At 40.1% G+C, this 144,179-nt stretch overlaps 5 long non-coding RNA genes and 1 pseudogene across 24 annotated transcripts; 5 read left to right on the top strand and 1 right to left on the bottom strand.

Annotated features, from left to right (window-relative positions):
• The first annotated feature begins 30,497 nt into the window (after positions 1 to 30,497).
• On the top strand, positions 30,498 to 37,991 carry LOC137204862 (uncharacterized). Its single transcript, XR_010933895.1, has 3 exons — positions 30,498 to 30,973; positions 34,321 to 34,412; positions 37,822 to 37,991. It is a non-coding gene; the product is annotated as an uncharacterized lncRNA (long non-coding RNA).
• Positions 37,992 to 41,135: 3,144 nt separating this feature from the next.
• On the top strand, positions 41,136 to 47,923 carry LOC137204861 (uncharacterized). The gene is made up of 4 exons (XR_010933894.1): positions 41,136 to 41,280; positions 42,858 to 42,875; positions 44,581 to 44,716; positions 47,370 to 47,923. It is a non-coding gene; the product is annotated as an uncharacterized lncRNA (long non-coding RNA).
• On the bottom strand, positions 47,488 to 103,326 carry LOC137204860 (uncharacterized). 20 transcript variants are annotated; one of them, XR_010933885.1, is made up of 7 exons: positions 103,190 to 103,326; positions 101,553 to 101,634; positions 99,504 to 99,594; positions 97,543 to 97,591; positions 92,351 to 92,393; positions 87,779 to 87,907; positions 61,773 to 62,268 (listed from the first exon to the last, which is right to left on the bottom strand). It is a non-coding gene; the product is annotated as an uncharacterized lncRNA (long non-coding RNA). The 20 variants fall into 20 exon arrangements; XR_010933875.1 differs by lacking the exon at positions 97,543 to 97,591 and adding an exon at positions 97,020 to 97,081; XR_010933876.1 differs by lacking the exon at positions 97,543 to 97,591 and adding an exon at positions 97,020 to 97,081 and having other exon boundaries at positions 87,779 to 87,841.
• Positions 60,241 to 60,946, top strand: LOC137204859 (centrosomal protein of 78 kDa pseudogene; annotated as a pseudogene).
• Positions 91,816 to 103,194, top strand: LOC137204864 (uncharacterized). The gene is made up of 3 exons (XR_010933896.1): positions 91,816 to 91,986; positions 98,553 to 98,661; positions 102,656 to 103,194. It is a non-coding gene; the product is annotated as an uncharacterized lncRNA (long non-coding RNA).
• A 25,080-nt stretch (positions 103,327 to 128,406) lies between the features above and the next one.
• Positions 128,407 to 131,929, top strand: LOC137205081 (uncharacterized). The gene is made up of 2 exons (XR_010933991.1): positions 128,407 to 128,576; positions 130,394 to 131,929. It is a non-coding gene; the product is annotated as an uncharacterized lncRNA (long non-coding RNA).
• The last annotated feature ends 12,250 nt before the right edge of the window (positions 131,930 to 144,179 follow it).

The raw sequence follows: 144,179 nt of genomic DNA, 5'->3' as shown, positions 1-144,179 counted from the left end.
TCACACTGAAGTTTAAGCTAATACTTGAGATTAATAAAAACAGCACTAAATTAAAAGTTCAGAGATATTTTTTATTTCATACTTTCACTAATGCTCTTTGGAGATAAATCATTTCATTTATATGGGCCTTAGTTTTCACAACTGTAATAGTTGGAAGCTTGACTAGATGATCTGTATGTCGTCTTCCAATTCTAAAATGTTCCACTAATTTGGATTGCTACAATAATTGCCCTTGCAATACGTGCGTGCTGCCACCAAGTAGCAGTAGAGACTACTAGTTCCTTTTTTATCCCTAGTGGGGGTGCATTTTCACAGCACACTTATCCGTCAATAGTACAACCTGTTAGTAGAACTATAAGATAACAAAATAATCTGGTATTCTTTCCTGTAAAAGAGAAGCTTTACATTGTGTCTGTGAATCGTACCAGAATCACCTGTAGGTTTTTAAATAAGGAGGAAATCCTGAACCCATTGAATGAGAATCCTCAGAGACAGGACTTGGGCATCTGGAATTTTGGGCTCCCATCACTTGTATATTTTATTTCATTTTATTTTTGCCTATGTACAATATTTGTCACCTCCTTTTGAATCTTTAAAAGTTTCTTTTTGTTTTAAATTTTAGAATATTCCATAATCTTCACCTACTTTTCATAAGGTGTTACCTGTTATGTTTATTCGATCTTGTGCTTCTCCTGGTTAAGACTTCTTTCTTTCCTTTTTTTTTTTTCGGGGCCCTGCCTCATGTCTTGCAGGATCTTAGTTCCCTGACCTGGGATTGGACCCCAGGGCCCCAGCAGTGAAAGCACCATGTTCTAAACACTGGACCACCAGGGAAGTCCCAAGATTTCAGTTTTAAATGACTTTTCTCCCACTCTAATTCATTCCTGGGATCAGTTTCACATCTGGACATTAAAGCAACCTTGCATTGCCAGAATAAAGCTACTTTGATTCTGATATATGATTGTTTTACATACCATGGATGTAGTTTGTGCTTCTCTTTACACATTTTGCATGCATGTTCAAAGGAGAAACTGGCTTGTGATTCTATTCTTGTAATATTCTTTATAGATTTTTTTAAGATTCTATACTTTATGTATTATTTATTTATTTTTGGCTGCATTGGGTCTTCATTGCTGCATGCGAGCTTTCTCTAGTTTCGGCGAGCGGGGGTCTATCCTCTGTTGCGGTGAGTGGGCTTCTCATTGCAGCCTTCTGACCCCATGGGCTTCTGACCCCATTCGTCGGTGCTACTTCAGTTCCTTACCCCTTCCCTTCTGACCCTGGGCGGTGAAATCCTCTTTCTGCGGCTGGCCTGCGGCAGAAAGTCAATGAGGCAAGAGTAGGCTTGGAGTATCCAAGGAGCAGAAAGGATGTCAGCGTGTGGAAAACAGAGCGAGCAAATTGGAGAGGAGAAGGAAACAGTCAGAGAGGAAACAGACACCCAGATTTCTAGGTCTGTGGAGGCACTCTGAGGACTTTGCATTTTCTGTGAAGAAGCCATGGAAGAAATTTGCGTGACATGATCTGACTTATGTTTTAACAAGATCTCTCTGGATGCCACGCTGATTAGAGACTGTAGGAGAGCAAGGACAAGCCCCAGAAGACCAACAGTTGATTCAAAGAACGGATTACTCGAACATGGTCCCCCTCCTCAGTGAAGACGCAGAGCAGGAATTGGCAAATAATGGCCACGAATCAAATCAGGCTCTCAGCCTGGATCTGGGGGACTGTGAGCTAATAATGGTTCTCACGTTTAGAAAGCTTGTTGAAGAGGAAAGAGGAGGAGAAGCTACAGAAACTGTATATGGCCCACAAAGCCTAAGATATTTAAAATCCAGAAAATGCTTTCCAACACCTGACGTAAAGCATGTGGCTGGTAGGAGGTCCTCAACCAAATTTGGAAGAGGAATACATGAGTCAGTTAGTTCCTGAAAACACTGTAAAGTGATAGATGTCAAGAAACATTTACCCCTTCACCCTTAACCTTCACAAATGATGCCAGTTCCATTGAGCTGTTGAAAAATACATTCTGGCTTTCAAAAAAATAACCCAGAGGGCATTTTCTCACATAGGCAAGGTCATAAACAACTGTCAAGTGAAGCTGAAATAGCAACAAATCAAATAATAACAAAAAACATTTTTACAGATTTTTAAATCTTACAAAGCATTTTCATGTTCATTATCTAATTTAATCCTCAAATCAACGTCATGAGATAGTTATAATTTCCCCATTAGAAGTGACCACATAGGAAATCCTTAGTGATTGCTCAAGAAAAGCTGAAATCTTGAGTGTTACATCTATTAATGCCATGGTTGGGTGTTTTCCCATGGGAACATTGGATGCTAAAATCCACAGGGATTTTCAGCTCAAGATGGCAGACTAGGAAATATATTTACTTTCTGTTCCTCCTGAAACCATATCTAAATAAAACTGTAGAAATACCAAAATTAATCAACCAATAAAAGCCAAGATATTTTGGAAGTCATCAACCACAGAAAGATTTCAACACATTTCGAGAAGGCAAACAATGAAATGGAGGAGCCATGAATAAAATAATGAAGAAAAAAAGGCTGAGCCTAAGTAAGGTCTGCACAAAGTCACTCAGCTTTTGCTGAGCTCTGGTTATAGTCAAGGGCAGAGGAAAGAAGAGGGGCTGAAAACAAGGAGACAAACGTCATTTTAGGAAAAACACTTCATTTAATGAGCTCCAGGGAACACTCAGCCTGCTGCCATACTAACTCATGAATTACAATGGATTGTTGGTAAGCAAGACAAGAAAACAGGGAAGAAACAAAAGAAACAAAAATCAAGACACTGTTTCTAACTGAACTCTTCTCAAATGAGATCGAGGAATTATGGTTCAATGCCACAGCTGTAAATCATTTCTGCTCTTGGAGAGGTTACAAAGGGCTTATAATATTTCCCTTTTTTTAGACAGAATTTAGGTCTGAGCAAAAGCTTTTGTGTCCTCCAACCCCAAAATTTATTGGGGATGGAAGCCCAGATTTGCTGGGACATACCATAAAAAGAATCTCATGAGCAGAGGGTCAAACTGATTTTGGAATATATGAATTATGCCCAGTGTGAGTTTCAACAGGTTTTTATATATATATATATATATACATTTTTACTGATCTATATGATTTTGGGTTCTGAAACTTCTACATGTCTCATGCGTGATACATAACAGACAATGTCAGCCCCAGGAGGGAGAAAACACTCCAATGAAGCAAGCCAAAGAAACAAGTTTTAAGCAAGGTCAAGTGATGTGTGGACCAGGATTGTTCAATTCCTACCTGTCATGCTGAAGCTTCCAGCTCCTGAATAACAACACATGCGTCCCTTGTCCTAGACAGCCAAGAGTACGTCTCCTCCCTTGGGCATAAGAATCCCTAGAGTTACATATGTGTAGTAAAGAGTGGACCCAGCTGTCATACTCACAATGACCAAATTGTGTTGATCGTACTTTATACCAATACATCGCTCCACGCTGAAGTTGCAATAAATGATATATTTGCTTTCTAGACATGAATGAGACGCCTTACTGGATATACTCCAGGAAGGCCAGAGAAGCTGGCTTCTAATCCATACGGAACAATTCACTGGTGAATTTCTTTCAGGATAGCCCATGATTTATCTAGAATATCATCTTTACATATCTGGATCCTTCAAACTAGACAAAGGGAAAATACGGGCTTCAAGCCTCAATTAGAAATATGGAATGGTGCCATGCTGACAACTGGTGGTCCCTGACCTGTATCTTCTGAGATTAGAACACAGTGTGGTGGATGACCAATTCAGGCGTTGAACAAAAGAAGACCTCCTACAGGGCAGTGTAGCTGTTTGTTACAGGTATGGCACTTAGGGCTAAGTACCATAAGGACTACAAGGAAAAAAAAAAACAAGTAACACATGAAGCATATACGATAAGGAGGCACCACAGTCCAGAGCACAAGCTCTGGAACCACACAGGCTTGGATCGAATCCCGGCTAAGCCACTACCATCTATATACCCTGAAGGACAGGCCAAGGTTTAAATGTTCTTTTACCAAATTGCAAAAAAGAAGTGAAGAAAGAACCTATCTGCCAGGAAGGGACATCGTGGGGTGCAGCATCCAGTCGGATCAGGGCTCTGCATCTCCTGCTCAGAAACCTTGGCCACCTGGCTCATGGTGATGCTGGCAGCTGAGCAGCCCTGGAGAAGGCGATCCTGTCTCCAGATCTCGCAGAGGAGCTGGGGAGGTCTCCGGACGAGGTGGCCCACAGCCTGGTAAGCTCTGGCTGCCTCCTGCCCTCAGGTCTGAGCAGGCTCTGGCCTCTGGGCCCCGTGGTGGGGAAGGCCTGGCCGATACATACGCAGGGCTGAGGGGCCTGCAGAGCCAGTCCCCAGGCAGGGTGAGCTCTGGAGGAGGCTTCCACAGTCTCCAACAGTCTCCGCATGGTGGCCCAGCTGGTGCCAAACACCTGCCACCCACAGCCAGACGTCCCAGCCACTAGAAAGTCCAGAAGGGGCCCCTCCCTTTGCCTTTGGGCTGGGGTTAAGCCACCAGCTGGGCTTGCATGTGACCCCTGCCTCACCCCCTGCCCCGCCCGCTCCTTCTCTGTGACACTTACAATGGATATGTCATAAAGCCAGGCAGAGCCAGTGCTATAAATTCAGAGGAGTTAGAATCTAGGAAGAGCCTCTCCCACTTTCACTCTCTGCTCTCAGATCAGGCAGGCAGTACCTCTAATATGGAAGCTATGGACACCACACCTCCTTCACACGCTGTCCTCTTCCATTCTGCTCCTGTTTTCCCCAGCACCCCATTCACTGCTTTGGCGGGCATCGGTGCTTCAGCAGGAAGCACGTCAGACCCCGAACCTATGGACACCACACCTCCTTCACACGCTGTCCTCTTCCATTCTGCTCCTGTTTTCCCCAGCACCCCATTCACTGCTTTGGCGGGCATCGGTGCTTCAGCAGGAAGCACGTCAGACCCCGAACCTATGGACACCACACCTCCTTCACACGCTGTCCTCTTCCATTCTGCTCCTGTTTTCCCCAGCACCCCATTCACTGCTTTGGCGGGCATCGGTGCTTCAGCAGGAAGCACGTCAGACCCCGAACCTATGGACACCACACCTCCTTCACACGCTGTCATCTTCCATTCTGCTCCTGTTTTCCCCAGCACCCCATTCACTGCTTTGGCGGGCATCGGAGCTTCAGCAGGAAGCACATCAGACCCCGAACCTATGGACACCACACCTCCTTCACACGCTGTCATCTTCCATTCTGCTCCTGTTTTCCCCAACTCCAGCCTGAGAATGTGCCGAGGCCTGTAGCCTAGTTACGCCAGCTCAGAACAATGATGAGCACACCTCTTTCCAATCACCTTTCCTCACGCTCCCCATGCCTCATACTGCCCTGCTTCTTTACTCTTTATCCCACAGATACCCAAAGCCCCTTGCCTTTGGGGAGGCGCATTTGAGACCTATTGTCACGTCACGTCCTCGCTTGGCTGCCCTGTGAATAAACCTCCTCTTTGCTGCAAACCTCAGCATTTCAGTGTTTTGGCTTGCTGCGCCTCAGACAGAATGGTTGGGAGCAGTGGTACAGGACCCTTGCATGTGAGGGAAGCTGGTTCCTAGTAGTCACGTTGCGGATGTTTTCTCCTCTCGGGTGGGGGTGCGGCAGACATCCTGCTCTTCCGGAAAGGGAGAAACGCAGGTGCCAAACCCTTGCCCTCAGCGTCACCGTCACCTAGGAGCTTGTTAGAAGCACAGAATCCAGGCCCCACCCAGAACTACTGAATACCAGCCTGCATTTAACAAGATCCACAAGAGAGGCATACCCGTATTAAAGTTGGAGAGGCACCAAGCTGTCATCGTCTTCTCCGCAGCTAATGAAAACGAAGCAAAGATTCATCCCGAGCCGACTCTGCCTCAGTCACCTGGATATCACATGAGCTCATTTAATCCTCCCCAGAACCTGCAAATGAGACTGAGGGTCAGAGTGGTCTAGCACCCAAGGTTCCATAAAAGAGCATGACCAAGGCTCACTGGAGCCCAGACTTCCAAAAAAGAAGGCCCCTGAGCACAGCATGGCACCACCGCAGCCCAAACCGTGGGCCTCGAGGGTAGGCCAGACTCCCCACGCAGAGTTCACACCATTCGACAGATGCCCACAGCAGACCACATGGCAATATGAGAAGGAAGTTCTGATTGTGGAATCTCTGAATTTTGAGATTTAAAGAAAAAAATCTGTTTTCGCGGGATGGTTAAAACAGTTCTACCAAGGAGTAAAGAGAGGGCATCTCAAGGCCCCTTCTGGACTAAGAATTTAATGCCTACTTATTGAGAAATGCTCGTGCATTTGCTCAGCCCTACGTCAAGATGAAGTTCTCTGTGCCCTAGAAGCTTAGGTTCTAAAAAGGCCACAGAAATGGGTGAGACCTAAAAAATGCCAGAACAATGCAACGGCCTTAATCAGACTGTCTTTGCTTTGCCTTGCTTACAAGTCACTGACTTGAAACTGAATATGGTGTCATATCTTTATGTTTCTTGAAGCTTTTTTTTTTTTTTTACAAAAGATCATATAAAGATTTTCTAACATGGTAAGACTTTTATATTGTATTTTTCTTAAACTGGAGTGTGGTACATTTACCCTCCATCAGATGATTGCTTATAACTCACCTTGCTTTATTAAGAATACCGCTAGAGGCTTCTATGTCCCTACTAAAAAAAAATACATTTTCAGGCCCATTCAAACCAACGAAAATCCAAGATTTCAGAGCACAAGATAATGAAAATTCTCTCTATCCGTGTCTTTTACTACTTTTAATCTGTTAACAGTCCCTAAGTGTCTCAGATGAAAGGTACTGTCGCGGGAATTGACATCGTTAACAGCATTCCATACAGGTAAGTCTTGATTGTTCCAATTTCTCAAAAAGTTGGACACATTTACCGCCTCTATGACATCTCTAGGGTGTGTGGAAGAAATAAAAAAGAGGCCTGTACAATGTATTTCTCAAAATATACACACAAATAGTTTGCACATACAAACAGGGAAACCTTATAAATAATGTATGGGGAGCAAAGTATCGTCGGTAACGGAACTACTCATTTCGAAAGACAACACTGTCACCAAGTGTCCCCTCACCAAAACTGACTGGGAACTTTTAGGGGCCACCAAACCAGAGGTGGAGATTTTTAGGCACATTCTTGCCAGAAAGGAGAGCCTAGGGCTTAAACCACTCAACTTGTTGGCACGAATGCCAGGGCAACCCAAGCAAGTGGATATACAAGCCTACGTAACGCTTGGAAGTAGGAAGCTTTGGGGGACTACACCTGGACTGGTACTGGCCTCCCTCCCCAAAGGGACAAGGAGAGCAGAAACCTGGATGGAGTCAAGAGAGAGAAAAAAGAAAGGCAAGGCTGGGTATGGAGCAACGTGTGGATCCAGGAACATGTGTCTCAGAACTGCCGGGGCTCTGCAGACCAGCTGCATCCCCATTCTCCTTGACCCTCATTGGTATAATGAACTCAGGGTGGGCGCATCCCGGCTGCCAAGTCACTTCCACCTGTCCATGGAGTTGACAGTTACTTGCTCACAGTGAACCAACCTCTCTGGACCTAACAGCCACTGCAGGAGGCGGTAGTGGAGAACAAGGTGACGACAACGACCAGATGCGAAAGAGGAAGAGACGTCCAGTGGACCGACTGGGTGGACTGATGGTGTGGGGTTAAGTCTGCAGAGCTAAAGGGCCCAGAGGTAGAAAAGGGAAGGGGAACCATGAGGATACGGTCAAGCCCCATCGTATGGATAGTTCATCCATATGTTGTATGCAAATTCCATTCAATTTGCTCTGAGTGAACAAGAGAGAACAAAATTATCCTTTAAACCATGTCAGTGACTTTATTTACCATCTCATTTGATGAGCTCATAGCCCAGGGTCAGAGGGAAATGGGAGCTGTGAGTCTGCCATCTCTCAGGAAGTCTCAGGCCTCAGAGGCCCCTCAGAGCCAAACTACCTCACCTTTTGCACTTTTCAAGCAACCTTATTCCTAAGCGCGAGTCACCCTCTTCATCAGGTTCTCCAAGAAACAGCAATCTCTCCCAATGAGAGAGGAAAAATGGGCTACTTTGGCTTGCTGAGGCACAATAGGTAGTTCTCCAAAATGGTACCTGCCTGGGGCATTTTTCAAGAAAATTAAGCATCAGTGGTGATTTGTTTGTCTTCACATAACGTATGACCCAGATGTGCTGAGAAATAAGAAAAGGACGAACGAATCAAGGGCAGCTGATCCAAGGAGGCAAGGGGCAACTTCCACAGCCTACGTGGAAAGCTAGAGGGAGGGACCATCCAGCTGGTGGGAGCTGAAGACAGGGGCCAGTCCTCCTTGGGCTCGGGATGCCACCCCCTCTTCCTACATCTTCACGCTCTCCTTCTCTTTTGGCCCCTCCCAGCCATATTAAAGAGCCACAAGGAAATGCTCTCCTCCATTCCATTCTCCTGTCCTCCTATCCACCCCTCCCTTCTTTCCCTGTGCCATCAATTTCTTGACTTGCCCCCCATTTCCCCCCCCCATCTACACTGCGATCTGGTTTCTGCCCCACTACTCTCGTGAAACTGATCTCCTTGAAGCCCCCAATGATTTCTCCGTTGACAAGTCCAGGGGACTACTTCTCAATCCTTATCTTTGTGACCGCCAAGCCGAGTTAGATCTTAAACAACGTCTCTGTCTTGAAAATCTCTTCCCTTGGCTTCCGCGCCACCTTTCCTTTTCTTTTCATGAGACTGATCACAACCAGTGCTGCAGATTCCATCGAATTAAGGAATGCTGTTGCCTACATGTGTGAATGCGCTGTGAGTAAAGTACTGAAGTAGAGGACACCTAAAGTGAAACGTCTTCATGAATGTCCACGTGGCTGAGCAGCAAGTTAACCTTTCATACATGTGCTAAAGAAGAAGAGTTGGGTTTTACTTTATTTACTTTTCCCTGGACTGTGTTGAATGACTATCATCTACAAGTTCAGCCTACTTTTTGCTGAGGATTAATGCACTGGGAGAGCTGAGAGAAAACTGAACAATAGAGCTGTCTTTTTCTTGACCAGTTCACCTTAGTTTCCCAAACTCTAAGTCTTTCCCGAATTCTTTCTCCTTTTTATTGTAGTAAAATGAACATAACACAAAATTCACCATTTGGATCATTTTACAAGTCACTGTACCATTCAGTGGAATTTACTACTGTCACAATGTTGTGCAACTATCACCACTGCCGAGCTGCAAAACATCTTCATCAACCAAGAGGAAACCTACACCCATTTTAAGGAGTCATTCCCTATTTCCCTCTCTTCCAAACCCCTGGCAACCACTGATGTAGAATCTTTTCTGTGTGTATGGATTTGCCACTGCTGGACATTTCATATAAATGGAACCATACAGTATGTAGCCTTTCATGCCTGACTCCTTTCCCTTAGTTGCATCCATCATGTAGCACGTATCAGAAATCCACTCACTGTTATGGCTGAATCCTTCATACCCTTTGAATACAAAATTAAAAATACGTTGAGAGTGAAGCTCTGTTTTAATGGCACATCTATTAGGCCAATTCATTGAAAGAGGCTGAAGATGGAGATATTGTTGTGAAATGATAATCGTTGAGAAGCCTCAGCCAATTCGATAATGAAAAGTTTGGGAAATGTTGCAAAAAATTATCTGCTTTATATTAAAAGCCTATTAAACAAGGATGCAGGAGATTGTCTTTTTCTTGCAGGTAACTTAAATGAGGCAGAAAGAAATAACTGCCCTTTAAAACACATTTTGAAAGGATTCTCTTTATTCTTAATAGACGAATGGGAGTACAGGAAGTTCACATCCAATATGGACTCCCTGTCCAAACACTGTTTATCGTTCTAGCCACCACTATCGAATTATATTTCTTGAGGGTAAGGCAGCTCAATTCCTGCATATTACTTTCTAAAATTCATCCATCAAATCCATTAATACAGTATAAACAAGAGTTGTTCATGTTTAAGTGCACTTCAAATTTCAGGTATAAAGAACCCCCAGTAAGAAAAAGAATCCTATATCTCTTGCCAGAATGTGGTCAGCTCTGGGGTGCTCTGCTAGCTGAAAGACACATTCATTATTAAGAGGATAGAGGCTGTTTAAGAGGGATGAGAGCCAAAAAGTTTTAACTACATATATGTGTTAAGAACAGTGCTAGGTTATCTCATATTCTGTATCAGTCAAGGCTCACCATTTTACATACGTGAAAAGCAAAGTTAAAAGTGTATTAGTAGGGCTTCCCTGTTGGCGCAGTGGTTAAGGATCCACCTGCCAGTGCACGGGACACACGTTTGAGCCCTGGTCCGGGAAGATCCCACATGCCGCGGAGCAACTAAGACCATGTGCCACAACTACTGAGCCTGCGTGCTAGAGCCCGTGAACCACAACTACTGAAGCCCACGCACCTAGACCCCGTGCTCAGCAACAACGAGAAGCCACCACAATGAGAAGCCCGCGTACTGCAACAAAGAGTAGCCCCCGCTCACCGCAACTAGGGAAAGCCCGTGCACAGCAACGAAGAGCCTAGGCAGCCAAAGATAAATAATTTAATACGTCTATTTTTAAAAAAAGTGTTTCAGTAACTTACTAAAAGACACGCAATCAGTAAACGTGAGCAGGAATTCAATCCCAAATCTGTCACACTGAAGTTTAAGCTAATACTTGAGATTAATAAAAACAGCACTAAATTAAAAGTTCAGAGATATTTTTTATTTCATACTTTCACTAATGCTCTTTGGAGATAAATCATTTCATTTATATGGGCCTTAGTTTTCACAACTATAATAGTTGGAAGCTTGACTAGATGATCTGTATGTCGTCTTCCAATTCTAAAATGTTCCACTAATTTGGATTGCTACAATAATTGCCCTTGCAATACGTGCGTGCTGCCACCAAGTAGCGGTAGAGACTACTAGTTCCTTTTTTATCCCTAGTGGGGGTGCATTTTCACAGCACACTTATCCGTCAATAGTACAACCTGTTAGTAGAACTATAAGATAACAAAATAATCTGGTATTCTTTCCTGTAAAAGAGAAGCTTTACATTGTGTCTGTGAATCGTACCAGAATCACCTGTAGGTTTTTAAATAAGGAGGAAATCCTGAACCCATTGAATGAGAATCCTCAGAGACAGGACTTGGGCATCTGGAATTTTGGGCTCCCATCACTTGTATATTTTATTTCATTTTATTTTTGCCTATGTACAATATTTGTCACCTCCTTTTGAATCTTTAAAAGTTTCTTTTTGTTTTGAATTTTAGAATATTCCATAATCTTCACCTACTTTTCATAAGGTGTTACCTGTTATGTTTATTCGATCTTGTGCTTCTCCTGGTTAAGACTTCTTTCTTTCCTTTTTTTTTTTTCGGGGCCCTGCCTCATGTCTTGCAGGATCTTAGTTCCCCTGACCTGGGATTGGACCCCAGGGCCCCAGCAGTGAAAGCACCATGTTCTAAACACTGGACCACCAGGGAAGTCCCAAGATTTCAGTTTTAAATGACTTTTCTCCCACTCTAATTCATTCCTGGGATCAGTTTCACATCTGGACATTAAAGCAACCTTGCATTGCCAGAATAAAGCTACTTTGATTCTGATATATGATTGTTTTACATACCATGGATGTAGTTTGTGCTTCTCTTTACACATTTTGCATGCATGTTCAAAGGAGAAACTGGCTTGTGATTCTATTCTTGTAATATTCTTTATAGATTTTTTTACGATTCTATACTTTATGTATTATTTATTTATTTTTGGCTGCATTGGGTCTTCATTGCTGCATGCGAGCTTTCTCTAGTTTCGGCGAGCGGGGGTCTATCCTCTGTTGCGGTGAGTGGGCTTCTCATTGCAGCCTTCTGACCCCATGGGCTTCTGACCCCATTCGTCAGTGCTACTTCAGTTCCTTACCCCTTCCCTTCTGACCCTGGGCGGTGAAATCCTCTTTCTGCGGCTGGCCTGCGGCAGAAAGTCAATGAGGCAAGAGTAGGCTTGGAGTATCCAAGGAGCAGAAAGGATGTCAGCGTGTGGAAAACAGAGCGAGCAAATTGGAGAGGAGAAGGAAACAGTCAGAGAGGAAACAGACACCCAGATTTCTAGGTCTGTGGAGGCACTCTGAGGACTTTGCATTTTCTGTGAAGAAGCCATGGAAGAAATTTGCGTGACATGATCTGACTTATGTTTTAACAAGATCTCTCTGGATGCCACGCTGATTAGAGACTGTAGGAGAGCAAGGACAAGCCCCAGAAGACCAACAGTTGATTCAAAGAACGGATTACTCGAACATGGTCCCCCTCCTCAGTGAAGACGCAGAGCAGGAATTGGCAAATAATGGCCACGAATCAAATCAGGCTCTCAGCCTGGATCTGGGGGACTGTGAGCTAATAATGGTTCTCACGTTTAGAAAGCTTGTTGAAGAGGAAAGAGGAGGAGAAGCTACAGAAACTGTATATGGCCCACAAAGCCTAAGATATTTAAAATCCAGAAAATGCTTTCCAACACCTGACGTAAAGCATGTGGCTGGTAGGAGGTCCTCAACCAAATTTGGAAGAGGAATACATGAGTCAGTTAGTTCCTGAGAACACTGTAAAGTGATAGGTGTCAAGAAACATTTACCCCTTCACCCTTAACCTTCACAAATGATGCCAGTTCCATTGAGCTGTTGAAAAATACATTCTGGCTTTCAAAAAAATAACCCAGAGGGCATTTTCTCACATAGGCAAGGTCATAAACAACTGTCAAGTGAAGCTGAAATAGCAACAAATCAAATAATAACAAAAAACATTTTTACAGATTTTTAAATCTTACAAAGCATTTTCATGTTCATTATCTAATTTAATCCTCAAATCAACGTCATGAGATAGTTATAATTTCCCCATTAGAAGTGACCACATAGGAAATCCTTAGTGATTGCTCAAGAAAAGCTGAAATCTTGAGTGTTACATCTATTAATGCCATGGTTGGGTGTTTTCCCATGGGAACATTGGATGCTAAAATCCACAGGGATTTTCAGCTCAAGATGGCAGACTAGGAAATATATTTACTTTCTGTTCCTCCTGAAACCATATCTAAATAAAACTGTAGAAATACCAAAATTAATCAACCAATAAAAGCCAAGATATTTTGGAAGTCATCAACCACAGAAAGATTTCAACACATTTCGAGAAGGCAAACAATGAAATGGAGGAGCCATGAATAAAATAATGAAGAAAAAAAGGCTGAGCCTAAGTAAGGTCTGCACAAAGTCACTCAGCTTTTGCTGAGCTCTGGTTATAGTCAAGGGCAGAGGAAAGAAGAGGGGCTGAAAACAAGGAGACAAACGTCATTTTAGGAAAAACACTTCATTTAATGAGCTCCAGGGAACACTCAGCCTGCTGCCATACTAACTCATGAATTACAATGGATTGTTGGTAAGCAAGACAAGAAAACAGGGAAGAAACAAAAGAAACAAAAATCAAGACACTGTTTCTAACTGAACTCTTCTCAAATGAGATCGAGGAATTATGGTTCAATGCCACAGCTGTAAATCATTTCTGCTCTTGGAGAGGTTACAAAGGGCTTATAATATTTCCCTTTTTTTCACACAGAATTTAGGTCTGAGCAAAAGCTTTTGTGTCCTCCAACCCCAAAATTTATTGGGGATGGAAGCCCAGATTTGCTGGGACATACCATAAAAAGAATCTCATGAGCAGAGGGTCAAACTGATTTTGGAATATATGAATTATGCCCAGTGTGAGTTTCAACAGGTTTTTATATATATATATATATATACATTTTTACTGATCTATATGATTTTGGGTTCTGAAACTTCTACATGTCTCATGCGTGATACATAACAGACAATGTCAGCCCCAGGAGGGAGAAAACACTCCAATGAAGCAAGCCAAAGAAACAAGTTTTAAGCAAGGTCAAGTGATGTGTGGACCAGGATTGTTCAATTCCTACCTGTCATGCTGAAGCTTCCAGCTCCTGAATAACAACACATGCTTCCCTTGTCCTAGACAGCCAAGAGTACGTCTCCTCCCTTGGGCATAAGAATCCCTAGAGTTACATATGTGTAGTAAAGAGTGGACCCAGCTGTCATACTCACAATGACCAAATTGTGTTGATCGTACTTTATACCAATACATCGCTCCACGCTGAAGTTGCAATAAATGATATATTTGCTTTCTAGACATGAATGAGACGCCTTACTGGATATACTCCAGGAAGGCCAGAGAAGCTGGCTTCTAATCCATACGGAACAATTCACTGGTGAATTTCTTTCAGGATAGCCCATGATTTATCTAGAATATCATCTTTACATATCTGGATCCTTCAAACTAGACAAAGGGAAAATACGGGCTTCAAGCCTCAATTAGAAATATGGAATGGTGCCATGCTGACAACTGGTGGTCCCTGACCTGTATCTTCTGAGATTAGAACACAGTGTGGTGGATGACCAATTCAGGCGTTGAACAAAAGAAGACCTCCTACAGGGCAGTGTAGCTGTTTGTTACAGGTATGGCACTTAGGGCTAAGTACCATAAGGACTACAAGGAAAAAAAAAAACAAGTAACACATGAAGCATATACGATAAGGAGGCACCACAGTCCAGAGCACAAGCTCTGGAACCACACAGGCTTGGATCGAATCCCGGCTAAGCCACTACCATCTATATACCCTGAAGGACAGGCCAAGGTTTAAATGTTCTTTTACCAAATTGCAAAAAAGAAGTGAAGAAAGAACCTATCTGCCAGGAAGGGACATCGTGGGGTGCAGCATCCAGTCGGATCAGGGCTCTGCATCTCCTGCTCAGAAACCTTGGCCACCTGGCTCATGGTGATGCTGGCAGCTGAGCAGCCCTGGAGAAGGCGATCCTGTCTCCAGATCTCGCAGAGGAGCTGGGGAGGTCTCCGGACGAGGTGGCCCACAGCCTGGTAAGCTCTGGCTGCCTCCTGCCCTCAGGTCTGAGCAGGCTCTGGCCTCTGGGCCCCGTGGTGGGGAAGGCCTGGCCGATACATACGCAGGGCTGAGGGGCCTGCAGAGCCAGTCCCCAGGCAGGGTGAGCTCTGGAGGAGGCTTCCACAGTCTCCAACAGTCTCCGCATGGTGGCCCAGCTGGTGCCAAACACCTGCCACCCACAGCCAGACGTCCCAGCCACTAGAAAGTCCAGAAGGGGCCCCGCCCTTTGCCTTTGGGCTGGGGTTAAGCCACCAGCTGGGCTTGCATGTGACCCCTGCCTCACCCCCTGCCCCGCCCGCTCCTTCTCTGTGACACTTACAATGGATATGTCATAAAGCCAGGCAGAGCCAGTGCTATAAATTCAGAGGAGTTAGAATCTAGGAAGAGCCTCTCCCACTTTCACTCTCTGCTCTCAGATCAGGCAGGCAGTACCTCTAATATGGAAGCTATGGACACCACACCTCCTTCACACGCTGTCCTCTTCCATTCTGCTCCTGTTTTCCCCAGCACCCCATTCACTGCTTTGGCGGGCATCGGTGCTTCAGCAGGAAGCACGTCAGACCCCGAACCTATGGACACCACACCTCCTTCACACGCTGTCCTCTTCCATTCTGCTCCTGTTTTCCCCAGCACCCCATTCACTGCTTTGGCGGGCATCGGTGCTTCAGCAGGAAGCACGTCAGACCCCGAACCTATGGACACCACACCTCCTTCACACGCTGTCCTCTTCCATTCTGCTCCTGTTTTCCCCAGCACCCCATTCACTGCTTTGGCGGGCATCGGTGCTTCAGCAGGAAGCACGTCAGACCCCGAACCTATGGACACCACACCTCCTTCACACGCTGTCATCTTCCATTCTGCTCCTGTTTTCCCCAGCACCCCATTCACTGCTTTGGCGGGCATCGGAGCTTCAGCAGGAAGCACATCAGACCCCGAACCTATGGACACCACACCTCCTTCACACGCTGTCATCTTCCATTCTGCTCCTGTTTTCCCCAACTCCAGCCTGAGAATGTGCCGAGGCCTGTAGCCTAGTTACGCCAGCTCAGAACAATGATGAGCACACCTCTTTCCAATCACCTTTCCTCACGCTCCCCATGCCTCATACTGCCCTGCTTCTTTACTCTTTATCCCACAGATACCCAAAGCCCCTTGCCTTTGGGGAGGCGCATTTGAGACCTATTGTCACGTCACGTCCTCGCTTGGCTGCCCTGTGAATAAACCTCCTCTTTGCTGCAAACCTCAGCATTTCAGTGTTTTGGCTTGCTGCGCCTCAGACAGAATGGTTGGGAGCAGTGGTACAGGACCCTTGCATGTGAGGGAAGCTGGTTCCTAGTAGTCACGTTGCGGATGTTTTCTCCTCTCGGGTGGGGGTGCGGCAGACATCCTGCTCTTCCGGAAAGGGAGAAACGCAGGTGCCAAACCCTTGCCCTCAGCGTCACCGTCACCTAGGAGCTTGTTAGAAGCACAGAATCCAGGCCCCACCCAGAACTACTGAATACCAGCCTGCATTTAACAAGATCCACAAGAGAGGCATACCCGTATTAAAGTTGGAGAGGCACCAAGCTGTCATCGTCTTCTCCGCAGCTAATGAAAACGAAGCAAAGATTCATCCCGAGCCGACTCTGCCTCAGTCACCTGGATATCACATGAGCTCATTTAATCCTCCCCAGAACCTGCAAATGAGACTGAGGGTCAGAGTGGTCTAGCACCCAAGGTTCCATAAAAGAGCATGACCAAGGCTCACTGGAGCCCAGACTTCCAAAAAAGAAGGCCCCTGAGCACAGCATGGCACCACCGCAGCCCAAACCGTGGGCCTCGAGGGTAGGCCAGACTCCCCACGCAGAGTTCACACCATTCGACAGATGCCCACAGCAGACCACATGGCAATATGAGAAGGAAGTTCTGATTGTGGAATCTCTGAATTTTGAGATTTAAAGAAAAAAATCTGTTTTCGCGGGATGGTTAAAACAGTTCTACCAAGGAGTAAAGAGAGGGCATCTCAAGGCCCCTTCTGGACTAAGAATTTAATGCCTACTTATTGAGAAATGCTCGTGCATTTGCTCAGCCCTACGTCAAGATGAAGTTCTCTGTGCCCTAGAAGCTTAGGTTCTAAAAAGGCCACAGAAATGGGTGAGACCTAAAAAATGCCAGAACAATGCAACGGCCTTAATCAGACTGTCTTTGCTTTGCCTTGCTTACAAGTCACTGACTTGAAACTGAATATGGTGTCATATCTTTATGTTTCTTGAAGCTTTTTTTTTTTTTTTTACAAAAGATCATATAAAGATTTTCTAACATGGTAAGACTTTTATATTGTATTTTTCTTAAACTGGAGTGTGGTACATTTACCCTCCATCAGATGATTGCTTATAACTCACCTTGCTTTATTAAGAATACCGCTAGAGGCTTCTATGTCCCTACTAAAAAAAAATACATTTTCAGGCCCATTCAAACCAACGAAAATCCAAGATTTCAGAGCACAAGATAATGAAAATTCTCTCTATCCGTGTCTTTTACTACTTTTAATCTGTTAACAGTCCCTAAGTGTCTCAGATGAAAGGTACTGTCGCGGGAATTGACATCGTTAACAGCATTCCATACAGGTAAGTCTTGATTGTTCCAATTTCTCAAAAAGTTGGACACATTTACCGCCTCTATGACATCTCTAGGGTGTGTGGAAGAAATAAAAAAGAGGCCTGTACAATGTATTTCTCAAAATATACACACAAATAGTTTGCACATACAAACAGGGAAACCTTATAAATAATGTATGGGGAGCAAAGTATCGTCGGTAACGGAACTACTCATTTCGAAAGACAACACTGTCACCAAGTGTCCCCTCACCAAAACTGACTGGGAACTTTTAGGGGCCACCAAACCAGAGGTGGAGATTTTTAGGCACATTCTTGCCAGAAAGGAGAGCCTAGGGCTTAAACCACTCAACTTGTTGGCACGAATGCCAGGGCAACCCAAGCAAGTGGATATACAAGCCTACGTAACGCTTGGAAGTAGGAAGCTTTGGGGGACTACACCTGGACTGGTACTGGCCTCCCTCCCCAAAGGGACAAGGAGAGCAGAAACCTGGATGGAGTCAAGAGAGAGAAAAAAGAAAGGCAAGGCTGGGTATGGAGCAACGTGTGGATCCAGGAACATGTGTCTCAGAACTGCCGGGGCTCTGCAGACCAGCTGCATCCCCATTCTCCTTGACCCTCATTGGTATAATGAACTCAGGGTGGGCGCATCCCGGCTGCCAAGTCACTTCCACCTGTCCATGGAGTTGACAGTTACTTGCTCACAGTGAACCAACCTCTCTGGACCTAACAGCCACTGCAGGAGGCGGTAGTGGAGAACAAGGTGACGACAACGACCAGATGCGAAAGAGGAAGAGACGTCCAGTGGACCGACTGGGTGGACTGATGGTGTGGGGTTAAGTCTGCAGAGCTAAAGGGCCCAGAGGTAGAAAAGGGAAGGGGAACCATGAGGATACGGTCAAGCCCCATCGTATGGATAGTTCATCCATATGTTGTATGCAAATTCCATTCAATTTGCTCTGAGTGAACAAAATTATCCTTTAAACCATGTCAGTGACTTTATTTACCATCTCATTTGATGAGCTCATAGCCCAGGGTCAGAGGGAAATGGGAGCTGTGAGTCTGCCATCTCTCAGGAAGTCTCAGGCCTCAGAGGCCCCTCAGAGCCAAACTACCTCACCTTTTGCACTTTTCAAGCAACCTTATTCCTAAGCGCGAGTCACCCTCTTCATCAGGTTCTCCAAGAAACAGCAATCTCTCCCAATGAGAGAGGAAAAATGGGCTACTTTGGCTTGCTGAGGCACAATAGGTAGTTCTCCAAAATGGTACCTGCCTGGGGCATTTTTCAAGAAAATTAAGCATCAGTGGTGATTTGTTTGTCTTCACATAACGTATGACCCAGATGTGCTGAGAAATAAGAAAAGGACGAACGAATCAAGGGCAGCTGATCCAAGGAGGCAAGGGGCAACTTCCACAGCCTACGTGGAAAGCTAGAGGGAGGGACCATCCAGCTGGTGGGAGCTGAAGACAGGGGCCAGTCCTCCTTGGGCTCGGGATGCCACCCCCTCTTCCTACATCTTCACGCTCTCCTTCTCTTTTGGCCCCTCCCAGCCATATTAAAGAGCCACAAGGAAATGCTCTCCTCCATTCCATTCTCCTGTCCTCCTATCCACCCCTCCCTTCTTTCCCTGTGCCATCAATTTCTTGACTTGCCCCCCATTTCTCCCCCCCCATCTACACTGCGATCTGGTTTCTGCCCCACTACTCTCGTGAAACTGATCTCCTTGAAGCCCCCAATGATTTCTCCGTTGACAAGTCCAGGGGACTACTTCTCAATCCTTATCTTTGTGACCGCCAAGCCGAGTTAGATCTTAAACAACGTCTCTGTCTTGAAAATCTCTTCCCTTGGCTTCCGCGCCACCTTTCCTTTTCTTTTCATGAGACTGATCACAACCAGTGCTGCAGATTCCATCGAATTAAGGAATGCTGTTGCCTACATGTGTGAATGCGCTGTGAGTAAAGTACTGAAGTAGAGGACACCTAAAGTGAAACGTCTTCATGAATGTCCACGTGGCTGAGCAGCAAGTTAACCTTTCATACATGTGCTAAAGAAGAAGAGTTGGGTTTTACTTTATTTACTTTTCCCTGGACTGTGTTGAATGACTATCATCTACAAGTTCAGCCTACTTTTTGCTGAGGATTAATGCACTGGGAGAGCTGAGAGAAAACTGAACAATAGAGCTGTCTTTTTCTTGACCAGTTCACCTTAGTTTCCCAAACTCTAAGTCTTTCCCGAATTCTTTCTCCTTTTTATTGTAGTAAAATGAACATAACACAAAATTCACCATTTGGATCATTTTACAAGTCACTGTACCATTCAGTGGAATTTACTACTGTCACAATGTTGTGCAACTATCACCACTGCCGAGCTGCAAAACATCTTCATCAACCAAGAGGAAACCTACACCCATTTTAAGGAGTCATTCCCTATTTCCCTCTCTTCCAAACCCCTGGCAACCACTGATGTAGAATCTTTTCTGTGTGTATGGATTTGCCACTGCTGGACATTTCATATAAATGGAACCATACAGTATGTAGCCTTTCATGCCTGACTCCTTTCCCTTAGTTGCATCCATCATGTAGCACGTATCAGAAATCCACTCACTGTTATGGCTGAATCCTTCATACCCTTTGAATACAAAATTAAAAATACGTTGAGAGTGAAGCTCTGTTTTAATGGCACATCTATTAGGCCAATTCATTGAAAGAGGCTGAAGATGGAGATATTGTTGTGAAATGATAATCGTTGAGAAGCCTCAGCCAATTCGATAATGAAAAGTTTGGGAAATGTTGCAAAAAATTATCTGCTTTATATTAAAAGCCTATTAAACAAGGATGCAGGAGATTGTCTTTTTCTTGCAGGTAACTTAAATGAGGCAGAAAGAAATAACTGCCCTTTAAAACACATTTTGAAAGGATTCTCTTTATTCTTAATAGACGAATGGGAGTACAGGAAGTTCACATCCAATATGGACTCCCTGTCCAAACACTGTTTATCGTTCTAGCCACCACTATCGAATTATATTTCTTGAGGGTAAGGCAGCTCAATTCCTGCATATTACTTTCTAAAATTCATCCATCAAATCCATTAATACAGTATAAACAAGAGTTGTTCATGTTTAAGTGCACTTCAAATTTCAGGTATAAAGAACCCCCAGTAAGAAAAAGAATCCTATATCTCTTGCCAGAATGTGGTCAGCTCTGGGGTGCTCTGCTAGCTGAAAGACACATTCATTATTAAGAGGATAGAGGCTGTTTAAGAGGGATGAGAGCCAAAAAGTTTTAACTACATATATGTGTTAAGAACAGTGCTAGGTTATCTCATATTCTATATCAGTCAAGGCTCACCATTTTACATACGTGAAAAGCAAAGTTAAAAGTGTATTAGTAGGGCTTCCCTGTTGGCGCAGTGGTTAAGGATCCACCTGCCAGTGCACGGGACACACGTTTGAGCCCTGGTCCGGGAAGATCCCACATGCCGCGGAGCAACTAAGACCATGTGCCACAACTACTGAGCCTGCGTGCTAGAGCCCGTGAACCACAACTACTGAAGCCCACGCACCTAGACCCCGTGCTCAGCAACAACGAGAAGCCACCACAATGAGAAGCCCGCGTACTGCAACAAAGAGTAGCCCCCGCTCACCGCAACTAGGGAAAGCCCGTGCACAGCAACGAAGAGCCTAGGCAGCCAAAGATAAATAATTTAATACGTCTATTTTTAAAAAAAGTGTTTCAGTAACTTACTAAAAGACACGCAATCAGTAAACGTGAGCAGGAATTCAATCCCAAATCTGTCACACTGAAGTTTAAGCTAATACTTGAGATTAATAAAAACAGCACTAAATTAAAAGTTCAGAGATATTTTTTATTTCATACTTTCACTAATGCTCTTTGGAGATAAATCATTTCATTTATATGGGCCTTAGTTTTCACAACTATAATAGTTGGAAGCTTGACTAGATGATCTGTATGTCGTCTTCCAATTCTAAAATGTTCCACTAATTTGGATTGCTACAATAATTGCCCTTGCAATACGTGCGTGCTGCCACCAAGTAGCGGTAGAGACTACTAGTTCCTTTTTTATCCCTAGTGGGGGTGCATTTTCACAGCACACTTATCCGTCAATAGTACAACCTGTTAGTAGAACTATAAGATAACAAAATAATCTGGTATTCTTTCCTGTAAAAGAGAAGCTTTACATTGTGTCTGTGAATCGTACCAGAATCACCTGTAGGTTTTTAAATAAGGAGGAAATCCTGAACCCATTGAATGAGAATCCTCAGAGACAGGACTTGGGCATCTGGAATTTTGGGCTCCCATCACTTGTATATTTTATTTCATTTTATTTTTGCCTATGTACAATATTTGTCACCTCCTTTTGAATCTTTAAAAGTTTCTTTTTGTTTTGAATTTTAGAATATTCCATAATCTTCACCTACTTTTCATAAGGTGTTACCTGTTATGTTTATTCGATCTTGTGCTTCTCCTGGTTAAGACTTCTTTCTTTCCTTTTTTTTTTTTCGGGGCCCTGCCTCATGTCTTGCAGGATCTTAGTTCCCCTGACCTGGGATTGGACCCCAGGGCCCCAGCAGTGAAAGCACCATGTTCTAAACACTGGACCACCAGGGAAGTCCCAAGATTTCAGTTTTAAATGACTTTTCTCCCACTCTAATTCATTCCTGGGATCAGTTTCACATCTGGACATTAAAGCAACCTTGCATTGCCAGAATAAAGCTACTTTGATTCTGATATATGATTGTTTTACATACCATGGATGTAGTTTGTGCTTCTCTTTACACATTTTGCATGCATGTTCAAAGGAGAAACTGGCTTGTGATTCTATTCTTGTAATATTCTTTATAGATTTTTTTACGATTCTATACTTTATGTATTATTTATTTATTTTTGGCTGCATTGGGTCTTCATTGCTGCATGCGAGCTTTCTCTAGTTTCGGCGAGCGGGGGTCTATCCTCTGTTGCGGTGAGTGGGCTTCTCATTGCAGCCTTCTGACCCCATGGGCTTCTGACCCCATTCGTCAGTGCTACTTCAGTTCCTTACCCCTTCCCTTCTGACCCTGGGCGGTGAAATCCTCTTTCTGCGGCTGGCCTGCGGCAGAAAGTCAATGAGGCAAGAGTAGGCTTGGAGTATCCAAGGAGCAGAAAGGATGTCAGCGTGTGGAAAACAGAGCGAGCAAATTGGAGAGGAGAAGGAAACAGTCAGAGAGGAAACAGACACCCAGATTTCTAGGTCTGTGGAGGCACTCTGAGGACTTTGCATTTTCTGTGAAGAAGCCATGGAAGAAATTTGCGTGACATGATCTGACTTATGTTTTAACAAGATCTCTCTGGATGCCACGCTGATTAGAGACTGTAGGAGAGCAAGGACAAGCCCCAGAAGACCAACAGTTGATTCAAAGAACGGATTACTCGAACATGGTCCCCCTCCTCAGTGAAGACGCAGAGCAGGAATTGGCAAATAATGGCCACGAATCAAATCAGGCTCTCAGCCTGGATCTGGGGGACTGTGAGCTAATAATGGTTCTCACGTTTAGAAAGCTTGTTGAAGAGGAAAGAGGAGGAGAAGCTACAGAAACTGTATATGGCCCACAAAGCCTAAGATATTTAAAATCCAGAAAATGCTTTCCAACACCTGACGTAAAGCATGTGGCTGGTAGGAGGTCCTCAACCAAATTTGGAAGAGGAATACATGAGTCAGTTAGTTCCTGAGAACACTGTAAAGTGATAGGTGTCAAGAAACATTTACCCCTTCACCCTTAACCTTCACAAATGATGCCAGTTCCATTGAGCTGTTGAAAAATACATTCTGGCTTTCAAAAAAATAACCCAGAGGGCATTTTCTCACATAGGCAAGGTCATAAACAACTGTCAAGTGAAGCTGAAATAGCAACAAATCAAATAATAACAAAAAACATTTTTACAGATTTTTAAATCTTACAAAGCATTTTCATGTTCATTATCTAATTTAATCCTCAAATCAACGTCATGAGATAGTTATAATTTCCCCATTAGAAGTGACCACATAGGAAATCCTTAGTGATTGCTCAAGAAAAGCTGAAATCTTGAGTGTTACATCTATTAATGCCATGGTTGGGTGTTTTCCCATGGGAACATTGGATGCTAAAATCCACAGGGATTTTCAGCTCAAGATGGCAGACTAGGAAATATATTTACTTTCTGTTCCTCCTGAAACCATATCTAAATAAAACTGTAGAAATACCAAAATTAATCAACCAATAAAAGCCAAGATATTTTGGAAGTCATCAACCACAGAAAGATTTCAACACATTTCGAGAAGGCAAACAATGAAATGGAGGAGCCATGAATAAAATAATGAAGAAAAAAAGGCTGAGCCTAAGTAAGGTCTGCACAAAGTCACTCAGCTTTTGCTGAGCTCTGGTTATAGTCAAGGGCAGAGGAAAGAAGAGGGGCTGAAAACAAGGAGACAAACGTCATTTTAGGAAAAACACTTCATTTAATGAGCTCCAGGGAACACTCAGCCTGCTGCCATACTAACTCATGAATTACAATGGATTGTTGGTAAGCAAGACAAGAAAACAGGGAAGAAACAAAAGAAACAAAAATCAAGACACTGTTTCTAACTGAACTCTTCTCAAATGAGATCGAGGAATTATGGTTCAATGCCACAGCTGTAAATCATTTCTGCTCTTGGAGAGGTTACAAAGGGCTTATAATATTTCCCTTTTTTTAGACAGAATTTAGGTCTGAGCAAAAGCTTTTGTGTCCTCCAACCCCAAAATTTATTGGGGATGGAAGCCCAGATTTGCTGGGACATACCATAAAAAGAATCTCATGAGCAGAGGGTCAAACTGATTTTGGAATATATGAATTATGCCCAGTGTGAGTTTCAACAGGTTTTTATATATATATATATACATTTTTACTGATCTATATGATTTTGGGTTCTGAAACTTCTACATGTCTCATGCGTGATACATAACAGACAATGTCAGCCCCAGGAGGGAGAAAACACTCCAATGAAGCAAGCCAAAGAAACAAGTTTTAAGCAAGGTCAAGTGATGTGTGGACCAGGATTGTTCAATTCCTACCTGTCATGCTGAAGCTTCCAGCTCCTGAATAACAACACATGCTTCCCTTGTCCTAGACAGCCAAGAGTACGTCTCCTCCCTTGGGCATAAGAATCCCTAGAGTTACATATGTGTAGTAAAGAGTGGACCCAGCTGTCATACTCACAATGACCAAATTGTGTTGATCGTACTTTATACCAATACATCGCTCCACGCTGAAGTTGCAATAAATGATATATTTGCTTTCTAGACATGAATGAGACGCCTTACTGGATATACTCCAGGAAGGCCAGAGAAGCTGGCTTCTAATCCATACGGAACAATTCACTGGTGAATTTCTTTCAGGATAGCCCATGATTTATCTAGAATATCATCTTTACATATCTGGATCCTTCAAACTAGACAAAGGGAAAATACGGGCTTCAAGCCTCAATTAGAAATATGGAATGGTGCCATGCTGACAACTGGTGGTCCCTGACCTGTATCTTCTGAGATTAGAACACAGTGTGGTGGATGACCAATTCAGGCGTTGAACAAAAGAAGACCTCCTACAGGGCAGTGTAGCTGTTTGTTACAGGTATGGCACTTAGGGCTAAGTACCATAAGGACTACAAGGAAAAAAAAAAACAAGTAACACATGAAGCATATACGATAAGGAGGCACCACAGTCCAGAGCACAAGCTCTGGAACCACACAGGCTTGGATCGAATCCCGGCTAAGCCACTACCATCTATATACCCTGAAGGACAGGCCAAGGTTTAAATGTTCTTTTACCAAATTGCAAAAAAGAAGTGAAGAAAGAACCTATCTGCCAGGAAGGGACATCGTGGGGTGCAGCATCCAGTCGGATCAGGGCTCTGCATCTCCTGCTCAGAAACCTTGGCCACCTGGCTCATGGTGATGCTGGCAGCTGAGCAGCCCTGGAGAAGGCGATCCTGTCTCCAGATCTCACAGAGGAGCTGGGGAGGTCTCCGGACGAGGTGGCCCACAGCCTGGTAAGCTCTGGCTGCCTCCTGCCCTCAGGTCTGAGCAGGCTCTGGCCTCTGGGCCCCGTGGTGGGGAAGGCCTGGCCGATACATACGCAGGGCTGAGGGGCCTGCAGAGCCAGTCCCCAGGCAGGGTGAGCTCTGGAAGAGGCTTCCACAGTCTCCAACAGTCTCCGCATGGTGGCCCAGCTGGTGCCAAACACCTGCCACCCACAGCCAGACGACCCAGACACTAGAAAGTCCAGAAGGGGCCCCTCCCTTTGCCTTTGGGCTGGGGTTAAGCCACCAGCTGGGCTTGCATGTGACCCCTGCCTCACCCCCTGCCCCGCCCGCTCCTTCTCTGTGACACTTACAATGGATATGTCATAAAGCCAGGCAGAGCCAGTGCTATAAATTCAGAGGAGTTAGAATCTAGGAAGAGCCTCTCCCACTTTCACTCTCTGCTCTCAGATCAGGCAGGCAGTACCTCTAATATGGAAGCTATGGACACCACACCTCCTTCACACGCTGTCCTCTTCCATTCTGCTCCTGTTTTCCCCAGCACCCCATTCACTGCTTTGGCGGGCATCGGTGCTTCAGCAGGAAGCACGTCAGACCCCGAACCTATGGACACCACACCTCCTTCACACGCTGTCCTCTTCCATTCTGCTCCTGTTTTCCCCAGCACCCCATTCACTGCTTTGGCGGGCATCGGTGCTTCAGCAGGAAGCACGTCAGACCCCGAACCTATGGACACCACACCTCCTTCACACGCTGTCCTCTTCCATTCTGCTCCTGTTTTCCCCAGCACCCCATTCACTGCTTTGGCGGGCATCGGTGCTTCAGCAGGAAGCACGTCAGACCCCGAACCTATGGACACCACACCTCCTTCACACGCTGTCATCTTCCATTCTGCTCCTGTTTTCCCCAGCACCCCATTCACTGCTTTGGCGGGCATCGGAGCTTCAGCAGGAAGCACATCAGACCCCGAACCTATGGACACCACACCTCCTTCACACGCTGTCATCTTCCATTCTGCTCCTGTTTTCCCCAACTCCAGCCTGAGAATGTGCCGAGGCCTGTAGCCTAGTTACGCCAGCTCAGAACAATGATGAGCACACCTCTTTCCAATCACCTTTCCTCACGCTCCCCATGCCTCATACTGCCCTGCTTCTTTACTCTTTATCCCACAGATACCCAAAGCCCCTTGCCTTTGGGGAGGCGCATTTGAGACCTATTGTCACGTCACGTCCTCGCTTGGCTGCCCTGTGAATAAACCTCCTCTTTGCTGCAAACCTCAGCATTTCAGTGTTTTGGCTTGCTGCGCCTCAGACAGAATGGTTGGGAGCAGTGGTACAGGACCCTTGCATGTGAGGGAAGCTGGTTCCTAGTAGTCACGTTGCGGATGTTTTCTCCTCTCGGGTGGGGGTGCGGCAGACATCCTGCTCTTCCGGAAAGGGAGAAACGCAGGTGCCAAACCCTTGCCCTCAGCGTCACCGTCACCTAGGAGCTTGTTAGAAGCACAGAATCCAGGCCCCACCCAGAACTACTGAATACCAGCCTGCATTTAACAAGATCCACAAGAGAGGCATACCCGTATTAAAGTTGGAGAGGCACCAAGCTGTCATCGTCTTCTCCGCAGCTAATGAAAACGAAGCAAAGATTCATCCCGAGCCGACTCTGCCTCAGTCACCTGGATATCACATGAGCTCATTTAATCCTCCCCAGAACCTGCAAATGAGACTGAGGGTCAGAGTGGTCTAGCACCCAAGGTTCCATAAAAGAGCATGACCAAGGCTCACTGGAGCCCAGACTTCCAAAAAAGAAGGCCCCTGAGCACAGCATGGCACCACCGCAGCCCAAACCGTGGGCCTCGAGGGTAGGCCAGACTCCCCACGCAGAGTTCACACCATTCGACAGATGCCCACAGCAGACCACATGGCAATATGAGAAGGAAGTTCTGATTGTGGAATCTCTGAATTTTGAGATTTAAAGAAAAAAATCTGTTTTCGCGGGATGGTTAAAACAGTTCTACCAAGGAGTAAAGAGAGGGCATCTCAAGGCCCCTTCTGGACTAAGAATTTAATGCCTACTTATTGAGAAATGCTCGTGCATTTGCTCAGCCCTACGTCAAGATGAAGTTCTCTGTGCCCTAGAAGCTTAGGTTCTAAAAAGGCCACAGAAATGGGTGAGACCTAAAAAATGCCAGAACAATGCAACGGCCTTAATCAGACTGTCTTTGCTTTGCCTTGCTTACAAGTCACTGACTTGAAACTGAATATGGTGTCATGTCTTTATGTTTCTTGAAGCTTTTTTTTTTTTTTTACAAAAGATCATATAAAGATTTTCTTCCATGGTAAGACTTTTATATTGTATTTTTCTTAAACTGGAGTGTGGTACATTTACCCTCCATCAGACGATTGCTTATAACTCACCTTGCTTTATTAAGAATACCGCTAGAGGCTTCTATGTCCCTACTAAAAAAAATACATTTTCAGGCCCATTCAAACCAACGAAAATCCAAGATTTCAGAGCACAAGATAATGAAAATTCTCTCTATCCGCGTCTTTTACTACTTTTAATCTGTTAACAGTCCCTAAGTGTCTCAGATGAAAGGTACTGTCGCGGGAATTGACATCGTTAACAGCATTCCATACAGGTAAGTCTTGATTGTTCCAATTTCTCAAAAAGTTGGACACATTTACCGCCTCTATGACATCTCTAGGGTGTGTGGAAGAAATAAAAAAGAGGCCTGTACAATGTATTTCTCAAAATATACACACAAATAGTTTGCACATACAAACAGGGAAACCTTATAAATAATGTATGGGGAGCAATGTAATGTCGGTAACGGAACTACTCATTTCGAAAGACAACACTGTCACCAAGTGTCCCCTCACCAAAACTGACTGGGAATTTTTATGGGTCGCCAAACCAGAGGTGGAGATTTACAGGAACCTGAGATGTTTGAAAAATGGTTTTGGACGTCCTCCTCGAGGAAGGCAACAAGCGCCATCCCAAATTGCAAAAATAGCTCCAGGTTGACTCCTTGTGTCCTCACTGTTTGTAATGTAACATTCCAACTTCTCCCATCAAGAGGCAGACTTGATTTCCCCACCCTTAAAGTTAGGTGACTTGCCATGGCCAATAGAAGGCAGCAGAAACGATGGTGTGCCAGCTCAGAACTAGGTCCCACGATGCTTCTACTCTCCCTCTCGGAGCACTGCTACCGCCATGAGCACAAGCCCCAGTTACTAGCTGGGGCATAAGAGGCATGTGGCCCCGTCAGTCCCCCAGCCCGGCTACAGCCAGCCCACAGCTGACCCCACAGGGGTAGCAGCAATTCCAGCCATGATAAGCAGGGTTGTGAGGCAGAATTAAGAGCATAAGCATATGCTATAATTTATAAACCACTCTGTCAACCTACGACATTATTTTTCAAAAGCATTTTTGTTATTTTGAATCCCTGCGTGGACATATTGAAAACAGCACTCCAATGATTGCTGGAGAGCAAAGGATGCAACCTGAAATTTAGAGTAAAATATATTAGTTTATCCAGATTCACATATTTGTATAAATTACTAGAAAATCATCTGAAGAAAAACAGACCCCAAAGAAAATACAGTCCAGGGTCAGCTGGGGAGTGGCTGTGTTTGGGAAAGTGGTCACACCAGGGACTCTTCAACAGGAATGGTAATGTTTCACTTCACACACTGGCTGGAGGACACAGGAGTGTCTGCGATGTTATAATGTGAGCACGTTGCATGTAAAAGCCACTGCTGACCACATCTAGGGGATCTGATGTGTGGGAGCTGGTAGTGGGTGGAGGCATCCAGAAGGTGGTGGTAGAAGAGGAACGTTGTACACGTAACGCCTAAGGCCTGACCAGAGGACGACCACTGTTCTAGAAACTGGACACAAATCCAACTTCTACGGCCAATCTTGGAAGACAAACTGAGGCATATTTAAAGTTTTAACACTTTATGTGAGCAAAAATAGATTCAATTCAGGCACCACAAAGCGGAAGAGGTGAGGAGCACTCCAGCCACAGGAGCTGCAGAGATGTTTATTTTAAAAGGGCAGAAGCAGAGCAAGGAAATGACTGATTTGCTATGGCTTTAACGCCTAGTTGGTGGTTTGTGACTGGTTGTCCTCAGCGGTTTTCGTCACCCTGAGGCGTTGACAGGCTTAGATTTTGGTTGGTTTACGTAAGCAGCCGCATCACTAGAGCCACTGCGGTCTAACGGCCTCCTTGCAGGGTTAATTTACTGACACCAATCGTCTGAGTCCTTCCTCTCACTCAGTCACTTCACTTCCTACACCTCAGTTTCTCCTCTGTAAAGTGGATATTCAGTAGTAAATTCTCGGAGTTGTCAGTACAAATAAATAAACAAAGTGATTATTAGTAACCACGATCATGTCCTGAATGCACGGAACACGTCACCGTTTGCCAACCACCGTGTCAAGTCAGCAGAAACTACAGAAATTAAGGGCTCTCCGCAGAAATTCACACACCCGCGCACCAGGTAACGGACCACAGGCAAACGTTCACTCAGCCTTTCCTGTGTCCCTCACGAAGTGCACACTCTCTCCTGGGCGGCGCGAGCACAGACACTTAGTGGGAGTTTACTTTTAAAATGCGCTGATACAATCATGTCTCACTTTTGTTTGGATCAGTCAGCAAACGCGTTTTCGAAACCCCAAATTCTCCACACTGCCTACCTTTCGCGCCGTCCTAGTCTCGAAGCTTCCACCACTGCTCCTCAAGCCGGGTCCCCTTGGGAGGCGGGGCTGCGTGCTGGCGCACAGGGCGTGCGCTGACGTCCTCGAGCCCCGCCCCCAAGGTCCCGCCCGGAAGTTTAAACCGCCGCGCCGCGTCTCGCGGGGCGTTGAGGCCGGCGCCAACAGCCGGCGATGCGGGGTCACGGGGTCGTGGCATGGAGGGGGCCGGCGTAGCTGGGGCCCGTGGCCCTGCGTCTTCCGCCTGCTACGTGGGTCCTGCCCACGCTGCGGCGCCGCAGCCGCCGGGCGGTGGGCGCCCGAGGGACCGGGAGGCGAGCAGGGACCGCCAGGCGGCTGTGGGCATCGTGTCCGCAGCCAGCGTCCCCGAGGCCACGCTCCGGCCATGATCACTCGGTGAAGCTGCGCCGCGACAGCGTGGCCGACTTCTGGCGCTGTGAGGAGCTGTGTGCGCTGCAGGACTCGCTGCCTCTGCCCGCCGTTCGCGCTTCCCTGTGGGAGGGCTGCTGGACTTCAACGCCGACCGCCTCCGTGGGGTTGACTGGACGCCGCTCATGAGCACCCTCTGCCCGTGATCTGTATCCAGAGTTTCTTCCAGCCACGGCTTGGCGAGACAGGTTTGTAGTTCCCGCTTCCAGTGGCCCTCATGTGGGCGCTGAGAAGCGGGGTTTTAGATGGTGCAAGGTGGAGGATGGGCACTAGAACCGGTGCCCAGTGCCCGGGTGTGCGTGCACTAGACGGGGCGTGCGGCTTAGGACCCCTGCCAGCTCGGTGACCCCGGCCGAGTGCTTTAAGGCTTCTAGGTCTCAGTGTTCTCATCTGTTGCATGGGCTTAACAGGACCCACTCTCTGTGGAGGTTACAAGGTCTCACTCTGTTAATGCTTGTAGACTCTACAATGTAGAACACTTAGCACAGTTTGGAGCGTCGTTAATGGTTGCACAGATGTTACCTGGTGTGTTGAATGACTTTGCCTGGTACAGACCAAAGCGATTAGGAAATTGATATATCCCAGCTTCATTTCCTTTCCATTCAAACAGGGCTCAGGAAAAAGAAATTTTTTTTCAATAGTATCCTATAGTGGAAAGAGCACCAGTGTGAAGGCAGCTTAGAGTTTGAATTCCAGGGCTTATGCTCTCTGTGGCCTGGGCAGGTTTCTTTTGCGCTACAATCCCCACACTTGTAAAATGACATTAAAAACCACTCTTTCTGTGGGTTCTTAGAATTAATTAAGCAGGTTATGTGTGTAAAGTATCCTGGTACTTGAATGAGTTGTCAGAACCAAGGGCTGCTGGAGACGACGCTTCTGCCCTAGGTAAGCTCCCCTTCTACTGGGTGGCAAGTAAACACAAGCACAGTAGTCAGTGTTCTGGAAGAAGTGAGTTCTGGTGCTACAAAGCATAGAATCTCTTTTTTCTTTAATTTAATTTTTATTTTATATTGGAGTATCGTTGATTTACAATATTGTGTTAGTTTCAGGTGTACAGCAAAGTGATTCAGTTATACATATATCCATTCCTTTTCAGATTCTTTTCCCGTACAGTTTGTTACAGGATATGGAGTAGAGTTCCCTGTGCTATGCAATAGGTCCTTGTTGATTATCTATTTTATATATAGTCGTGTGTATATGTTATTCCCAAACTCCTAATGTATCCCTCCCCGCCATCTTTCCCCTTTGCAGAGCATAGAATCTTGGAAGGGAAAGTTCAGGGTAGGCTCTTGGAGGAGGTGCCATCCTTTCTAAGGATATGTAGAAGCTCCTGGGGTGGCAGGAGAGAGCAGTGTGTGTCAAAGTTTGAGAAATATAAAAAAATATGGCAAAACTCAGGTACAGGACTGGAACTCAGGGTTTGGGAAAGCAATGAGAGTTGATACTGGAAACCTATTGGGGCCCCACAGAAAGGGGCCTTGTTTGTCATGTCAGAAGTTTGGATGTTTATCCTGAAGGCTGTGGGAAACACCAAAGAACAGTGAAATGGAATTCTGGTTTAGAGGCTCACTGGGACCTCCATGTGGAAGGCAGTTGATTGGGTGCAGCGTGAATTGTAATCAAAGGGTCCCACTTAAGTTATAAAAGGTGGAACTGGATTTTGCAGATCTGAGAGAGAATGGGTGAGGCCTGGTGACCAGTTAGAAAAGGGAGGGCAGCAAGTGTGGGTGACAGTTTATAGCTGCATCTTTTTGTGAGATACAGAGCACAGTAGAGAGGGATTGGAGGTGGGGAGAGGATCTTACTTGATCTTCAGTGCTTTAGAGGGGCCTGGTAGAGGGGCCAGGTCTGGGCCCAAGATACAGATCTGGGCTTTCTGGAAGGACAGGTGTTTGAAGGCATGGGAGAGACTTAGGTTATCCACAAGAATATCCAAAGAGTCATAGGTCTGAGAGTTTTTTAAGTGGGTATATTTGAGGATGTTTATAAGCTGAGAGAAAGTAGCCAGCAGAGGAAGGGTGTGAAGATCTAGGAAAGGAAATGATTGTTTGTTTGTTTTCGAAAAGCTGAATACTTATCGTGTGCCTGGCCCTTTACTAGGATCTGGGGTTCACACCATCTGTTCTCTCTCCTGCAAGGACAGTTCAATTCATCCCCTGGTGAACAGAAGTCAGATTATTCTTTGCATCCCATTCAGGTGTAAGAACTGTTCTGTACCTCTGAAGGGACTTTACTTAAGCAGAGTAATAAGTTAGAAATCAAAAGAAATTAGAGCTGGAAAGGACCTTAAAGGCCACTGTACTTAATTTTGCCACATATTTTACATTGAATGTAACAAAAATTTATTGTTGAGCCCTTTCTCTTCAGAGTTCCTTCACTGAACTTCCTTTATGTCTTGAATCCAGTGGGGCTAGCTTGTAGATTTTGGCCTCCTCTTAAATTTGCTTCTTCATCCATATTACATTTTGCCCAGACTATGGCAGAAACTCCTGGGTGCTTTCACAGCTCCTGGGCTCAGCTCCCCTAAGTTCATCTGCCTACTCGGGTTGAGTGATCTTGTAACATAAAAAGCTATGCTTAAAATAATGCTGCTAATGGCTTGCCCACACAGAGTTAGTTCATACTAGCCACCCAGCGTGTGCTCTACACGGAGGCGTGTAGTCTGCACTGTGCTGGGCCAAGCCTCATGGGGCTCTTTTTTTTTTTTTTTTTGCGGTACACGGGCCTCTCACAGTTGTGGCCTCTCCCGTTGTGGAGCATAGGCTCCGCACGCGCAGGCTCAGCGGCCATGGCTCACGGACCTAGCCGCTCCGTGGCATGTGGAATCTTCCCGGACCGGGGCACGAACCCGTGTCCCCTGCATCGGCAGGCGGACTCTCAACCACTGCGCCACCAGGGAAGCCCCGTCATGGCGTTCTTTGGCCCTGAGGAAGGGGAACTTTCTGGGATCACTCCCTTTGTCTAATTGGTCCTTCAGCAGCGGGGCGCCTTTTTCTAATCAGCGGAGGCACCCTTACTCAGCTAGTGGTAGTCCCAGGCCTCGTCACCTGTGGGATAAAAGCCATGCTCTCTCCCAGGCTTGCTTCTGCCAGCATCTCTATTTTCCTTTGTGTCTCTTCTCACACTTGGACCCCTGGCCTTTAGTCGTCCCCACCTGAAGTATTTACAGTGCCCAGCAGGAGTCAGGCTTGAGTGTCTTTTCACAGATGTTCCCTCTGCAGTTAATGCACCTCCTACTCCAACTCTGCATAGCCTCATCTTTCTAGATTCTACTTCAGGGTTCTCATGAAGCTGTCACTTAGATATAACTTTTTGCCTCCATAGGCACCTCTATGCATAAAGGTTATGTTTATTTATCTCATGTGATTGAAATTTTGAGTTTATACATCTTCCTCCTTAATGAAGGCTTTAAGGGCAGGAGTCGTTTCTAATCCTTAGCACAGAGCAGATGCTTTTTTTCTTTTTATTTAGGTGCTTTTTAATGATGATAAAATGTATGGTTTAAACCACTCATTTTACAATATTTTTGCTTTAGGTTGTGACAGAAATGAAGTTTACAGAAGTCGTGTTCCTGCGGTAAGAAATAAAGATGTGACCTTCCAGTTGTGTAAAGCTCATGAAGGCTGTGTAAGTGCATCGGGTGCGCTAAGGAACCTGGAGCTAAGTGGGCTAGTTCTGAGAGAGAGAGACTTAACTATGTTAACAAAATTAAGCCTTCATTGTGTCCTGCCAACCTTTGATAGTTGCTTTTGGGGCAAACTAAAGCAATAAAATTTTAAACTGTTCCTCCCCATTAAAGGGATTGAATATTTGGCCACTTTGGTGAACCTGTGTCTTGCGAACTGTCCAGTTGGAGACGGAGGTTTCGAAAGTGAGTTTCAGTCTTGTTTAAGTCTCTTCCCATCGGACTGGTCTCGTGATTTCCTACACACCATGTCTGTCTACCTTTTCCTGTCTACCTTTTCTTGGTGTTGTGCATGCGTGGATTGTCTCCTGTACCTGCTCAAACCTTGGTCCATTCTCATTTGTACCATGGAAGTTTGTCATGCTGGATACTGTCAGAATTAATCTTACTTAAGTTTGTGTTAAGCCACAAACCACACGTTTTGTATATTTCCTGTTTTTTGTGTTTCTTTATATTTTTATGGTTTCTCTTCAAGAAATATTATGGGAAGGGAAATAGCAAGATGTAAAGAGCAAAAAAGTCATCATTCTCTTTAAATTGTTAGAACATCTATCTGCAATCATAATTATAATGCACTGTGGTATGTATTCAAATAGGAAATATATGTAACATCCCGTAGGAGCAGCAAACTCAGTGGTGTTGGTGAGGGTGTATGATGGACCTAATCACAAAGCAGGTGATTCTTGATTGGGGTCCTGAAACATTAGTGTACGTTCCCTGTGTCCATTAGTGGTCTGAAGGGGTAAGGAAGCCTGCCTTTCAATTTGAGGAAACAGAGGGTTTGAGGTCCTCCCTCTTCTATTGCTCTAGTATACTGCATAGCAGCTAATAAAATACTGGGTTTATAGTTGACATTTAAATCGCTGATTGATCATCAAGGTTGGCATGTATCATTGGAACTGAAAATCGGAAGAGTCTTATGCTCTTTAGGTTTTTCTTTTTTTTCCTTTGTCTCAAAAGTATGTAGTACTTTACTGAGTGGTTGGGAAGAAAGTTTGCAGTATCCAGTGTATTCAGTTTTAGTATCTAAATAGAATTAAACTGTTGCTGTAAACTGGAATAACTTTGTTACTGACAAGCTTTAGAATGCATCAGTTCATCAATTACCTGTTTGGGAAGATTGTAGTTAATGATTTTAAGAATGTGGCTGTAAACCTCCAATTGACTCAAGAAAAGCAAATAAGTCAAGATTGACAAATGTATAGGCTCTTCATCTTACTGTGTGTGTGGGTTTTTTTTTTTTTCCTTTTAGTTATTTGGCAAGGTGTAAAGAACTCTATCACTCTTAAGACAGTAAACTTCACGGGGTATAATCTGACATGGCAGGGAGCAGATTACATGGCCAAGATCTTAAAGGTGATTTTATGTTTAAACTTTCATGAAAACATATGTGATTGAAGCACATTAATACATTGACACAGATGGCAGTTAATTTTTGTCTTTTGATACCTGTGAGTGCATCTTTCGTTTTGTTGAAAGAATAAGACCAGTTTTCAGTTTGGGATTCTACCATTTAGTAAAGATAGTCCACTTAATTTTAGAAATAGGAGATTTAATATATAATACATAATAATACTTCTATGTATTTTTAGTTACTGAAAACATTGATTGTGATGCTGTGAAGAAACTATGCCTTTATAGTCTTCAAGATTTAAATGAATCAAGTGTCTATTAGCTGCTGTAGTTTATAAACTAATAAACATCACTACATCGGCAACTTGTAAATACAGTTTTTAATGCCTTAACAACTTTACAGTGGTTATAATTACTGTATTTAGGCCTAAATTATTTAATAATTTGACATGAAGTCTTTTTAATAGTTTGATGGTGCAGATCAGGGATAGGTAAACTATGGCTGGTGGGCCAGATCCAGCCCGTCGCCTGATTTTTTAAAGAAAGTTTTTTGGAACATAGTGGAACCCATTGTTTACATGGTAGCTATGGCTACTTTCAGCCTACGCCAGTGGGGTTGAGTAGTTGCAACAGAAACTGTATAGCCCACAAAGCTGGAAATGTTTAAATTTAGATTTTAGAAATTGAAAAATTCTTTGAGCCTATACAGGGCAAGTCCATTGACCCCTCGGGCAGAGAACAGTCAAGAACTTGGGTGCCGAAGCCAAATGGCCTAGGTTCAAATTCCCTTTCTCCCTTTTCATAGCTAGTGACCATGGACAAATCACTTAACGTCTATGCCTCGTTGTGAGGTTTAAGTGAACTCATTTGTATAAATAGTGCTTGGCACATACTAAGCACTGTGTAAGTGATTGCTGTTATTTCTGCTTGGAGCTTTTATAAGCCATTGTTAATAGGAAAATGACACTAATGATTTTGCTTTTAGAGTGTCAAAGGCACTTTGAGTCTTTTATGTTTTCAAGAATGTAACAAGACTTTTTTGATTTAAAGTCAGTGTTCCCTGTTACCAAAATTGATTTTATGAATATAAAGAATTGAATGTCTTTAAGACAAGACTTGTGGTTAAATGTCAAACCATTATCTTCCCAAGGCACATCAAACTGGCTGTGCATGGTCCAGGCCTCTGAAGTTTGTGTCCACACCCTAGGTAGCATGTAAGATCCATTTTGTAAATATAGTTTTAAAAATAATGCCTGGGACTTCCCTGGCGGTCCAGCAGTTAACACTGCGCTCCCAATGCAGGGGGCGTGTGTTCGATCCCTGCTCAAGGAACTAGATCCCACATGCAATAAGTAAAAGATCCGGCAGGCCGCAACTAAAGACCTGGTACAGCCAAACACAGCCAAACAAAGAAACAAATAAATAAATAAATACTTTTTAAAAATAAATAAAATTCAGTAATGCCTTAGGAGTTAGGAAAAGAAAATATTAGAACCTATTTAGCTTTGTATCATTTAAAAATATCTGTGTAGTTTATAATGTACCTAAATTATATGTATAGAACTTTGTGTATATAATTTGTTGAAAAATAAGATGCATATTAAAAAGTTTTCTTATGGGTTGCCCAGTCAGGTGTTTGGAGACCATTGGAGGACAGAATGATGCAATTTAGAGCCTCAGCAATGATAGAATTTAGAATCAAGTCCCTGACTTAGAAGATAAGGAAAATAATTCTTAGACTGTAATTGAGTTATCCAGCTTTACATAACTGTTCAAAAACAGGTCATCCAGTGGCTGGAATCTAATCCCTGACCGACTAGAATGTGGGTCACTGGACTCGTAAAGCAGAACTGACTGTTCAGTTTCTCAGCTTGATGCTCCTGGCACATATGCGTGATATGTGTGTGTGTAAATCTCTGACGTAATGAGCCATGCTCAGTAGGCACGTCCTGTTTCCTTATTGAAGCATCTTAATTTCGTCCCATTAGATCTTTGAAGTATCAGACTACCAGAAGGCATGAAGAAACCTGGGCTGAGAGTCTTCGTTCCAGGAGACCTGATCTTGACTGTATGCCTGGTTTGAGGCGCATCGCTCTGAACTGCAACAAGCTCGTTGGTGACCTGGGTGCTCGTGCTTTTGCAGAATCTCTTAGTGAGGATTTATGGCTTGGGGGTAAATTCTTAAATTGAAAATACTGAATTTTTAATGTAATATATGCTTAGCTTTTGGCATGATACTGTTGTGATAGGACTTTTTTTAAGGCCTCATTTTTCTGATAGCTTTTATGTTGCTTTTAAACTTTCTCTAAGAGTTACATATATTCTTTACAGAAAATACAGAGTAACAAGAGAACAATTACCTATAAATTTAACACCCAGACATAATCACTGTTCATTTTGGTGTATATATTCTCAGTCTTTTTATTGTTTTCTATAAGTATATTTGTACACTTAGAGATTACAAAAATAGAATTGTAGTATACTTGCTATTTCATATTCCTGCTTTTTTCACTTAATGAGGTATCATGTAGTGTTCCATCATATTGATGTCCCATAGTTTAATCAATTCTTTGCAATTAGATTGAGACAGTTTGCTTTTCCCTGTCAGAAACAATGTGAATACATTATATATACATCTCTGTGTCCATCGGGCTTACTTCTGTAGAATAAGGTACTACAAGTGGAATGACTAAGTGTGACATATTTTTAAGACTTTTCATACACATTGCCAAATTACCACCCAGAAAGGCTATGCCAATTTGTAGTCCACCCCAAGAGTGGATGTGAATGAAGCCTGCCTCTCACAAACACTGGCTGGTAGCACTTTTTAAAAACTGTAAGACTACAAAAATGAGTACCTCTCCCTTTTTTATGCAAGTGGGATTACTCCAAATTTTATAACTTTTTTCAGTTAATTCAGTATGACCATCTTAGCATGTCAGTAAATTTGCATCTTTTTTTTTTTTTTTTTTTTTGTGGTACGCGGGCCTCTCACTGTTGTGGCCTCTCCCGTTGTGGAGCACAGGCTCCGGACGCGCAGGCTCAGCGGGAATGGCTCATGGGCCCAGCCGCTCCGCGGCATGTGGTATCTTCCCGGACCAGGGCATGAACCCGTGTCCCCTGCATCAGCAGGCGGACTCTCAACCAGTGCGCCACCAGGGAAGCCTTACTGCATCATTTTTTTTGTGACCCTTCAGTGTTCCATTATATGAATATGCCACAGTGCACATAGCTTATCCGATCTTGTATAAAAGGTATGTCCAGTTTTTCAGTTACAAAAAGTACTCTGATATATATCCTTACCTATATCTCTGACTATTTTGGATCAAAAGGGTATAGACATTTTAAAGACTTCTCTTACAGAATCTTGGCTTAATCTGATAGGAGAATAACCACATTTTGTTTTATTTTGTATTCATTTGATTTACTGGTGAGGTTTACTGGCTGTTTGTATTCATTTGGCTAGTTGGTTAATTACACCGGGTGTCCCTTCTTCTGTAGTGACAGTTTGTAAGGGTTGTATCATATGCTGTTAGATCCATATGTCTGACTTGCTATTTCTGTATGTCATGGGGCGTTGAAAGACTCTAGTTATTTTAATGTGATGGTCCACTCAACACTTAAATGACTCATGATAGTTTCCTTTCATGTAATATTTTTTAATACCTGTGCTTTTGCGATGATCCCTTTTGATTAAATGAGTAGGTTGTTCAGCCCCAGAACTACTAGAATTCATGATCATTTGTTCTGGTTTTTGTCTGACCTTTTACCGCAAGAGTTCTTGACCATCATACTTTCATGATAGGTTTTTAGTGTGTATTCTCTATACACACATTGTTTGAATTTGTTAATTGTTTGTATCCTAGAAAACAGTACTTTTCTAATGTTGTACTTCCCTTATGGTTTGAGCAGATAATTTACTGATTAAAGTGATTTATACTTGTAAATTGTTCTTATCTCTACTCTGAATAGAGGTGAACCTAGATACTAAGCCTGCTTCCACCAAGAGCATTATTTGCTTCTTGTGCAACCTCTGAATTCTTGCAAGGAGTACTTTATTCATTTGTCAGTTTCACAAGTAATTTTTTTAATACCTTCTGTGTGCCAGATGCAGGTTTAGGCACTACTGATAAAGCAGTGAACCAGACAGACAAAAGTCTTGCCCTCATGGAGCTTACATTCTAGTGAAGGAGTTGAGATAGAAATTAGTAAAGAGATAAGTAATATAATTTTAGAGAGTAGGAAGTGCAAAAATATCTTAATGTAAGAAGAGTGAGGGGGGCAGGTAGGACTCCATTGGACAGGTTAGTTAGGGGCCAGCTTCACTGGAGAAGTGGCATTTGAATGGAGACCTGAATGAAGAGAGGAGCAAGCCATGGAAGATCTGGGGTAAGCACATTCCAGGACAAGGGGGCAATGAGTATGCAGGCATGTAGGTCGGTGGAGTATTTAAGGAAAAGCAAGAAGGCCAATCTGGGCAGAGTACTGAGTGAAGAAGAATGTGGTGTGACATGAGGTCAAGGAGCTAGCCAGGGGTCTGCTCTTGTAAAGTCTTGAAGGCCAGAGTAAAGATATGGATTATTCTAAATGAGTAGAGGGTTTTGAACTGGAAAAAGGCATGATCCAAATAGTATCTGAATAAGATGACCTGGTATAGAGAATGGACTTGGGAGGATAAAGAAGAGAAACAGGGAGACCAGTTAGGAGACTATCAATCACAGGGGTCCAAATAAGAGATGTTTATGGCCTAGGTTAGGTTGGAAGTTTGCAGCAAGTGAAAAGTGGTTGAATTCAGGTTGTGTTTTCAGGGTGTAGCTAACAAGACCTGCAGATAGATTAGTTGTGAGGTATGAAGGGAATAGTAACAAGGAGACAAGTCGTTGATGATTATGTGTGCAACTGGGTGGTATCACTTAGAAAAAGGGGGCTGATGGGAGGAGCAGCTTTTGAGGGAATATCAGGACTTTGATTTGTTATCTTAGATGCCCTTTAGGTATCTAAGTGTCTGGACAGTGCTCAGACTGTACTTTCTATCCAAAGGTATCCAAAGCCACTTTAGATGCAAAATGTTTAAAGTTGGCCTTTGTTGCTGCCAAAATAGTAGCCATTGTGGGCAGTCTGCAAGATGGCATCTTAGGTTTCTGAGGAAGAAATTAGAATACACAAAGGGGTATTAAGGGTATAATTACATAATGTAGATTTCATATTTAAATTTATGGGAAAAGCAATAATTAGTTGGCTTTTGGTTTTAAATGGAAATAGCCACTCACTGGGAAATAATTACTCTAACTTCAATTCATTTTACTTTAGATCATTCTGTGATGAAAGCAATTATCAAAAAAGTTCTCCAGATGGAAGGAGTGCCAAGTCAGACATACATAACATGTTTCAGTTCGCTCGGAAGAATTTCTCTTTAATGGCTTGTTTTTCTTTCTTTCTTAAAAGAAAATTATCAAGGTACTTTCTGCCATCTTAAAACTAAGTTTTTAGTCAAATCAAATGGCTTTTCTGTTTTTGAAAATGTTGTGTGATGCTTTAATTTAGGTTCCCAGAAATGCAGATTGAAAACCTTTTAACTTTTTATTTTCTGGAACTTATTATCGTTAGTCACAAATAGTCTTTTTTTTTTTTTTTGGTGATAAGAATGAATAGCAGGAGCAGCATTTGTGAAACCAAATCTAATATGAAACTGACTCTTTCTTGTGAGTAAATTTGAATTTTGAAACAGCAAAACAATAAGGTTTGATATAAAGCAAAATAAATATTTTATGTTTATGATCTGCCAATTTCCCAGAAAGAGTTTTCTGGTGACTTTAGTTATATACCAGATACATTAAAATCACCAATGGAAAACACATCTTTTATTCAGGTTCCCTCTGAAAGTTTTAAAAATTTGTTGACTTAATATCACTGAACGGTTCACTTTAAAATGGTTAAAATGATAACTTTTCTGTTTTGTGTAGTTTACCACAATTTTTTTAAAATGTGTTGTTTGAAGATTTTTGGGTTTTATAAAGGTATTGTATTAGCATAAAAATGAAAAATTTAAAAGACCACCTCTAATTGCATTATCCTATCTAGCAATATTTACATTTTTATTTTCTCTTCCTGCTGTCTATAAACATAATTCCACATAACTTCAATATAATTTGCCATTCTTTTCATACTAAATTTAAATTCTGTGATTCATAGTTATACTTTTTAACATTGTATTCACAAGGTTTCATTGAGTTGGTCAATTTTTTAAATTGGTGAACAAGGGCTTCCCTGGTGGCACAGTGGTTGAGAGTCCGCCTGCCGATGCAGGGGACACGGGTTCGTGCCCTGGTCCGGGAAGATCCCACATGCCGCGGAGCGGCTGGGCCGTGAGCCATGGCCGCTGAGCCTGCGCGTCCGGAGCCTGTGCTCCGCGACGGGAGAGGCCACAGCAGTGAGAGGCCCGCGTATCGCAAAAAAAAAAAAAAAAAAATCGGTGAACAATTGGAAATAACCTAAAATAAACTATTGTAAACATCTTCATATACAGCTTTTTTTTTCTACTTAAAGATGTATGTTTTTGATTCTCTGTTAATCAACTTGCTTGGACAATAGTGTATTAAATAAGTTGTTAAGAGTGTTTATGAAGTCAAAAGAAAGCTTATGATTGTCTGCCAATTGTTATTTCAAGAGAGTGATATTTGAATAATCAAATAGTACATACAAAGAAGTTAAGATTTGTGGTATCACACTAATTAGATATTATTATTAAAAATTTATATCATGTGTACAGTATTCTTAAAATAGCTAAGTTGACTTTTGCTATGATATTAGAAATGGAAATATATATATTAATAAAGCATGTATATTAGGAATTCTGTAAAATTAGTACCTGGTGGTATATAATAGGGCATCATGGAATGAGAAGAAAACAGTTAAACGTTTTTTTTTTATTTAGCATGATGAAACAAAGTGGAAATATAACTGAAATATACAAACTCATTGAGCTATTTTAAGAGTAATTTTATTTCTTGGGCTTTTTTTTCTATTTGCCTCAGTTATTTGGAGACATAGAGGTAAGCCAATCAGTATCTGGGTATATACCTAGATCCTGGTGAGTACAGGGTGAAATAATGGTGTGAATTGTGTCACATTTATATTGTCATTATGTATGCCTAAAAACAGATGGGAACTTTTAAAGCATTCTTTTTTTTTTTTTTTTTTTTTTTTGCCATACACGGGCCTCTCACTGTTGTGGCCTCTCCCGCTGCGGAGCACAGGCTCCGGACGCACAGGCTCAGCGGCCATGGCTCACGGGTCCAGCCGCTCCGCGGCACGTGGGATCTTCCCGGACCGGGGCACAAACCCGCGTCCCCTGCCTCGGCAGGCGGACTCCCAACCACTGCGCCACCAGGGAAGCCCCAGATGGGAACTTTTATTAGAAATTTTTTTTATCTCCTAACAAGGAAAGTGTAATTTAAAAAACTTTTAATACAAATGTATTTGCATTCGTTTCTGAAAGTAAAGGAAGCTAACACATACAAACCACATGCATACAAACATTTTTTTGACCGTAATTAAGTTAAAAGACACAATAAAATAGCACAAAATGAACTGAGCTCCTATATATTTTTAAGAGGCATATAAATCACACAGGATCGTGTGGTGATTATCAATAAGCTACACTCTATGAAATATTTGTCCTATATTACCACATACACTCCATTTTACCCTGCATCCTAATGCTGCTAAACTATAGTAGAAAGCAACAGCATAGCACAGGGAGATCAGCTCGGTGCTTTGCGATGGCCTAGAGGGGTGGGATAGGGAGGGTGGGAGGGAGGCTCAAGAGGGAGGGGATATGGGGACATGTGTATGCATATGGCTGATTTGCTTTGTTGTGTAACAGAAACTAACACAGAATTGTGAAGCAATTATACTCCAATAAAGATCTATTAAAATAAATAAATAAAATAACACAAAATATAGTAGCTTTGAAGGATAAATATAACCATTTTAACCTATGATGTTTGTCTTCAGTAAATTCAAATTAAATATTTAAATGTGAATTTTAATATGTGGCTTGTTCTAAATAAAATATTAACACGTAGGTCTAGTTTTTGCAACCAAATATTTCATATAAAGATACTTGCCTCTTTACTACTGAAATATAGGATAAGTCTCCACATTTCACTCTTTTATCCAGTGGGTTTCATTTGTTTTTTTGTGTGATTTCTGTATGAAATCAAAGGAGCAGTGAAGGTTGACAGGCTTATAGGAGAGTAACATTGACTCACCTACCACCCAGCAACTTGCAGCCTTATAACTTTTATTGTTTTTACATAGAAAAATTCATCTTAAATTGAAATTTTGGTCTAATTCTGAAGATTCTGTTTGGCAGAAGTCATGGGTGTATCTGTGTTTCTGTGTCCTTGAGATTCAGAAATGCCAAAGGTGTTCTAAGATTCAGTAAACTTGAGTGTTTCTGCATAATACATAAAATGTATCATACTTCGGGATTATTTTAAAAATTTATTTTTGCATTTCTGCACATCTCAATACTTTTGTTTTAGTTAAAATAACTTGTTACTGTAGAGAACTTACATTTTTTAAAAATGCTGGCTTATGTAAAACCTTTGTACAAAACGATCCTCTTTTTAATGGCCTTGGCATCATTGTCAAGTGCCTGTTTGATTCCTCTCAAAGTGTACACATGTGACAGTTGCTCTGTAGACCTTTGGTGCATCTTGATTCCTTCTTTTCATGCTTTGTCAAACATAGGCTTGGCCACAAAGCAACCTGTAAGTAATGGAAGGAAACACTCTGCTGGTAAAGAATGTTATGGTCCTGAACCTCTACCACCTGGTGTGTCTGGTTTCCGGCCGTGGCGTACTGCAGAACGTGCAAAAAGCAACAGGTAACGTGTTTGCATTCCCTGTCTTTTTCAATCATTCAGAGTCCTTTATTTTGGAACTTCTGTTATGTGAGCGGTCTCTGGTGCTTTCTATAGAGGAAAAAAGATAACTCACACATGGCTTCTGCCCAATGAGCCCTCTAAGGAAGAAAAACAAAAAGTAATTGGGAGTTTCAAGTTGTTTCTCAAGTGTCACAACAGAGCTAACCCCGTGGGAGTCTTGAGGAGACTAAAATTATCACCAATTGTGCATGTGAGAAAAGTTTCATTAAAGGCAGGTGTAGTTGCGTGAAGCCCTACAGCACAGAAGTAGGAATTTGGATATGTACGAATGGGCAAAAAGACATTTTAGACATGGGAAATAGTTTAATACAGAATGGATGAAAATTATGCATTAGACCTATTCTAAAACAACTGGCTTATTAACTCAGTAAATCAGATTTAGTGAGTCAAACTAGCTTTACCTGATTTCTTATCCAGGGGATAGCTGTTCATAGTAATTTTTGTCACAGAACAGTAAATAAAATGGTTGAACTATAGCTTTAGGCTTGCTAAGTGAAATAGATTGCTCTAGATGATTTTCAAGTGACTGACTTGGTAGTATTCACGAAATTGGGGATTAACAATTGCTTAAGAAGACAAAGAGAATTGATTTTAAATAGTACTTGAAGTAGTTACTGTGTAAAATATCTGTTCAGTTGCTCATGTTAAATGGATGTTTGTAATCCCCATTGGACAACCGACTACTTTTTTGCAAATGGTAATGTGAATTGCTGTTGCATAAACTATAGTGTTGAATCCCCAGTCTTTGCACTTGAGTTTAGCAACTTTGTGGTTTCCTATCTTCTTCCTGAGACACTTAATCTCAGGTCCATCCTCCTCACACAGGGTGGTAAATTAGAGAATGATTAATATCACCATTTAAAGAAGTGAGACTGAAATCTCAAGCATCCTGAACGTAGGAACTGAAGGGGCCTCTCAGCAGTTCAGAGAGTTATTACCGAGCCAGTCGCCTGAATTCTGTTCAGTTTTCTCCATAGCAGAGCCCTCCAGGTCCTTGTTTTGAGCTTATTTATTTTTATACACAATTCTGTGTGGATACTGTACATAATACTAAATAGTTGTATTAACTGGGTTTAACTGGTGATGTATTTACATGAAGATCTAACTTCGTTTTGTTGATATCTTTTTAGGGGCTTTCCATTCATCAAAGCTCGTGATGTATGTAATCAGTTGCTGGTGTTTAGCTATCATATTTATGATATATAGGACTTGAATTGGGAAAGGTGGATGGTCATTCTCCTTGCTTTTTAAACTGACAGAGCCTTACAAGAAGCATTTCCCTCTCTGAAATAAATCCATGTAAAACATGTTTGGTCGCTCTCCCAATGCAACTGTGTAGTTTTGTGGATTTGGCACACAACTGGCAGCCTTGTGGTTATGCCTGTAAACAAGGAAGCCTGTTTTCCAGTCCGCAAATCAGCTGTTACCCAGTGAAACGAACTTGAGTGCCATTTCTGACCCCTCACATGGAGCTCTCATACTGAAGAATGTTCACATGTTTTCAAGAAACGTTGTTTGCGGGCTATATGTACAAATTCCTGATCTGAAAACCAATATAAAGCAACATCTCCCAAACCTCTGCTCTCTCACCAAGGCCACACACATTCCCTCGCTTATGGCCTCATGGCAAGCTAATACTGTCAGTATCAGATTCTCCTTCCCAGTGGTTCTGGGAGACTGCATAGTTGCTCTGTGAAAGGCACCACTGCTGAGGTTGAGAGAAGAGCATCTTGGGTGTCAGTCCTGCCCTTGCATGCCCAGAGAGAGAGGTGTGCACCTCGTTCTCCTGTTACAGTTTTCCTGTGCTGCAGGGTTTGCTGCTTGTTGTCAAAATGATGTCCTAGTGACTTGTCTTCTGCATGGTTATATAATCCCAGCACACTTCTTTATGATCTGTAGACTTTTATGGGGTTGTGGCCAGGTCAGGTTTTAAATGTTTGGAACTGTCCTATTGAACAACATTGCAGTGGCAGTGAATCTTGATGGGAGAATTGTATTACTGTTACCCTAGTTTTGGCTTAAGTGTGGTGAGAAGATGAAATTTTTGATGGGTTAGTTTTAGTTGTGTATGTGTATGTGATTTCTTTTTTAAAATTCTAATGTCTGTTATTCCCAGCTTAGATATGTTGACTTTCTGATTATTCATCAGTCCCTTTACTGATGTATTTTCCTCTGAAAAACTACATTTTCTTCCAGACTGTTTGTGTCTGATGGTGAAGAATAAATTTTTCATTTGCAGTATAAAGTTGATCTGAGAAAAAATGTTTACCTTGGCTCTTCACTTGGCTTCTGTGAAAGAAACTTAATAAAATAATATGGGCAATTCCCATTACTAATCCTAACCATGTACAACAGAGGTCTGTACAGTAACATAGCAAAAATAAGTTCCTGTAATTTTACTTAGTCATTGCCTGTTTTAGACTAAGGAGCAGTGAGAGACATTTATAAATAATGATACCTCAGATCACTTTTGTTAAATGTCCTCTAATATTTGGATATTTGGATCTGGCTTGTTTTATCTTTTTTTACAATCTTGTCTTCTTTCTTTGCACTTTAGTGTAACAACTCTGTGATTTCCTATCTTCTTCTTCAGACACTCAGGTCCATCAGAATTTCCTGTGACTGTGACAGTGGAGAGTCCTTCCTCCTCAGAAATCGAAGAGGTCAATGATTCCTCAGAAAGTGTTCAGGAAGAGCCAGAGAAAATCCGTTTGAAACAAGAAGCACTGCAGGTACAAAGTTATCACTTTAAAGCTATAGACAAGGTTATTTTTCAAATGGAAGCCTGATTGCAACACGGCACAGCTTGTGTGAGGGTTCTGTTTTCCCCTCCCATCTGCATTGTATCCCCTTGAATGGTTCCTTAAGCTTAGACCAAGGTGAATGGTGGACATTTGAACTCTAAGAAATAAAAATCAAAACATGTCGTTAGTAATATATTTTCCTTTCCTTAGAACCTTAGTATATTAGATTTAGGGAGAACCTTAGTGATCATACGATAAAGAAATTGAGTTCTGAATGAATATAGTCAGCTGATTCAGTGTTCTTGTTTTACAGATGAGAAAATTGACAGGTCTAGCTGAACTCTGTTTTTATAAGAGGAAAATATGGCCTCATTTTAAATAAAAGTAAAAAAAAAGTTTTGATGTTGATATTCTCCTTTCCTAAAATAAAAAATATCAAGAAGCTACATTCTATTACCAACTAAACCTGACCTCTAATGTCATTCCATACTTTTGTTTGTATGGACAGAAAAGAAAAATTGATTTTCATAAGAAATTTTTGTACCTCAAAAATAATATATTTCTTTTTTTTCAACTTTAATGCAGAGCTGAACATTTCTAGTAAATAAAGGAACACCATTTGGGGGGAACCTTGTCTTTGTGCTACAAAGTTCATGTTTAATTTTTAAAAAGTATTTAATGTGATTTTCTTTTCATATGAAACATGAAACTTGACAGGTTTCAGAACTAATTATTCCATTATTGTAGGATTATGGGAATTACTCTTTGATTTTCAAAAGAGAAAGCTAGATTTTTATTTTTTTAATTAAAATTAATGATAATATAGAGAAATTTTAAGAAAAGAACTTAGAAAATTATGAAATGTTAGAGTAGGAGAAATCTATAGTTCGTGTAGGGTTACCCCCTTTCGTTTTATAAATGAGCACCTACAATTTGTAGCACGTAGTGGTTTATTAGTAAATGGCAGAGTACGACAAGACCCTAGAGCATCTAACCCGCCTTCCTTGTCATTTTAGATGTGATGTATTCATTTCCTTCACGAATAGACCAGGAGATTGTATTTCTAAAAGCAATGATAGACACTGGGGAAGACCAAGAAGTTTAAACACTGGAGCACAGAATAGCAGATTCAGAAGGCACTGAGAACCCTTTTAGCTCTCCTCCATTTTCACAAGACACTACAATGATGGTATCAAAGGGTTTAAGTATATAAGCCCACAAGAATCAAGAGGTTTCAACATAGTTTTGAAAGACGGAAGACAAGTGGAAGAGTGTGAAACTGAAGCAGTAGAACAGAGGGAAAGCATCACCTAGAATATGCACAGCGACCACCTGCAACTGAAGAGGATTCTGACCCCACCTGCAGAAGTAGGCCCATGCTCAGATGCGCATGTAGGAGAGAGGGTGGAGTTAGTTAAAAGTGTGACTGAAATAGGGGAGCTCATTGAAGGGTTGTGTTTGGAGGAGTGGACTCCCAGCCCCGCCCTCACACTCCTGAAATGAAATGATTTCATTTTGAAACCAGTGAAACTGGCAAGAACTAGGGCAGCTAGTGTGAGTTTTTACACCCTAGAAAATTGTGTTTGGGGGAGATCCTATTACAGTTACTCCCCGCTTTTTCCTGCATAAGAAACCAATCAATCGTTGACTTCAGGGGGCTTTCTGCACTCATTCTTAAATAGAAAATAACTCATTTGCGTGATAGTCGAGTAAAGCTTCCAACGTGAGAGGGGGAAAAAGAGTGAAAACGTATCCTAGTAGGACCAGGGACAATTTAGGGAACAAAATAATTTAAGAAAAAACCCTAATTAGTATCCTGAGAGAGGTTTAAAAAGAGCTATAAAAAAGCTATAAAATAAGATTAGGGTGTTAATTAAAAAGAGAATGGTCAGAAAGCAAGAGAGGTCTCTTGGAAATGAAAATATGGTTGCTGAAATAAATTCAGTAGGAATTTAAAAATTTTCTCAGTATATAAAAAAGAAAGACACAATGGAAAATGTGATAGAAATATGTTAGAGAGGCTGCATCTGGGAGATCCAACATGTTACTATTAGAAACTCCAGACCCAGAACAAAAATGGAAGGAAGCTGTCAAAGGGCAACAAAATTCCCCACAGCTGAAAGTAGACATCAGGCCTCAGATTGAAAACAGTTACGCAAGATGAGCAAGAATAGACTCATACCTAGGCACCCTTCATTGTGAAACTTTAAAATACTGAAAAAATAAATTAAAATAGAATAAAATACTGAGAGGATACATCCATTCCAGAGAGAAAAATACTGGCCACCTAAAAAAAAGAGTTAAAATCTGACCTTATCATACTTGTCATCAGCACCATGGATCCTGGAAGGCATTAGAAAGATACCTCCAAAGTTTTTCAGGCACATAATTTTCACCCTGGGGGTTTGTATCCAGCCAAACTATCAGTCATAAGTGGAGGCTGAAGAAGATATTTTGTACACAAAGAAATTTGAAAATTTGACCTCCTGTGCTACACCTTAAGCTATTTATAGAAATAATCCAGCAAAATGAGGCAATAAACCAAGAAGGAAGGTAATAGGGGATTCGGTGCAGATTGCAGCTAGTCTAGAGTGGAGAGGCTTCTATTGATTGTGTGATTGAGAGCTTAGAAACACCTTGAGGCATATTGTACTTACTTGGTATTAGGCACTGTTGGAAGGGAGGAGGGAGAGGAAGAGGAGAAGGAACTTGAACTCCAGAGGACAAAAGGCTATATGGACATAAACATGAAGCAAACTAAACTATCATTGATTTTTAACGTACTATTGGTGAGGAAGAGAAGAATCCACTTAAACTTGACACTATAGATGTCCCCCTTTTCAGTGACACACAGGGGTAATGACCACCTGTCTAATTTGTTGTCCAAACCAGAACTTGTCCAAACTCCTTACACTTCAATAGTGTAAGGAGGCACTCTAATGCTGTAACATCAGGACAACAGGTATAAACTGGAACAGCCCAAGGCGGCTTGGGGTATATGGTCACCCTGCACAAGGGCAGTGACACTGGCACAGTATGGAACAAGGTGTAGTCTGTACACAGAGACACAGTACATCTGCAGTGGGCAATATTAATGTAATTGTAATAATGGCAATACTGTCTTGGTTTGCCGCTTTTATCGTCAACTTGCATGTAATCACTAATAACTAAAGTAAACTGTACTTAGTATGTATTAGTATTAAGTTGGTATGTACTGAAATGTATTGTGTACTAGTATGTACTTAGTATATATTAGGCTCTAAGTGTTTTTGCATATATTAACTCATTTAATCCTCTGAATAGCCTTATGAGGTTGGTGCTAATATCATTCCCACTTTTTTTTTTTTTTTTTTTTTGCGGTACACGGGCCTCTCACTGTTATGGCTTCTCCCGTTGCGGAGCACAGGCTCTGGATGCGCCGGCCCAGCGGCCATGGCTCACGGGCTCAGCTGCTCCGCGGCATGTGGGATCCTCCCAGACCGGGGCACGAACCCGTGTCCCCTGCATCGGCAGACGGACTCCGAACCACTGTGCCACCAGGGATGCCCCATTCCCACTTTTGAGAACAGGTAACTAAGACAGGGAAGGAACTTGCCCAGGCTGTACCTATTTTAAGGTTGGATTGAGGCTTTGAGTTGAGGCTCTCTGCCTGTTCTCTTAAACCTTACTCCTTACTGACTCTCGAATAACAGAAGACTTAACTGCACATAGAACAGAGTATAAATTTCAACTTTGACAACGTAAAAGCTAGGTTTGGAAGGTAGACAGGAGGTAGAAAAAAGGGAAGATGGTATGAATGTCCTCATTTTACAAAGCGTGACATTGAGAGAGTTTATAGTTGATCAACAATGTAGGTTTTTAAGTATATCACTACAAGTCAAAGAGATCATGAGCAGTGGAATAACTCATGATGACATAATTTTACAGAGCAGTGTGGACATAGGAAAGAGTGTAAAGGAACTAAACCCTTACTTAGTAGTAAGTTAGAAAGTGAACAGATAATGCCTCCAATTTAGTGAGAAAATAGTCATGTAAGAGTATTACTTGGAAATGGAGAAGAGTTCAAAATAACAATAGTTGGACCTCCCTGGTGGCGCAGTGGTTAAGAATCTGCCTGCCAAGGCAGGGGACACGGGTTCGAGCCCTGGTCCGGGAAGATCCCACATGCTGCGGAGCAGCGAAGCCCGTGCGCCACAACTACGGAGTCCACGCTCTAGAGCCTGCGAACCACAACTACTGAGCCCACGTGTCACAACTACTGAAGCCCGCGTGCCTAGATCCTGTTCTCCATAACAAGAGAAGCCACCGCAATGAAGAGTAGCCCCCGCTCGCCGCAACTAGAGAAAGACTGCACGCAGCAACGAAGACCCAACACAGCCAAAAATAAATAAATAGTAATAAAAAAATAAATAAAAAATAACTATTGATGTAAACCTCATGAAAAAGGAAATCCAAACAGCCAGTAAACACAGAAAAGTGTATGACTTCATTAATAAGAGAAAAGTGAGTCAAAACCAAGGAAACTACATGCCAATCAGATTGACAAATACATAAATAAAGTCTGGCGGTATCAGGTATTGTAGACCTGAAGTACTATGAGAATCTTCTACCCTGTTTATACTGGAGTACAAATCGACACAACCACTTTGGAAAGCATTTAGCACTCTCCATCAACTGAAGGTACATAAATAGCCTGTGAGCCAGCAGCCCTCACCCCCGCCCTGTGTAAATGCACCAGAATAACCGGTACAGCAGGATTCCTGTCCATGATTTGCATTAGCACAAACTGAAAACAAACCAAATGTCCATTAAGAGTCAAAAATTAAATGAATTTTGTGTATTCGTACAGTGGGAACACTATCCAGCAATAAAATTGAATGAACTAGAGCTACAGGCAGCAATGTGGATGAATTTTTTAAACCAACGTTGAGAGAAAGAAATAAGATAGAAAAGACTTCATATACTATGATCCTCTACATAAAGTTAGATGTTGACAAAACTAAACTCTTTTGTTAGGGATGCATGCAGGTTAAAGGAAATGATTGTCAAGAAGTGAGGATGGTGTTTAACCTGGAAGAGGGAAGGAGCTTGTGATGAGAAAAGGATATGGGGGGGGGGGGTTGAGATGCTGACAAGTATCAATACTTTCAGATTCGAGTAGTGTTTATGTGAGTATTCTCTTTTTATTTGTCACATTGACAGTTTTGTTCTGTGCACTTCTCAGTACACATATCGTATTTTACAATTAAAAACCTGCGTAAAGAATCGGTCGCTTCTTGAGTGCTGGATGTGGGAGTGGGATGAGACCATTTCATTTTAAGCCCTTCACTACTGTTTGCATTCGCATGTTCATTCATTCAGCATTAATTGAACATATTCTGTGTATCAAGCACTCTTCTAATTTTATATGTGTTTTAACTCATGTAATCCTCACAAGAGCTCTGTGATATGGGAGCTTATCTCCATTTTATAGATGAGGAAGTTGAGGCCTAGAGTTATAGAACTTGTCCAAGGTTATATAGCTAATGGGTAGTGCCAGGCCCATTTGCCTCAGAGAATCTGAATTTTTACAATATAATCTAAAAGAGAAATTTAATTACTAATTATAAGCAAAAAAATTGCACATTAAAGAAGATGACACGTTTTCATCTATCCAGTTAGAGAAAAACACACAGTCTGTCTTTCACACACATACATCTTGTATTGGCAGGGATTTTCCTTATTAAGCAATTATTTATTGACCGTCTACGCTGTGCTAGGCACAGGTGCTGGGGGTAAACACTTAATAAAATACACCCCATCTTCAAACAACTTGCACTCTAAGTGAGGAAGTAAGCCAACAGTTATAGTAGAGGTTATATACCAAGTGATACATCGCTGATGGCAGTGTAAGATCTCAGAAGTCTTTTGCAAAGAAGTTTGGAGACAGGTACCTCAGAGCCTTAAAAATGTTCATTTGCTTTGACCTCAAACTCATTTTTATGGATTTATTGTAAGAACGTTATTCTCAATATGGAAAAAAGCTTTCATGCATAAAAACGGTTATTGTCTGATAATACTGAAAAGTTGGAAAGAATTTAAATGTGTAAAATGGTTAACCAGTAAACCCACTCAGTGGAATATTTTGTAGCCCACAAAAAAAAATCACGGTTATGAATCCCCTGATTTTATGAGAAATGATTGATTTCAATGTTAAATGGAGAAAAGTTGAACATAAAATTTGATATCCAATATGATGGAAGCTTTGTCCCAGAAAAATCACCCTAGCCAGTGTACAGAAGGGAGGAAGGAGAGCAGATGACAGGAAGGAAAATTATTCCAAAGCCTTATCATTAGTCTTACTTAAGTAATAGAATATCAAGCAATTTTACTTTCTAACTTTTTTGGTTCCATATTTCCATGTAAGGGACATGAATTATGAATACTTTGTAGGAGAAGGATACACTTTTTCACAAAAATTTAACACTTCTAACACAATTAGAAGATTGATTAAACCATCATATTAAAAGTAGAGGAATTTTGCATTTTTTTTTCCTTTTTCCCCATTGAAAACTTGACTGGCTTTAGTAATGAAACATTAAAGAATTTGAAGTTCTTAGACTCTCAGTTTTTTAAACATGTTCTGAATATAAAAATATATGTTCATTGAGCAAATGTTTGTAAACAATGAACAGCTTCTTGAAGGAAATAGAAGCCACCTCTGCATGTACACACACCTAATCTGCTCTTTTGTCTTAAAAAAGTATCAAAAATATTTTGCCATGTCACTAAATACTCTTCTACATCAGACAATTTGATTAAGCTTTTGCATCATCTCCCAGGAAAAACGCACAGATATATTATGAATGTAGAACTCCTGAAGCCCATTCATTAACTCTGGTTGAGACCTCTTGTCATTCTTTTCTTAGTGGCTTCATGGCGCATTCCTTCAGACGGTGAGCTGTTTTTCTTTGAACCAGTCCCAACTTGGAGGCTCTTAGCTTTCTTCTAGGGTTTGGTTATAAACAATCTTATGACATCATGCTGGTAGATAAATCTTCGCCCACATCTTTGATTTCCTTAGGGTAAACCCCTGATGTAGGATTGTTGTTAGGTACCAAGAGCTACTCTCCAGAAAGTGATACCAGCTCCTCTCCCAATGATGGCATATAATAGAGTTCCTCATTCTTTAAGTGATTGTTCAAAGCAGTTAAAAGGTATAAATATACCGTACTGTTTTCATAAGTATAGGAATTCTGATTGTTTATCGCTGCATAAGAAACCAGCCCGAAACAGTGGCCTAAAACAATGACAGTCATTTATTTTGTTCACGAACCTGGAGGTTGAGTAGGATATTGATTCTTTTACTACACTCTTACTGACTGAAAACAATACCTATTTGACTAGCTCACAGTTCTGCAGGTCAGAAGTCCAGGCACAGCATGACTGGGTTTCCTGCTCAGATCCACACGGGAACATGTGAGTTCCCTCCTGAGAGTGTTAAAGCACGTGAAATTTAAGTGTAAGACATTGAGCCCCAAACGTTGGATGTTCACCATAGTTTGTGTGGGTCACAGAGCTGAAATCAAGATGTCAGTCTGGCTGTGTTAGCATCCAGAGGCTCTGGGAAAGAATGGCTCCGAGATTCTTCGGCTTGTTGGCATAATTCAGATTCTGCAGTTGCAGGACAGAGGTCCCCATTTCCTTGCTGGCTGTCATTCGGGGGACAGTCTCAGCTCCTAGAGGCCTCTCACTTGCCTTCCCTGCCACACCATTGGACTTCTTCAGAGCCAGCAATGGAGAGTCTCCCTCTTGTCCCTTTTGTACTTCAATTCAGGAAGAGTTCAGGTCCTTTTCATGGGGTGCCTGAGTAGGTCACATCCACCTAGAATAATCTCCCCATCTTAAAAAAACAACTGATTTTGAACCTTAATTCCGTCTGCAAAATCCCTTCACTGCAGCACCTAGATTTAGAGTTTGATTGGATAAGTGGAAGGTTTGTGTACTTCAGTAAGTAGGAGTCTTAGGGGCTCTGTTAGAATTCTGCCTATTGCAAGCAGTGTCCCCACTTCACGGACCGAAGTGTCTTATTTCCTGAAACTCCTAAGGGAGTTTATCAGTGTTCATTTTATTTCAGTGACCTTGGTGAATGGGAAGACTACCACCTCCGTGAGCAGGAATGGCACCCAGCTTCCTGAGTCCACAGTGTGGCTCTGCTACTTAGTGGTGTGACCTTGGCTGTGCTGCTCTACTTACTCTACTTCTCTGCCTCTGTTTCCCTCATCTGTAAAATAACATGGAGTTAGTGATTGTTCTTTCCTCGTACGGTTTGTTTTTTAAATAAATTTATTTTATTTATCTGTTTTTGGCTGCGCTGGGTGTTTGATACTGCTCTCGGACTTTCTCTACTTGTGTCGAGCGGGGGCTACTCTTCGTAGTGGTGTGCGGGCTTCTCATTGCGGTGGTTTCTCTTGTTGCAGAGCACGGGCTCTAGGCGCGCAGGCTTCAGTAGTTGTGGCACGCGGGCTCAGTGGTTTTGACTCGGGGGCTCTAGAGCGTAGGTTCAGTAGTCATGGCGCACGGGCTTAGTTGCTCCGAGGCACGTGGGATCTCTCTGGACCAGGGCTCGAACCCGTGTCCCCTGCACTGGCAGGCAGATTCTTAACCACTGCGCCATCAGGGAAGCCCCCTCTTAGGGTTTTGATGATTAGATTTAATGCCCAGGGAACTCCAGGAACAGTGCTTGACTGTAAATTGCTTTAAAAGTGATTACTTTTGGAGCTTCCCTGGTGGTGCAGTGGTTGAGAGTCCACCTGCCTGCCGATGCAGCGGACACGGGTTCATGCCCGATCCGGGGAAGATCCCACTTGCCGCGGAGTGGCTGGGCCCGTCAGCCATGGCTGCTGAGCCTGCGCGTCCGGAGCCTGTGCTCCGCAATGGGAGAGGCCACAACAGTGAGAGGCCCGTGTACCGCAATAAAAAAAAATAAAATAAAATAAAGTGGTTACTTTAAAAAAAAAATGCTTTTGAATCTGCAATTATGCAATTCAGGTGTGTTAAGCATGTTCATTAATAGGAGTTCCTACTATAAAGAGACCCACAAATAAAAATAGAACTTTTCTTTCTTGTTCTTAACTATTTCTGACTTGCTATGTTATACGTATATGCCTTTTATGGTGGCCTGCCACAAATTTATGTTGGAAAAAGTGGAATTTAAATAAATCTTTACTATGCTAATTTGATAGATTTTGATAACTCATTTCACTAGCATGGTACGATATTACCAGTAGCAGACTAAAATCTGAGTTCACTTCTGGCTCTGCCCCTAAATCCTGATGAGTCCTATAGCTGGAAAGGCTTTTGGATATTATACTACGAATTAGTTATAACATTTACTCTGTTTGTTTAGGAAAAACTGGAGGAGTGCCTAAAGCAGTTAAAGGAGGAAAGAGTAATAAGACTTAAGGCTGATAAATGAGTCAATGAAGTAAACAATTGCTTATACTTTTGGGAGTGTTTTGGTTTTATTTCGATTTGATTTTAATCCATATACACATAGTTTGTAAACTTTAAAACTGTAATATGTTGCAAATTGGTTGTATCATATGGACTTTTGCATTTACTGGTATTTAGTGATCATATGATCTATATTCCAGAAAGCATGTTTTTAAAAATATGAAAATCTCGTTGTGTGTGTGTGTGTGTATGTGTGTGTGTGTGTATGTGTGTGTGCCCACATGCGCTTTATGACATTAGCTTATGATCTGTTCATGATTCTTTGATTCAAGAAAGCACTTCTTGTGCATATACTATATATACAGTAGCATAAAAGACATGATGAGACTCTCCTGGCAATGAATTAGGAAAGTGAATCATTTAAATAAATTTAAGATATTGGAAAACTTCTAAGAATGCAATGAAAGATAAAAATATATACTATAAGAATTACATTAGGTAATGTGCATGAAAGCAGGGCATAATCTAAAAAGTTCTAAATATACTTTATCAGAGGTTGAGCGTAGGGAGGAATTTTTCAAAGTGCATATCCACTGGATTGGCGGACACTCATTCAATAAATGGTGAGCACCTGCTTATATAAGGCAAAAGGGGCATCATGAACATAACAGCCTTTCTGAGAAATACTGGAGTTGACCTTATAGGGGGTTTTAAGTGCATAGGTGATGAGCGGAAGGGGAAGAGTGCACGGGAGTGAATATTTTGAAGGAGCCAAAGAAAACATTGGTGATCGTACATTTAATAAATTGGGTTGGGTATGATTTAGGACTTTTAAACGTAAGCATTAGATATTTTGTTCACTAAAGTTAATTCTTAACATTCAGCAGAGTTGTAATATGTTTTGTTCAGATCAGATTCTATAATTCACTTTCTAATTTAAGGGAAACTTAAAGCAGGTAATTTTCTGATGTGGAATGAGGCTCCATTATGAATTGAACCAGTTAGAAATGTGATCTTTCGTGAAAGATCATTAATAAAACGATAACTTTGGTTTACTTATATACCACCTAAGCGTTATATAGGAAACTTTGTTGGGTGCCTGGGGGTTTTGGTTATTATGTGATAATGGTCTCTGTCTTTACTGGTGGAGAGTTAGGTTAATTACAGATTAATTACATCTTGAGTGTTTTAGTTTTGTTCCTTGAAACTAGGCAAGACTACTTTTGATGACAATGAGAAAAAAATCATGCAGACATTTTCCGTCTTCTTTTATAGCTGGAACATGAAAATGCCCAGTTAAGAAATGTAACTTTCTCTTTGTCTGAAGCCCTTCATGTCCACAAGCATGATCCTGGATGATGAAGGTGTTTTGGGCAGCATTGAGAATTCTTTTCAGAAGTTCCATGCTTTCTTGGATCTCCTTAAAGATGCTGGGTTAGTTCACTTCTCTTCATGGCGTTCTTCTCTTTGCGACTATAATGGTAGTTTGCTGAGGAACTGGAGCAATTTTCATCACTTACGTGGCCATATTTAGCCAAATTTAGTGTAATTATAGGTAATATAGTTGACGTTTTAAAAGGAGGAATTAAATTTTTTAAGAAATGCAAATAGGGGAGCCTGCTTTGGTAGAGTGGGGAGCCCATTATAAAAGAGTAACCTGTAGACAGAGTAATTAGTAGGTACAGTTTTTTGTAAAGACTAAATTGAAAGCAGTTTTCATTGAAAATATTCGGGAATGGATAAGAATTTTCCTATCTTTCATTTACTTTGCTTGTTTGATAAGTTTGAATTAAAGTTATTTTTGTCTTAGACATAAAAATTATTATTAATCTGCAGGGAAGATATAGGTCAGTGGTTCTCAACCGTGAGCAATTTTGCTGAAAGAGGGAAGTGGAGATGGATAGTTGATGGAGTGGTGTTTTGTCAGTGAATGAGTTGGTGTTGGGAAGGAAGGAACAAACACATTCTTGGAAACTGGAGTAAAGGTGGTAAAGAAGTGTGGGAATGGAGGTGTGACTGGCAGTGGACGGGGTGCACGGTACATGTTGAAGCTGCTAGTGAGACAGTGGGATGTCTCCTAGAGGATGAATCTGGAAAGGGCTGAGAATTTGGGGGAGAGAGAGGCTTGTAGTATGGAGTAGGATGTTGGCTTTTAAGATTTTAGAAGTATTTCATGATTGTAGGTCTGGGGAAATCTAAACTGCTCTTCTGTGATTATAATAACCTTTATCTTTTCTCCTCTCCTCCTCTGGTCCAGGCTTGGGCAGCTGGCCACAATGGCTGGTATAGATTAGTCAGATTTTCATTTACTAGGTCGTCCCCAGATGAATTCTACTGTTAGTAGTCCACCTAAAGAAGAAAAGAAGGCACTTGAAGAAGAAAAATCAGAGTCAAAGCAGAGTGCCCCAGGACCAATGCAAAATCTCCAAGTAAGTGGAGAGGACAGCACTTAAGGATTCTAAGAGTGATTAGCAAAAAGGAAATGACCAAGTCAGAGAGAAAATAATAATGGTCAGTCTCTAATAGTTCACGTGCTCGGGAGCTAGAAGACTCTGGAGTCCTCTCCAAATCTGAGATTAGTAAATGTGGGCCCGTTTCATGATACTGTATTGTTGTACATAAGAAAACTGGAAGTTCTTTAGAAAGTGTATGAGTTAAAGCAAACTCTCCTTAATGAAGAAAGAAAACATTACAGAAAATATCCCAAATTTTAAGTTGTATAAATGTCTGTTCTATTCATATTTTATCTAGGTTTCTATTTGTATGCAGTCAGCTTAACAATGAAGGAACACTAATGGAGGTACACGTACTGATATAATTTTTAAAATAAGTAATCTTGACATAGCTGATACGTAAGATATTACAGTGACTCACCTGGTCATGGGAATGGGAGGGGAAACCTGTCAGCTTTTCCTCCAGCCTCACTTGGAGCCCCCTTCGCCCAGCTCAGCCAATCTCAGACTGGTCTTAGGAACTGACTGGTCTTGGGAACTGACAGTCTGGTCACAAACTATATTATATACTGTTTACATGTGCCTGGAGGATAGCAAAGAAATTAATTTTCTTACAGAGTAGGGTTTTATTTTTAGTGAGGGGAAGGAAATGGGTAATAACTACCCCAGTCACCAAAGTCTGAAAATGTAGCGGACATAGCCTTGGATACAGCTAGGTTAAGCTGAGAATCACTTGGCAGGATATAATTAGAGAAAAACTGGCTCTGAAATCTTCTGAATAATCAATTGACTGTGTTAATAATAAGATCACAGAGTAACACTGAAGTTTTGAACTCTACTTTTTAATGGTTGGCTTTGTTCATCACTGAATTTTTGCCTTGTCTTTTGTCTTTCCCTCCAGTTTCAGAAAATTACAGGTGATGCTGGGATTCCTTTGCCTGTCGACTCCTTCCATGTTCCAGTCTCTACTCAGGAGGCCTTAGAAACTTCCAAAGACAAGCTGGGGGTCGCAGTCACAGAGAAGCGGCAGGAGTCTTTTGAAGATTTCATTGCTAGAACATGTTCTCCTTCCGCAGACGTCATTTCTGGAACTGGAAGTCAAAGAAAAGAAGAGGAATTACCTAGAAATAGCAGGTCTTCTTCAGAGAAAATGACCAGAGCATAATATACCAAAAACTACTCTGCTAAGAAACAACCTGGGGAGGACCTGCATTCCTGCTCTGACTCACCTGTAAAGCAGAAAAGCAAAGGAATTGGGCAAAATAATTCTTTGCTTAATGAACCAATTAGAAGTGAGTCTTCGAAAAAACACATTTCTGTTAAGAAAGAGAGTACAATAGTGACTGTTTCTTCAAAGACAACTAAAAGTAAACTCAGTCTACTAGAACATTCTGAAAGTGATACTCTTGGATCTGATTGTGAATTTCCAGAAAGCATCCATATTCCATCACGCCTAACATAGGTCTAAATCTTTTAAAATCTTTTAAAATTATGTTTTTGCCTTCAAATTTTAATAAATTATTTATGTTTTTATTATAGCATATGGTGTTTAAAAATACTTGACTGGAAGCCATTAGAGAAAGATTTATCTATACTTTTTTATTATAATGAAAGTTTTGGTGTATTTTTCCTTGTGACAGTTTGCACCATTCATTCAGCTAGTGTTTACTGAGGGCTTCATATGTACAGTACTTTTCTGGGTGCTATTGCTTTCAGCAGTGAACAAAATAAAGCTTTTGCTCTCCTGGAACTAACACTCTGTGGTGGGAGAAAACATAAACAACAAAACAGGGTAAGGGGTAAAAAGAGATGGGAATAATAAATGGAATAGTTTTACCATTTGATTAACTGTCAAACTATTATAAATCGTATGGCCAGAAGCCATTGACATATTTTAATTCACAATAACCAGAGAGCATCAAACAATTTACCAAGGCACTTAACCGTGTTTATGGATTACAGCAACACTATGAGGTAGGGAACTATTACCATCCCCATTTATAGATGAGGAGTCTGAGGAGACATTATGTGAGTTGCCCAGAATTACACAGCTGTAAGTGGGAAGCTGGGATGTGACCAGAACCCATGCTCTTTTTTTTAATGTATGGACTTTATTATGTTTCATTTGTTTCTGATTTATGTGATTTTTTTAAAGATTTTTTTTGATGTCGACTATTTTTAAAGTCTTTATGGAATTTGTTACAGTATTGCTTCTGTTTTATGTTTTGGTTTTTTGGTCACAAGGCACGTGGGATCTTAGCTCCCCAACCAGAGATCAAACCCTCACCCCCTCCATTGGAAGGCGAAGTCTTAACCACCGGACCACTAGGGAAGTCCCCCTTCTGTTGTGATTTTTTATGGCAGTTTTTTTAAATTTTATTTTTTATTGACGTATAGAATTACAGTGTTGTGTTAATTACTGCTGCACAGAAAAGTGACTCATTTATACATTTATATACATTCTTTTTCATATTCTTTTCCATTACGGTTTATTACAGGATATTGAATATAGTTCCCTGTGCTATACAGTAGGACCTTTTGGGTTTTTTTAAAATACATCCACTTTTAAAAAAATAAATGTATTTATTTTATTTTTGGCTGTGTTGGGTCTTCATTGCTACACGCGGGCTTTCTGTAGTTGCGGTGAGCGGGGGCTACTCTTCTATGCGGTGTGCAGGCTTCTCATTTTGGTGGCTTCTCTTGTTGCAGAGCACGGGCTCTAGGTGCATGGAGTTCAGTAGTTGTGGCACACAGGCTTCAGTAGCTGTGACTCGCAGGCTCTAGAGCGCAGACTCAGTAGTTGTGGCAAAATAGTCAATAATTTAATACTGAATGGAGAATTAAGGACTCTAGAGCTAACCTTTGGAGAAAAGTAAGAACAGAAAAGATAAGATTTGGAACACTCATTATCCCTGTTTTCATATAACAGGGTTTCTTGTCATCCAACTATTCGTTATCTACATCCTAATTTTAAGGTGTCTATAGATTCCAGCCCTTCTAAGTCAGCAAACTGATCATCCTGTTTCAGCAAATTACTCACTGATGGATTCATAACATAAACATAATACCGTATAATAGAAATAAAATTCAACTTTAAAGTGAAATTCTGAATTTTAAAGATATAATATCATGAAGCCATTGTAAATAATACCAGAGATCTGCTGGGTTAAACATACAAAGCCATTGATAAATGAGGATGTGTAGTTAACAATTTAAAAAAGAGATACAATAGAAGTAAAAGAAAAAACAATTGAGTATCAAATAATTAAGAGAAGGCCTTGGAAAACTGTTGAATTTTTACCAGAATTAGCCTGTTTGAGCTGCTAACATTGAACATGCAGTGAAGGACAGTTTACTGTCCCATAAACCAGTTTTGCTGAAATAATCACTCAAAACAAAATGTAATTCTTTTTTTTTAATTGTGGCACTTGTGCTTAATTAAAATTTAACCTAAATTTTACTGGCTATAAGAGAAAATATACTGGATTCGTTTATATAATAACATATTTTGACATAAATTTCAAATGAAAATTATTTTCAAATGTATTTTCAATTACTCTTCAGTCACTACAGATGATTTTAAGTATATGGATTTTTTTTTTCATGTACAAATCATCCTTGAAAAATAAGGATTCTTTTACTTGAGTAGGACTTATCTTAATCCAGAGATCAGATCTAGGTCCAATAGACAAAATTTTAAAACTTAAAATTTTCTAATAGTAAAAGGCACTTAAAAGGTTAAAACCTCCTAACAGACCAGCATTCCGACTATAGAATCAGCTGATTTATGGGAAGTGAGCATTTTGTTATCAAAATACTCATCCACAGCTGAGTGAGCCTATAGCATGGATACATGGTAGATTTCTGTACCAGAAATTGGATGAGCTTGTGTGTGGATCTCCTTCCAAATGCTAAGATTTCAAGGGCTTAACTGAGACCAGAACAGCATTTTCCAAAGTTGCTAGAAACAAAGAGGCCTTTAAAATGTTCCACTGACAAAGGGTTGTAGAGCCAAATAAAGTTTAAAAACACTTCAGACCAAACTCTACTTAACAGTGAAATTCACAGAGCACATTATAGCTCATTCCACATCTCAAAAGTCCTGCAGTCACGAAACATGTTTAAATTTACTGAACCCAGGATTTCTCAAGTTTATTTTACTACAAAATCCTTTTTCTTACATTTTTTTTCTTTTTTGTTGACTTCACATTCACTAATGTCCCATGGGAGCATAGGTGATATTCAAAATATTTAACAAACTTCAAGTGAAGGCGCTAAACAATTAGGAAGCTGTCTGACTAATTAGACTGACCCTAAAACTAGTGTTCTTTGGATCACTATTTAGAGGAAAAATCTGGTTTAAAACTGAGATCTTAATTGATAATCTAACGCCATCAATCTGCAAAGTTGCCTTAATTAGTAGGGGTTTTTTTTCTTTTTTTTTGGTTACAGTTGCTGGACTTTGTGTAGCTGATATAATGTAAATCATTTCAAAAAGGTCAAATGTATGATGTCACATGTTTTCTAGCATCAAATCCATTTCACTAAGTCTAAAATAATCTCTTTCAAGAGATGCAATATTTTTTTAACCCTGGAAGGTTCGGTTCTAACCTTAAAATAACTTAAAGACACTTTTCAAAACTAAACTAAAAATTGAAAAAATAAATAATAAGTAGAAAAGGGCAAGAGCTGAACTAAGAGACATTTTCACTGGCCATTAAAAAAATTCTCTTCTTAAATCTGATTTTTAAAAATTAATAGAAAAGACTGGCAATTAACTTATTTTCCCTGGTGACTACTGCCTGTTTGGGGTGATACTAACATTTACCTAGATAACTGTGCTTTAGGAGTAATAAGAATTATATTTTTGGTCTCTGTCCCAGTTTCTGCCACAGAGTTTCTAAAACCCTTGGTATTTCCTAAGTGATGAGATGATAATGGTGTCTTTTGTTAATGTTAACAAGGTGATCTTTAGAAAGCACCTAAGGATGGGAGCGGGCAGCCTGTGGAGTCAACCTTGTGATTAGAGGTTGGACCTTTCAGTCCTACCCCCTTGCCCTCAGGGCAGGGAAGAGCCACTCAAGACTGAGCTCAATCGCCCATGGCCAATGAGTTATTCAGTCACGCCTGTGTACTGAAGCCTCCATAAACCCCCAAGGACAGGGTTCAGGGAGCTTCCCAGTTGGTGAGCACATGGAGATTTGGGGAGAGTGGGCTCCATGATTTCTCCCCATACCTCGTCCTATACATGTTTCCTATCTGGCTGTTGCTGAGTTTTATCATTTTATAATACACCGGTTAATCTAGTTAATAGAATATTTCTGTGAGTTCTATGAGTCACTTGGGCAAATTAATTAAAGCTAAGAAGGGGGTCGTTGGAACCTCTGATCTGTGGTACAAGGGTCAGAAGCACAGGTGACAACATATACTTGGTGACTGGCACCTGAAGTGTGTGTGTGCATTCCTGCTGGACTGAGCCCTTAACATGTGAGATCTGATGCTATCTACAGGAAGATAGTGCCAGAATTCAGTTGAATTATAGGACACCCAGCCGTTTGAGCACTGCTACGCTCTCTCATTGGAAATGGGGTGCTCAGGACCACTTAATGCTTTAAAGGCTCTGGCTTCTGTGAATTCATGACAACAGTAACCTCTGAAACATACACATGTACCTTTGCCACAAAAAACTTCTGATAGACACATAAGAAATTAATAAAAGTTGCTAAGAAAGGGGGTAAGGGACCTAACATTGGTTGGATGAGGGGGAAAAATATTCCAGAAGGAATTACTACTACTATCTATCTTTTGATAGTATGTGATTTTTAAATATGTGATCTCATTAGATTTTCCAAATACAAATAAACAAGATAATTATCATTTTTTTAAAAAAAGGCTGAAGAAAATGTAGTTTTATATACTTCAGGAAAAAGAAAATTGAGGGAGGATTTGATTATAGTGTTCAGTAGGCCAAGAAATGTGAATAAAGAAAGAATTACTATAAAGGGGCCAGAAAAATGATTTAGGAGACAAGACTTTAGGAGACACTTTCTGATAAGCAGAGCAGTAACTCTTGCCCATTTCCTTTGTTTTTGGCCACGAATGGTTAAAGGCTCCTGTGAGACGGCTACAAGGGGACTAGTGTCACATCAAGTGGATAGCTTAGATCCTGATACCAACTACTGGAAATTATCCAGGGCCCAGGAAAGAAGTACTGGTAAGCTGCAGTTGCCAGCACGGTGCTTGGTAGATGTAAATATTTGTGGGTCTGCTAAATTAATGGTAAGACTATAATTCATAATATCTTGCACACAAACTAGATTGGTAAGTTTTCAGTGGATGACTTTATTACCATTCCGAACTCAGTTAGATGGAACAGTACTCCTCAATGACTGAGAAATCAATCTTCCTCAATCTTCATGTATCACCATCTGCAAACATTGCTCTCTGTCACAGATTACCTGCCTTCAGCTATGGATGAGACAGTGAGATGCATTTCATTCTCCTCTTCCTGGACACACAGAACAAAACCTTTTCTAACCTCCCTTGGAGCCAGGCAGAGGTCAAGTTTTTGCATTCTTGTTGAAAGGGTATGGGTCTACCACTTTCAGGCCTGGTCAGGAGATATTATGCATGATTGCCCATGTTCCCTTCTGCTGTAGTTTAGGTAGTCATGCATTTAAGACAACACCTCAAGGTGGAGGGGGCATGGGTTCCTGATTCACTACTTGAAAGCAATCTGCTAAGAATGAACCACCTAATTCACACAGGTCTCTGACAAGAGAAATAAACATATTAAGTTAAGACACTTGGCTTTCAGGAGTGTTTGTTATACTACCTAGCATCAATTACCTTGAGTAATTCATTGCTAAACTGGTACACTGGTAATAACCACGGACTAGTGATGAGTCTACTTAATTCCAATCCTCTCCATTTCTCATTGCTGATTTACTCTATACTCACCAGAAATTATTTTTCATAGGACTTCATGATGACCATGTCAGTCTAGAATTATCCATAGTACCTCTATGTCTATCTCTTCCTCCAATTCAACTTCCCAGTAGGGGACTGGCATTACCCCTCTGTGTAGATACAACCATGGAGGATCAGGTCCTAACGAGATCGTATCTAGAAGTGCCCTGTTCTGCAAGGTTAATGGTTTATTTTGCTATACCTTGGATTCATATGTTGATTTAAAATAAAAAGTGACATGATTTTTGAAGGTTGAAGCTGAGTGGCTGAACCAAATTTCTATAATCAAGTTAACATATATTTTCCCCCTGAGTCTGTACTAGGTCATTTCTTAAAAATTATTTTTTCTATCCTATGAATCTATATGTTTACATGAGCATTAGTTATTATTCCCAACGTCTATGTTATGGACGGAAAATAGGATTCTTCTTGTGTCCCAACTCAAATCAAACAGTAAAGCATTGTTTACATTATACAAGGTTTACATTGCACAGGACTGTTTATATTCTACAAGGATCCTGAGGTCACGTCTAGAACCAATGGGAAAAAATGTCATAATAGATTAGTAAGGACTGTAATGAAGATGGAAGGGAAAAGTGGTGGCATATGTGCTAGGCATTTATTTCCCCAACTGAGGTCATTTCCTTGTCATGTATCACAATGCTACTGTAGTTGCTCATGTGCTGCAATCCACTGCCCACCCATCCACCCATCTAACATTTTTGAGGACTTAATCTGTGCCAAGGACTCTACTCTCTGCCTGAAAGGCAAGTGAAAAGTACAACCCAGGTCTTTCCTGAAGGAGCACATAAAGGAAGACTGATCTCTGAATAGTAAGTGACACAAGATAATGGCTGAATGGGTGGTTGCTTTTTATCGTGTACTTGCAGGATAGAAAGCAGAGAGAAAAATAGCTCCAAAGAGTTGGACAGTTATATTATCATTGATTTTCGAGTGACCACCAATTAAAGGGCATGCTTAGCAGCTAGAAATGAGGACCTCATTAGATGACTACAAGAGCCAGACACTTTCAAAACGTTCCCCTAAACTCTCAGTTCCATTTTCATTTCATGAAGAGACAGCTTGGGAAGTCAGAGGTCATGCTCTTGTATGTCCACAACAGGGATGACTTAAGGCACCGGTAAGTTCCTGCTGAGCTGCCACCTAAGGTCATACGACTGTGAATCATGGCGGGATATAATGACTTGGGCAACATTCTTTCCTGCAAATACGTACAAGATGGATGATGAACAGTATTGAAGTATAATATATGGTGCCGATCATGAATTTAAATTCCCTCAGAAATGGAGGAGAAACAATTAGCAAAGGGCATTCTTGACTTCGTTGAGCAGCAATGCCTCTCTGACTCCCGAGACACTCATTTTCAGCAGTCAGGCCACAAGATGTGTCTTCAATTTCTGCAAAATCTAGTTCTAGCTAGTTTTGGGGAACTAATGGGAACATGATCTTAATGGATGTCTCATGTTTCTCATGCAGTGTGGCTGTGGAATTTTATGGGATGGAGTCAACAAAAAAGACAGGTCCTTTTTTAAAGCATTCTTTGTATCTGTTCAATCTTGTCACTACCATAGTGTCCTACTAAAAGGACGTTTCAGGGACTGTGTGAGGCCTGGTACAGTGCGTTTTTATAGTCAGAGTGGGTCAGCGGATGGAGAATCACATGAGAGAAAACAAGAGGATGAGGTGCTATTCCTGGCTCCAGCTTCACCTCAGAGAATGACCTTGGCAGAAGCACTTAACCTCACTTTGAATCTTTGAACCTCAGTTTTCTCATCTGTGAAATGAGGAAAGAACATCTGCCCCTTTGCTCCCTCTCAGGATTGTTGGAGGATTAAACAGATCAGGGCTATAACCTGAAGTACGGTGAACTCATGAGGAAAAAAATTAGACATCACTTAACTGTATAATATTCTTTTTAATCATTACTAATTTCCAAAGGTGAAGAAAACCTTGTTTAAAAAAAATATGTAAGCTGATTGTTTTTCTGGAAACAAAATAAAGGCTCAACTAGCAACCCTGCATTATAAAAGAGAGCCTGAAATGCACATTCCAAATCTACTTCGAGACAGAAAGACCCCCAAATTCCTTCCAGTTTCCTAAGATTTTTCCACTATAATTTTTTTCGTTATTGTCTTCTTCATAAAATGTTAGTTATATTTTGGGGTTTTGCTATTGCATAGTTTAGCATATATAAGGAAATCGTCTTTCCAATTCACTAATAAAAAAGGGAGTACAGGAGAGAAGAAGGAAGAGAGGGAAGAAGGAAGGAATAAACAGAGAACAAACCCACGTGGCTAGAAGAAACTGACCTGAGAAGACAAAACAATTCATAATTTAAAATACTATATAATACAAATGAAGTTAAAGATGTGTTTGCCCAGAAGAGGACTGACTTGAAGTAAACTGATATGATTTTCTGGATAACACCGTGTATTTCCCTGCTTTAGTGAAACAGTCACTCATAGAAGAGCTCTATCTACAGGGAAATTATGAAAGAAATAATCTTCATTTCTCCATGATTCTTTAAAACCAAATTGGACTTTATTCCTTCTTATTTCTCTCTCAAACTCCACTCTTTGACATAGAAAATAGCATTCTGGAATAACTTAGAATTAGAGATCAGTCAATATTTCATGATTTTTAAGGTTCTTCATTATGAACAATGTGAATTTGGACCCAATAATCCTAATCCTAGCTTTTTCTTTAGTTCTATAGTTCTATTAGGCCATGTTGTTAGAGCACTGTTTACACTTATTGCCAATAGTCTCTGGATTGGAGGTCAAACTGTTACTTACCTTCTTCAGCATACCCTTCAATGATTAAATGCCCCCAAGGACTTTTAAGAATCATTTTCATCTTGTAAATATTTTTAAATTGACATCTTAACTTTATAGTTGCTTCCCCTGTGAGGGAAAGAGACTAGGGTGATGGAGGGTTTTTGCTTCTTACTTTGTATTTTTTCAAGTACTTATTACATTTTAAATTAAAATCAAGGAACCAGCACAAGAATGCTAGTAAGGTGTAAGTGAGATGTAATGCTTGGTGTGCATAAGGGTTCAATAGTCCACTGTGAGAATGCAGCCTTTTGAACAACCTCAGTGATAAGTGGGAACCACTTGTCCACGACTATTTTATTTAAGATGCAATACTCATTTCTATCCCCTTCAATACATTTTAAGTACCCCAAGCTAGAATAATGGGGCTAGAGGTGCAAGAAGAATATTATACCAAACAGGGGCAATATAAAAAAACATTACAATCAAATTTTCCTTATTAAAAATATAAGTCAAAAACCTAAATACACTATTATTCCACGGAGTTTTAAGGTATATTAAAAACATTGTGATAGGATGTTTCAAAAATTATGGTACAATCCCCTTCTGACACCCTCATTCCTGAGTCACCACTTCAGCAGGACTGGGCTTTGGCATACTCAACCCACATGATGAGACAATAGCAAAAGAGCTTGATGGCTCAGTTGCCGAGGACTAGCCCACTAGGTTCTGAAGACAAGTGGACCAGGTGCTCCCACTGTCCATGCCAACCACCAAACCTGTGAGTGAGGCTGTCTCAGACCAGCTCTCACTCAGCTGATCCATCAGTTGACTAAAACTGCACGAAGGAGCCCAGATAAAACCAAAAGTAAACACTACCCAGATGAATCCAGTCCCAAATTGCCAAGTAATTGCTATTTTAAGCCACTAAGTTTTTTGTTGTTTTTCATATCTTTATTGGAGTATAATTTCTTTACAATGGTGTGTTAGTTTCTGCTTTATAACAAAGTGAATCAGTTATACATATACATATGTTCCCATATCTCTTCCCTCTTGTGTCTCCCTCCCTCCCACCCTCCCTATCCCACCCCTCTAGGTGGTCACAAAGCACCAAGCTGATCTCCCTAAGCCACTAAGTTGTGAGGTGGTTTGTAATACAGCAAAAGCTAATCTATACTCTAATACGATTTGGTCAAGTGGGTTTATCCTTGAGAATGCAAGGTTGGTTCAGTATCAGCCAATCAATTCATGTGATTCACTGTATTAGTTAAAAAAAAGGAGAAAATCATATCATCATTCTTTTTAGATAGAGGAGATAAAAAGCATCCCATGAGGTTCAAAATCTATTGGGTAGGGTAAATTTTATAAAACTAGATCCAAATAATAACTATCTTTCCTTGATAAAGGTTATATACCAAAAATACATGGCACATGTATACACTAACAAAAATTATTATACTACTAATTTTTTTAAAAAATTAGCATTTCCTTTAAGGAGAGAATTGAGATAAAGATTTCTAACATTACTGGTCTATTGGAACTGACCTTTTTGGAGCTGTGTATTGAGAGAAATAGAAAGAGAGAGAAGGTTTAGAAGAATATAGATAAAAATGTCATATTTATAGATTGTTTTGATTATGTATTTCATTGGAAACACAGGAAAATCAATAAGCTATTAAATCTAAGAAAAGAGCTCAACATAGGGGCTGGAAAAAAATTAATACACCAAAATCAATTGTGTTCCTCCATAGCATCAATATCTAGATACAATACAAGATGAATTTACCATAGTAACAAAACCTATAGAAAGTATGGGGTTTCACCTAATAAATTATGCAGAAAACCTTCATAATGAAAACTTTATTAGAGGACACATGAGTAAAAGAAATATATATCACAGGCATGGATGAGATGACTTGCTATAAAAATATAAATGTCCTTATATTAATCCATAAAATTAAATGCAACTGCAATAAAAGGCCAAGCTTTTTTTTTTTTTTTTTTTTGAGGAACAGCATAAAAAAGTGATTCTAAAATGTATCTGGGGGACTTCCCTGGTGGTGTAGTGGTTGAGAATCCGCCTGCCAATGGAGGGAACATGGGTTCAATCCCTGGTCCAGGAAGATCCCACATGCCACGGAGCAACTAAGCTGGTGCACCACAACTGCTGAGCCTGCACTCTAGAGCCCACGAACCACAACTACTGAAGCCCACGAGCCTGGAGCCTGTGCTCCGCAATAAGGGAAGCCACTGCAGTGAGAAGCCTGTGCACCACAACAAAGAGTAGCCTCCTGCCCCACCCCTTGCTGCAACTAGACAAAGCTCGCACGCAGCAATGAAGACCTAATGCAGCCCCAAAAAAGAAAAAAAAGAGCAGATTGCTCTATCTCCTATAAAAAAATTAAAATAAAATAAAATAAAAAGTATCTGGAAGAATAAAGTTCTCCATACAGCTAAGGTAGTTTTGAAAAATAAGCTCAAAATGGAGAATGTGCCCTATACATTAAGATATATTGAGAAGTCATGATAGATAAGAACTGTGTGATGCCCTTGGAAGAAACGGCAAACAAGAAAACAAATCAAACAGGTGGCCTAGAAATAGAGCTATATACAGATAGGAAGTTGGCACATGAAAGAGATGGAATCATAGTCCAATGGAGGAAGCTGAATTACAGCTTTTGGGGAAACAGTCTCATTTTAAAAAGAGATATGAGACTGGATCTTAACCTAGTGATATCACTTATGTTGTACCCAGTCCTATATAACTCACCTAATCGTCACAAAAAAATCCACAAGGCATAAACTATTATCCTCATTTTACAGGTGGAAAAACTGAGGTATGAGAGATAAAATGACTAGCCTAAGAAGTACATGGTGGAGCTGGAACTTAAACCCCACAGAAATCATTCTATTAACCATTATGTTATATAATTCCACCTAATGTACAAAAATAAAATACAACAGTTTTAATATCTAAATGTGAAAAATAAAATCTAGAGAGAATAAAAGAAATTGCAAGGTAATATATTTGTGATTTCAGGGTAAGAGATGAAATAGATCTTTGAAAAATAAAGAAGCATACATTGTATGAAGCAAAAGTGATGAATTTAACTATATTAAAATTATAAATTTATTAATATAAAAAATCTGATTAAAAAAAATGGGCAGAAGAGCTGAATAGACATTTTTCCAAAGAAAACATACAGATGGCCAACAGGCACATGAAAAGATGCTCAACATCACTAGCCATCAGGGAAATGCAAATCAAAACCACAATGAGAGATCACCTCACACATGTCAGAATGGCTATCATAAAAAAGAACAAAACGAACAAGCCTTGGCGAGGATGTGGAGAAAAGGGAACCCTGGTACGCTGTTGGTGGGAATGTTAACTGATGTAGCCACTAGAGGGGTGGGATAGGGAGGGTGGGAGGGAGACACAAGAGGAAGAAGATATGGGGACATATGTATATGTATAGCTCACTCACTTTGTTATAAAGCAGAAACTAACACACCATTGTAAAGCAACTATACTCCAATAAAGATGTTAATAAATACAAAAACAAAACAGAACAACCATATAATCCAGTAATTCCACTCCTGGGTATAGATCTGAAGAAAACAGAAACACTGATTTGAAAAGATGCATGCACCCACATCCAGTGTTTATAACAGCATTGTTTACAATAGCCAAGATATGGAAGCAACCTAAGTGTCCATCAACAGATGAATGAATAAAGAATACGTGCCATATATACACAATGGAACACTGCTCAGCCATAAAAAATGATTAAATTGTGCCATTTGCAACAACATAGATGGACCTGGAGGGTATTATGCTTAGTGAAATAAGTCAGACAAATACTGTAATGATATCACTTATACGTAGAATCTAAAAAATAAGACAAATGAATGAATACAACAAAACAGAAACAGATTCACAGATATAGAAAACAATCTAGTGGTTACCAGTGGGGAGAGGGAAGCGAGAGGGGCAAGATACAGACTGGGAATTAGGAAGTGCAGACAACTATATATAAAATAAATGAGATACAAGGATATATTGTAGGGCATGGGGAATACAGCCAATATTTTATAACAACTTTCAATGGAGCATAATCTATAAAAATATTGAAACACCATTGTTGTACACCTGAAATTAACATAATATTGTAAATCAATTGTACTTTAATAAAAAATTAGAACTTTATGTACAATAAAGGATACCAAAGTCAGACTGAAAAACAGTTGATGGGTAGAAGACATATACATTATCTAAAACCCAATAAAGGACTCAAAATCTGAATACAAAAACTTCTACATCTCTAAAGACACTGAATACTCAATAGAAAAATGAGCAAAGGTCATGATAGGCAATTCATAGAATGGAAAACATGAATAGCAAGAAAGTATATGAAGACCTAACTTTTCTAGAATCAGAGCAATGCAGAATTAAAACACCTTACTTCATATGAATCCACACATGCCAAATTTCCAGAAGTTAAAATGCAAATTATGCCGTGGAGCAACTACGCCTGCGCACCACAACTACTGAGCCCGCGCTCTAGAGCCTGGGAGCCACAACTACTGAGCCCGCGCGCCTAGAGCCTGTGCTCCGCAACAAGAGAAGCCACTGCAATGAGAAGCCTGCGCACCGCAACGAAGAGTAGACCCCTCTCGCTGCAACCAGAGAGAGCCTGAGTGTAGCAACGAAGACCCAATGCAGCCAAAAATAAATAAATTGATTACTTCTTAAAAATGCAGATTAACAGCATGTGGTGACAAAGGATATGGCAAGAGAAAAATTCCAAGTATTGCTGGTGAGGGGAAAATGGTACAGCTATTCTGGGGAGGAATCTGTGAAATAAGGCATATATATGACTTCTACCTCAGCCATTCCACGGCTGCACTGTTACTCTGCACTGTTACTCAAGGGGACATGTGGAAAGAGTGTATTAATGCTTTATGGTGGACATAAAGTGTTGAAAATAGCCTAAGTATGTATCACCAGGGTAATGGATAAGCAAAACATGGTATTAACATATGGTGGAATATTAGACAGTGGCCAGAAGCAATAATTTCTATGAAGCAACATAGACAAATTTTAAAACAATAATTTTGTGTAGAAAAAAATAAAAGAATAGGATATGATTTTTAGTCGATACTACTTTTGCAAAAGTTAGAAAATACAAAACAATTCAGTATTTCAAATATATACATATGTTTAAAATAACTATGAAAGGTGAGTTGGGAAATTACATATTAAATGGCCCAAATGGTGCTATATAGGGGAAAATAAAGGAAATAAATCTGGCAGAGGAACATCGGGGCCAAAACCAATCTTAAAAGTATTAGAAAATAGAGTGACCATACACACTGATGATAGAGTGACATGAACTGAGGCATATGGTCCCTTTTGAGTAAATGCCTTAAATACAAACTAAAAAAATAATGTCATAAGATTTACAAGCACTATAAAAATATTTAGCATTATTGCAGTAGATAGTAGAAATATATAACCTTTCAACTTAAATAAAAACAAGACTGATGAAATATCATCTTTGTTCCCATGTCATCCATGCAAAGGAAGAAATAATAAATCAGCTTTTAAGATAGAATTTTTTACAATGAGAGATTAAAAAACAAAGAAAAAGAAACCCTGTTTATCCCATGAAGGGAGAAAAAAACAATTTGAAAAGTCAGAGTAGAACTCTCTGAGGACAATATTTAACATCAATTTTTGTAAAACAGAATTTTAAGAAGCTGGTTTTGAATTGTTTATAGAGTTTCTAATTAGCATGCTGAGGAAATACAGGGTCCATCTTAATCCAGAAGCAAATAAAAAGTTCTGACTCTTAAAATGCTAGGCTCTAGAGTAGGTGCGTGCTGGTGTGCATGTATGTGTGTGTGCACATTTGCTGTGTGTTTTCAATAAATTCAAGAGTACATAACGGTGTATGTTATTACATTGTAACAATTCTTAAGCAAGTCTAACTGAAGGTCAGTAGCAAACAAGTAGATGCCGCTTAGATGGCCCCCCAAACTCTCAGGTAATGCGCAGATCTGGCTTGGCAATCACGTTCTGCTTTTAGACATAATGCATTTTTATGTTCTTGTTAGCACTGAAAGACTAACTTGAATATTCTGCAACTGATGAAATGGACAACAGAGCAGTAACCTAGAGTTTACAAGTATTTGGGGCAGTAAAACTTTAGTTCTAGATTTAACTTGGATTTTAGTCCTAATTTAACTTGGATTTTCTACAACACATTTTTTTTCTATAAACTGGAGGTATATACCACCATAATCCTAAAAAACCTGTGACTTTGGGCTTCAGGGGTCTAAGCCTTCTCTCTAAGTGACTGAAAGGTACAACTGGATATTAGACCCGTCTAAAAATTGTCCTTTTCTGCCCTCACATACAAGGGTTCAGCTTGATTTTTGGATAGCTGTCATTTAAAAAAAAAAAAATGTGCAAAGAGCTAATGCCTTTTGCTACAAGACAAAACAATTTCTCCTGGACATGCAGTAATAGGAGGCAATGCCATGTGTTGGAAGCATGCACATATTTTATGATAGATATTAATCTGGAGGTTAACAGCTAGGTGCTCTGGTTGAAGTAGTTTATTTCAAACATACATATAATGTTAACCCACTTTGTAACAAAGCCTTCAACATTTCATATGCAAATTTTTTCTTTCTAGTTTAAGCCCAAGGAAATCCCTATAAATCTTGTCTCCAAAGAGAAAATATAAAGAATTCATAAGATTAAAGAGTTCTTATCAATTATATAAAAAACTAGAAATGTACTAACTAGACAAAAATGTAGATGTCTAAGAGAACGTCCAACAAATAGAAAAGTAGAGGACTGCACTGAGATTGCAATCCTGAGAAAAATACGTTATTTCTAAATGAAGAAGTAAAAGGAGATAGTATAAATTGAAGCCAGAAGAAAAATTTAAAACCTACAAAAATACGAGTCAATACAAAGTTAAAAACCCATTAATTTTACTATATACCCAAAGGCTTCACAAAAGATCTCATGAATATCACAAATTAAAATAAAACAAACAAAAGCCAGAAATATTGTTTTCCCCAAATTGTACTACTACCTGCTTATTGCTTCAGTGGTAAGAAGAAAAATTATCTTCAAATAGTTAAATTGTATACCTACTTATATTTTAACTCTTAGGTGGATTTGTTATATAATATATATGATCTTTAAAGAAAACTTGTTGATTGTTTATTTTGGCATCTGTTAGGAAATTCCTATTTAATTAGATAAATCTCCTTAGATAACTCTTAAATAAAAATAGATGCAAATATAGTATGTTTCATATCATTCATTTTAGACCTCTGAGAGTTGGAAAAGCTCAACCTGGAGAAGAAACTAGTTTTATTGAGGGAAGAAACTACTTTCCAGTTTAGAAGAGGAGGGATTATCCCATTTCTGTAGAGGAAGCAATCAGGAAGATACAAAAAGAATGATCCTTGCCTAGTGCTAAGGCCAGAACTACTGTGAATATTGTACCAGATCTTGTAAAAACAGCCACTGTGCTGGCACTCACAGGCCTGGGTCATGGTGTGTTTAACAATAAAACTTTGTTCCAAAGGATGGAACTCCTTTGGGCCAAAAAGCTTTCACCTGCATTACTCCATTAACCTCACTGTTTTGTTATGGGAAATGTGTTTATTTTTTGTAATGACATTGAAATATATCCTTAAAAGAACACTTTAGGTCTCAACAAGATTCTCTTCTCTTTCAGCCAACACATTACCTTTTAGAAATCAACAGTCTACTTCTTTCTTTAAATCATCACATTTCAAAGCTGTAGCAGCTAATAAATGTTAATATGATTTTTCCAAAACTGCAATCTCCCTAAATTTCTATGCTGTCTTCTTTATCCTGTCTTTTCAAGGTAAAGGTACCTTTCCAGTTTTCTTAGCATTATCAGGATTATGGATTTTGTTCATTGTTAAAGTTCGTTATTTATGGACATAAGTTAATGTAAATGCAAAAGTATCTCGTATTATTCACAAGCTGGCTGACTTAAATCACTCGCTCTTAAAACAACTTTACTGCTCTCCAATCTGTTCAAATGCACGGAAATATAAATTCAGGATGATGTGGCTTCTCTGCAATGCTTTCTTTTCAGGCTGCAGTCTACATGACAGCGTTATATCTTATCCTTGCTGCTGCTGTTGTTCAATCTATAAAATCTCTCTTGAAGACCCCCAAAACAGCTTGTAATTTAAACTTTTACTTTTGGTGACTCACTGTTTTCAAATTGCCATCTCTGACCATATCCCCCTTCCAGGGGAATTTATGCAGACTCTTAACCCATAACTGCTTTACTCTTTACCTCTATTTCTGGGTTCTTAAATTAACTGTTACATCAGTGTGCTTCATTACTCAAATTATTTTTTCTTAGGAACTTTTCCTGGAAGTAAGTTCCTGCTATTTTTGACAAGCAAACATTTGACTTCTGAAAGAATTCTTATGGAAATGGGTTTGTATCCCAAATGCACCACCAAAAATCTTTGTGACCTTGCATAAACGTCCCTTACCATTTCAGGTGCTATCTTTACTTGACTCCAAAGTGAACTGATTAAAACTATGAGCATCTAGCTGTTATGCACTTTTGTCTCAGTTTGGTCAGTGAAACTCTCAAAAATCCATCAGATTTTCATTATTTTTATCATTAGCCTGTTTGTATAAAATAAGTTACCATTTATGGAGCCAGTGTTCTCCTTTATTCCGGCATCCAATCATTGTAAATATTTCTCATGGACACATTCTTAGAAGGCCTATGAATAACCTGGCCTCTTACTGATTCTCCCTTTTGGAGTCTTACTAGCCAGACTTCCCCAATAACTTTCAGAGAGAGTTTTCCCCCTTTCTGGGTCTTCTTTTTGACTTCTATACGCCATAGAACTTTCAAAAGTCATCACACCAATACTAATATTACCACATACCCTCCAAAAAGCTCCAAGCTGTTTATGCCTATTCGTTAAGTTAATACTTTATCAAAACTTGTCCAATTAAGTAGTTTTAGCACAGATATTTAACACATTTTAGCACAGACATGCTCTGTTTAAGGCTGACAGATCCATTAGGAATTAACTTTCTGGTACATTTTCCCTCTGACATTTTCCTCACAACTGGGTTTCCTCATAACTGAGCCATCAGTTATCTCTTGCCTATAGAAAGGCAGATAAGAGAAAAGAAAGCTAAGTGAGAAAAGATATGTAAATAGACTAGCACAATATTGGACACATAATAAGTATTCAATAAATGATAGCAAGTATTCCTACCCTTATCCTCACATTAGTTTATATGTATTAAAAACTGATTACTGGACTCAACTCTTACTTCCATTGCTCATTAGATCCTCACAGAAACCTTGGAGGAAGCGAGGTTTTATCCCCATTTTACAGGTTGGGAGACTGCAGCCTAGAGGGCTTAAGTACCTTAACTGAAGTCATATAGTCAAGAAATAAGCCTGTATTTGTCACAATCACTTGCCCATGCTTTGATGTGACACCACCACCCATCATTTACCCAGCTTCACCAAGGTACTACTAAATTTTTTACTCTTATTCTCTTCTCTTTGCTTCATACTGCCATTGTCACCAGCCCACTCAAATTCACTTTTAATTTTCCAATGTTAATGAAGCGAGTAGAAGGTGGAAATTGAGGTTAAAGGAGGAAACTTTAATGTTATTCAAGGATGACTTCATCTTAACTTCCAGCCTTCGTCTACCCATTCTCTGCTCCAGTCACACGCAGAGTATTTGCTATTTCTTCCATAAGTCTTGACTTTCCTTGTCTTTATGCCACTTTTCTTTTCTCCATTTGCAATGAATCTCCCTTTCCCTTGGTTCTTCACCATTTCTTACTCCATACTCTCCATTAAAATTCAAATCTACCTTTAAAGCCCAACTCATATACCAGTTCTGTCCTGCAGTCTCCTGGATCTGCCAAGTCAGAACTAACCACTTGCTCCTCCGTGCTCCTGCAATGGCAATGATGTTAGAAGGGCGAGTGATTTTACAGCTCGCTCACCACCTGCGGGAAATATGTCCTATTTGCCCTTCCACATCCTTTCTCCACCCAACTCTATATGGATGGCTTGCATGGCCTATCTTAGTAAGTGTCCTTGCTCTGGCTTCTGTTTGGCTCACCAATGAAGAGTACCAATAGAAGATTGTAGGGAATGAAGGAGGGGAGTGAAGTTAGGGTATTAATTCTTGCCAAATTGCTGGGAGTTGGCCGCATCCCCCAACTAACGTATAGTGCTTCTCTGTGGGGCGTCACAGCATCTTTGGGGAGGACTCTCTCTCCAGCAAGTCTTCCTTTCTCTTTCATCTCCTATAAAGTAGCCACACTTTTACTGAACCCAGGGCACTACACTATCTCTTGATTCTCTACATTGGGCTCAATTTATCCTTATTGATGTACCCCTGATTTCCTGCTGAGACCCTGTCTGATGAACTTCGTAATATGCTCTTCTAAGCTGTTAATTTTACAAACCACATTATTACACTTATTAGAAGAATGTCTTCAGGACGTGTCAGTAAGCTCTGATTGATGATAATGGTAAACAGCTAGAATTTATGGAACATAAAGTATGCTTTGGTTACTCTCTTGAGTACACCGTGTGCATTATTCTAATTAATTAAAATCACTATTAGCTAAGCAAGGCACACAGATGCTAAGAGGTTCCCAGAAGTAACTTGCTCGTGGTCACTCCAGTGTCTCAGTAGTGTTTAGGACTCAGATCTGTCCAAAGCCTAAACCTTAAGTTCTAGGTCTAAGCAGTGGGTCTCCAACTTGAGTATGCATCAGCATCACCAAGAGAGCTTGCTGAAACAGGTAGTGGGCCCACCCCCAGAGTGTCCGAGTCTGTAGGTCTGGAGCAGGGCCCAAGACTTTCATTTCTAAAAATTCCTACGTGCAGCTGATGTGCTGGTCTGGGTACCAGACTTTGAGAACCACTAGTCCAGGCATTTTAGGTCCAGAATTTCAGGTGTTAGAATAATTTTCTGGTGATAAATGTCCAAAAAAAAAAAAAAAAACACTGCATTTTTCTGTTTGTAAGGAGGTAATACATTCAATCTTAAAGAGTCAATAATGGGGCTAAGTATTTAAGAAAGGAGAGTTATTCTCCAGGAAGATGGGAGGAGATGGACATTCTAAGGACAGGAATGCCCTTTCAGGAAACTTGCAAAGGGAACAGAAAAATAACATAGTAAGATTCTGCTATCCAGTGTTCACAGAACATGAGTGGGGTACTCTTGACGGTAAAATGGGAAGCCAACTTTTGCTCACCATATACATACCTTATTCAGTACAAATGTTTATTAAGAATCTCCAAAAGCTAGACACTAGGCATCAGGGCTACACTGATAGAGCAGATAAAGTGTCTGGCCTCAGGGAGCTTGTGCTTCAGATGATGTACATCAGCTAGATAGACTGAATGATGGATACTATATTGGGTTCATACTTCGTCTCAAGAAAAAAATATATCCATAGACGTGATCCAGGAGTCAAATGGCAGAAGACCTAGCCTCAAAGTGAGTGTTAATTTCATTAAATGGTAGGTAAAAATTATTTTATATGCCGAGATAGGCTCTGCTTAAAAGACACACTATTCCTCCAAACGTATTATACAAGCCAGCTTATGAACCTGTGACTTTTTCTAGGAGAAATGTTGCCTTCTTTCCCAAGAAGGGAGCGGTAGGGGTCGGGGTGGAAATAGTTTCATCATCAGAGGTACAGTCTCACTACTACTGCTCAGCCCCAATTCGCAACCTTCTGAATGGTTTCCAGACTAAGTAATTTAGCAAAGTGATGAAGAAAAAATGGCCCATTAATCTTATGATGCGTGTTATAACTTAACTCTGGGTTTAGCATAGGAAAAACATTATTTGCATTGATTAGAAATATGCTTTATGGCTGCATATATTATTCACTCTGAACATTCTAAAATTATTAGCTGGGTTGACATGATGAACTGCACAGGAGTACTTCTAGATGGCATCTCAATGTCATCTGTTACTCACATCATATAGGTCTAGGAATCAATATGTATTTCACTCAATATGAGATCTTATTCCACACACCAAAAATATGCCTGTTTTTATTCGATGGTTATCATCATGAAACTACCAGCTAAACATCATTTAGAAAATTCAAAGCAAGTAAATTACTGTATTAACTGTCCAACTATGATTATGACTTTCCTCCACTTACAGCTGAACCTAATATAATGATCTGGTCAGTCTGACTAGGAGGATTTATTCATTAATTTACTCAAATGTTCTGAGGTATAGTTTGAAGGACTTAAATTATGGTCTGGTTTGTAGGATCCAACAGTAAGGGTGCAGGTTTATCTCCTACAAGCTCTGTGACCTTGCCCAAGTGACTTAGCATCTCTGAGCCTCACTTTCCTAATCTGTAAAATGGAAACAATAATAGAACCCAAGTTGTAAAGCTGAAGGAAAAAAAGTAATATGGTAATGTATTTTGGCACGAAAGAGCAGTTACGCTGATGGTCATTATTTGTGAATACTGTTGCTAAGATTATTGAAAACCTGTTGTGTGTTAGGTGCTGTTCAAGGACTAGAATTTTAAGACTGTTCTTCACCTTTATCCCAGTTTTACCTGCAAAGTTCTGCCATGCACTGGAAAAACATACTGGTATTTCTAGGGAAGGGGACCACTCAGGTGACATTTTTGTTTCACCAGGTAGATAAAGTATACAAAGGTTATAGTGTATCTTTTGAGTCCTTTGGACGTCTAGTTACCTTTCACTAGAATGATTCTAGTAGATCCTGATAGATACCTGAGACAAGGTCAGGTCAGTGATGTTGGTACCTTTTCTGGCTTAAGAGCATAGGGCAGAAACACAGGAAGAGAGGTCTTCCTTTTCCACTCCTGTTACTAAGAACCCTCTCGAATAATGACAATCTGAAACAGATCACTACATTGTTGCGTGTTGTAGAATCAAAGCAGTGTGCAAAGCAAAGAGCACTGGCCTCCATTATACTTGCATTTCACTCGAGATTCACTTTTCTAGACCGTGGAGAAAGCAGATGTTCCAACACTTTCCAGGTACTGGAATATTACAGTCTGATGGCAATCTCCACCACTGCATGTTTGATCACACTATTCCCTGCAAATGGAATGCTGTTCCATCAAGGTCAGATTGACCAGTGCAAATACCTGATTTTATCGTACGGTCAGAACCAAATTAACTTACTGAAATTCTGCCCAGCTCAGGGTCTACCTTCTCTGTGAAACCTCCTGTGAGATCCCAAGTTACAAACAACTCTTATCTTCTTCAGAAGACATTGTATACTATATAAATAGTAATTTACATATAAATATATGTATATGTGTGTGTATTTCTTTGTTACATTAAGTTATAACTCCTGTGGTTTCTCTTCTTAACTAAACTGGACCCCCTTATCATCACAGTGGCCATGTACATCATTGTATCCTCCAAAACATCCAGATAATAATATCATGGATTCAGTATATAGTTGTTTAATAGAAAACAACTAACCACTGCAGAATACTAGTGTCTCTCAAGGTGTGTTCAGTGGATCATAAATCCTATGAGACAGTCCATGAAGGAAAAGATTTCAAGTAAATTTGGGATCTGTTGTCCACTACATCTCCTTATCAGAGACTCACAATTCACAAGACTCGTAAAAAGCTCTGTAGCCAAAGAAACTGTTGACTTAGTTTGACCCAGTATTTCTCTTACAAGAGTATCAGTTCTGGAGGTCAAGGACATTTTCCACCTCTAATACAACATCTCTACTGCCTAGTAGAGTGCCTGGCACTTAGTAGACACCTAATAAATATTTGAATAAGTTTCAACATACATTCCCCTTTTAAGCTATAGAAGAAAAACATAGTATATAGTAGATTTTGATTGGGGAGAATAATAATATGAATAGATAAATTTACACAAATCATTTTAAATGATTTTTTCCCCACAAATCTACACAATTGCACATTTAGTGGTGATAGTAAACGAACTACATTTGCTTCTGAAAACTTGCTAAGAAGCATGGCTACTAAAAACTACAACTTGAACCCAAAACAATTGATTTAGTTCATCGGTCCCCACTCCTTAGCAGTTTTAATATAGAAGAAAATAGACACATATATTTCTTTTCTGCCATAATATGACATCATATAAGGAATGCTATTTCATTAGCTAGAAATAAGATTTGCTTTTGTTATTTTAGTACATTTGATCACATAAGAATAATTCTAGATTTTTTCCCCTCCTGTGACTCTCATAGCATCCCCATCTAAAATAGACTTTGGAGATTTAGATCAAATGTCATATCAATGACAAGTAAGCAAGACCGCTTACTATGTGCTTTCACTATAGATTTTAATGTCAATAGAGAAAGGAGAAGGAAAAGTCAGAGGGAAATGAAACAGGTGTATGCAACACCCCTCTCTACTACCGACATTTCTCAGAATTCTGGGGGAAGTTGCATCTATAAGGGGAAAGCTTTTCACCATGGAACTCACGGTGGTTGAACTTCTCATGAAGAATTTTTTTTTCACTACTGAAGAAAAATATGTTTGATTTTACCATAACTGAAAAGTTCTCCTGTTTCTACTTCTGAGGTTTGCCCTCAAGACTACTGTTTACCTAATGGAAGTGACTCCTATGCACGGAGGAAAAAGTGCACCATTTGAAGGAAAAGCTAAAGGAGTGATATTCAGGTAGCTGCTCATTCCACCAATGAAAACATACACATAGATTTTCCACTTTACACCTCATTTTCCACCTTATTTTCATGATTTTGAAATGAATATGTAGGGTCTGATGAGTTTGTCAATAGTCTATAATTATTAGTGTTATTAAAATAGAATACAAATGATAAGCCATATGTAAAAATGCTGTGTGAATAAACTGCTATACCCCAAATAATACAAATGAGTGAATGGCAGTAAATGCTAAAAGGGATTAACAACATAAAGGATATTAAAAAAATGATGACCGTATTTCATATTTATGTGTCTTTTTCTCTCTCACTCTTTTTTTTTTTTTTTCTTTTTTTGCGGTACGCGGGCCTCTCACTGTTGTGGCCTCTCCCGTTGCGGAGCACAGGCTCCAGACGCGCAAGCTCAGCAGCCATGGCTCACAGGCCCAGCCGCTCCGCGGCATGTGGGATCCTCCCGGACCGGGGCACGAACCCGCGTCCCCTGCATCGGCAGGCAGAACACTCAACCACTGCGCCACCAGGGAAGCCCTTCCCTCTCACTCTTACTCAACTCCTAAATAACTAAGAGAATATGCTCACAAATGGTAAGCATGTTTTGGATGTTCGATGTGTGTTTGTGGGAAAGAACAAAAAAAAACTGCCTCAATTAGGTCAAATATCATACAAGAGATGAATGAGATTAGAGATGGGATTGGGATTTGTGTTAGTTACTCAATAGCTAACCAATCACAGATATGACAGTGTAGTGCAATATGCAAATATACTTTTAAACAACTTCTCTTAAGTTATCTACTGTCTGTAAAGACAATCACACTCAACTGCTCTGCACTTAACCCCAGAGCTTGAGTTAGAATCTGTTAGAAATAGGTACACGTTTCATTGCTTTGGCAACATTTACATGGCTCTGCATCAGGCAATACAACTGCTAAGATCACACTCTGAGAATTCAGGAAAGGCTAGTGTCCAGTTCTGGTCGTTCTACCACCCAACTGTGATCTAGGATAAATTCCTGATTAAAAAAAAAAAAGAAAGAAAAACCCTGAAGATGCTGAAACAGTATTTCCTACTTCACAGGGTCGTCATGGGGATAAAAGGTCATTAGGATAAAGTGCCTCTCACCCAGGAAACACTGATAAATGCTACTGATGCTACCATCATCATCATCATGACCGATCAAGAACATATTGCCACATGGAAATTCAACATTCCCTGGGCCATTCACAACTTTCCTTTAAAGGACTCATGTTCTATGTGGGGTCTTAACACCTTCAAATAACAGAAAATACAAGTCTTTAGCCTTTTTTTCTGTAGCTAATTTTGGCATCTTTCACCTCTGTCCACTTAAGTGTTGGTTTAGCATATTCTTGTCACACAAAGAAGCTACTTCCCAAAGAGAGGAACAACGTGTCAAGTGACAAAGACATTGAGTGAAGTCTTTCACATCCTAGATTGTCCACGGTACAGCTCAGCTGGTCTCTGGGTTGGAAGGCCTGGGTCTACTTTGCTCGTCTGTTACAGGGGAAGGGACATGGTCCTTAGCATGTGGTCTGTGAAACAGAGGCAGCTGCGGGTAGAATTATAACACAAGCAGAACTGGCTTCAATTCTTCCTTCTTAGGTCTTTTCCTTCTTGTTCAGCTGTTCAAGGAACTTGCCTGCCCTCTGTCCCTGCCAGGACGATGTTACATCTGCCTGGATAAGTAGGTCACCATTGTATATCAGGAAAGGTCTTATTTGTAATCATCAGGAACCATATACGGCTAATTTGAGCAGAAAAGGAAACTTTTGGTAGTTTATGGTTAGGTCTCAGTAACTAGAAGCAGACTAAACAACCGAAAGCCAAGGCTATGCTATTGCAATTATAGGATCAGGCCAAAGTGATGTTATAAGTCCTAGCTGGCCTTGCTACCAAGCAGGAACAGGAAACAGGAGGTTGACCCAGCACTGCTGGCCTTGCTTCTTTACATCATTTATTTGTAATTCAAAATCCAAGAGAGGAGTGCAGTTGGCCAACCCGAGGTCGCCCGACTGTTTTCCATCTGTAAGGGAGACTGAGCATGTGAGTAAACAGTGTATCTGACATGTTCAGCTTGTATAACGAGAGGAAGGCTCTGTTTCTCATCAAGATCCACAAAGTGGAAAATTCCCCAAAGAGAAAGGAATTTCAGATCAGATGCTTGAAAAGTTAAAAACAACAACAAACAAATGCAGATGTGGAATTAAAGACATGGAGTAATTAAGAACCTATATGTGGAGTGATTCAGACCTGAGTTCATACCTGGAGCAAGCTACTCAATCTTGCTGAGCTTCAATTTTCTTTAAAGGAAACAACGTGGAAGATGATATCCACATGTAACTTGTGGTACACATGAAGGAGGGTAGTACAGTATATGATGCCTGGCACATCCTATGCATTTTCTAAAACTACTAGTAGTACTATTATTATTGTTACTTATTATACAATTTATTGTAGAAATTAACAGGGAGAGTATTAATAAATGTTAATACAGTGCTAAGTGTCACATTTATGATCTCAACTAATTATTTGTTGATTCAACAAACATTCCACATATCAGAAAATAACCTGTTAGTATATATATATATATATATATTTTTACAGAAGAAAAGAAACCCTGAGGCTTAGAAAGTGTAAACAATGTACCAAAAGTCACTCATTTAAGAGGTAATGGAATATTATTCAGCCTTAAAAAATGAAGGAGATCCTTTCATTTGTGACAATATAGATGAAACAGGAGTGCATTATGCTGATGAAATAAGCCAGACAAGATAAATACGAATGATATCATTTATATATGGAATCTAAAAAGAAAAAAAGCCACACTCATAGAAAGAGAGAGTAGAAAACTGGTTGCCAGGGGCTGGGGTGTGGGTGGGGAAAAGAGGGAAAGATTGGTAAAAGGGTACAAACTTTCAGCTGCAGGATGAATAAGGTCTGAGGATCTACTGTATAACATAGTTACTACAGTCAATAATCCTGTATTGTATAACTAACATTTTCTGAGAGAATAGAACTTAAGTGTTCTCACCACAAAAAGAAAAAAAGGAAAAAGGTGTCATGAGCTGTTAGATGTATTAATTAACGTGATGGGAAGGATCCTTTTGCCACGCATATGTATATCAAATCATCATGATATACTCTTTGACTATCTTACAATTCTGTCAATTATACCTCAATAAAACAAAAAAAAGAGGTAATAAAGACGAGATTCCAATCCAGGATTATCCAGCTCAAAAAACTACACTCTTAACCATTACAATATAGTATCCATCCATATGTTGTAACTGTAAAGTGCTTAACACAAAGGAAACGTTAAATAAATGGTATTTATTCTAACTCTAACGCTTACTAGATATTAGTTATGTGGTATGCTTTACTTCTAACTACAAGGGTATAAGGTGCAAATTCTTGCTACAGAACGTAAAAGCCCCTGTGGTACCCTGTAGGATAAACACAGTACCTGTAAATCTCTCATCTCTCAACCCAGAGTCTCCTCAAGTTGGAGGTCTTTACCCCCTTTATAATGTGGGAATAATGCCTTTCCCACATTTGCACTGGGCATGAAAATCCATACTTCCAGGTGTATACTGAACCTCCACTTAGCTCCTCGTCACCTTGGAATCACCAGACCAAAGATCATTTATTCCATTAATATAAATGATCTAGGGATAGAAGTACAGAATATACAGAGAGTGTTAGAGGAATCCAAACAACAAGTCCTCCACTCTCAAAACAAATTTTAGAGTTCCAAAAGTAAAGAGCAATGTTTGGAAATAAAACTAAAAATCTACAATTAGCCAAGTATTTATTATGGGCCAGGCTACTTACTAGGCACTTGATAAACATTACAGCTCATCTTCCTGCAGTCCTTCAAAGCATATAATATTGTTTCTATTTCATAGAGAAGAAAATTGTATCTAAGCAGGTCAGTGATTAGCCCAAGACCACAGGGCTAGGCTGTAAGAAAAGAAGGCCAAGTTTCAGTGGTCAAGATGGTGATGGATGTTATAACTAGAAGATTATGGCTAATCAAATAAAAATATTCAAAACGGTCCTAATGTATTATTAGGATTTCTTTAGAATAACTTGGGTGCCTTAGTGACTACAGTAGTGGTAGGCACTACAGTCTCTTTAATTTGCTAATCATACAAATCTACTTTAATATTCTTGGTGACAAGGAGCTAACTACCGATAAGACAGCTTCTTCAGTTTTGGGGCTACTCCAGGGTGAAATGCCGGAACGTCTTACTGCCTGCAATGCTATCTAGTTCTACCAGGGGGAATAAAGCAGAACAAGTAGCCACTGTTCTTGACAAATGGATACAGTTTCAGTTTCTCAAAATATGAGTGTCACATTCATTCATTGTATCAGATAGATCTGTCAAATGGCTTTGCCCATTTACTAATGGATGGCACACTGCAGACACACGTTGGGTCAAAGGACTCAATGTCACCTCATTGATACTGTCATCAATATAATTTGTATTGGCATTTTGTCTCACCCTGACTTTAAGGACTATGTGAGGAGATCCAAGTCTCCAGACCATGGACTGATCACCTCTGCTTGACACAGTATTCTCTGCTCATTTCCAGAGGGGACCAAGGATGAGCTCTTGTACCTCTGAGTCTATTCACCCTACCTGGCAACACATACTAGCTGGGCTGATTGGATCAAGCAGGAGCCCCAGAGTTTAAATTTCCAGCTGCATTGGAGGAAACAGAGACTATGCCCCAATCCCATAACCCCTCACTTCTTACTGCTAGCCTATCCTAGGCTGTTCTTGCTGATAGGAGTATTTCATGCTAAAAATTAATTTTGCTTACCTGATGGCAGTCACACAACCTCAAATGCCGTTTTTATAAATAAGGCAATCACCAATGGAGTGTGATTTAGGGTTTTTTCTTCTGTAGACCCTGCCTACCCTATAAAATCTCCCATTACTGCATCATGGAGACTATAATCCCTTTCCAAGGGAATAGATTCTTTCCAACCATAAGATGAAATAAGAACTTACATTTCCATACTGCCCAAAAGGAAATAAATTGATTACAAAATGCAGGAGAATGACTGATTTTCCACATTTGTTGTGTTCATTAAAGGGTTTTTGAATAGACTTGACAGTATTAAAAAAGTTCAACACACACAAAATAAAAATTAATAAATGAAGAGAAAAAAATTGCATTTACAACAAACAAAATAAACACATTGATATATAAAAGGCTGTTATACATCGATGAAAAATGGATGTCATAAAGTCACAAACATAAAGTATTAACAGCCAATAAAGATATGAAAATATGTTCAACCTTGCTATTATTAATCAAAGAAATACAAATAAAATAATTCAGGTGCCATATTTTACTGACTAGAATGACAAAGTTTTAAAAAACTTGATAATACTGGTATTGATATTGATAATACTGGTACTGATGAGTGTGTGTAAGAAACCACACTGGATGTTAAATTCTTGGTAGAAATAAAAAGCACGGTAACCTTTCTGGAAGACAACATGTCAGTATGTACCAGAACTGACAACCAGCCATGCAAGTTCTAGAAGTCCACTCTAAGGAAATAAACAAATGCTCAAAGACATATGAACAAGGATGCTTGTCTCATTGTTTAGCAAAGCAAAACAGGAATAATCTAAATGTTGAACAGTAGGGACTGGTTAAATAAATAATAGAATGCTGTTAACCATTAAAAATGATGCTGCAGATTTTTATTAGGTGATGAGTAATCATCACTTATATTACTAAATAAAAATCTTATAGAACTGTATTGTAGTTTGATATAATAATTAAAGGTATTTTATACTTGCATTGTATTTATATGCACCCCGTCACAAAAAAGTTTCAAAAGATACCCTCAAAAATGTTACAGAGATGATTTATCAGAAATGGGATTTTGAGTTATTTTTCCTTTTTTCTTTAAATCCTTTCAATTTTGGAGTTTCTGCAATGAGCCTGTATTATTTTTACAATTAAAAATATTTAAATTTACAACAAAAGGATCTAAATTCCTCCAATTTTCCATTTATTTTCCACCCTGGCTCAGGGTATTTGTGTAAAAAAAAAAAAAAATCAGCTTATTTTCTCTTTTCATAAGTTAACTATTTTAGTCTGGCAAAAGTTTCACACAGGAAAATTGTTAAGGTCTGAGTATTCTATTACCTTTAAAAGCACTGGAAAAAAAAAAAAGCACTGGAAACTTTGAAATTCTTTCTTTCAGAATTTTCATATAGTACTGAAAGGCGGGGGGGAGGTAGCAAAATGAAGGGAAATAGATAGTAGTAGTCAACTTCAATTAAGAAAAAGCACCAAGAGGCATTTTGTACTCTTTTGATACGGCAGAAGCCCCATGTGTCAACTCTTGCTAAAAAATGTATATATACACACACATATATATGTTTGTGTGTATTATATGTATATGTGACACACACACATAATTAATCCACAGTCTTAGGCTAATCACTCATTGTGGCAGAAACAACGAGCTGTTGACTACACTTTAATTAGCTCCTCCAGCCTGTAGAGGCATCACTAGGACCAAGATAGGAACAACATTCTCCATCTCCGCTTGCATCTGGGTATGGTTCTATTCCAAAGAATGTGACCAGAGGTGACCTGAAGAGTTTATGTCTGAAGGATAACGAGTTGATAATTGTAGCTTGCAGCTTCCTCTCTCCTTTCCTTTTTAGGACAAACGTAGAGCCACTGGATGAAGGTGGTGGGTCCCTGAATAACTGAGCAGAAAACTGACCCTCAGACCACCAAAGTCCATACTACACTCCTGAGTGAGTGAGAAATGAACCGTCCATGTGTTGCTCCACTGAGGTTTAAGGTTTATTATTTAGTGTTTAACTAATGCATTTTTTCTTTAAACCTCAGTTGCCTTCTCTGTAAAATAAAGTATTTGAAAAGGATCAACTGTAAGTTTTTTCCATTGCTTATGTTTTTATCTTAGTTTTTAATTCTCAGAAACATTGTGCGCATTTTAAGTTAGTAAGTCTACTTTTTTTCCCACAAAGACGGGTTCTTCAAGTTATGGAGAAGTCATAGCAGACTGTTGCTCCAGTTTAAGATACACATTCACATATGAGATGAGAAGGGTGAGGACCCAGAGAAACGCCTTTGACAGAGGGGAGTGAGAGCATACTGAAGAATGTTTAGTAATAAAGAATTCAGATGGGAGAAACAGATGGGTTACATCTAACAGATTTGCTCAAAGGAATTCTGGAAAGGCAAATATGTGAAAATGTATAGCAAAGACATGAAATGCCTTTTGGTCCCTAAATGGATTTCATTTCAAAGACGTGCATATTGCAAATACATGTACCATAACACTTCTCTGTCCACTTCTAGAATTTTCTAAAGCCTGACAGAACATCTGCAGAGAGAGATGTCATTCCAAGATAATCCACTGCAAGTTACTAAATTAAGATAAAAATGTCCTTAACCTTGAACAGTTTTTAAAGAGATTTTAGAAGAAAGGAGCCCTCCAGGGGGTTGTATAACTATATAATTGTACCCTTTCTAAAAGGCTATTTACAGATACATAATGTTTCCCCTTCATTCTTTAAAGTAAAATATAGGATAAAAAAATAGTTTGGGGATAATATTTGTTTGGGACAGCAGGCACTGCTAATCAGTACCACTCTCTCCTTATTCCTTACTATCAGAGCCCTGGTTTAGGAGACCCCATTATCCTTAAGGCTAAGGTGGCCAGTTTAAAATCCGAGCTGATGAGATCTAAGTGCAAGTCTGCTGACCATCTGTGGTAAAAAATTTGCTCTCTGATTTACACACTGCCTTTTTTTTCTTACTTAATTCCTTTTTTTTTTTCCCTTTTCTTTCTTCCTGCCCAAATTGCTGGAACACTATTGGAGATTCTGGGGTCACTTTGAAGCTATGTGGACGTGCTAGAGATGTGGAAGCCGGAAGAGCTAAGCAACGCAGTCCCCTGGTGATGCCCTTCAGCGGCTGGACTAACGCTAGAGGGACTAACTCCAAACTTCCTGCTACCCGTGGAAAGTAAGGTAAATCACTCATTCACTTTCTGTCACCTACTAACTGATCCAGAACTCTAACCTCAGGGTTCTAGAACCCTTCTCCGTATCCCATAGTCATACTCATGTTCCGGACTCCTGATCATCAGACTTGCTTATAGCAGATGTATGGGGAGGGTGGGCTCTTCTGGAAGCCCTGATACTTCCTCCCCTACCCCCACCACACACAAATAATGATCTTTATGTCCACTCATCCTTTTATCTACACTCAGAGGCCAGGGGCCCCAGGAAGGCTTCACTGACAACCCTTTACTCCTCTCTACATGCAGAAAGGGTAGAGGTGTGGGCTCTGGAATCAGACTTCCTAGACTTGAATTCTTAATCTGTTACTTACCAGTTTAGGACATGGGCAAAGTAGTTACCTTCTCTGGACACCCCTGTAAAAGAGGAACACTAAGTAGCACCTATGTACCTTACTGAAAGGATTAAATGAGCAAATGCAGGTAAAGTTCTTATAATTTTTTCTTGGGTCAATCAATTCTAGCTGCTATTGTTACCTCTGGCTAATTTAGGGCAGAGTCCCTTTGCCCTCCTTTGGTTCTCTGGGCCCGTCTCATTCACAACACACACAATCGCATACTGCAGAGTTTTGAAAGGTGGTTCTCAAAATGTGGTCCCTGGGCCAGCAATATCAGCCACACCTGGGAACTGGTTAGAACTCTGGCACTGGAGCCCAGCAATCTGTGTTTTAACGATATTCTCAGGCAAATCTGATGCACACTAAAGGTCGACGACAACTGAGAACATCTGTCTCAGACTCTCCTGGAGGCATTCACCAAAAATAGAGTTACAGGACCTTACACCTGACCAGCTGGAGAAGGGGTCTAGTAATTGCCCTGGTTATCATGCTTGTCATGATTTTTCAGCACATAAATGTTTGAGAATCACTGCCATTTTGAATGTGTGTTTCACTTGTCTGCTTTTCCAGTGGACTTTACTTCCTTGCAAGGAAGGTTTGTGAAGATTTGTTGTTGTTGTTTGCATTATTAGTTTTACTATGCTAATTCTAGAATCTCTGGTGCATAGTGCAATCTCAGGCAGGAAGTAGTGGCTCATTAAAACAGGTATCCCAAACGTCTTAGTAGAACTTCAAGATTAATTCCTTCAGGAAGAGGTAAAATTGTCATTATATGCAGATGATATGATACTACATATAGAAAACCTTAAAGACTCTACATGAAAACTACTACAACTGATAAACGAATTCAGCAAGGTAGCAGAATACAAGATTAACATACAGAAATTGGCTGCATTTCTTTATACCAACAATGAAATATCGGAAAGGGAATGTAAAAAAACAATGCCTTTTAAAATCACAACCCCAAAAATAAAATACTTAGGAATAAACCTCACCAAGAAGGCAAAAGACTTATATGCTGAGAACTGTAAAACATTAATAAAGGAAAGTGAAGATGATTCAAAGAAATGGAAAGACATCTCATGTTCTTGGGTTGGAGGAATTAACATTGTTAAAATGCTCATACTACCCAAAGCAATCTACAGATTTAATGCGATCCCTATCAAATTACCCAGGACATTTTTCACGCAATTAGAACAAATAATCCTAAAATTCATACAGAACCATAAAAGACCCAGAATTGCCAAAGCAATCCGGAAGAAAAAGAACAACGTTGGAGGCATGGCCACCCCAGACTCAGACAGTACTCCAAAGTCACAGTAATCAAAACAGCGTGGTATTGGCACAAAAACAGACATATGGATCAATGGAACAGAATACAGAGCCCAGAAATAAACCCACACACCTCAGTTAATCTTTGACAATTAATCTTTGACAAAGGAGGCAAGAATATATAATGGGAACGAGACAGTCTCTTCCGCAAGTGGTGTTGGTAACGTTGGACAGCCTTATATAAACCAGTGAAGTTAGAACACATCCTTTCACCATACATGAAAATAAACTCAAAATGTCTTAAAGACTTAAACATAAGACATGACACCATAAAACTTCTAGAAGAGAACACAGGCAAAATATTCTCTGACATAAATCATACCAATGTTTTCTTAGGTCAGTCTCCCAAGACAATAGAAATAAAAATGAAAATAAACAAAGGGGACCGAATCAAACTTACAAGCTTTTACACAGCAAAGGAAACAAATGAAAATGAAAAGACAACCTACAGAATGGGAGAAAATATTTGCAAATGATGCGACCAGCAAGGGCTTAATTTCCAAAATATACAAACAGCTCATACGACTTGAAGACAATAAAAGCAAATAACCCAATCAAAAAATAGGCAGAAGACTTAAAGAAACATTTCTCCAAAGAAGAAATACAGATGGCCAATAGGCACATGAAAAGATGCTCAATACTGCCAATTATTAAAGAAATGCAAATCAAAACTACCATGAGGTACCACCTCACACCAGTCAGAATGGCCATCATTAAAAAGTCTACAAATAACATATGCTGGAGAGGGTGTGGAGAAAAGGGAACCCTCCTACAACACTGTTGGTGGGAATGTAAGTTGGTGCAGCCACTGTGGAAAACAGTATGGAGGTTCCTCAGAAAACTAAAAATAGACCTACCATATGATCCAGCAATCCCACTCCTGGGCGTATATCCAGACCAAACTATAATTCAAAAAGACACATTCACCCTGATCTTCACAGCAGCAATATTCACAATAGCCAAGACATGGAAACAACCTAAATGTCCATCAACAGATGAATGGATAAAGACGATGTGGTACATAATATACAATGAAATACTACTCAGCCATAAAAAAAAGAATGAAATAATGCCATTTGCAGCAGCAACATGGATGCAGCTAGAGATTATCATACTAAGCAAAGTAAGTCAGAAAGAGAAAGACAAATACCATGATACCACTTATATGTGGAATCTAAAATATGACACAAATGAACCTATCTATGAAACAGAAACAGAATCAGAGACATAGAGAATAGACTGGTGGCTGCCAAGGGGAAAGCAGGTGGGAGAGGGATGAACTGGGAGTTTGGGATTAGCAGATGCAAACTGGTATATATAGATTGGCTAAACAACAAGGTCCTACTATATAGCACAGGGAACTATATTCAATATCCTGTGATAAACCATAATGGAAAAGAATATGAAAAAGAATGTATATACCTATGTATAACAGAGTCACTGTGCTGTACAGCAGTAATTAACACAACGCTGTAAACCAAGTATACGTCAATAAAAAATAAGTTAATTAAATTTTTAAAAAGATTAATTCCTTCAGAAGAACAAGTACTACACATTCACAAAAAAAGCACCCTTTGAAAGTTTAAATTTTTGAATTTCTTTGCCACTTCCTTAGTTTTGATCATCTTGGACAATATATTTTTAATATTGACTTTTAAAAAGAATTGTGTTTCAGTGTTTGCTATCCTTAGAGAGACAGAAACAGATAAGTACAACTAAATACTTATTTTTCAAAAGTCTCAAAAGTATAAGGGAAATGAAAGTATGTATCTTCAAATGATTTTGGGGTATGTTTCTAATTTCATACTTCTGATGCGATTCAAGATTAAAACTGTATTAAGACATTTGAGACATGCTGCATTGGTATTAAATGAATTTAATTTTGTGAAAAGTGGTAGAAATATTTTCTTCAGCAAACATACCTGCAGATATAAAATCACAACCATAAATCTACAAAAAAGCAAGCTATTGAATGAAATCTGATTGGTTATTTCCCTGCAGTATGGATCTGCTAATAATTTAATTTACTACTTGCTAACAGAAGCCAAAATTTAAATATACATATATATGTGTGTGTGTATATTTATATATATTTATATACAAATATATGTACATATATATATATCTTCAATTTTAAATCATTCATATATATGAACAAATATACATACACATATATAACAATTGTTCATATATATATATATATATATATATATATATATATATAAACGATTTAAATTAAAGAAAGTACATCTGGTGGCCTATTTTTTCCCCCCGATTTCTAAAGAACACCATATTCTATTCTAGGCAGCGGAATGTCAATCCACCTTAAGGGTTGTTCAATGAGCATATCTGAGAAACCACTGGTTTAGCCAATGATGTACTTATTGAGGGAGGCCCTAGTGCCACTGTCAAGAGCTTATCCACAGGAGAGGTAAGAAGGTACTTGTTTGGTTTGTGAAAAGGAGTAGTGAGGAATGGCAGGTAGCTGCAGGCTGATGACACGTGATGTCCATATATATGTAGAACCAACACGCCCATAATTGCACCCATTTTCCATACCCAAATCCAAAGCCTTTATATCATTAATCCCAGGCAAAAATGGTAAGATTCATGTGTGTTACTATCCCACAGCTTCAAGATGCCTATAAACTCATATGAGTATGTCTTAGTTTTATCAGTGCAGGACAAACCAGGCTTCTATCACCAAGCCCCATTCCATAACAGGCAAACCAGTCCAAGACTTCTCTGAGTGCTGCAGGAGAGTCTATGGAAGGGGCGCTCACTCCACTGTGATGCCTAAAATGCCTTTGCACAGAGCAAACATTCAATACATGCTGAATGAATGAATGAGTGAACTGGTGTCATAAAACAGGCTTATTTCAGGGAAATTCCATTCAACAGGCTGGCATGCCTTCCTACCCATCTTAATTGTTAAGCTTGCAATCAGACAAAAATTTAATTATAAAACGTTACAGCTGAGGAAATTTTAGAGACTATCTACTCTCCAGAGGTATACAACTTTAATTTAGTGGTAAAAATCACTAGGAGTGATTTAGGAGTCTATCAGACCTGAGTCCAAATTCCACATCTACCATATTTTCATGAGCAAATAACTACTTCTGAGGCTCTGTTCCATTTATGCATTATGGGATATCATAATAATACATACATTAATTGTATGACTATCAGGGGATGAAATGACACAATCCATTTGCCATGGTCGGCTAAGTAATTTGCACCAAGTAAGCACTCAAGACATTAGCCAATATTAATAGCGGAGAGATGAAAACAAAACTCTGGGACTGATGCCTACCCTAGTGGCCCCAGTGGTCGTAATGACTTTCTTCCATTCAGCCTGCTCTCTTCTCACTAAGACTAAGGAAGAGAAGATGAACAAATTAGGAATAACAATTTGAAAATGGTTTTATACTCCCTGAATGAATGGAATTATAATAAAATGATTCATGAGTTCTGCAGAAATATGATGAGACTTTAGAGCTTTATGTTAGTTCTCTACAAAACCAATTTATGGCCCTAAGATGTACCTTCCCACCCAGCCCCATCCTTACCAGGATCAAATATCATTGTAAATGGAAAAGTCAACAACACATAATCAACAAGCTAAGTTACAAACCAGTGAAGTCTCGGAGCTTTGATAGAGAAAATTCAGATTTATCATTATATGTAAAAATAAGATGATATGAAGAACTCAATATAAAAAATATTACCTGGAGATCTATAATCTCTATAATAGTGCTATAAAAAGTAAACAGCTAGAAATCTATTTAGATGGTTTTCCTTATAAGAAAGCCCTTTCTGTATAACTTTTAATGTACTATTGATGAGAACAATTCAACGAAATTCAAATAAATATCTGCAGATGTCCTACAAGAAGAAAAGAACAGAGTTAGATGCGACAGGGGATAACTGGACTTCAGGATGAGTAAGACCCTATACTTGACCTCAATAAATTAACATGAAATACAGTGGATGAGTCATGTACAGAATGTCAGAATTCTAAAACGCCAAGCTAAGTACCAAAAGGAACATGTGGGGACTCTTAAGAAGGAAGTAAAATATTGGTTAGTTGATTATGAAAAGGCAGAAGGGAGAAGGCTCCCTTTGGCTGCTCTTTGAAGAGATCACTTCCTTTCCCCCCTGGTCCTGAGGCTAGGATGGCATGGGCAATAGAGGAATGTGGGGATTGAGAATCATTTCTACTCTCACCAGAGTGGCTGGAAGCAGATTTTCTTACCAGGATGTAGTAGTAGGCTAATATTTAAGGGTTCTTGAGGTCAGAGAGAAGGGTTTGAATACTCCGGCTCCATCTCTTGCTGTGGGTCAAGTTTCTTACCTTTCCAACACCTCAGCGTCTTTATCTGAAAATTGGGGATGATGATAATGTCTCCCACCTGAGTGTGAGAACTACATGATATAGTGCATACGCAGGGCTAAATTTGGTGCCTGGCACACAGAAAGTGCTCAGTACGGCAGGCGAGTGTAGTGACAATAAAGGCAAAGATGACGGGGGTAGTTGCTTCTGCCCCCAGAACAGGCTCTGACTGCGAGAGAGTTAAAGCACCTTTGGGTTCATGGGGGTTTATATATAAGCAACGGTTGATCAATGTGAGCTGGTTGTCCAAACGATTATGTGCAATCTAAGAAAAAAATGGGCCTCAGATTTGCTCAGCTACTTAATAATATTAGCAGCGGTAGTAGTCAAAGAAGCTATATTTTATTAAGTGTTTATATGCCAAACAACGTGCTGAACGCTTTAAAAGGATTTACTCACTTATTACAACGAGGCTATACGCTAGGTCCTGATAATGTTATTCGTCTCTTTCAGATGTTGACTGAGCCTCAGAGGGGTTACAAATGCACCTAAGATCCCGTTGTCAGTACATGACGGAAATGAGTTCAAATCCAGCCTGTCTGACTTGTTCTTAATCACTAAGGTATGAAATTAAGCATGTTGCCCTTTGCCTGATTCTCCTTCTGAGGCCTGAATATTTCACTTAGCGCTCGGAGTGCAGAAGAGAGAAAATTCTCTCTCCTTGACCCAACTTGGCATCAATATCCAACTCCCCTTCTCAAAATGGGTTGCTTCAACGAGCAGCAATGAATGCCGGGTCGTGGACCAGTCACCTTGATGACTAAGAGTCAGACACTAGGGAAAGAAAATGCTCTGTGACAAACCTACCCTTGTACAGAAACAAGACAGAAATGGGGGGACAGGGCAGAAGATAATGGAATAAGGAATAGGAAAAATAGCACCTGGCATCGTGATAGTAATAATAATAATAGTAGTAGTAGTAGTAGTAATAGTAATAATAATAGACTTTACTATGCTCTAGGCATTGTATTAAGTGCTTGATGTAAGTGACTTCATTTTAACATTGAAAACAAGTCTATGAGGATGAAATATTATTAACATCATTTTATAGGCAGGAGTATTGAGGTTCAGGTAATCAGGTAAATTGCCCAAGCTCATATGGTTAGCAAGTGGAAAGCAGAGATTTGAACCAGCACCTACACTCCTAACCATTATGCTATAACCATTATGCTGAAGACATAAGAATTCCAATGGTCTTTCCCCATAACCCACTCCTACACTCCAGACTTAAATAGTCCAAGATCAAGAGAGAGCAAGCTTGGAGTTGCCACTCTTCAGTGAGTGTCAATCATTTCAAAACAGTGTGTTTGCTAACAAGATGCAGTTCCTGTGATAATCTTCTCAACCAGGTATCAAGAAACAGGAAGTAAAGATTCAAGTAACAGTATGTTCCTACTTACTTACGAGGAAGGTGGGACAGCATAGTTGACACTGGGCTTAACTGTTCTGGAAAACGTGGTCCCAGTAGGCATACACACTGGTACATTTTCCCCACCTACCAAATACAAAAGAAGTATTTCATTTCCATGTTGCTCTTCAAGTTCCACCTCATTCGTGCCTGTCATTCATCCTCTGGCCTCTTCCTGTCTCCATTTCTGTACAGAAAGGTGCCGAGTCTCTGCTCTCGGATACGAAAAGGGTGTGTTAGGAGAGGGAGCCATGGTACCTCAATGTCTTTTTTTTTTTCATCTTAATTCTATTATGCCAACTCCACTGAACTTAGTTAGAGTGAATACAGAATTACACAATTACCCTCTGTTCTATTCTTCAGATGTTATATTTTGATAAAATTTACGATATGCTGCTCTCCCCTTGAACATCAGATGAACACTAGAAATGGATGTGTGTTGACATAAAATCTGTTATAATTACAATTAAAGTATAGCTTACATAATGATAGTGTTAACATAAAATTATAGATGTGTAGAGACAACGTGGTCATGCATTTTTTAGTATAAGTACATGCTTAGACCAATATCTGTTAGTGGAATGAAGATGGAAGAGAATTTTGGTTAAGCCACAAAGGCTGTTTAAAGACTTGCAGATAGCTAAGGGGAACTCAAAGACCAGTAAGATAATATTTCCCCTGCCATGTTTTCAATTGCAAAGTGAAGGGAAGATGTGAAAGTAAGTACCCCTATGGAAATTACAAGACAAGTACATTTTTTTCCTTGAATACCTGGGTAAATGCTTAAATTCTAATGTATATCAGTGATGCAAATTTTCAACTGAGTTTGATAAATCATAAAATAATAATTATACATATATGTATATAAAACTGCATGGAACTAGACAGTTCAGAATTACTTCTAATTAAAGAGGTACCCTATAACAACTAACTTAAACCTTACAAAATATGGTTCCAAGTACCCTATCAGAGTGAAAAGTAGGAGATCGAAAGGTTTATTGTAAATGTTTGTAGTCATGGTGTCTTAACTAAAACTACTGTGTCACAAATACTATTAAAATAATTGTGACGTTTTATTCACTTTTACTGCAAACAACAAAAGAAACTATAGGTATTTTTTTGTTTCAGGTAATTATTTTAGCTAACAGTTATTAAATGTTTTGAGAAGACAGAGGGCTAATTGCATTACTTCATTTTATCTTTAAAATAGCGCTTCCATGTAATTATTCTTAATGTCTCCATTGTATTAAAGTGTATCTCTAGTTTAGATCTTTCTTCAGAACTGCAGACTTGTGTATCCAACTGTGTACTCAGCATCTCTACTTGGACGTCACGAAAACATCTCAAATCTTATACCTCCAAAACTGGTCTTTAATCCCCCAAACATGCTCTACCCCAAACTTTTTCCATCTTAGGTGACAGTAACCACACCTTTCCAGTTCCCCAGGCCCTAAATCTTGAATTCACCCTTGACCCCCTCTTCCTTTCCATTCTTGCATTCAATCTACCATGAAATGCTGTCACAACCTTCCCAATGTGCCACTTCTGAGAATTACCAGCCGCTAGCAGCCTGGTGCAGGACACCAACATAGACCTCGAGGATCCTGTAGTCACCTCCCGAGATTCTCCCTGACTCCACTCTCTCCCCACATCCTCAAGACCACAGATAGAGTTATGCTTTTCAAACAAGAGACAGTTCATGCCACACCTCGGCTGAAATCCTGCCCCTGGCTGCCTACATTTAGAGTAAAAGACACAATGCATGTGATGGCCTCCCAGGACTTACCCAATCCATCCCATCACATATCCGACCTACAGCCCTCCTGCTGTCTCTTCCTCCCCACTAAGTCAGCCAGGGTGGCCTCCTTGATATTCCTCCAAGCTGCCTGGCATATTTCTGCCTTAGAGTTTTGGGACTGGTTATTCTTGCTCCCAGGGAGTGGTCTCCCCCTCATACATTCTGACAACTCCCTCACTTCAAGTCTTTGCTCAAATGTCAACTTATAAAATCCACCATGACTACCCTATTTAAAATCAGAACCTACCTGTACACTCCTCCAGCACTCCCAACCCAAGCCTCTTCAGTGAGCTTCACATCCTTTTCCTTATCCCGTAGCGCCCATCAACCTGTGACAAAGCATAGAATTTATTTATAACATCCGTTTCCACACGAGAGTGTAAGGAGGGAGAAAGCATGCAAGAAGGAGCACGCAGGCAAAGGCTCTTGTCTAATTTATTCATTGATACGTCCAAGCATAGAGAACAGGAAGATGCTTGATAAATAGTCCTGAAAAAGATACAGATGAGGAAACTAGTAGTGAAGATCAGAAAGTTTAAGCAACTTCCTCAAGGTTCTAGAGCTAGAAGAGGGTCACAGTAGAATTCACACTTGGGGATGTCTAACTTCAAACCTCTTAGCCTCTCTGCTATCTTTTTTTTTTTTTTCTTTGCGGTACGCGGGCCTCTCACTGTTGCGGCCTCTCCCGTTGCGGAGCACAGGCTCCGGACGCGCAGGCTCAGCAGCCATGGCTCACAGGCCCAGCCACTCCGCAGCATGTGGGATCTTCCCGGATCGGGTCACGAACCCGTGTCCCCTGCATCGGCAGGAGGACTCTCAACCACTGCACCACCAGGGAAGCCCCTCTCTGCTATCTTAAGTCCATGCAATTCAGGATTTGTTTTAATCAGTGCCATGGAAATTCTCACTCCACTGAATAGGATCAGCAGTAAGCTGACCCAGGAGGTCATTTTTCCCACAACAGTCTTTATATATATGACTAAGGAACACACTGGTAAAAGAATATGGGAGAAAGTCTGAGTATGACAAGTCAGCTAGACTGATATTAACTAAAAAAGCTGTGTGAAAATATCTTTAAAAAGTTGCCCCCAACTCACTCAAAGTCCAAAGTTGGAGCTGGAAATACAATGTCATGGAGTTTGGATAAGAACAGGTTTTCTCCAAGCTGAACTATGACACAGAGATTAGAGACTTCTAGAAACTATACTTTTTCAATGAAAAAACATCACATGAGAAAAATGAGGCCTAGAAAAATTAAATGACTTAAGCTAATTAATGGCAGGACTGAGACTAGAGTATACTTTGTGTAATTGGCTATGGTCTTTTTTGTTGTTGTTGTTATCACTTCAGAACGAGACAAACTTAAAGAAAGGAAACACAACCAAAACTCAGTGGCTGGAAAAGAGATGGATGTGAACGCCCACTTGTTTCTTACGTATAAAGTTACCCCTCGCAGTGTTTTGGAGGAGAAAACGCTGGCTCTTCCCAACGTTGGTTACATACACAAAGATTCCAAAGACAAGACAAGTGCTTTGCAAACAAAGTAACTAGAACCAGCTCAGGCTTCCCCGCGCCGGATCCTACGTTCCACGGTCAGAACCACCAACTGTATCCCCCCGGGTAACAAGGTGATTCAGAAAACCTGGCGCCTTCAGAGAAGCGAGAAAACTTAGCCGGGAAGAGAGTCAGGAGGAAACTTGCTCAGCTTCTTGCTGGGGTCTGAAACGATCCCAAGAGAGTCCTTAAACCCCTCAGGTTTCCACAATCAAGCACCCTCGCCTCCAACCTGGGCCACCCCAGATCTATCAGACGACAGAAGTCCGCGGACGCACGGAGAGCTGACCACCCCACGAGAGGGACCTACGCGCGGCCGCGCCCACTCACCCGCCGCTCCCCGGGAGACGGGAGACCAGCCCGGGGTCCAAGTCCTGGGCGTGGCAGACTCGCCCCTCTCCGGGCCCGGCTCCAGCTCACCTCGGCGCGGCCCGCCTGGGCGCCGCCATCTTGACCACAAAGGGGGCCTCGCGCCGGAGGCCCCTGAGCGGGCGCCCTGAGCGGAGCCGGAGCGCCGGGGAGCCTCAGGTCGGCGCCCTACGTCCCCCGCACGCTCGCTCCCTGTCCACGCGCGACGAGAGTCCCGCACGCAGCGCCCGACCCAGGCTTACGCGGAACCGGCGCCCCGCGCAGCCCGCACCGCGGCTCAGGCGGCGCCGAGGGCGGCCCGGGCGGAAGAGCGGGCGCGGGGCACGCGCTCGGTAACCTGGCAACGCGGAGCAACCCGGCGTCTCCGGCGAACCCCAGCCCTCCACCGCGAGGAAGCACGGACCCCCGCACCCGCCGCCCAGCCCGCGCCGCCCCACGGTCGCTCCGCCCGCCGCTGCCTGCTGGCTATGGTCTTTTAAATCCATGATACAACGTCTATATGTAACAAATCTGTTAAACCCTAAATGTTTATGATATTCAAGTAATCCATTATCTGAATTATTCTTGAAGATAAAACATCCAAAGACTTCTTAATTGTATGGGTATACATACATAAAATACACGTGAAGGTAACTTCAAATGTAGAATGTGCCTGTCTCTATTCCTTCCCTCTCCGCTCTTTTAAAAAATGCCCCTTTAAAAATTGCCCACTCACCATCTGTTAGGTAAATTTGCTGAAACACAGTAAATGTGGAGACAGAAATTGTTATAGAGACTATTCCAAATGGCACTGACACCTGTATTTATGAAATTTTTAAAAGGGTAAGTTAGAGTTGTTTTTTTTTTAAAAAAAAAAAATCCCACTATAGTGACACCACATCATCCTAGGTGCCCAGTTCTATCCAATTACATAAGATGGAGAAAGAGAGAGAGATAGAAACAGAGAGAGAGAGAGAGGAGAAAGAGAAAGAAAAAAGGAAGAAAACCAAGTACTTATGTATAAAATGTTGCTCCCAAAGTTTGAGATTATACTCAAGCATCAATGAACAGAAGGAAAACACTTACAAATTTACAAATGTATTTAATTTATGGTATGAGGGACACAGGTTTAGATTTGCAACACGCTCCCACAAGGGTCAAATTGACCACTTTTTTCTATCTAGTTGCTCTTGAGAGAACAAAACAATTGAAACAGATGCCATTCAATTCCAAGTCTATAGCTTAGACCATGTCACTGCACATGAAATATTGTTCATTCAGAGTCAGCACATAGCAAGAGTAATTTATACTCTCAGAGTGTTTGCTCTCAAGTCAATAGCAGAGAAGCCTTGAATAAAAACGTTCCCATTACTTTCCATTGTAATATATCTTACTTATAGCCCATGAAACAGTGGTCAGAGGAGATTTATTCTTTGGACACCATATTATATAATCTCTCCACTTTAAGCCATCCCCCACTCGGCGATTATTTTTTAAATATGTTACTCGTAGTCAATATTAATTTACATTTAATCTTTCTTAGCATTAGGAGAGTATTATTTTGTACAGGCTCAGAAAAAAATCTCCCGAAATTCCTCCCTGATGCTCCCTTCAGGCTGAAAATGCATTGCAGGGTGGCTGCAGTGACTTAATTCTAGTTGGCAGAGCCCTGGCCACACACTAATTTCATTAGCCTCAAACTCCTGGATTTGAAAGATCCACTGAATATGATTCATGTCCTGTGACATGTCACTTACTAACCAACTCAGTGTGCATACAGAGGAGAGAAAGGACTTGCTCAGCTCTGGCCCACCGGCAGGCAGATGAGAATTCCCAGTCAGAGACACTGTTTACATCTGAGTGGTCATTCTTGCCCGGGTCCTCATTTGCAGGAAGGAACTTCAATCCAGGCTTTGCTGGCAGCTGCAGCATTTGTTACATCCATTACTAGCTCCTTGTTCCTTCCTGCCCCCCAGTGCTTAGCATCCCCCATTTCAGTCACTAAGTCTTCCTTCCCCCAGCCTAGAAGCTTACCTCACCATAAATTTTTATCTCAAATGATAGGTTTGGCACATTCCCCACAGCAACCCACAGGGACTGGGGAAAAGAAAACTCAAATCTCCGGAGAGCTAAGAATTCAACCATTTAGAGGAGTTTCTTTTATACAGGACAGTCTTCATTGAGCTGAACCCTGCAATCCCAGAGAAGATTCACCTACCCGTTCTTTTCCTCTTTCCCTAAAGTGACTGTGTCTTTGAACAATAGGTCTGTGTTCCACTATTCTCTCTATTCATTTTGCAGGTTTACAGAGGCTGGGAAACTGGGGACTGGACTTACATGCCAGGAGCTTCTAAGATCACATGCAAAAATAAGGATACTGGAAGAGATTGTTGGAAATCTATCTCTGTATATTTGAACATGGGCAGTGGTTAACCAGGATGCTCACACCAAGCTTATATCCAGCTTGCAGCACAAGCTACAAGTTGGTGCATCCCTCCTACTACCAGCCTCTTCTCAATAAATGCAGGTGAAAACTGGGGGCTCTTTTCCCTCAGCTGTTCAATCCAACATGAATAGCTGCAATTTGCAAATTAGAGGAAAATAACAGTGTTTTTTCTGAATGGTTTTGGTCCCAACGCACACTGCTAATGCTGGCATTCAGTTCCTTTCCTTCCCAGCCCAGGGAACGGGGGAACTAAGCATAAGGCAAGCGTTCTCTTTTCTTGCAAGTGCCTCAGATCCACACACCAGAGAAGGAATCAGCTCCCCCTGGAATCTTTTTCAGCAAACACAATCCTTCAGCCTAGTCTGCAAGCTCTCTCTTGACTTTAAGATTTCACTCTTTTTTCAACAGGCAGGCCCATCTGCAGTACTGCCCAAGCTCCAAGTGAAGGCACCAAAATAATTTTTAAAATGTCAAACAGCAAATGTGCCTTCAACCCCCAGAGCTCCAGTAAAAATACTGTGAGTTGCCCCTGTGGTTCTCAGGTGACCTCTGGCCTCATCCTCCCTGCAGCGCTGCCTCCTCAGGTTCTCTAGTTTAAGCTCAGAGGTAAAGGAAGTGCTTCTGGGTTTTGCTTACAACAACCCAGGCTCTTCCTGAAAGCATTACCTCAAAGTGAAGGCTGCCCAGAAGCACTTTTGGCCTTGCAAACATCTAGAGGTGGCATACTCAACAGGTGCTAGGGATGCTCAGAGGCTCAGAGGGACCATACCAGGCTGCAGCCTTAGACAGGCACCCCTCCTTCTGGCACAAACACAAACTTCATACCCCTGGGTGCTGATGTAGTGACAGCTTGAATCTCACAAGGAGTCCCCTCCAGAAACCCAACATGCTTCAGGAAAGGCACTTGAGAGGGAGCCAACTTTTTAGCTACAGGGAGCATAAGGGTCAGCCAGAACATCTGGAGAAGGGACTAACTGAGCTTGGGTCCTACCAGGCAGGGAGAGAGCTGTGCATTAGGAAAGGATCACTTCAAGACAGAGATGAACAAAAAACTTGGAGATAGGGGTAGAGAAGGAAAAGAGAGGCAGAAATTGAAAGGGAGAACATAAAAACAGAGAGACAAAAAAAAAAAAGCAGGGAGAAAGAGACACAACGAGAGAGACACACAGGAAGAAAGACAGAGAAACAAGAGAACCCATAATCACGCAGACCCTGAAACTCAATTTCTTCATCCAGAAGCCATCCATCTATACCCAGGGCGGCACAGGAGCCGTGGGGCCGAGGCTGCGGGAGCAGGCGGTGAGAGAGCACTGCAGCACCGCCCACCGCTCAGCGGGTCCGATCCGCCGTCCTCGCATCTTCCGCCGTTGCCCGCCTGCACCCGGAGCTAGAGGACCGCCCGGCCTTGCTCAGCGCACCCTATTGCCTCCCTCCAGGCGCCTTCTTGTCTGGCTCTGAGAATCGTCCTCAAAACCCAGGACTGGGGCTGGGGGCTGCGTTAGGGAGGTCGTGGGAAAGGATGGGCACCGGGTGGGTGCAGAAAAAGCGACTGTGTTTCGCAGTTAGCATGAGCTCACCTCCGGGCTCTGAGCTGGCAGGAGTAGAAAGCGGATCGCCCGGCTCCTGCCAGTGGCCGGATCGCAAAGGCAGTTTAGACGGTGTAAACAACTGCCCAGAGCAAATCACCTGGGGGCACGTCTGCGGGTGGCTTCTCCCCGCTTGAGGACAGTCCCCACGCCTTCCGCCCCATGCCCTCGCAGAGACAGGTTACAGGTCGGGAAATCCAACCCAAGCGAAATGGGCAATTCACGTCCAAATGTAGGTGAAGACCTAGCCTTCGGTTTAAGAACTGCCTCCCTAAGCTCTTCTCGAAATTTTCCAAGGGAGCTGCAGCTTGTCAGGCGGCTTGGGGCAGGGAAGCTGGAGAGTTGAGAAATGCCTAGTTTCTAGGCGTCTTCTCATCTTTCATATTCCTTGCGCCTAAGTGGCTCTCACAGGAGCCCGGCACTTTTACAAGCCTGTTTTGGAACCATATTTCACTCTAATGCAAACCCATTTAAATCATCGTCTTGTTTTTCGGAGACTGTTTCTTGTCAATGGGGCCATAAATCCAGAATGTCAAGCCGGATGGAGTGGAGCGCGGACAGGGGAGAGATGGAAGGGAAATGAATCAAGCAGGGAAAGTACCTCCTCGGGTGAGGTGGGAGGGATTCGGCAGGATCTCCAGGGTGGAAATGAGCGAAGGCTGACCAGACCCCGCACCCCTGGAGTCCAAGCCAGCCTTCAGGATAAAGAGCGCGGGGAGCTACGGCGCGCTCTGCCCCGGAGGGAGCGCCCCCCTACCTGGAAAAGCCTCAGGATGTTGGCTACCATGATGGAGACCGAACTCCCCGAAGCCCCAATCACTCCAACTACTTTCTCGGGCTTGACGAAAACCGGAGGCTCGCCGTTGGTGCAGCGCACTTCGGAGGTGTCCTTCTGGATGAGCGCCTGGACGAAAGTGAGAGACTGTTCGAGCGCATAAGTGTCCCTGGAATAAGTGTCCAGGATCCGCGCTCCCAGCGTCACGTTGGGCAGCAGGTTGGGATCGCTGTTGATCTGGTCCAGGGCGTAGAGTATCGCTTCCAGCCTGTGGATCCCGTTCTCCCTCTTGATGTCGCCGCAGGGCACTCCGCTGGGACCCTTCGCTTGCACCGGGAACAGCTCCCCGAGGGTGACGTCCCCCTCGATCCGAATGGAGTACGGGGCGTACATCTCCTGGCCGCGCGCCGCCACCGCCAGCGCGCACAGAAGCCGCTCCAGCACGCAGCAGGGAAACTTCATCAAAGTCAGGGCGCGGAGCAGCTTCCCCAGCTGGACCATGCTGCTCCCGCGGCTGCGGTGGTGGCGGCGGCACTCGAGGGGACGGTGGCGGGCTCGCCGGAGTCCTGGCCCCTTGGGGTGAGCTCCTGCGGGGAAGCCCAGGGTCTCCTGCGGGCGAGGAGGGTAGGGGCGCCCGGGGAAGGGCAGCCGGCGAGTGTGGGGGCTCCCGCGGCGCCTGCCAGCTTGGGGCGCCGTGCGCTCTCGGGTTCCCGGGCCAGCGCGCCGCGCTCGAGCTCGCGCTCGGTGGCTAGCAGCTCGAGCTCTCCAACAGCCCAGCACTGGGGAGAGAGCGAGGATGCCTATCGCATTAAATGCGCGTTCGGCTCCCTCTCCTCCTCTGCCCACTCCCTCCCACCCTCGCTCGCTCTCAGGCTCTCCCCACCCTTCCCAGCGCCCACCCTCCCCACGGTTTTGTATCATCACGCAGGGAGGGGCTGCGTGCTGAGGTAAGGGGGGAGGGAATGGGTGGGCGGCTGCGGGGGGGGGGGAGTACCTCCGATTGGGAGTTTCGAGGTCCCCAGGGAATCGGGATTGCAGGTCGCAGGCGAAGGCTGAGCTCCTGCTTCGGTCTCACTGTAGAAGCCGCTCGCTCGCCCGCCTGCACCCACACGCACATTCTAGGCACAGGGTGGCATCAGCCCCGGACAGGGCGGTTCTAGCTGGGGCTGACTGCTTCCAACCCTGAGGTCCGGAGCCGGGGCTGTCAGCGCCCGGAGAATGCGAGGTAGTCGAAGGTGATGCCGCCAAGCGTGAAGGGTAGTAGGGAGACCCCAGTCTCTACTGCTAATTCGTCTGTGCCAGTTTTTCCTAAGAAAAACACACATACACACAGGAGCCTGATTTATGACCTAAAGAACCTTTACGCAGAGACTTCTCCGGGGCCAGGCACTGGGCTAGCCTGTAGGGAAAGACGCCAACAAGAAATGCTGGGAATGGAAATGCATCTTTGGTCTTCAGGGGTTACTGTGGCCGGAGCCGGATGAAGTAACCCTGGTCTCCAGTAAATCTGTGGCGGATTCGCTCCTTTTCTTCCTTTCATCGCGAAAGATGGAACAACTGAGAACTCTGCAGAGCGCACTTTCTTCTCTGGCGCTGACAGGCTCCCTCCTACCCATTTCCAGAGATGCTTTTGGGCTGATGTCAGGTTTCCTCGGGCAGGAAATAGCAAGAAAGAGGTGACAGTAGGAGGAGCAGACAGAAATCTCCTCATCGATCCAGTGATCCATTCTTTTTTTTTTTTTTTTTTTCTGGCTGAAGATTTGGGGGGTTTGGGGAGTGGAATCAGGATGCCAGAGCAGGTTGTAGTGCAGTTAGGAAGCTGTTTATCAAAGGTGTCCCCTCCTGCAGGTCCAGCCCAAACTTGGCCCATTAAAGCAACAAGTGGCCCTAGTTCCTACACAAGGAAGGGCAATGTATCTGCCCTTGGTGCCCACGTGTACTGCTTATGGTGGTCTCCACTCTTGCTGAGCCTTTCTGTTGGAGTGCAGCGAAACTGTCTTATACGGAATTGAGGGCGCAGAGAAAACCAAAACAAGACTATACTTTCTGTTGTAATGTTAGTGTACTAAAGAAAAATGTCCTTGCACATAAACAAAACAACACACACACGCACCTAAAAAGTCAGAAGTTGGGAAGTTGGTTGTCTCTTCCACCAACCACCTGTCTGACCTTGGCACTTCTGTTCCTGTGCCTGAGTTTTACTTTGCCCATCTGTAAAATGATGACATTGAATTGAATGTTTTACAGGTTAACTTTTAACTTTCAAATCCTCTGTTGAAATAGGCCATGCACCTTTGGCCATGGTGTTCTTTTTAGACCAATATCCTTTGTTGCTTTATGTGTAGGGCACCCGTTTTTTGATAGCCAAACAACACTTCAAACATTTCCTGGTACAGAGGATTTTTTTTTTCTTGTTGACCACCCATTTATCTTCCTTCTAGGGAGAGTCCAGTCCATCATTTTCTTTTCAGACATGCCCCTCCTCCAGGTTTCAATACTTAAGGTTTGAGGAGGAAAAAACCTTCTGGCTACAGTGTTCAAGGAAGGGAATAGAGGCTAACAAGAGTTATGCAGGGCTAATCCCTGGACTTCTGCTGGAGTAACGAGGTTGATGACATAGGGTTACCACTGTCCAATAGACAATCCGTGCCAGAGTTAAAAGAAAAAGGAGCCTCCTTCCTCTAAATGCTTTATGTATGTCTTTTGGACAATGTTACATTATTTGATTTTGTAAAAACATACCATTTTACTGCCATCTTCAAGAAAAGTGATGTAAAAACTACGCGAAGCTACCCCTGTATACAATGTGATCATCAATCACTCATAGATGTGATGCCCTGCTATATAAGTGCACACCTTGTGCAACCTTATGCTGTGATGCGCCCGCCCCTTCCAGCCAGCCCTGGAGCTGCGAGCGCATAAGCCCGCAGCTGTGCCAGAAGCTCCCACATAAACAGGGAAATATTTGAATCCCATAATGAGAGATACCAGAGAGGAGAAAAGGCAGAGAGAAGAAGGGGTGGGGAAGAGAGAAAGGGACCTGGTTAAAACATGTGAACTCCTGGATCCACATGTGCCTGAAAGATTGCCTCTTTTTTTTCAATTATAAAGTATTTTATTTCTGTTGTTTGAAGTCAAAATATCCTCTTGTAACTCACCTATTCTACTATTCAATACATTGGATCAAAAAGGCTGGAACAGATGAAATAGATATCCTGTTAAGGCAGCATTAGCTAATTTGGAAAGGGGGAAAGAAGCAAAGCAATAGAAAGGCATCCTTGGGAACACAAATACTGTGATCCTAGTATTTAGGCATCAGTACCTCAGGCTATATTTGATAGCGACTGTATCCTTATTTAGTTTTTAATTTAAGGCTATTTAGTAGGCACTTGGTGCCAAAAAATATATTTGAAGAGCTGTGTTACAAGTAATAACACTTGAGTTTTCACCTGCCCATGTGAAGATCTATGTTCTCTTCCATTTCCAGGTCACAGCTTGCAACTGCTCAACAAATAGTTCTTGGCTGACTGTTGAATGTTGCCTTATTCTGTGTTCTCTCTTTGCTCTACTCATTCTCCCCAAACATCTGGCAGCAATCATTATCTTCTTTTTGTTGCAGTCATCTGTGTGCATGTTTTATTTCCCTTGCTAAGCTGGAAGATCCTTGAGGGTAAGGGGCTAGGTATTATAAGGGGTAGGTATTATTTATCTTTTTACCTCGGACAATGTTCAGAATGGTGTTTTGTACCTAAGAAGCACTCACGTGTTGAATGAATCAGAATTGGTTTGCCATTCCCCACTGCCTTTATCTCACAATAACAGAAACATAAAGTGGGCAGAGCAGAAACGACAGCAAATAAATTGTCCTCTTAGTCACAGAATGCAGTTTCTAGAACTTAAAGAAGAATTAGTAGATTTTGAAATAATTTTGTTTTACAAAAATTTCATAAGATTGAAATACTCTAACCTTAAAGCTCTTGATCAACTCTAAAGGAGGGCTTTAATTGGCTCTTCCTGAGTCAAGTGTTTATTCCTGGGCCGATAACTGGGGTCATTGTCATAATAGAAAGTGTGATTTGTTACCAGAGAAAGAGGAAAGTGACGCTGGGCTTGCAAGATATTTATATCTTCAGCCAGAGTGCATAGGATCTGGAACTTAATTGATGACACAGTATTTGTTTGAGATTATATGAATGAAAAATCTTTGTGTAAGAGTGATTAATCTAAAACTTGGCCAGTCATTGTCCTAGTGTCATATTAAATTGCAGGAGAATCTAGTTTTAGGCACAAAGATCATAAATATAAAATGTGTTCCCAGGCTTGGTTCTGTGTAGTCAGTAATCTATACTCACCCAGTCATTAATAAAAATGAAAGTTAAGGAATCAGTCCTAACTTATATGCTTAGCATTGTATTTTGTTAACAATCTCAGTTTTATTTTCTTTGTTCTCTCCTGTCCATCATCTTCTGCAGAATATAATGTCCCCACTTTCAATTCCCTGTCTATTTAAATCCAATTTGTAATTTATAAAGTTGTCCTCCTTAAGGGCTGTTGCTTCTGCCAGAATAATGTACTCTGGCCATTATTATACTCTTCCATCTTTCATGTAGGTCTCCATCCATAGATTTTGCTTTCATAGCTTTTTTTTTTTTGGCAGTACGCGGGCTTCTCACTGTTGTGGCCTCTCCCGACGCGGAGCACAGGCTCCAGACACGCAGGCTCAGCGGCCATGGCTCACAGGCCCAGCCGCTCTGCGGCATGTGGCATCTTCCCGGACCAGGGCACGAACCCGTGTCCCCTGCATCGGCAGGCGGACTCTCAACCACTGTGCCACCAGGGAAGCCCGAAGAAATCAAAATCTTTACAGACAAGCAAAAGCTACAAGAATTCAGCACCAGCAAACCAGCTTTATAACAAATGCTAAAGGAACTTCTCTAAGTGGGAGACACAAGAGAAGAAAAACACCCACAAAAACAAACCCAAATTATTTAAGAAAATCGTAATAGTAACATACATATCAATAACCACCTTGAATGAAAATGGATTAAGTGCCACAAACAAAAGACACACACTGGCTGAATGGATACAAAAACAAGATCCTTATATATGCTGTCTACAAGAAACCCATATTGGACGTAGGGACACATACAGACTGAAAGTGAGGGGATGGAAAAGGATATTCCATGCAAATGAAAATCACAAGAAAGATGGAATAGCAATACTCATATTAGAAAAAATAGACTTTGAAATAAAGACTGTTACAAGACATAAGGAAGGACACTATATAATGATGACGGGATCAATCCAAGAAGAAAACATAACAATTATAAATACTTATGTACCCAACATAGGAGCACCTCAATACATAAGGCAAATGCTGACAGCCAAAAAACAGGGAAAATACAGTAACACAATAATAGTGGGGGACTTTAACACCCCACTTACACCAACAGACAGATCATACAGACAGAAAATAAATAAGGAAACACAAGCTTTTAAATAACACAATAGACCAGAGAGACTTAACTGATATTTTTAGGACATTCCACCCGAAAGTAGAAGAATATACTTTCTTCTTGATTGCACATGGACTGTTCTCCAGAATAGATCACACCTTGGGTCACAAGTCAAGTCTTGGAAAATTCAGGAAAACTGAAATCACATCAAGCATATTTTCCAATCACAACGCTATGAGATTAGAAATCAATTACAGGAAAAAAAAAACAACAGTAAAAAACACAAATATATGGAAGCTAAACAGTGCGCTGCTAAATAACCAACAGATCACTAAAGAAAACAAAGAGCAATTTTAAAAAATACCTTAAAACAAATGACAATGAAAACACCTATAGGACAGAAAACCTATAGGACAGAACCTATAGGACAGAACCAAAACCTATAGGACAGAAAAAGCAGCTCTAAGAGGGATATTCATAGCAATTCAAGCTCACCTCAAGAAACAAGAAAAATCTCAAATAAACAATCTAACCTTAAACCTAAAGCAATTAGAAAAAGAAGAACAAAGAAAACCCAAAGTTAGTAGAAGGAAAGAAATCATAAAGATGAGAGCAGAGATAAATGAAATACAAATGACAAAAACAATAGCAAAGATCAATAAAATTAAAAGTTGGTTCTTTGAGGAGATAAAAAAAATTGATAATCCTTTAGCCAGACTCATCAAGAAAAAAAGGGAGAGGACTCAAATCAATAAAACTAGAAAGGAAAAAGGAGAGATAACAACCAACACCGCAGAAATACAAAAGATCAAAACAGATCAAAAGAGACTACTACAAGCAACTATATGCCTATAAAATGGACAACCTGGAAGAAATGGACAAATTCTTGAAAAATTACAACCTTCCAAGATTGAACCAGGAAAAATTAGAAAATATAAACAGACCAATCATAGGTAATGAAATTGAAACTATAATTAAAAACCTTCCAACAAACAAAAGTCCAGGACCAGACGGCTTCACAGGCAAATTCTAACAAACATTTAGAGAAGAGTTAAAACCTATCCTTTAAAACTCTTCCAAAAAATTGTGGACGGAGAAATAATACCAAACTCATTCCACAAGGCCAGCATTACCCTGATACCAAAACCAGATAAAGATATCACACAAAAAAGAAAATTATAGGTCAATATGACCAATGAAAATAGATGCAAAAATCCTCAACAAAATACTAGCAAACAGAATCCAAAAACACATTAAAAGGATCATACACCATGATCAAGTGGGACTTATTCCAGGGATGCAAGGATTCTTCAATATATACAAAAGAATCAATGTGATACACCATATCAACAAATTAAAGAATAAAAACCATATGATCATCTCAAAAGATGCAGAAAAATCTTCTGACAAAATTCAACACCTATTCATGATAAAAGCTCTCCAGAAAGTGAGCATAGAAGGAACCTACCTCAATATAACAAAAGCCATATATGACAAACCCACAGCAAACATCTTTCTCAGTGGTGAAAAACTGAAAGCATTTCCTCTAAGATCAGGAACAAGACAAGGATGTCCTCTCTCACCACTATTATTCAACATAGTATTGGAAGTCTTAGGCACAGCAATCAGAGAAGAGAAAGAAATAAAAGTAATACAAGTTGGAAAGAGGAAGTAAAACTGTCACTGTTTGCTGATGACATGATACTATACATAGTATCATGCAGATGATGGAGCAAGGTAAAAACACAGCAGATAATGCAGCAAGGTAAAAACCCACCAGACCTAACAAATGAAGAAACAAATGAAGTCTACCTGAAAAAGAATTCAGAGTAATGATAGTAAAGATGAGCCAAAATCTTGGTAATAGAATGGAGAAAATACAAGAAACATTTAACAAGGACCTAGAAGAACTAAAGAGCAAACAAACAATGATGAACAACACAGTAAATGAAAATAAAATACTCTAGAAGGAATCAGTAGCACAATAACTGAGGAAGAAGAACAGATAATTGACCTGGAAGATAAAATGGTGGAAATAACTACTGGAGAGAAAAATAAGGAAAAAACGAATGAAAAGAACTGAGCACAGTCTCAGAGACCTCTGGGTCAACATGAAAACACCAACATTTGAATTATAGCAGTCCCAGAAGAAGAAGAGAAAAAAAAAGGGACAGAGAAAATATTTGAAGATATTATAGTTGAAAACTTCCCTAATATGGGAAAGGAAATAATTAATCAAGTCCAGGAAGCACAGAAAGCTCCATACAGGATAAATCCAAGGAGAAACATGCCAAGACACATATTAAACAAACTATCAAAAATTAAATACAAGGAAAAAATATTAAAAGCTGCAAGGGAAAAACAACAAATAACACAGAAGGGAATCCCCATAAGATTAACAGATGATCTTTCAGAAGAAACTCTGTAAGCCAGAAGGGAGTGGCAGGACATATTTAAAGTGATGAAGGAGAAAAACCTACAACCAAGATTACTCTACCCAGCAAGGATCTCATTCAGATTTAACAGAGAAATTAAAACCTTTACAGACAAGCAAAAGCTAAGAGAATTTAGCACCACCAAACCAGCTTTACAACAAATGATAAAGGAACTTCTCTAGGCAGGAAACACAAGAGAAGGAAAAGACCTACAATAATAAACCCAAAACAATTAAGAAAATGGGAATAGGAACACACATATCAATAATTACCATAAAGGTAAATGTATTAAATGCTCCAACCAAAAGACACAGACTGGCTGAATGAATACAAAAACAAGACCCATATTTATGCTGTCTACAAGAGACCCACTTCAGACCTAGGGACACATACAGACTGAAAGTGAGGGAATGGAAAAAGATATTCCATGCAAATGGAAATCAAAAGAAAGCTGGAGTAGCAATTCTCATATCAGACAAAAGAGACTTTAAAACAAAGACAAGAGACAAAGAAGGACACTACATAATGATCAAGGGATCAACCCAAGTAAAATATATAACAATTGTAAATATTTATGCACCCAACAAAGGAGCACCTCAATACATAAAGCAAATACTAACAGCCATAAAAGGGGAAATCGACAGTAACACAATCATAGTAGGGGACTTTAACACTCCACTTTCACCAATGGACAGATCATCCAAAATGAAAATAAATACAGAAACACAAGCTTTAAATGATACATTAAACAAGATGGACTTAATTGATATTTATAGGACATTCCATTCAAAAACGAGAATAAACATTCTTCTCAAGTGCTCATGGAACATTCTCCAGGATAGATCACATCTTGGGTCACAAATCGAGCCTTGGTAAATTTAAGAACATTCAAATTGTATCAAGTATCTTTTCCAACCACAATGCTATGAGACTAAATATCAATTGCAGGAAGAAATGTGCAAAAAATACAGACACATGGACGCTAAACAGTACACTACTAAATAACCAAGATATCACTGAAGAAATCAAAGAGGAAATTAAAAAATACCTAGAAACAAATGACAATGAAAACATGATGACACAAAAACCTATGGGATGCAGCAAAATCAGTTCTAAGAGGGAAGTTTCTATCAATACAATCCTACCTTAAGAAAGAAGAAACATCTCAAACAAACAACCTACATGTAAATGAATGAAATTAGAACACTCCCTAAAACCATATACAAAAATAAACTCAAAATGGATTAAAGACCTAAATGTAAGGCCAGACACCATCAAACTCTTAGAGGAAAACATAGGCAGAACACTCTATGACATAAATCACAGCAAGATCCCTTTTGACCCACCTCCTAGAGAAATGGAAATAAAACCAAAAATAAACCAATGGGACCTAATGAAACTTCAAAGCTTTTGCACAGCAAAGGAAAACATAAATAAGACGAAAAGACAACCCTCAGAATGGGAGAAAATATTTGCAAATGAAGCAACTGACAAAGGATTAATCTCCAAAACATACAAACAACTCAAGCAGCTCAATATCAAAAAAACAAGCAACCCAATCCAAAAATAGGCAGAAGACCTAAATAGACATTTCTCCAAAGAAGATATACAGATTGCCAACAAACACATGAAAGGATGCTCAACATCACTAATCATTAGAGAAATGCAAATCAAAACCACAAGGAGGTATCACATCACACTGGTCAGAATGGCCATCATCAAAAAATCTACAAACAATAAATGCTGGAGAGGGTGTGCAGAAAAGGGAATCCTCTTGTACTGTTGGTGGGAATGTAAATTGATACAGCCACTACGGAGAACAGTATGGAGGTTCCTTAAAAACCTAAAAATAGAACTACCATATGACCCAGCAATCCCACTACTGGGTATATACCCTGAGAAAACCATAATTCAGAAAGAGTCATGTACCAAAATGTTCATTGCAACTCTGTTTACAATAGTGAGGATATGGAAGCAGCCTAAGTGTCCATCAACAGATGAATGGATAAAGAAGATGTGGCGCATATATATATACATGGCATATTACTCCACCATAAAAAGGAACGAAATTGAGTTATTTGTAGTGAGGTGGATGGACCTAGAATCCGTCATGCAGAGTGAAGCAAGTCAGAAAGAGAAAAACAAATACCGTACACTAACACATATATATGGAATTTTAAAAAGCCATACTGATGAACCTAGTGGCAGAGAAGGAACAAAGATGTAGACATAGAAAACGGATTTGAGGGCACAGGGGAGGGGGCAGGCGATGCTGGGATGAAGTGAAAGAGTAGCACTGACATATATACACTACCAAACTTAAAATGGATGGCTAGTAGGAAGCTGCTGCATAGCACAAGGAGGTCAGCTTGGTGCTTTGTGACGACCTAGAGGGGTGGGATAGTGAGGGTGGGAGGGAGGCTCAAGAGGGAGGGGATATGGGGATATATGTATACATATAGCTGATTCACTTTGTTGTACAGCAGAAACTAATACAACATTGTAAAGCATTTATACTCCAATAAACATGTAAAAAAAAGAAAATATGGGGCAATCTAAATAAATTATGTAAATTACAGGTTGCGCAGGGATCTGGAGAAAACAATGTCAGTGGTACACAATCCCTGTCATTCAGACAATTCTGCTCTTGGTTTCGGTAGGCAGGAGTGTTAGGTATGTGAAAACATGATGCAAGAACACATGCTAACATGTAAAGGAGGCCAGGATTCATCCCTGTGAATGAAGGTGTTCAGAGACATTCACATGAGGCATATTCGGGAAAAGGGAGATCGCTTTGGCCAAAACAGAGTTAGTAAACCAGAAGCAAACTGCAACTGATCCTAACAAAGTGAACAGTAATGGTGGTAATATCAGCAGAGGCTAAATTATGAGGAGCTTTGAATATTAACTTTAGACTTGCTTATATAGTTACAAACGCTCATGGTATATGTCATTTTTTTCTTTCAAATTTGCATATAAAAGTGATACAAGCTCCTAATGAAAATTGCAATCAGTAATTAAATGTATAAATTTTTAAAAATCTATTTACATTTATTTCTAAGAGGTAGCTGTTTTAATAAAATAGGGTATAGCCTTCCAAACTTTGTCTGCACATACAGATGTACATATGTAAACACATACTTATTTTCTCAACTAAATTGTGTATCTACTCTAAAATCCCTCATAGCTTGCTTTCTTATTTGACAATCCATCTTGGGGATTTTTCTATGTTAAGCCAGGTAGATTTATCTCTTTTAATAGTTACATAGTATTCTACTTTGCAGATACAGCATTATTGATTCAACCAAGCCCCTGTTGATTGGCATTTGAGTTCACTGATGATTTTGAATACACAACAAAAACTTTAAAGAAAAGAAACTGTTTAAATATAACCATTAAAATATCTCACATACTAAGAGTGGTAATTGTTCTTTGATCTAGAATAAAACATCCTATTTCACAGATGAGCTGTCCACTCTGAACATCCATACAGACTTGTATAGAATAATGTTAAAAATTTAAAGCAATGTGCCAGAAGATGATTTACAGAAGGAATCTTTAACTTTTTTCTAATCATAGATTTCCTCTAAAAATCAGATCAAAATCTGATTGTAGTATTTTACATTCAACTTCAGTTGAAATTTATAAGTGGAGAACATCATGTATTATAGAGAGCCAGGACTCCAGATAGTGAAAATAGCTGATTATTGCAAGTGCTTAATTATGGTAGCAACAATTAGAATAAGGGGGGAAAGACTGATGAGATATCAAGGAAAATTATCAATACAGCTTGATAACTAATTGCACAAGAAGAGTAAAGGGGAGTGTATACTCAAAAGTGGTTTCAAGGTTCTGATTTGGGGTGAAATAATGATGGTTTTAATTGTCACTTGACAACTTTTTCACATTAGAAAGAAGATAGAAAGAAAGACAGAAAGACAGGAAAAGGAAGGAAGGGTGGGAGGAAGGGAGGGAGGGAAGGAGGAAGGAAGGGAGGGAGGAAGAAAGAGAAAGAAAGAAAGAAAGAAAGAAAGAAAGAGAAAGAAAGAAAGAAAGAAAGAAAGAAAGAAAGAGAAAGAAAGAAAGAAAGAAAGAAAGAAAAAAGAAAGAAAGAAAGGAGGGAGGGAGGGAGGGAGGGAGAGAGGGAGGGAGGGAGGGAGGGAGGGAGGGAGGGAGGGAGGGAGGGAGGAAGGAAGGAAGAAAAGAAAAGAATACCTCTAATGTCACTTGGTCAAGAAAAGTGGGAAAGGTAGTTACATGATTAAGGCAAATTCATATTAAAAGAACCAGGACCCTACAAGAATCTGATACAAAGGGGTAATACTACTACACTGAACGGAAAGACTTCCCTTCCAAGGAGACATTTTATTTACCTAAAATATCAAGATGAAATAGAATCCTCTTCTAACAAGTACTGTGAACCATTAGGTTTCAGGGAAGTCAAACAAAGACAGTCCTACAAACAAAACCTGCATTCTTTGAAGGAAGTGTAAACTGAGACAAGCTGAAAAGAAACCATTTCACTGATCTCAGGGTACCAATAATTCACAGGTAATGATCAATAACTGGTCACCCTAGTTGATCTGTAAATCAAAGCTGTACCACACAGCACTCCATTGCTCTTCATCAACATTTTTATACATTATAATGCAACTTTACTCTGTGCTTTCAATAATCAAATCTGCCGATATGAGATCTGGTTGTAGTTTCTAAGAACAGAAACCCATGGTGGTTCTAAATTATTAAATGCAATTTTAAAATGCAAAAGGTTCATTTTTCTTCATCCAAAAAAACCCTTACCTACTGTGTTGATAGCAAAATGGATGGTATTAAAGTTACAAACTAATGATTAAAATCACAAAAGCAGATAGAATGGACCTGATTCTGGTTGTTATGAGGAGAATGTTAAGGAGATGGGGCATGGAGGGCTTTAGAGTTTATGGCTCATCACCATTTGTTGGAAACAAGCAATCAATAGGATATATGACTCTGACAAAGATGGGAAACATTTTGAGGCATTATTTTCACCCTCTCTCACAGATGAACGGGATATGAGCAAAGAAGTGTGGACCTGTATATTTTCCAATGACTTACGAATTTAATAAAAAAGAAAGAACATCCATTGATCCTTTTTATGGTCCTAAAGTATGGATGTTCATAGAAAGAATTGTAAGAAATAAAGCATCACATCTTTACTCACTACTTTAACTGCATGCTTCTAATGGCACATTTGTTTGAATCAATTTTTAGACTGCTATTCCTTTTAGTAGTATTTCCCTCCCTCACTAGCAAGATTCACTATGGAAAAATATTAAATATTTCTCAAGCACGTGCTATATTATAGTATGAAAAGTCTCCAAAGGTGTTTTGGGGGGTAGAAATTGGTTTAAACCCAGCATGTCTTATCCTATCCAATTGCTCTTTCTTACCTCCCACTAACTCATAAAGTCAGCAATGAGGTAATAAGAGCTGCACCCAGAAAGCTTTCTCCCAAAACTGTCATTAGGCTATCTAGTAGAGCAGGTCATATGGTACATGTCCTCACATCTTTTGGAGACAACTATTAAAATACCCTCAGAACAAAAGAAATAGGCTTGTGTTTTGAGAGCAATCTTTTGTTTGAGATTAAATTACAGAACCCACCCAGTAAAGGCAATTTCAGTGTAAGCAAACTGAAGTTTGGTGACCTTTTCCAGGTGTCTGAGGTACCACAGGGCACTTCTGATAGCTGGGGCAGGGGGCGGGGGCAGGTCAATGTAATACTGTGATGCTAGAGAACTGTCCACAATACCACCCTTTCTTCTGACACCATCTAAAGAGTCTGGGCATTTCCCTAATCACCCTCACTTTTGACACAAATTACAAGTTCAGAGATCCCCAAGACCACCCGCAAGTTCAATAATTTTCTAGAAAAACTGACAAATATCACTGAAAGCTATTATACTCATGGCTATAGCCTATTACAATGAAAGAATACCAATTAAAATCAGACAAAGGAAAAAATGCAATTGGTAGACTTTAGAAGGTCTCCAAACATGGATCATCCAGCTGTCCTTTCCTGGTGAAGTCATGGACAGTGTTAACTCCTCTCATCAATGACGTGTGCTAATAGACATGAAGAATTTGCATTCAGGAAAGCTCACCTAAGCTTTGGTTTCTAGAGTTTTAACTGGAGCTTCGTCACAGACCCAGTTGACTGTCTCCTGGAGGAGTTGGTCGGGGTTATTCTATAAAGACATTATTAAGAAACTGACAAAATTGAAAGATGCACTGTAGATTAAAGGATTATATTCATGTAAATTTATAAAGTTGATAACTGTACTATGATGTGAAAATGTAAGAGGGTAACCCTATTCTTAGGAAACACACACTGACATATTTAGGGATAAAGGGTCAAACTATTATACATGTGTAACTTACCCTAAAATAGCTCAAAATATTATGTGCATATGTATATATATAATTACTTACATATATACTCTGTGTGTTTATATAGATACACATATATACATATATGTGTGTATGTATGTGGTGTGTGTATGTCATGTATATGTGTGTGTGTGTATATATATATATACACAAAGACATATATATGTTATAACATGTTATAATATATATGTTAGAGAGAGAAAGATGGAGAAAAAGAGGAGGAGAGAGAGAGGGAGATAAAGAATAGATGGCAAAGCAAATTGGCTAGAGTGTTAAGACAGGTAAAGCTGGGTAGTCTGTGTAAACAATGGTTTTTCTTCACACTATTTTTATTATTGCAAATTTTGTAAATTTGAAACTACTTTGAAATAGCAAAAAAATAGTGAAAAAAATCCATCTAAAACTGAACAGAAAACACTGCTCCATTTCCAATCCTGTTTCAAGATGAGGCAACAAAACATTCTTGTATGAGTGAGGCTTTCAGTTGCAGGTAATGCTGAAAACTCAAAGGAGCTCACACACTAAATGGAAATAATAGAGAACAGGAGAAATGTCAGGCACTCTGAATCTATGGATTCCAACTATGTCACACAACTCCATCTCTGTCTTTCTTAAATCCGTTTTCCTCTTTGTTATCTTCACCCTTTCAGATACTCGAAATCCTTGTGGTAATAAAGGTGTTCCCCAATGACTCTTAGATTCAAGTGATTCTTACAGCTAGTGATTGCAGCAAAAAGATTCAACATATTTCCTAATAATTCCAGAAGAAATAAAAATTAAAACAAATTCTCTAGGTTTTCAATGGTTTTGCATGTATTAAACACCGAGGATTAAGCACTATGGACAGTGTGTGGTACTCAGATTAGCCAGGTCTGAGTCACATGACCACCTGTGAGCCATGGGGGGTGGGGACTGTGGGTGTCAAGCATGCAGAAACCACCTGATTGAGAGATGGAAGAGTGGTTCCCAAAAGAAAATAAGGAGTTCTGTTACTATACAAGAATAGGCAAATAATAAAATAAGAAAATCCCCATGACCACCATTCAATGAACTTTACTATACTATCACACTTCATGTTCCCCTACCTCTTAACACCTTTCCTCACAGCAGCATCTTTTGTTGAATCTGAGAAAGAGGCTTTGTATCACAAGACTGCCCACAGCGAGTGCTCAGGGTCTACTTACACATTCAGTAAAGACCCACTCTGTGGACACAGTAGGCTCGGGGCTATAGGGGTTGGCACTGCAGGAGCTGAGGAGTAGGCCAGCCATTAACTCCACAGGCAGAAGCACTTGAACAGTTCTTCCCAGTGAAATTTATGACATTCACAAATCCACAAGCACTCTGAGATTTTTCCTCTTACATGGGCAATCTATAAAACCAAAGCTTCTGGATGAGACCTGCAGGTAGTTTATTTCAATTGAAAGTTGTATTCATTTTAACATGTATTAAATTTATCACACAATGAATGCATAATATATGAATATTTAATGAGCATTCAAAATATATTTAAACTATCAAATATTCATGAATAAATATCCATATACTACCAGAAAAACAGAATACATTTGCCAAGAGAGTTGATATCCTTTATTTGGGGGACTGCGATATTCATCTCAATACTATAAGTATATAAACTGATTTAAACAAAAACAACTTTTTGAACTTAATGTTATCAATGAAAAAAAATGTTGCCTTCCATATCAGTAAACAAAGGATGTTGCAGCCTCAAGCCATTACATTACAGCAGCCTGAGGGTGAGCCCTGAGGGAACTCGGGATAGAAACAGGATGCCTGCCATCTACCAGTCAACTGCTACAGCCACCCCCTGAAGGTGCATCCTGAGGACACTCAGGATGAGAAAGCACAGGACTGGCCCCAGATAGCTGAGATGCATATCAAAAGGATAATCTCAATGAGCCCTGACGTTTGCATGTTCCCATACACAGAAAAGCACTAAATTCCTTAACTTGAGATACCTGGTTTTCTTTAATTAACAGTAATCTTTTCACATTCAAACTGCCTGGTCTTTGTTGCAAAGTCCTGTATATCCTGGCTTCTCCCTTACCTCTTCTGAATGGTCTCTCAGAGCTATCTGAGATGCTGTGTCCCCAACTTAAGTCCTCAATTTTGTCCACCAAATAAAACATAATTCTCAACTTTTAGGCTGCACATTTTTTTCAGTTGACAATGTTAACATGACACTTCTGTCAGATGAAAAATGATTTAAAAACAATCCTTGTAGAGTCTATTATTTGCTGGCAGCAAAGCCAAAGACTTGGTTCTCAGCTAACTGGTCCAAAGGAGAATCTAGTAAAATAGCTTTCTAAATGAAGAAGCACCAACTCTAACCTGCAGTGCAATAATGTGTTCCTTCTTTCCACAAGAGAGCACTTAAAATGAAATCTCTACCTAAATGCCAGTCATATGATAACAGTCACTGGCTTTATAAAAGTAATTGTCCAAATACAAGATAATTTTTTATGTCACTATCCATCCAGAATGAGGGAAACAAAATTATTCCTATCTCCAATTAAAATATTTTTTGTCTCAAACATTTCATATGAAAGTCCACAAAACAACAGGGTGTAAGTGGTAAAAAGATAAATAAATAAAAATAAACAAAAAATTTGTGGTTAAAAAAAAAGGCAAATTTTCCCACATCACAATTAGAGCCATGTTTAGTTTTCCTCCGTCTGTAACTACAAAATTGAAGTATATATTTCTGCTTTCCTTTTCTCCCTTTTAGCTAAGCTCTGGGGCAGTAAACAGGTATATTTGTGGAACTATGGAAGTATGGGAAAAAATGACCAATCTTTGATATTTTTCTAGCCAGTTCCCATATCCCATATCCTGAAATTAATATTTCACCTGCTGCTCCATTCTACGTCTCTGCAAGACTTCAGAAAGATGCTCACTGATCTCTTCTAGAATGGAGATACAGGGTGAAAAGAGAAGGATAGAAAACGTCTGACAGCTGTGATTTGCTACAAATGGAATGGTGGCTCATCCAGAAGAGATTAAATAATTTCAATTCAATAAATACTTATTTTACTAGACCTATCACTTATATGCTATGTTCAAAGTCCCCTTGTAGCTAAACAATGCATTTGCTCAGGCAAAGGATACCAAGCTACTCTATAACCTGGTTTACTTATTTCATGGGTTGAGTCATAATCTAAAATTATTTTGATTACATAAATATATGTTTGTATCTTCCACACAAGCTATGCCCTGTAAATGCAGAATCTTGTCTGTTTTGTCCTCTCCTTTCCCCTGGGTGCCTGTCACCTAGTGGATGCTCAGTAAATATTTGTTGATTAAATGAAGATAAGGTGTTTAAGAATTAGGGTATACCAATAGCTTTAATAAGTCACCCCCACCTCTCAGTGGCTTAACCCCAAAATAGATTTACTCCTGGGTCACATAAGAGTCCAAAGCAAGTCAGTGGTGATGGTAGATACCGGATCATCCTCAGCATACAGCTGCTGATTTTTTTGTTTTTTAGGAAATGACATCCAGCTGGCAGATGCAGGGGGTGGGGGAGCAGAGAGATAGAGAGAGAGAGTTAAAGGCACTCCCTCTGTTAAATTATCTAGGCAGAAGCAACACATGTCACTTGTGATTTTTATATAGAAATATAGTGACTGAAACTTGAATAAGGGTTTCTTAGAAATAAAATAACCCAAATTAAAAAAATTGTGTTTTGAAATTGAAACTATATTATTTTTATGCACTCATATATAAGGACTTTTTCAGGCAAGTTTTTGCTCCATTTAAAATAAATTTGATGGAAATTCTCATGGTTCAATGCCCCCCAAAACAATCATACTCTACCTTTTAATATGAGAAGGGTTCTATTTACTGAATACAATTATCCTCTATTAATACAACACTGTTTAATTGCTTATATTATAATCAGCATTTCTGACATAGAATAACACAATAATTTTGTTTCTAATAACAACTTAAAATTACTTTGCATGATTACAGTAGTTTCCCTTATTTATTTCATTATTGGCATCAATTATAAGAAAGGCTCATGGTAAGTCCAATAAAATGTGAATCCTAAATTTCAGAACCTAAACTCCAATATGTTTCAACCATACTGTGGTATTCCTAAAAAGTTTCATATTAAAAAAAGTAAGATAAATTTACAAAGTAATGTTTTAAAGTCCTATAATTTTTAGAGGACACTCACATATTACTTCATATGATCCTTACCAAAAGCTTGAGTTAGGTGGCATATACAGGTGGAACTTTTTTTCGTGTGTCCATCTTAAAAATTAGGAAAGTGAGTATGCAGTTGGTCCAGTGACTGAGGTGATCTTCCCCTCTGCTCCCTACCTAAGAATAGGAAATTCTCTCCTCAAGAAAATACAGTTGACCCTGGAACAATGTAGGGGTTAGAGACGCTGACTCCCTGTGCAGTCAAAAATCCACATATAACTTTATGGTCGGCCCTTCTTATCTGTGGTTCTGAATCTGAGGATTCAACCAACCACAGATCATGTAGTACTGTATTACTTATCGAAAAAAAAAATCCATGTATAAGTGGATCTGTGCAGTTCAAACACAGGTTGTTCAAAGGGCAACTGTAATGTCATTCAGATTCTCTACAACTTGTCATATCCCAAATCTGGTATTCACTGACGAACAACCAAGACTACCAAGAAAAGGAGAATTAGAATAAAAAACAAAACAGAATCAGAATCATAGATGACCTAAACATTAAATTTCATACATATTTTGGTAAATATTATCAAGTTCAAGAAAATAGATGACAAGGTGAAGAATTTAACTTGACAACTAGAAACTATAAACTGATTGAAGTTAAAACAAATGGAAGAGGAAAAAGTAGTAAAAGAAATTTAAGATCTCAGCATTGCTTGAGAAGCAGTAAAAGAGCTAATAAGTCATGGTACATGTGTAACTGTTACTTATGCAAAAATAACAAGCTAATACAAGGGAAAATGGAATTTGAAGAAATCTCAAAGGAAGAAAGAAGAGCAAAAGGTACATAACAAGGTGGGACAAATAGTAAACAAGGAGTAAACGGTCTATAAGAAAATACATTAACTGTAAATACTCAAATTAAAGGACAAGGATTATTGAAACAAACAAAAAACCGAATTCTATGCCACCTACAAGAGACAAGAGTCAGATTGAAAATGAAAGGATTCAAAAATTATGTCATAACAACAGTAAGCAAAATTGAAGAAGATTTTTTAATGTTAACATAGATTTGAAAGCAAAAAGTATCACTGGCGATAAGGCAGGATAATAAAACCCACTGTTACTTTACAAGGAATATATTATAAATCTAAACTTCAATGCAATATATGAAGGGAAATTCCAAAAATCTAAGTAGAAATAGAAAAATCTGAACTACCTAGATCAGTAACATAGAACCACAGCAACAAATCAGCAGATTATAGGAGATCTGAATACCATCATTAAAAACTTTGGCCTAAATTTACATAAAACACTGGACCAACAATGATGGAATATATATATTACGCAGAAATTTTTAGGTGCGCATGGCACATTTATAAAATTGACTACATTCTGGTTATAAAACAAGACTCCGAATAAGCAAGAAATTTAAAACTATACAACCAATATTTTACCAAATAGTTGGATATTAAAAACATACTTCTGATCATTATGTAGGTCAAAGATAAAGTCGCAATGGGAATTAGAATTTTATTAATTGAATGATAATGAAAATATGCCATAACAAAACCTGTGGGTTGCAAATAAAGCTCTGGTCACAGAGAAGTTTATGTATTCCAATTATACTCTCTAAATGTAAAACGGAAAGGAATAAAGCAACTAGAAGAGAACCTATCACCCTGAGGTAGGCAGCTCCTGAACTGTACCTGGTGGGGAAGGCAGGGCAGAACTTCAGGAGGCCAGCTGGGAGCACGGTGAACCCCATGTCAGGAGCAGTCTCCGAAAGAGAATTTAATGTACAAAGGGATGCCTAAAATATATTTAAGAGCTAGCACCCTGACCCCTCTTAAGGATGACTTATGTTGCTGGGGAAAAAATAAGAAGTGCTTGATGTAGAAGGTGAATAGCTTTATAATTCCCAGGAGAATCTTGGTACCAGGACCACACAATGAAGAACTTGGAGTCCCCGTGGCTAATCCAGCAGAGAGAAAATGAGAAACAGAGATGCGAGAGAAAATAAAGGGAACTCTTGGTGCAATTTGGTGCTGCTGCAGGCCCAAGTCCAGGTATGTGCTCTCTATCTCCACATCTTAAATAAAAGCCACCATGATCCTCAGTCTTTCAGGTACTTAGAATTTCTCTTTAGAACCTGAAAATGGGGTCAGGTTTGCTGTCTGCATCGCTACAGTACAAAATAGAGGCAGGATGTTTGAAATAGTTCTCCATCTGGCAGAGGAGGCCTTGAAGCTGTGAGCCACTCGCTGCAAACCAGCAGGACATGAAGGATTCTTGAGAAGATCTGAAGCTACTGGAAGGCCTTTGAGGAGTTAAATCCCATAGTAAATACTGTACCTTCAATGGCCCCTTCTCCCTCTCTGTCCAGTCTTCCTCCACTCCCGTGGGGACCCAAAGGGGTTAAATGAGCACTCTGATGTAATCAATATAGCAATTTACTGGTATCTTCTATGGATTATTGAGATCATAAATGCCCTATATACAGTATTATATAGAAAGCAAGAGAGTTGACATAATACTTACATAAAACCATGAAGGTGGAACTATCGTCCTTGGTCCTTACCATATAAACACACACACATAGACACACACACACTTAATGGAGATTGAAAATTTACATATTTATTGTTTTCCAAACCAATAGATGCACACCTAAATCTCCAATGATAATGTCTATGACAAGCTTTTCTAGTCAGGGTATCATATGTAGACATAGCAGTTTCAATTCAAAGTCAAGCTACCACCTGTTAAATATACAGGAGTCCATGTTTATGTGCCATGATCCATCACTGTTGTGCTAAAGCCATGTAAGAAAATTAAATGGGGATATCTAGGAATCACAACTAGTACATTTTTCGTATCTTTGACAGTAATACACATCTCTTCAATAATTCCAGAAATGCAGTATTGCTGTTGATTTCAAGCTTGTTGGAATGGGAGACAAGTTCAGTTTAGTTTCGTTTGGCTTTCCTACACAAATTTGAAAAGCAAGACAAGGGGTGTTCTATCACTAACTGTGTTTTTTCCACTTATATATCAGGAATGGGATAAATATCCACAAATTTCATTATGAACCAGTGAGCACACTGTGAGTTGGGCTTGGGTCAGAACTCAGTTTATCACCTGACCTCTATATCTCTCATGCTAACAACTTGAGAGGGTATCATTTCTGTTTAATAGATGTTATTGATACCTCAGACCACTTATCTAGATGTTTTTGAAGTGTCTGAATGTTACTCCAGGTCAGTGTCAGATTCAATAATTCAGTTGCTGATTCAAGACTCTTATAAGATACACATATGCATGTGCACGTGCACACACACACACACACATCCATTCATTCATCTGTCATCTACCTATCTATATCTATAAATATTTTTTGACATAGCATTAAGTGAAAGAAGTGTGAGAACATTTCCCAGTTTGTGGATTTTCAATTTTCCCTTGTGAAGACTGAGTTGCTATATTTATAGAAGCTTGAGAAGCTGGAGTTACTAGGTCTTCTTAATGATTCATACATTTTATCATAGTAAATATCTTTTAATCCCTGATAGTATTTTTGACTTCTTTTTCTGATATTATTATAACTAAATCCATTTCTTTTTGATCAGTATTCTCCCCTTAGATTCTTTCTGTCACTTCTACTTCAGACTTTCTATGTCCTGTTAAATTGGGTATGTCATAAATAAATAATAATAATTGTCTATTTAGCTAAATTAAATCTCATGTTTAATGTATTTATTGTGATTTTAATTTTAACATTTTTCTTTCTTAAGAACTTCATTGGATATTTTGCAAATGGATCTAGACTTTTTCTTGATTTTGTCTTTATTTTATAAAATATTTTATATAATTTCTTTACATTTAGAACTGAATTTTCAAAAATCACTGGATTTATTGAAAGACATGGTATGTATATCAGTTCTTTTTTTTAGCTGACTTTTATTTATGTTTGACTTCATTTCATCTATAGTTCATATTTGATATTGAGGTCATTTTTTTTTCAATTTAGTTTGTTGAAATTCTGAGGGCTTAAGTAGAGAATAATTTCCTCTAAAATAGGTTTAAATGTGCTTCTTCTGGGTTCCAAGGAACACTATTAACCTGGGAAACTATCTTGAGCTTAGCTTCAATTTATCAATATATGATTTTTATGATTAGAGATCTACTTCTAATTTGAACTTCAGACCCAAGTGAGATCTGTAATTGCAAACATGCAGGGCATATTATTATTAACCCCCAGCCACAGCATAAAAATATGATTTCTTACAGCCTTCCATTAGTGATAGGCACATTTTTGTACCCTCCTGTTTTAGCCCCCAGTAAGACTCTGCACTTAATATACAGGTGTAAGATTCATCCCCAACTTAGCAAAAGTCCATGATTTAGTCAGTTTTTCCTAAACTGATATTGAATTTTCCTCTAAGACAGTCTCAGATTTCTTTGACTAAAATCACTTCTCTGATTACAAGTCATCTTTTGTTATTTTTATTGTTTTGTGTTTTATTTCTTTGGTGGGAGAACTTAATTGCCTGCCTTATCGTCTTACAGTCTCAGCAATGTATTAACTTTTATGTTATTTTATCCTCTCTCTAGTAATACTGTGGACTGGTATTCTTTTTAAGACCTACTCTAATACACTTATTTATATATTTTGTAAAAGGTATGTTTATATTCTTAATATCAATTTTGTTTTCTTTTTAGCACCTTGGTAAAATCCACCATGTACAGACAGGAATAAGGAAGACCAGGAGTTTATTCATCATCAGAAACTCATCCTATTAGAAACACCATGTAGTGGATAATGCGATAATATCTAATTGGCCCAATCAGATTCTGTAGCAGATAGAATTCCCTTGGAAACAGACTCTAAGAATATGAGATTTGTATGTAGTAGAGCTATTAATGTGTGTTCTTGGGAACAATATCTGTTAATAATATAGTAAAACAATGTAGGAAGAAATACAACATAGTTCTCCAAAGAAAATACATCTAAAGTTAGTTGAATTTCCCGAATGTCTTGTAATCATGAAAAACTATATATGGAGCCCCTATGATTACTGTATTTACCTATGGGGTAGTACTGCTCTTATATTTCCATCAGTTCTATCAATCTTCATGTCCTAAGCCTTAATACATTTTTTTATCAAGAAATCCAGTAATTTCCTAGTGTCCTCACAGTAGATATGGTTGTTTACTTAAGCCATAGCATTGCTTCCTTTTACATACAACTCTGATTTTGATTAGATATCAACCTTCCCACAGGCAGCTTGGATATCCATAGGCTGTGGATGACACATTGGAAACCAATAACGTGCCATTCATCAAACATTCTGGTTAAGCTGTCATTCTACTTGTCAGTGATCTTTTTTTTTTTTCAGGAATAGAAATGTAGTGAAATTCAGATCACAGAGAATCATAAAGAAATTTGCTTTTGGAAAAATCATTTCTCTGTAATTAGCAATGATTTCCAGAAACATTTCTTCTTCTATCACTGATGTGAAGGAAAATGCAGGTAACCATGATCATTCTTGGCAGTAATTCTACAAGTATGTACAGAACCAATTTTAGGGTGGCATCAATACTGTGGCCAGGAGAGCTGAGAGATAGTAAAACTTGAGCCTTTATAATACTAATGAGCTCCTAAATTGATAAATTCTGAAGATTGTCTTTCTCCTAGACTTCTTCTATATCAGCTTAATCATAGCAATCATATTTAAGCTGTTTGAATCAGAGTTCCTTGAGTCAGCATCCTAAATGAATAAAATATTTGTGTTAGAAATGGAAATCTGAAAATAACATTCTAAAATATGGAATTGAGTAAAATTGTTACAAGGCAATAAGGATAATATTTTTCTGTCACAGGAATCTGAAAATACTAGTTATTCTACAGAAAAGTTCTGTTTAACTATTGCCTATTGTATATTGAGATGTGTCAACTTTTGATGATGGCTGAGTCATCCTGAATCCTAGTAGGAAATATTTATGAGATTGAACTAGGTTGAATCTTTTCTTTGGCATTACATAACACCTTAAATATGAGAAAACTTTTGTCTGCAAGTGACTCATATGAAATCTGAGCGAGAAAAATATGTCTCTGCTAAGAGAGGTCATCTTCACTTATGGATTATAATCAAAACATTTGGAAGTTTAGTAATCAGGGGCCTGGATAATTTAGAAAAGCTAAGGCTTGTAAGAACGATACTCTAAACGTTTGGGAATTTGAGAGAAAATAAGATTAGAACAAAACACTTGTCCCCCCCAAACCTCTTCCAAGCACCTCCTGTAAAGCATTGTGTGACTGATGAAGGGCACAGTCTGATTATTGTGAAGATACAGCTGTCTAAAGCAGCGATATTCGTGCCAGAGGCAGTTGGTTAAATCACCTGGTAACTGAGACCAAGAGGAAAGGAAAGTGTTACATTAAGGTCTCATGGCACAGACAGAGCACAGAGCTTGTTATCATAAACCAGAAACTTCCAGATTCATAGGCCCAAATAATTGCTGATTGTGTATTAGTATTCATGCAGTTAATTGAAAACAAGTAGACTGTATAACTAGTTTTAAAAGAAATGTATACCAAAGTGACCCCAAGCCTGGTTAGAGTATATGATTGCTAAACCTTCTAAAGTAAACACTAGTCCCAAGAATTTTCACCTACAGAAAGTAGGTTGCTAAAGTTGTGCAGACCCAGAAAAGAAATTTTACACTGTCCACTCTAAGGTCACAGAGACAACAGACATGGCTATACTCTGAGAGAGGAGAATAAAAGCTCTCTGATTCACAAGCTATGAAAATCACTTCACTGATAGAACAGGAAGTTTTTGTATCCCTGTCCAATATGTAAAGTATATTATAGACAACTGCATATTTTCCCATTGTCCACCTTTACGAAAGGGAGTTTTTTATTGTAATTATCATGCTTTTTACCACTTTGTGTACAGTTAAGGAAGATAAATCACCTTATCACTGGACCATTGGGAGCCATGTCAGAGGACTGGCTCCCAATGGACACAGCTCCCAATGGACACAGGACAGTTTTCCAGGTGTATCCACAGTAATTCCATACATCAAGCATCTCTGTGGCCTAGTTTTACAGAAAACTAAGTGCTTTTTCCTCCATTCTGTCCTCTTTTATGATAACCCCCTGTAAAACTGGATGGTCTATATATGTCTGTACTCCATTTCTGGACTATTCAGGTACTTAGCCATGTGACTTCAGGTTTCCTTGAAGAGCAAAAAATTACACTGGGTATTTATTTCAGTGTCTGGACAGCTCATGATAAGAATATTCTATTTCATTTTAGTTTTGTCAATAGGGAGGGTTGTGTGCCCAGAGGAAAATGATAACCAAAACAGTATAATGTTTTCTCATGCTTGAGAATACTAATGTTGTTAAATATTTCTTCTGAAACACTATGTGTAGTGAATGACTGGAATTCAATCCTAGGTGTAAACTTTAATTTACTCCATCTTTCCCCAGTTTTTATACTTACATTTTTTATTGTCCTTTGCTTTTGTAAGTAATGCCTCTATAAATATTTTTATACAAAATCAGTATTATTCAATAGAATTATTTTTGAATTCCTATCTTAGCAAGATGCTTATGTATTTCAAATTTAGTACTAGGTATTCATTAGGAAATTTGATTCTTGTTATCATGGAGCTTACAAAGTACTGAGGAGAGAGATGCGAAATAAAATCTCACAATAACATATTTTTCTGTGATGAATACTATCCAAAAAATGTATAGTATTTTATGAGACTAAGAGTGAAAGAACAAACGTGTTTTCCATTAAGAAAAAATCTGAGAGAGACCTTCAAGATTGCAGAGGAGTAACACGTGGAGATCACCTTCCTCCCCACAAATACATCAAAAGTACTTCTACATGTGGAACAACTCCTACAGAACACCTACTGAACGCTGGCAGAAGACCTCAGACTTCCCAAAAGGCAAGAAAATCCCCATGTACCTGGAGAGGGCAAAGGAAAAAGAAAAAACAGAGACAAAAGAATAGCAATGGAACCTGCACTTCTGGGAGGGAGCTGTGAAGGAGGAAAAGTTTCCACACACTAGGAAGCCACTTCACTGGCGGAGACGGGGGCGGGGTGTGTGTGTGGGAAGTTTCAGAGCCACGGAGGAGAGTGCAGCAATGGGTGCAGAGGGCAAAGCGGAGAGATTCCTGCAAAGAGGCTCGGTGCTGACCAGCACTCACCAGCCTGAGACGCTTTGCTCACCCGCCGGGGGGCTGGGGACTGGGAGCTGAGGATCGGGGGTCAGATCCGAGGGAGAGGACTGGGGTCGGCGGAGTGAAGACAGTGTGAAGGGGTTAGTGCACCACAGCTAGCCGGGAGGGAGTCCAGGAAAAAGTCTGGACCTGCCTAATAGGCCAGAAACCATTGTTTCGGGATGCGCGAGGAGAGGCGCTTCCTGCTCTGTGTGCCCACAGACAGCAGAGCACAACCTAAGCAAGCTCCAGAGATGGGCATGAGCTGCAGCTATCATCTCAGACCCCAGAGTCAGGCACGGACCACTAATGCTGCCGCTACTGCCACCAAAAATCCTGTGTGCAACCCCAGAGTCAGGCACGGACCACTAATGCTGTCGCCACTGCCACCAAAAATCCTGTGTGCAAGCACAGGACACTACCACACTCCCCCAGGAGCCTGTGTAGCCTGCCACTGCCAGTGTCCCATGATCCAGGGACAACTTCTCCAGGAGAACACAAGGCACGCCTCAGGCTGTTGCAATGTCACGCCAGCTTCTCCCCCTGCAGGCTCACCCCGCATTCCAATTATGACTATCATACCTTTCCTCCTCTCTGACCTGAGTGATCAAGAGAGCCCTAATAAGCCGCTGCTTTAATCCTTTCCTGTCTGGGCAGGGAACAGATACCTGAGGGTGGCCTACACACAGAGGCAGGGCCAAAACCAAAGCTGAACCCCAGGAGCTGTGTGAGCAGAGGTTAGAAAGGGAAATTTCTCCGTGCATCCTCAGGAGCAGTGGATTAAATCCCTGCCATCGACCTGATAAACCCTGCATCTGTGGAATACCTGAATAGACAATAAATGTTCCCAAAATTGAGGTGGTGGACTTTGGGAGCAACTGTAGATTTGGGGTTTGCTTTCTGCATCTGATTTGTTTTTGGTTTTATGCTTAACTTAGTTTAATTTTTAGTGCTTGTTATCATTGGTGGATTTGTTTATGAGTTTGGTTGCTCTCTTCCTTTTTTTTCTTTTAATGAGTGTGTGTGTGTGTGTGTGTGTGTGTGTGTATGTTTCTTTGTGTGATTTTGTCTGTCTAGGTTTACTTTTACCATTTAACCTAGGGTTCTGTCTGTTCGTTTTTCTGTTATTTTTGTTTTTTTTGTTTGCTTGTTTGTCTTTTCTTTTAATGAGTGTGTGCGTCTGTATGTTTCTTTGTTTGATTTTATCTGTTTAGTTTTGCTTTGACCATTTGTTTTGGGGTTCTATCTGTTTTTTTTCTTCCTTTTCTTTCAAGGCATGTGGATGGCAGGGTCTTGGTGATACAGCCAGGTGTTGCACCTGGGCTTCTGAGGAGGGACATCCGAGTCCAGGACATTGGACAACTAGAGACCTCCCAGCCCCATGTAGTAGTAATTGGCAAGAGCTCTCCCAGAGATCTCCATCTCAATACTAAGTCCTAACTCTACCCAATGGCCAGCAAGCTCCAGTGCTGGATGCCCCATACCAAAAAACTAGCAAGACAGGAACACAACCCCACTCATTAAGAGAGAGGCTGCCTAAAATCATACTAAGTTCACTGACACCACAAAACACACCACCGGATGGAACCCTGCCCACCAGAAGGACAAGATCCAGCCCCATCCACTAGAACACAGGCTCCAGTCCCCTCCAACAGGAAGCCTACACAGCCACTGAACCACCCTCACCCACTGGAGATAAACACAAAAATAGCAGGAATGATGAACCTGCAGCCTGCACAAAGGAGATCCCAAACAGAGTAACTGAAACAAAACGAGAAGACAGAGAAATATGTAGCAGATGAAGGAGCAAGGTAAAAATGCACCAGACCAAACAAATGAAAGGGAAATAGTCTACTTGAAAAAGTATTCAGAGTAATGATAGTAAAGACCCAAAATCTCTGAAATAGAATGGAGAAAATACAAGAAACATTTAACAAGGACCTAGAAGAACTAAAGAGCAAACAAATGATGATGAACAACAAAAGAAATGAAATTTAAAATTCTCTACAAGGAATCAATAGCAGAATAACTGAAGCAGAAGAATGGATAAGTGACCTGGAACATAGAATGGTGAAAATAACAGCCACAGAGCAGAATAAAGAGAAAAGAATGAAAATAATTGAGGACAGTCTCAGAGACCTCTGGGACAACATTAAACACACCAACATTCAAATTACATTGGTCCCAGAAGAAGGAGAGAAAAAGAAAGCGTCTGAGAAAATATATGACGAGATTACAGTTGAAAACTTCCCTGACATGTGAAAGGAAATAATCAAGTCCAGGAAGCACAAAGAGTCCCATACAGGATAAATTCAAGGAGAAACATGTCAAGACACATATTAATCAAACTATCAAAAATTAAATACAAAGAAAAAATATTAAAATCAGCAAGGGAAAAGCAAGAAATAACATACAAGGGAATGCCCATAAGGTTAACAGCTGATCTTCCAGCAGAAACACTGCAAGGCAGAAGGGAGTGACAGGACATATTTAAAGTGATGAAAGGGAAAAACCTACAACCAAGATTCCTCTACCCAGCAAGGATCTCATTCAGATTCAACAGAGAAGTTAAAAGATTTACAGACAAGCAAAAGTTAAGAAAACTCAGCATTACCAAACCAGCTTTACAGCAAATGCTAAAGGAACTTCTCTAGGCAGGAAACACAAGAAAAGGAAAAGACCTACAATAACAAACCCAAAACAATTAAGAAAATGGTAATAGGAACATACATATCAATAATTACATTAAATGTAAATGGATTAAATGCTCCAACCAAAAGACACAGACTGTCTGAATGGATACAAAAACAAAACGAATATATGTGCTGTCTATAAGAGACCCACTTCAGACCTAGGGACAAATACAGACTGAAAGTGAGGGGATGGAAAAAGATACACCATGCAAACAGAAATCAAAACAAAGCTGAAGTGGCATTTCTCAAATCAGATAAAATAGACTTTAAAATAAAGACTATCAAGGGATCAATCCAAGAAGGTGATATAACAACTGTAAATATTTATGCACCCAACATAAGAGCACCTCAATACACAAGGCAAATGGTAACAGCCATAAAATGGGAAATCAACAGTAACACAGGAATAGTAGGGGACTTTAACACTCCACTTTCACCAATGGACAGATCATCCAAAATGAAAATAAATAAGGAAACACAAGCTTTACAGAACAAATTAGACCAGATACACTTAATTGATATTTATAAGACATTCCAACCAAAAACAACAGAATACACTTTCCTCTGAAGTGCACATGAAACATTCTCCAGGATAGATCATATCTTGGGTCACAAATCAAGCCTTGGTAAATTTAAGAAAATTGAAATTGTATCAAGTATCTTTCCTTTTCAAAACACTATGAGACTAGATATCAATTACAGGGAAAAAATCTGTAAAAATACAAGTGCATGGAAGCTAAATTATATGCTACTAAATAACCAAGAAGTCACTGAAGAAATCAAAGAGGAAATAAAAAAATACCTAGAGACAAATGACAATGAAAACATGATGGCCGAAAACCTATGGGATGCAACAAAATCAATTCTAAGACGGAAGTTTATTACAATACAATCCTACCTTAAGAAACAAGAAAAATCCAAACAACCTAACCTTACACCTAAAGCAATTAGAGAAAGAGGAAAAAAAACCACCCAAAATTAGCAGAAGGAAATAAATCATAAAGATCAGATAAGAAAGAAATGAAAAAGAAATGAAGGAAACAATAGCAAAGATCAATAAAACTAGAAGCTGGTTCTTTGAGAAGATAAACAAAATTGATAAACTATTAGCCAGACTCATCAGGAAAAAAGGGAGAAGACTCAATTCTACACAATTAGAAAGGAAAAAGGAAAAATAACAACTGACACTGCAGAAATACAAAGGATCATGAGAGACTACTACAAGAAACTCTATGCCAATAAAATGGACAACCTGGAAGAAATGGACAAAATTCTTAGAAAAGTACAACCTTCCAAGACTGAACCAGGAAGATATAGAAAATATGAACAGACCAATCACAAGCTCTGAAATTGAAACTGTGATTTAAAATCCTCCAACAAACAAAAGCCCAGGACCAGACGGCTTCACAGGTGAATTCTATCAAACATTTAGAGAAGAGCTAACACATATCGCTCTCAAACGTTTCCAAAATATTGCAGAGGGAGGAACACTCCCAAACTCGTTCTACGAGGCCACCATCAGCCTGCTACCAAAACGAGAAAAGATGTCACAAAAAAACAAAACTACATGCCAATATCACTGATGAACAAAGATGCAAAAATACTCAACAAACATCTAGCAAACAGAACCCAATAGCACATTAAAAGGGTCATGCAGCATGATCAAGTGAGGTTTATCTCAGGAATGCAAGGATTCTTCAATATATGCAAATCTATCAATGTGATGCATCATATTAACAAATTGAAGCATAAAAACCATATGATAATCTCAATAGATGCAGAAAAAGCTTTTGACAAAATTCAACACCCATTTATGATAAAAACTTTCCAGAGAGTGGCCATAGAGGCAACCTACCTCAACATAATAAAGACCGTATATGACAAACCCACAGCCAACATCATCCTCAATAGTGAAAAACTGAAACTATTTCCTCTAAGATCAGGAAGAAGACAAGGTTGCCCACTTTCACCACTGTTATTCAACATAGTTTTGGAAGTTTTAGCTACAGCCATCAGAAAAGAAAAAGAAATAAAAGGAATCCAAATTGGAATAGAAGAAGTAAAGCTGCCACTGTTTGCAGATGACATGATACTATACATAGAGAATCCTAAAGATGCCACCAGAAAACTACTAGAGCTAATCAATGAATTTGGTAAAGTAGCGGATACAAAATTAATGCAAAGAAATCTCTTGCATTCCTAGACACTAAGGATGAAAAATCTGAAAGAGAAATTAAAGAAACACCCCCATTTACCATTGCAACAAAAAGAATAAAATACCTAGGAATAAGCCTACCTAAGGAGATAAAAGACCTGTTTGCAGAAAACTGTAAGACAGTAATGAAAGAAATTAAAGATGATACAAACACATGGAGAGATATACCGTGTTCTTGGATTGGAAGAAGCAACATTGTGGAAATGACTATACTACCCAAAATAATCTACAGATTCAATGTAATCCCTATGAAACTACCAATGGCATTTTTTACAGAAGTAGAAACAAAAATTTTACAATTTATATGGAAACACAAAAACCCTGGATAGCCAAAGTAATGTTGAGAAAGAAAAACAGAGCTGGAGGAATCAGGCTCCCTGACTTCAGACTATACTACAAAGCTACAATAATCAAGACATTATGATACTGGCACAAAAACAGGAATATAGATCAATGGAACAAGATAGAAAGCCCAGAGGTAAACCCATTCACTTATGGTCATCTTATTTTTGATAAAAGAGGCAAGAATAGACAATGAAGAAAAGACAGCCTCTTCAATAAGTGGTGCTGGGAAAACTGGACAGCTACATGTAAAAGAATGAAATTAGAACACTTCTTAACACCATACACAAAAACAAACTCAAAATGGATTAAATACCTAAATGTAATTCCAGACACTGTAAAACTCTTAGAGGAAAACATAGGCAGAATACTGTGTGACATAAACCACAGCAAGATCCTTTTGGACCCACCTCCTAGAGAAATAGCAATAAAAACAAATGGGACCCAAATGAAACTTAAGAGCTTTTGCACAGCAAAGGATACCATAAACAAGATGGAAAGATAACCCTTAGAATGGGAGAAAATATTTGCAAATGAAGCAACTGACAAAGGAGTAATCTCCAAAATGTACAATCAGCCCATGCAGCTCTATGTCAGAAAAATAAAAAACCCAATCCAAAAATGGGTAGAAGACCTAAATAGACATTTCTCCAAAGAAGATATACAGATTGCCAACAAACACATGAAAGGATGCTCAACATCACTGCTCATCAGAGAAATGTAAATCAAAACCACAATGAGATATCACCTCACACTCGTCACGATGGCCATCATCAAAAAATCTACAAACAAATCCTGGAGAGGCTGTAGAGAAAAGGGAACCCTTTTGCACTGTTGGTGGGAATGTAAACTGATACAGCCACTATGGAGAACAGTATGGAGGTTCTTTAAAAAAATAAAATAGAACTATCATATGACCCAGCAATCCCACTACTAGGCATATACCCTGAAAACCCATAATTTAGAAAAAGAGATGTACCACAGTGTTCATTGCAGCACCATTTACAATAGCCAGGACATGGCAGCAACCTAAGTGTCCATCGACAGATGAATGGATAAAGAAGATGTGGCACATATATACAATGGAATATTACTCAGCCATAAAAAGAAATGAAATTGAGTTATTTGTAGTGAGACGGATCAACTACAGTGTGTCATACAGAGTGAAGTAAGTCAGAAATAGAAAAACAAGTACCATATGCTAACACATATATATGGAATCAGAAAAACAAATGGCTTTGATGAACCTAGGATCAGGACAGGAATAAAGACACAGACATAGAGAATGGACTTGAGGACATGGTGGGGGGACGTTAAGCTGAGATTAAGTGAAAGAGTGGCCTTGACATATATACACTACCAAATGTAAACTAGATAGCTAGTGGGAAGAAGCTGCATAGCACAGGGAGATCAGCTCGGTGCTTTGTAACCACCTAGAGGGCTGGGATAGGGAGTTTGGGAGGGAGGTGCAAGAGGGAGGGGATATGGGGATATATGTATACATATAGCTGATTCACTTTGCTATACAGCAGAAACTAACACAACATTGTAAAGCAATTATACTCCAATAAAAGTGTAAAAAAACATAAAATAAAATGAAATAAAAATTAACAAAAAAAATCCTTTGAGAGGGACTAATGTTTTTACTGAAGTTTGAGTGCATTGTTGAGGAGAGTGGGCTTTTCAGGGAGAAGAAACATTTTTCAATGATGTCTAAGTGTCTGAAAGAGCTTTCTGTACTAGAGAAGCTTGAAGAAATATACTGTGCTTGAAGAGGCAAGAAAGTACACAAGATAAAGGTGAAGAATTGGAAGGAACTAGAATATGCAAATCTCAGATTATGTGAGGAATATACTGGTGTACCAATTACAGATTGCTTAATATAATAACTGTTTTACATACGTAAAAATATCTGGTGTAGGGAATTAGAATTTTACACAGTATTATTCTTAGTTACCAAGACATAGTGTAACTCAACATTATTTGTCTAAGAAATTTATAAATAATAGATTAGCTGCAGTGTGTAGGAGGAGAATGTACCCAAAAGGAGCCCAGGTTTCTGATGCGTATAACTGGATAGGAAAAGCAGAGGAATGGTTGTAACAAAGAAATTAGGCATTTGATTTTGAAGAAAGAAAATGAAATGTGGTATAATATTTCGTATAGAGAAAAACAGAAGAGGCTTGTGTGTTGATACAGTTAAGACTTAGTGTTAACACAGAGAAAATGGTGGTCCACTTTAACAGAGAGTTCCAGACTTCCCCTTCCTTGCTACTACATTACTTTACCCAGTGAGATACAGGGTCAGGCATTAAAAGAGCCCTTCTGCCAAGGGTGGAATACTTAACATGATCAGGGAAGCATATGAGGCCCTACACTGTGCCCTCTGAGGGTCTGCTCTCTTTTTGACTCTTCCACTCTTGCGATTGACAATCAATCCCCATCCTGAGCAGATCTGGATATTCTAGCCCTAGAGAGGATCTAGCTTAGATTTGGCTCTCTTGAGAAATGTTTTTTTCCTTTTCATCTTAGCTGTTTTCTTCCTTGGGTCTTTCTTTCTATGCTGCCCCGTGTCATGAAACTAGGGAGCTACAGGGCAGAGCTAGAAAACAGGCACCAGAATTGTGTTGGGCCAACTGTTATTCAAACAGTATGAAGAAAACAGGATCAGGGAATTCAGCCATAAAAGTGAATGGATTACTGATACATGCTACATCATGGATGCAACTAAGTGAAAGACGTCAGGCACGAAAGGCTATATATTGTATGGTTCCATTTATATGAAATGTCCAGCAGTGGCAAATCCACACACACAGAAAATATTATACATCAGTGGTTGCCAGGGGTTTGGAAGAGAGGGAAATAGGGAATGACTCCTTAAAATGGGTGTAGGTTTCCTCTTGGTTGATGAAGATGTTTTGCAGCTCGGCAGTGGTGATAGTTGCACAACATTGTGACAGTAGTAAATTCCACTGAATGGTACAGTGACTTGTAAAATGATCCAAATGGTGAATTTTGTGTTATGTTCATTTTACTACAATAAAAAGGAGAAAGAATTCGGGAAAGACTTAGAGTTTGGGAAACTAAGGTGAACTGGTCAAGAAAAAGACAGCTCTACTGTTCAGTTTTCTCTCAGCTCTCCCAGTGCATTAATCCTCAGCAAAAAGTAGGCTGAACTTGTAGATGATAGTCATTCAACACAGTCCAGGGAAAAGTAAATAAAGTAAAACCCAACTCTTCTTCTTTAGCACATGTATGAAAGGTTAACTTGCTGCTCAGCCACGTGGACATTCATGAAGACGTTTCACTTTAGGTGTCCTCTACTTCAGTACTTTACTCACAGCTCATTCACACATGTAGGCAACAGCATTCCTTAATTCGATGGAATCTGCCGTGCTGGTTGTGATCAGTCTCATGAAAAGAAAAGGGAAGGAGGAAAAAGCCTCCACATTAACTTGGTGGTCTTGACGAAATGGATGCAGAAGACAGCTTGAGTGTCAAACTGGAAACTGTTATTTTCCTTTTCCTTTTCTTTTTATCTTTCCTATCAGGTCTTCTGCCCACTTCCCACCCCCTTCTTTCAAAGAGGAAAGACACTAATTAGCTGCTTTTTTGTGTTTTTGGTAAAACTCCTATTGTTTTGCGTTTCTTGTTGTTTGGTGAACATTATTGTTTTTACTGCCAAATGAGCTTCAGTGGTTGATGTAGGGGGTCTCTTGGGAACTTAACTTTTTCCAGTTTAAGTGGAAAAGCTTTTTTGTTTGAATTGACTTTTACTGGGTGCTTCAAGGTTTGCTCTTGGCTCTTTGAAGGGGGACTGAATAGCACTGTGTTTCCTTTGAGGTTCCAATGAATAAAGGATCCTATGTCCTGGGCACTTTTTGTTGATTTTGCTGTGTGTCCTCTCTAATAGCCAGGTGCAGATTCCAGGAAAATGACATATAAATGAATATAAGTAATCTAATATTTTTACAATTTGCTTTGGCCCTACTCCTGGTCTTATTCTACTTGTAGCAGATGGCTTTAAAGAGCATTAGCTATGTATATATTAAAAATAATATAAATATACCAATATTAAATATTATATTGATGTATAAGTGTAATATACTAATATTTATATTCATGTATAACAATTATGTATTATATTAATATAGATTTTTGCCTAGCATATATTAT

Source organism: Pseudorca crassidens, chromosome 13, assembly GCF_039906515.1.
Source record: "Pseudorca crassidens isolate mPseCra1 chromosome 13, mPseCra1.hap1, whole genome shotgun sequence".
Lineage (NCBI taxonomy): Eukaryota > Metazoa > Chordata > Mammalia > Artiodactyla > Delphinidae > Pseudorca > Pseudorca crassidens.
This window is presented reverse-complemented; position numbering and strand designations above follow the sequence as displayed.